The following is a 130675-nucleotide window of genomic DNA, read 5'->3' on the forward strand; positions in this document are numbered from 1 at the left end:
TAAGTGGACTAGATCCCACACGACAAATGTATTCAGATAAACCTCCAAGATAGCAGACCAGGCCTTGAAAGTAAAACCAATGTTGGATCTGTTACCATATAGGGCCAGGCCTACATCCCCATGTCACTATCTATCCCACAGCTCTTCCTAGTCATCAGCCCCTTGTGCTAATTCCCTCCCAAACACAGTGAGTCTCATTTAAGCTAAACCAAACCCCTAATCTAGACCCCATGTTTGGGCATGAGCACCTTGTAAGTAAGCATCAGAAGGATTAAACCATGGTGGTACTTTCTAAAGGCTACCAACTATACTCAAACACAAAAGTTGGACTTAAACTTGTATACTCACTGCCCCCTAATGGTAAATAGTGCCTCATTCAGATTCTATTGTGGACCTGACTCAAGGGGCCAGGAGCAAGTCCGCTTGACCCTGCTCCACCAACAAGCTATCCGTGGAGATGACCCCTATTATTGCAACATTGTTACTTTTAATATTCTAGCCACCGTTTACTCTCCCAGCACTTCTCCACTAGAGACACCCCACTCACGTACCAAAAGGACCATTTTTATCCCTGTCTTGTTGAGATTGGCCATCCCTAGTGCACTGGCAGGCTTAAGAATAAGTGCAACCACCCTAGCCCAACAAGATCAATTATTAAAAAGCCACTCAGCAATTATTAACCACCATCACCAACCACATGCAGACACTAGCTTGAGTTTGATGCAGGAACAGCATGACTCACTAGCACAAATGGTGATGGATAATCAACTGGCATTAGATTTCCTACTGACTGAATGGGGTGCATTCTGTTCTTTACAGGGCACCTCTTTCTGCATGTACATTAACAACTCAGGACCAGTACAGGCCAACCTCCAGAAGATATCTCAAAGTATGCAGATCATGCATAATATAAAATATTTCAACAAATTTCCATACTCCCTGAGGTCCCTGATTTGTTATCATGGCTCTTGTCATCCACGTGGGGGGCAATGGCTGAGAATGGGATTTCAAACAGTAGCATATTCATCATAGGCTTCATTGTTATTGTTTTGGATAAATGTGCTTTACAATAGCTTCAGAAAACAATACCTATGTCCTTTAACATATCTGCTACACAAGTGATTGCTATTCCTGATGCTGAAACATCACAGGATGGATTGTTGAAAGTTTAGCTAAACTACTCCATAATGTTGTTGCTTCAGTGTCCATTTCGTGTGGCGAAGTAGACTGCAGGGGCCTTCAACTGACAATAACCAACCCCCCCCCCAAGAATGCATGCTCTAGGTAACAACCCACAGAATCACAGGTAAATGTAAGTTCCTGACATGACTCCCCCAGCTACCCTTGTGATAAGCATTCTCCCTCCCCTCCCAGAGCCTTCCCCTTGTGCATCCCTTGTATAAGACCCCCAAGAAGCTTAACAAAACCTCACTCTTTGGTTTGAATTGACCAATGTGGCCTTAGCGTGGGAACCCAAAAGCACTCCACCCACAGACCCTAATAAAGGCATGTGTCCTAGGTCCTGCCCTCCTCTCTCTGCCTGCACCCTGCCTTGACCTCCCCATGTGGCTCCTCCAAGCATGCCATGTACTTCCTCCAGGATCTGTGAGTAATAAACTTTTCTATTTCACTTTCCCTTGCAGTCTTTTGTTGAACCGTGGCTCACCATCTGACATCATGAGGCTCTACTTAACAAATGTTAATCTAAAAAGTCACAACATGTGTCAACTTGGCTGCACTAAGTGATGACCAGATAACTGGTGAAACATCATTTCTGGATGTGTCTGTGAGTGTGTATCCAGAAGAGATTAGTATTTGAATCACTAGACTGAGTAAAGACTATCCACCTTCACCAATATGGATGGGCATCCTCCAATCCATTGAGTGCCTGAATAGAACAAAATGACAGAGGAAGGTTGAATTCTCTCTCCTGCCCTCAGACATCAGAGCTCCTGGTTCTGAAGGCCGTCAGACTCGAAGACTTGGACCAGCACCTCTCCCCTCCCCTAGGCTTTCTACCTGGGACCAGGAGATACACCACTGGCTCCCTGGTTCCCAGGACTTCATACTCGGACTGAGTTATACCACCAGCTTTCCTGGTTCTCCAGCTTGGAGACAGCAGATCATGGGACTTCTCAGCCTCCATTATGACATGAGCCAATTCCTATAATAAATCTCATATATTTGTAGATATATCCTATTGGTTCTGTTTCTCTGGAAAACCCTGACTAATACAACTACTTTATGTGAATGTGTAAAGTGAAGTAGTAAGAAACAGCACTCTCAAATTTAAATCTCAGAACTTAGAATGCTCAAGTTAATTTTGGAAGACTGACTTTCAAGCATTAGATTTAAAATTTTCATTTTTATTTCATAATATCTTCAAATGTTAACCTTAAAAGATTAGAGCAATTATAATGAGAAAAATCTACCAGTGGAGCAATTATACCTTGCTCTAGTAAATTTATTTGAGAATCATTATAACCATTTATCATTGGTTCCTAAATTGGGCTATATTCGTGATAATTTGTTCCAAAAATAAAATAATGTATTTTCCAATGTATTCACAAGTGTCTATCATCAAGATTTTTTGTAGACTAATAGAACTAAAGTTAATGTTTTGTAGTGTTTTTTACTGCAATAATATTAAATATGCTAATTATTGAAAAGTAAATTGCAGGCATTAATAAAAACATTGGAAAGCAAATAAAAATAAACTATTTTATATACATATAGAATTCATAGTAGTTGGGTATCTTCTTATTAAGTCTGGGAAACATCACTTCTAAGTAACAACACCTCTTTGGTCCTGTCATTTTTTAAAATAGGTTTGTAGCAGACAAACCATCAGTTAACCCATAATGATTTGTTATTTACCAGCAGTCACACCTTTGCTTATTCCTTTGCCCTTGTATGCACGCAATACCCGTGACTTCTAACCAAAAGCAAATTCTAAACAATGGCAAAAGTGATAGAATGTCACTCCCTTACTTAGGTTATGTTATATGGCAAAAATAGCTTCTATGATTACATAAGTAAGAATCTGTCTTATCAGACTGGAGGACTGTCATTGCTGGTTTGACAATGTAAGCAGTTATGTTGGAGAAGCACGTGGGAACAGGAACTATTCCTGAATCATTTAGGACCTGAGGACAGTCTCCTGCTGGCAGCCAGCAAAAAGCCTGGAACTTTGGTTATATAGCCACAAGAGCATGAATTCTGCCAACAACCTGAAAGAACTTGGAAGTATATTCTTCCTCAGTTATTCCTCCGACGAAAATGCAGCCCAGCCAACATTTCCATTACAGTCTCGTGAGACCCTAAGCAGAGCATGCAATTAAGCTGTCCCAGATCCTTGGCCTACGGAAAACATGATATAATAAATATGTGCTGTTTAAAACTAAGTTCATGGTAATTTTTAAGCAGGAATAAAAAACAAATACGAGGTTTAGTGTGAATCTTAGTTGGTTCTCTGCAAATAACCTATCTTTCAAAAACTTCTTTTTGCAAGGTAAGAATTTAATCCTGATTCACCCTATAGAGACCCCAGTGAAGAATTTCCATGACATAAAATGGGAAGAGGCTATTTTGTCTTGAATGATGTTTTCTGTATATTAAACACACCTGCAAAGACCCCTATATCATTGAAGATTGTCTTCATAATAAGTGGCACGGGAAGTTGTTATATGAATGAGCCAAAGATGGCCCCTGTATATTGGCCCTACATTCTTTTCCTTCTTTACAGCAGGCCATAACAATTAGCTTAAAAGCTCACCAGTGCCAAACTCAAATTTTTACACGTTTTGAAAATTTTTACAAATTTACACATTTTGCGCAATTGCTTTAAATGTAGCCTTTATAAAATATTTTTAGCTTTTTAGGGTTTGCCTGACTTTTATACTTGTAAACTGAACTTGTAAATCTGCTGGCCATAGATAAGGTAGACCCTGGTGCTATAAATGACCCCAAGCCTCTGCTGCCCTTTAGAGCTCTCTGACTCAGAGTCCCCATCTTGCTGCCAAGTGATATCACCTAGACATAAGGCCCCGCTTCTATTCCCTTCTTGCCTGGGAGTTTCCATGCGCTCCTCCCCTTCTGAGTGGTAGACCTCTGGAAGGTCTCTTGCTGTGAGAACTCCCCCATACCCCATCCTTTATACAAATCTATTCGAGTACCACCCAAATAACGTTTCTTGTGTGCTACTGCCACCTTGTGGTCACATTTTTTTCTAAATCAGCTCAGAAATCCCCAAACTCGCTACAGAAATTGACCCTCTGCTTATAAATGTTATCTCCTTTTCTATAGAAACCATTTCAGAGGTGTAACAGATAAGCTGTCAGGAACTATATCAGAAGCCGTTTGAATAGGCCTTGACCTGTTCTACTAATATCTTTTTTGATTAGCATTCAAAAAGATTAGTATATTCTTCAGGATTGCTCTTAACATCTTAATATTTTTGTTTTCTTTATAAGCAGGTTTATGAGCTACCTACTGTTATGTAACAAATTGCCCCAAAATAGAATGGTTTAAAACAACAAACATTAATTATCTGACAGTTGGTAGGGGTTAGGAATTTGGGTGGAGCTTAGCTAATAGTTCTGGCACAGCAGCTCTTAGGACATTGGAAGCATGGAGTCCGCTGGGACTGCAATCATCTGAAAGTTTGACTGGGTTATAGGATTCACTTATAAGATTACTCAATCATGTTGCTTTTGGTAGGAATATTCCATTCCTTTTATTGGGCCTCAGTGTGTAACACTTGGCTTTCCCCAGAGTGAATAATTCAAGAGAGAGAGCAAGGAAGAAGCACTCAATGATTTTTGTGACATAGTCCTTCTGAGTCATGTACCATCACTTCCACTTTCTTTTATTCATTACAATTGAGTCACTAAATACAACCCACATTCATGGGATGATAGTTTGACTCCACCACTTAAAGGATGGAATATTAGAGAATTTGTAGATGTATTTTTTAACCATTATAGGAGTGATATCAGCAATGACAAAGAAAAGGATTCAAAATCTTGCCCCTCCATAAAATCAATGAACAAATGGACAAAATTAACATTTTTTGGAACTCTGGAAATTGACCAAAGGCTTGAATCAACCTAGGCAATGCTTATTCTAGAAAGTATAGCTGATTCTTGATAAGAACAGCAACGTTTGTACCATTTAATTTACCTCAGTCCCATTCTCCAATCCTTGGCTAAACGTTAGCAGTGAAAACAAGAGCCCACATTCTTGGGACTGGAGGGGCAGAACAGACTTCATTTATAAGTAAATGTAATTAATTATTTGTTCTTACCTGTCTGGTGGCTACCTGGGAGACTAATTAAAGTTTTTATCTTTATTTCATCTAATTCAGAACTGAGCTAGTAATAAAGATGTTTCCCAGGAGGCATTTGTTGAAAACATGTATAAGATAATGTCTTAGGTTGCTGCTGCCTGAAGCAATAGGTAACAGTTGGGGCATATAATACACTAACAAAACAGCTTGAGAGGAAAGGCTGGGGAATGACATATCTAAAAAGGCTTTGAAAAGCTCTGTCAAATACTTGGTAATCTAAAAAGCCACATGCCTACTCAGGACTGTGTGCATACTCAGAAAAAAACCTGAGTAGACCCTAGGTCTCTCTCCTCTTGCTGACCTTGAGGCTCTATGGAGGTAGAAAATGAAGACAAAGGCAGAATTGTAAACTGCCTGGCTCAGTGTTGGAGATGTGCCCCAACACAGACAGAGCCCATTGTCAAAGATGAATATTTTTTGTCTTCAGATATTCAAGGAAATCTCTGCCCAGTTATTACCTGACAGAGACTTTAAAGGCCACAAGTAACAAGGAGCACAGAAGTAATTTCTGAAAGTCACTAAACAAGGGGTTTACAGAGAGAAATTGGATGAAGGTGGTCAAAAGGTACAAACCTCCAGTTATAAGATAAATAAGTACTGGGAATGTAATGTACAACATGATGACTATAGTTAACACTGCTATATGGTATATTTGAAAGTTGTTAAGAGACTAGATCCTAAGAGTTCTCATCACAAGAAAAAACTTTTGCTTCTTTTTTTAGTATCTGTATGAGATGATGGATGCTAACTAAACATTGTGGTAATTATTTCACAATATTTGTAAGTCAAAGAATTATGCTGTACACCTTAAACTTATACGGTACTGTATGTCAATTATATCTCAATAAAACTGGAAAAAAATTATCCCTTTGAGGATAAAATAGTCATTTGAAATATTTGTTTAATGAGAACTCTATGAAAAGAACTTTGTAAAATCAAAGCAATATTTAAATAATTATGAAATTATGCATATAACTACTCTCTGTCTCTTTCTCTCTCTCACACACACACACATTCATGCCCTTATAAAGATTTGCTAGTATATTGTTGGTAGTTCTTTATATTATTATTTAAAAGTCAACAAACTGTAGGCTAATAGACTTAATTTGTGTGAAAAAAGAACATGCTTGGTGTAAATTAAAAAGGCGTTTCAGAAAATTTCCATTTATTTAAATGTGGTATGCAGATTATAGCTTAGTTAGGTAATTGAGTAAGTTGGTAATTCTAATAGTTTTTCCATTCCAACTCCAAATTCTGGATATTAATAGCAGACTTGTTATAAGTAACAGCTTACCATATATATATGTACTGTGGTTTGTAAACTTACTGACAAGATTGTGGAAGCTGAAGTAACATACTCATGTTGCTATACAGAGTGTTGTTTATCTCTTTTTCTTTCTCTACGCATCTCAGCTTTGTGTTGTTCCCAAAGAAGAGTTTAACCACATTCCAGCAAGCTTCTTCATTTTGGACTGCCACCTGCACTGTTGAGCGCTGTGGACCTGATTTCATGCTTGGTTCAGTTTCTGTAGCATCTTTATTAATGCTATAAAAAGGAAATTGAATATTAACAAATTCATCCAAATGTCATAGAAGGTTGAAAAAAATACAAGTAGATTGAAATGCAAGTGCAGAATTCCACAGTAAAGAATAATGCAGGGGCTGGCCTCCTGACCTAGTCATTAAGTTTGGCATGCTCCACTTTGGCAACCTGGGTTTGGTTCCCAGGCGTGGACCTATGTCACTTGCCAGCAGCCATGCTGTGGCGGCAACCCACATACAAAATAGAGGAAGACTGGCACAGATGTTAGCTCAGGGTGAATCTTCCTCAGCAAAAAAAAAAAAAAAAAAGGAATATTAATATCTACAAAAGAAAACCACAAATAGATTCAAAATACTGTGGAGGGGAACTAGGGAAAACGCAATAATAAGGCCAAAAAAAATGCTTAAGGACCATGATCTAAAAAAATAAAAATTCACTTGCATGTGATTTGGTGAGAAAATAAAACCAACATTATTAAGAATGCTTATGTAAAAAGGCTACCATTAAAACTAAATTTGAGGATCTTTTTCTTATAGCAATAAAAAAGTCACTAAATGATCAACAACTACTACAATAAGCAGCAACAATAACAAATCCTGGGGACAGGAGAAAATCTGATTTCTATAGTTGCCATATTATAATATTCAAAATTGTCCAGTTTTCAAGAAAAATCTATAAGATATGCAAAAATATGGCCCATAAACAGGAAAAAAAATCAATACAATCCATGCTTGAGGAAGCACAAATGAAGTATTTCTAGACAGAGACTTTAAGTCAGATATTTTAAATGTGTTTAAAGAGCTAAAGGAAACTATTATCTAACAAACTAAAGAAAAGAATGAGAACAATGTCTCACCAAATTGAGCATATCAATAAAGAGATGGAAATTATAAAGAGTGAATAAATAGAAATTTTGGACTTGGAAGGTACAGTAACAAGTGAAATATTCACTACAGAGGCTCCATAGCAGATTTGAGTATGCAGAAGAAAGAATCAGCAAAGACAGGTACATTGAGATTATCTAGCCTAAGGAAAAGAAAGAAAAAAGAATGAAGAAAAGTAAGCAGCCCTGGAGACATGTGGCTCTAATGCTAATGTAAGACATTAAGCATACCAACACATGCCTAATTAAAGTCCCTGAAGGAGAGGACAGAAAGGGGCAGAAAGAATATTTACAGAAACAATGGCCAAAAACTTACCAAATTTGATGAAAGACACAAATCTATACATCCAAGAAGCTCAAAGAACTCCAGCTTGGATAAACTTAAAGAGATCCCCAACTAGACACACTATATTCAAAACATCGAAAGCAGCAAGGGAAAAATGATGCATCATTTACAAGGAAACCTCAACAAGATTAATAATTGATTTCTCATCAGAAACAATGGAGGATAGAAGGCAGTGGGATGACATATTGAAAGACCTGACAGAAAAAAACTATCAACCAAAAATTATGACAAGACTATCCTTCAAAAATGAAGGTGAGCTGGAGGAGTGAAGTCAGCATAATGGTGGAGTGAGCTTGCCTGAGACTCTCTTCCCTCCAACATACAACAAAAAGGAGCAACAATATTCCAACAAAAAATATCCTAATAGCACAGGAATCTACAGCAGCCAAATGACAGAGGGCAGAGAGGCTGGAGCCCCCCCTCAGAGGAGCTGGAACTGGGTAAGAGAGAACTTCGCTCCCTCTCCTAAAGACTGGGATCACTGCCACAGGAGGCTCCGTGAGGGAAGGACTGGGGGAGGGGCTGTGAGTCAGCAGAATCACCCAGGACTCCCTAGTGCCCTTGCAGCCCAGACGGAAGCCCTTTAACGGGGTGAAAGCTTTTGCATGGGGTGACGTCATCAAGCCAAGACCCCAGGAGACTAGATAGCGAGAGCTGATTGGAAACCGGGTCTGCCCGGAAGAGAAAGTGCCCCTCTTTTCCCAACCCACGCTGTGCTGGCCATCTTGGCTGAAGGTGCAGGGCTCAGAATATGTGGCTCTTGAACCCCATCTAGTGGTGACAGGCTGTAACTACAACCGAACAGTATTGCAATGGGCAAGACCTGTAGTTCCAGCATCAGGCAGTTCATAAAAGCTCCAGACCAGAGGGAAGACAAGCACCCAGAATTATGTCCTGAGGACTCGGAAATAAGTAAACTAAATGACAATGAGTTCAGAATAGCTATTGTCAAAAAACTCAATGAGGTAAAAATATAGAGAAACAAGTCAACAAGTTCTGGAGTTACTTCATAAAAGAGATTGAAACTGTAAAGAAGAATCAATCAGAAATACTAGAGCTGAAAAATACAATGGAAGAAATAAAACATTATACAGATTCCATGAATGCCCATGTAGAAGCCATAGAGGAGCAAATCAGCATAATCAAAGATAGACAGGTTGAATGGCTCCAGACAGAGGAAGAGAGAGAACTAAGACTAAAAAGGAATGAAGAAAATCCTTGAGAAATAGCCAACTCAATGAGGAAATGCAATATAAGAATTATTGGTATCCCCGAGAATGACGAAAAGGAGAATGGACCAGAAAGCATGCTCAAAGAAATAATAGCAGAGAACTGCCCAAATCTAGAGAAAGAGAGAAATGTGTGTGGAGGAAGCTTTCAGGTCTCCTAGATATGTCAATGTAAAAAGACCTACTGCAAGGCATATAGTAGTAAAACTGGTAAAAGCGAATGACAAAAAAAGAATACTCAGGGCAGCAAGACAGAAGAAAATAACCTACAAAGGAACCCCTATGAGACTTTCAGTGGATTTCTCTGCAGAAACCTAACAAGTTAGGAGAGATTGGAATGACATTCAAAACTTTAAAAGATAAAAATCTTCAGCCAAGAATACTCTATCCAGCAAAAATATCCTTCAGATATGAGGGAGAAATTAAATCTTTCCCAGACAAACAAAAGCTAAGGGACTTCGTAGCCAGGAGACCACCCCCCGCCCCCCACCCCAGACACACACAAGAAATCCTCAAGAAGGCCCTCATACCTGAAAAAAGAAGAAAGGGAGAAAGGGGTCACAAAACACAGAGTAAGGAGACAAATAGAATTAGAATAGGATAGCAAATATACAACTATAGCATTAGGATAAAGGGAAGGAAAACACCAAAAACAAAGACAATCTTATCACTTTAACCACAAACTCACAGCACAAGTTGGAATAAGAGATGACAATAATAACTTAGGAGGGAAGGAGGAAAGGGACTGAATTAGTTTAGGCTAAGGAAATAAGAGGCCACCAGAAAATGGACTATGTTATACACAAGATTCTAAATACAAATTTCAGGGTAGCCACTAAACTTAAAAACAGAACAGAGACACAAAAGATAAGTAAGGAAATAAGAAACTGCAGAAGTCAATGGGTAAGCCGAAACACACAGGATGAGAAACAAAGGAAATGTAGGAAAACCGGAAAACAAGTGACAGAATGACAGAATTAAGCCCTCATGCATCAATAATCACCCTCAATGCAAACGGATTGAACTCTCCAATAAAAAGACACAGAGTGGCAAGATGGATTAAAGAACGAGATCCAACAATCTGTTGTCTCCAGGAAACACACCTCAGCTCCAATGACAAATACAGGCTTAGAGTAAAGGGGTGGAAGACGATACTCCAAGCTAATGGCAAGCAAAAGACAGCAGGTGTCACAATACTTATATCAGACAAAGTAGATTTCAAGATAAGGCAGGTAAAGAGAGACATAGAGGGTCAGTATATAATGATCAAAGGGACACTACATCAAGAAGAAATAATGCTTATAAATATCTATGCACCCAACACAGGAGCACCAAAGTTCATAAAGAAACTATTAACAAACCTAAAAGAAGATATCAAAAATAACACAATAATGTAGGGGACCTCAACACCCCACTCACATCATTGGACAGATCATCCAGACAGAAAATCAACAAGGAAATGGTGGAATTAAATGAAAATCTAAAACAGTTGGACTTAATAGACATATATAGAACACCCCGTCCAAAAACAGCAGAATACACATTCTTCTCAAGTGCACACGGAACATTCTCAAGGATAGACCATATGTTGAGAAACAAGGCAAGCCTCTATAAATTTAAAAAAATTGAAATAATAAAAAGCATCTTCTCTGATCATAGTGTTATAAAGCTAGAAATTAACTACAAGAAAAAAGCTGAGAAAGGGACAAAGATGTGTAGACTAAACAATATGCTATTGAACAAGCAGTGTTCATGGAAGAAATTAAAGAAGAAATCAAAAAATATCTGGAGACAAATGAAAATGATAACATGCCATACCAACTCATATGGGATACAGCAAAAGCTGTATTAAGAGGGAAATTCATTGCAATACAAGCACACGTTAACAAATAAGAAAAATCCCAAACAAGAAACCTCAAATTACACCTAACTGAATTAGAGAAAGAAGAACGAAGCCCAAAGTCAGCAGAAGGAGAGAAATATTGAAAATCAGAGCAGAAATAAATGTCATTGAAACAAAAAAGGCAGTAGAAAGGATCAATGAAACAAAGAGCTGGTTCTTTGAGAAGATAAATAAAATTGACAGACCAGACTAGCCAGACTTACAAAGAAAAAAAGGGAGAAAGCTCAAATAAACAAAATCAGAAATGAAAGAGGAGAAATAACAACAGACTCCGCAGGCATACAACGGATTATAAGAGAATACTACGAAAAACTATATGCCAGCAAAATGCATATGCTAGAGGAAATGGATAAATTCTTGGACTCCTACAATCTCCCAAAGCTCACTCAAGAAGAAGCAGACAATTTGAACACACCAATCACAAGGAAAGAGATTGAAACAGCAATCAAAAACATCCCAAAGAATAAAACCCCAGGAGCAGATGGCTTTCCTGGGGAATTCCACCAAACATTCAGAGAGGATTTAATACCTATCCTTTTCAAGCTATTCCAAAAAATTAGGGAAGATGGAACACTTCCTAACACATTCTACGAGGCCAACATCACACTGATACCAAAGCCTGACAAAGACAGCACGAAAAAGGAGAACTACAGGCCAATATCGCTGAACAACATAGATGCAAAAATTCTCAACAAAATTTTGGCAACTCAAATTCGTCAATACATCAAAAGGATCATATATCATGATCAAGTGGGATTCATACCAGGGACACAGGGATGGTTCAACATCTGCAAATCAATCAACATGATACACCACATCAACAAACTGAGGAATAAAAACCACATGATCATCTCAATAGATGCAGAGAAAGCATTTGACAAGATCCAACAGCCATTTATGATAAAAACTCTGAACAAAATGGGCATAGAAGGGAACTACCTCAACATAATAAAGGCCTTATATGACAAGCCCACAGCCAACATCATACTCAATGGGCAAAAACCGAGTGCCACCCCCCTGAAAACAGGAACGAGACAAGGATGCCCTCTATCACCACTCTTATTTAACATAGTACTGGAGGTTTTTGCCAGAGCAATTAGGCAAGAAAAAGGAATAAAAGGAATCCAAATAGGGAGGGAAGAAGTGAAACTATCGCTGTTTGCAGATGATATGATCTTATATATAGAAAAACCCAAAGAATCCATTGGAAAACTTTTAGAAATAATCAACAACTACAGCAAAGTTGCAGGGTATAAAATCAATTTCCATAAATCAGTAGCATTTCTATACTCTAATAACAAACTAACAGACAAAGAACTCAAGAACACAATACCATTCACAATCGCAACAAAAAGAATAAAATACCTCGGGGTGAATTTAACTAAGGAAATGAAAGACCTATACAATGAAAATTACAAGGCTTTTCTGAAAGAAATGGATGACGACATAAAGAGATGGAAAGACATTCCATGCACATGGATTGGAAGAATTAACATAGTTAATATGTCCGTTCCACCTAAAGCAATCTACAGATTCAATGCCATCCCAATCAGAATCCCAATGACATTCTTTACAGAAATAGAACAAAGAATGCTAAAATTCATATGGGGTAACAAAAGACCCCGAATTGCTAAAGCAATCCTGAGAAAAAAAAAAAAACACAGCTGGAGGCATCACAATCCCTGACTCCAAAACATACTACAAAGCTATAGTAATCAAAACAGCATGGTACTGGTACAAAAACAGGTGCACAGATCAATGGAACAGAATGGAAATCCCAGAAATAAAACCACACATCTATGGACAGCTAATCTTCGACAAAGGAGCTGAAGGCATACAATGGAAAAAAGAAAGTCTTTTCAACAAATGGTGCTGGGAAAACTGGAAAGCCACATGTAAAAGAATGAAAATTGACCATTCTTTCTCACCGTTCACCAAAATAAACTCAAAATTGATCAAAGACCTAAAGCTGAGACCTGAAACCATAAGGCTTCTAGAAGAAAATGTAGGCAGTACACTCTTTGACATCGGTATTAAAAGGATCTTTTCAGACACCATGTCTTCTCAGACAAGGGAAACAATAGAAAGAATAAACAAATGGGACTTCATCAGACTAAAGAGCTTTTTCAAGGCAAGGGAAAACAGGATTGAAACGAAAAAACAACCCACTAACTGGGAAAAAATATTTTCAAGTCATACATCTGACAAAGGCTTAATATCCATAATATATAAAGAACTCACACAACTCAACAACAAAAAATTAAACACCTGATCAAAAAATGAGCAGGAGACATGAACAGACATTTCTCCAAAGAAGATATACGGATGGCCAATAGGCACATGAAAAGACGCTCATCATCACTAATCATCAGGGAAATGCAAATCAAAACTACACTAAGATATCACCTTACACCCATTAGAATGACAAAAATAACCAAAACAAATAGTAACAAATGTTGGAGAGGTTGTGGAGAAAAACAAACCCTCATACACTGCTCGTGGGAATGCAAACTGGTACAGCCACTATGGAAAACAGTATGGAGATTCCTCAAAAAGTTAAAAATAGAACTACCATACGATCCAGCTGTCCCACTACTGGGTATCTATCCAAAGAGCTTGAAGTCAGCAATTCCAAAAATCCCATGCACCCCAATGTTCATTGCAGCGTTATTTACAATAGCCAAGACGTGGAAGCAACCTAAGTGCCCATAAACAGATGATTGGATAAAGAAGATGTGGTATATATATACAATGGAATACCACTCAGCCATAAAAAAGAACAAAATCTTCCCATTTGCAACAACATGGATGGACCTTGAGGGAATTTTGTTAAGTGAAATAAGCCAGATAGAGAAGGACAATCTCTGTATGACTCCACTCATATGAGGAATTTAAACATGTCGACAAAGAGAACAGATTAGTGGCTACCAGGGGAAAGGCGGGGTGGGGGTGGGCACAAAGGGTGAAGGGTTGCACCTACAACACGACTGACAGACAATAATGTACAACTGAAATTTCACAAGATTGTAACCTATCATTAACTCAATAAAAAATCAATTAATGTAATCCATCATATTAACAGACTGCAGGAAAAAATTCACATTATCATATCTATTGATACAGAAATAGCCTTTGACAGAATTTACTATAAAATTACTCACCAAACTAAGAATAGAATGGAATTCTCCCAATATTATATAAAGCATCTGCACAAATCCTACAGTAAGCACGATATTTACAGGTGCAAGACTGAATCCTTTCCCTAGAAGATTAAGAACAAGGCAAGGATGTCCACTTTCCCAACACTATGGAAAAATAATCCAAAAATGGGAAAATTATTTAAAGAGCATGTACCTGACAACAAACTTATAAGCAGAATATATAAAGAAGTCTCAAAAATCAACAGTAAGAAAACAAGCAACCTCCAACAATTAGCAAAATATTTGAAAAGACACTTCGCCTAAGAACATACACAGATGACAAATAAACATATAAAGAGATGCTCAACATTATTAGCCTTTAGGGAAATGCTAATTGAGACCACAATGAGGTAATACTACACACCTATTACACTGACAAAAAAATTGACAATTGACAAGTAGATATTTTAAGTTTTGTTAAAAATTTGTAATGGACAGTTAAGGAGATTAACAGTAAGAGAAACCCAGATCACCCGACAAGAGTTTCACTGTATATTTTGTCTTTATTTAACAAATGTAAAGGAACAAGCTACAGTTAAATTTGAATGGAACAGCCTGCCATTGTTATTTCACATCCAGTTGTTACTATTTACTTTCTTTTATTGAGCCTACCTACATCTTAGGTCCAACAAAGGCCTAAGATACTGACAAATGATTCGTATACTTTCTTCTGGCTTTTTCAATGACTATGTCTATTCCCTTATTTTGATTTATAAGCAAAATCTAAAAAACTTGCAAAGATGAAATGTTTTGTGTTTTTTTATAGGCATAATACAGAAAATATTGGTGTTGATATTGATGAGGAAAACCAATTTTGTATAATTTATTTCAATCTAAGTGGACTGAAAATTTTTAAAGACTGACAATATCAACATTTCATGAGGATGTGGAGTGACTGGAACTCTCATACACAGCTGTTGGGAAAGCAACATGCTACAGTGACATGGGAAACTAGTAATTTATTTTATTTTATTAAAATTTTTTTATTGAGATAACATTGGTCTATAACATTATATAAATTTCAGGTGTACATCATTATATGTTTCAATTTCTGTGTAGATTACATCATGTTCACCACCCAAAGACTAATTACAATCCGTTGCCACACACATGTGCCTAAGCACCCCTTTTGCCCTCCTCCTTCCCCTCTTCCCCTCTGGTACCCACCAATCCAATCTTTGTTGCTATGTGTTTTTCGTTTTTGTCTTCTACTTATGAGTGAGATCATATGGTATTTGGCTTTCTCCCTCTGACTTATTTCACTTATAATACACTCAATGTCCATCCATGTTGTCACAAATGGCCAATTTCCTCATTTCCTATGGTTGAGTAGTATTCCATTGTGTATAAATACCACATCTTCTTTATCCATTCATCCCTTGATGGGCACTTAGGTTGCTTCCAAATCTTGGCTATTGTGAATAGTGCTGCAATGAACATAGGGGTGCATGTATCTTTATGCATTTGTGTTTTCATGTTCTTTGGATAAATACCCAGCAGTGGGATAGCTGGATCATATGGTAGATCTATTCTTAATTTTCTGAGGAAACTCCATAATGTTTTCCATAGTCGCTGCACCAGCTTGCACTCCCACCAGCAGTGTACGAGGGTTCCCGTCTCTCTGCATCCTCTCCAACACTTATTGTTTCCTGTCTTGTTAATTATAACCATTTTGATGGGAGTGAGGTGATACCTCATTGTAGTTTTGATTTGCATTTCACTGACAGCTAATGATGTTGAACATGTTTTCATGTGCCTGTTGGCCATCTGTATATCTTCTTTGCAGAAATCTCTGTTCAAATCTTTTCCCCGTTTTTTAAATGGGTTGTTAGTTTTCTTGTTGTTGAGATGTATGAGTACTTTGTATATTTTGGATATTAACCCGTTATCTGATATATGGTTTGCAAGTATCTTCTCCCAATTGTTAGGTTGTCTTTTCATCTTGTTGATGGTTTCCTTTGCTGTACAGAAGATTTTTGGTTTGATTTAGTCCCATTTATTTATTTTTTCTATTGTTTCCCTTGCCTGGTCGTACATGGTACTTGAAAATATGCTGCTAAAATCAATGTCGAAGACTGCACTGCCTGTCTTTTCTCCTAGAAGCTTAATGGTTTCAAGTCTTACATTCAAGTCTTTAATCCAATTTGAATTAATTTTTGTGTATGGTGTAAGATAGTGGTCTACTTTTATTCTTTTGCGTGTGGCTGTCCAGTTTTCCCAACACCATTTATTGAAGAAACTTTCCTTTCTCCATTGGATGTTCTTGGCTCTTGTCAAAAATTAGCTGTCCATAGATGTGTGGGTTTATTTCCGGGCTTTCGATTCTATTCCATTGATCTGTGTGTCTATTTTTGTGCCAGTAGCATGCCATTTTGGTTACTATAGTTTTGTAGTATATTTTGAAATCAGGGAGTGTGATACCTTCAGCTCTGTTCTCTTTTCTCAGGATTCCTTTGGCTATTCGGGGTCTTTGGTTGTCCCATATAATTTTAGAATTCTTTGTTCTACTTCTCTGAAAAATGTTATTGGAGCATTGATAGGGATTGCATTGAATCTGTAGATTGCTTTAGGAAGTATGGACATTTTAACTGTTAATTCTTCCCATCCAAGAGCATGGACTATCTTTCCATTTTTCTGTGTCTTCTTCAATTTCTTTCAACAATGTTTCACAGTTTTCAGTGTACAGATGTTTCACCTCTTTGGTTAAGTTTATTCCTAAGTATTTTATTCTTTTTGTGCAATTTTAAATGGGATTGTATTCTTAATTTCTCTTTCTGCTACTTTGTTGTTAGTGCATAAAATCAATTGATTCTTGTATGTTGATTTTGCATCCTGCAAATTGACTGTATTGATTTATCATTTCTAAAAGTTTTTTTACTGGACTCTTTAGGATTTTCTATATATAAAATCATGTCATCTGCAAATAGTGACAGTTTCAATTCTTCCTTTCCAATTTGGATTGTTTTTATTCCCTTTTCTTCCCTGACTGCCCTGGCTAAGATTTCCAATACTATGTTAAATAAGAGTGGTGTAGGAGGGCATCCTTGTCTGTTTCCTGTTCTTAGAGGGATAGCTTTCAGTTTTTCTCCGTTGAGAATGATATTGGCTGTAGGTTTGTCATATATGGCCTTCATTATGTTGTGGTACTTTCCATCTATACCCATTTTATTCAGAGTTTTTATCATAAATGGATGCCCAATGCTCTCTCTGCATCTATTGAGATGATCATGTGATTTTTATTCTTCATTTTGTTGATGTGGTGTATCACGTTGATTGATTTGCAGATGTTGAACCATTCCAGCATCCCTGGAACAAATCCCACTTGATCATGGTGTATGATCTTTTTAATGTATTGTTGTATTTGACTTGCTAGTATTTTGTTGAGGATTTTCGCATCGATGTTCCTTAGTGATATTGGCCTGAAATTTTCTTTTTTTATGATGTCCTTGTCTGGTTTTGGTATCAGGGTAATGTTGGCTTCATAGAATGAGTTAGGAGGCTTCGCTCCTCTTCAATTTTTGGAAGAGTTTGAGAAAGATAGGTATTAAGTCTTCTTTGAATATTTGGTAGAATTCACCAGGTAAGCAGTCTGGTCCTGGACTTTTATTTTTCGGAGGATTTGATTACTGTTTTTATCTCCTTACTAGTGATTGGCTTATTCAAATTCTCTATTCCTTCTTGATTCAATTTTCGAAGGTTCTATGTTTCTAAAAACTTATCCATTTCTTCTAAAGTATCCAATTTGTTGGCATATAGCTTTTCAGGTGTTTTCTTATAATCTTTCGTATTTCTGTGGGGTCTGTTGTAATTTCTTCTCTTTCATTTCTGATTTTATTTATTTGAGCCTTCTCTCTTTTTTCCTTTGAGTCTATCTAAAGGTTTGTCAATTTGGTTTATCTTTTCAAAGAACCAGCTCTTGGTTTCATCAATTTTTTCTATTGTTTTTTCAGTCTCCATTTCATTTACTTCTGGTCTAATTTTTATTATTTCATTCCTTCTGCTGATTTTGGCCTTTGTTTGTTCTTTGTCCATTTCCTTTAGGTGCACTGTTGGATTATTTTGGATTTTTCCTGTTTATTGAGGTAGGCTTGAATTGCTATAAACTTCCCTCTTAGAATGGCTTTTGCTGTATCCCATAGATTTTGGCATGTCATATTTTCATTTTCATTTGTCTCCAGGTAATTTTTGATTTCTCCTTTGATTTCCTCATTGACCCAATCAGTGTTCAGTAGCATTTTGTTTAATCTCCACTTATTTGTGGTTTTTCTGATTTTCTTCCTGTAGTTGATTTCTAGTTTCATACCTTTGTGGTCAGAAAAGATGCTCAATATCATTTTAATCTTCTTAAATTTATTCAGACTTGTTCTGTGACCTAATACATGATTAGTTCTGGAGAATGTTCCATGTGCATTTGAAAAGAATGTGTATTCTGTGGTTTTTGAATGGAATGTTCTCTATATATCTACTAAGTCCCTCTGGTCTAATGTGTCCTTTAAGGCCAACCTTTCTTTATTGACTTTCTGTTTGGATGATCTATCTATTGGTGTAAGTGGAGTGTTAAAGCCCCTACTATTATTGTGTTACTGTCTATTTCTCCTTTTATGTCTGTTAATAATTGCTTTATATATCTAGGTGCTCCTATGTTGGGTGCATAGATATTTACAAGTGTTATATCCTCTTGTTGTAGTGTTCCCTTTATCATTATGTAGTGCCCTTCTTTGTCTCTTCCTACAGTTTTTGTTTTAAAGTCTATTTTTTCTGACATAAGTATTGCTACCCAAGGTTTATTTTCTTTGCCATTTGTATGGAGTATCTTTTTCCATCCCTTCACTTTCAGTTTGTGAGCATCTTAAGGTCTGCTGTGTGTCTCTTGTATGCAGCATATATATGGGTCTTGTTTTTTTATCCAACCAGCCACCCTATGCTATATGATTGGAGCATTAAGTCCATTGAGATTTAATGTAGCTATTGATAAATATGTACTTTTTGCCATTTTGTTATTTTTTTTCTGTGTGTTTTAGTAGTTCTTCTCTGTTCCTTTGTTCTTCTCTTGCTATCTTCCCTTATAGTTTGATGGCTTTCTTAAGAATTGTGATTAAGTTCCTTTCTCTTAATTACTTCTGTATTTAGTATAGGTTTCTGCTTTGTGATTACCATGAGGTTCGTATATAATAATCTACATATATAGCAACCTATATTGAGGTCATGGTCTCTTTAGTTTGACCTCTTTCTAAAAGTCCTACTCTTGCTCCCCTCCTCCCACATTTTATGTTTTTAGTATCATATCTAACCTCTTATTTTGCATGTTTGTATCCATTACGTTCTTATCATTGAAATTGGTAGTTTTAATACTTTTGTCTTTTGACCTCCATATTATCTTCATAGGTGTTTGATCTGCTACATTTAATGTATTTTTGCCTTTACCAGTGATTTTATTGCCTTTTAAAAAAATACTTTTCTTATTCCTATTTGTGGCCTTCAATTTTCCACTTAAATAAGTCCCTTTAGCATTTCCTGTAAAACTGATTTCTTGATGATAAACTCCTTTAATATTTGCTTCTCTGGCAAACTCTTTATCTCCCCTTCCATTCTGAGTGACAACCTTGCCAGGTAGGGTATTCCTGGCTGTAGGTTTTTTCCTTTCAGCACTTTAAATATATCATGCCACTCCCTTCTAGCCTGCAATGTTTAAGCTGAGAAGTAAGCTGATAGACTTATGGGGCTTCCTTTGTATGCCACTTGTTGCCTTTCTCTTGAAGCTTTTAGAATTCTCTCTTTATCTTTAATTTTGGACATTTTAATTACAATGTGTCTTGGTGTGGGCTTCTTTGGGTTTGTCTTGTTTGGTGCTCTCTGTGCTTCCTGTACTTGGATGTCTGTTTCCTTCCTTAGGTTAGGAAAGTTTTCTGCTATTATTTCTTCAAATAGATTCTCTGCCCCTTTGTCTTTCTCTTCTCTTTCTGGAACACCTATAATATGAATGTTAGTGCACTAGTTGTTGTCCCAGAGTTCTCTTAGACTGTTCTCATTCTTTTTAGTTCTTTTTTCTTTTACCCGTTCAGCTTGGGTGATTTCCTCTAGTCTTTCATCCAGCTCACTGATCCATTCTTCTGTATCATCTACTCTGTTATTGACTCCCTCTACTGATTTTTTCATTTCCAGTATTGCATTCTTCATTTCTGATTGGTTCTTTTTTATATTTTCCAATTTTTTGTTGATGTTCTCACAGTGTTCATCCAATCTTCTCTCAAGATCAGTGAGCATTCTTATGACTCTTAATTTGTACTCTTTGTCAAGTAATTGTTTATCTCTGTTTCATTTAGTTATTTTTCTGGGTTTTTGTCCTGTTCCCTCACTTGAAATGTATTCCTCTCTCTCCTCATTTTGCCTCTTTCTCTGTGTTTATATCTATGTATTAGGTGGGTCAGCTATGCCTCCTGATCTTGGAAAAGTGGCCTTATGGAAGAGATGCCTTTTGAGGCCAAGCAGTGTGGTGCTTCCCTCTTGTCACCAGTTCCAAATATTCCAGGAGTGACCCCTGTGTGGGCTACATGTGTTTTTCTGCTGTGGCAGGGTTGCTCTTGCTGCAGGTGCCCAGGGAGTCTAGGCTGTCCCCCTGGCTGGCTGGTTGTAATTCTCAGCTACATGTGGCTGTTACAGACCCTTCTGTCACTTTGTCTGGTTTGGGGAGCCCCAGCACACTTGGCTGTAAGGTCTAATAGCACATTCCTATTGCAGCTTTTCTGTTAAGTGAGTAGGCCCCCAGTGTGACTGGTTGCTAGGCTCAGGGACTTACAATTGCTATAGGCCTCTGGCCTGCAAGGCTGTTGTCAGCTCTCTCAGGATTGCAGCTGAGTGGGGCCAGCTCCAGGCATGGGAGCACCGAATTGTTTCAGGCTTTTGAAGGCAGGGCCAATCCCCTATGTGGCTGTTTGTGAAGCACAAGTCTTCTCTTGCTGATAAGCCCCACAGCCCACAGGTCCACAGACACCATCAACACAGTCCTGGCCTGTGCTCACATCCCAGCCCCCTGGAGCATACATTGCCCCACTGCAGAGGCCCCCACACACTCCACCAATGCCCCACCCACTCCACCACTCCTCAGGCAAGCCCCACCCCCACAGAGGTGGAGCCACTTGCCTGCCTGCAGCAGATCCAGGAACCCAGTCTATGCAGTTCAAAAAGTTGCCCAAGTGCTTGCTGTTGGGTGGGGGTCAGTCCCCAGAGTGGGCTTCCTGCTCTGGCTAATCTCAATTAAATTGGAGCTCTAGTGGGTGGGGGAGACCTCTGTGCTAACAGGCCAGGGGAAGAACTCCAATGGTGTCTGCCATCGTCTATGTCCACATGCCTGTACTAGGTCACAATAATGGCTGCTGCCAATGTTTCAGTCCCTGGAGAGGTCTCACCTCTCCCTGAGATGCACCCAGAGCCTACCAAGTGAGTCTCTTTTCACCTTTCTTTCTGGTCATTTTAGGTTGCTTTCTGACATGGGTGAATTTCTGCATGGGCCCTTTAAGAGCTGGCTCTTTTAGGCACATGTCCAATAGCTTTTCTAGGAGAATTCCCCATTGTAGTTAATAGACAGCAAAGCCAGATATTATGAGACTCATCTCACTTGTGCTGAGTCTGAAGGATGCCTGTAGTGGTAACACTCCCTTGTACAGGTACCTCACTCCCCCAGGGAAGTCTGAGTACCTTCGGGTTGCTCCTGACTGGCTGTGGAGCACTGCACCTTTTGAAGGCAGCTTTTTTCTCTCCAGAAGGAACTTCTGCCTCAGTCAGGACTGTCCCTTGTTGTGGGGAATCTTTTTACCCAGTTTTCACATCTCTCTCAGGGGTAATTCTTCCAAAAATAGTTGTAGCTTAGTTGTGTTCATGGGAGGAGGTGAGTTCAGAGTCCACCTATGCTGCCATCTTGACACCAACCTCTGGTAATTTTTAAAATAAAGTTAAAATGCACCTATCATAAAACCCAGTCATTTCACTCCTTGATATTTACCCAAGAGAAATGGAAACATATGTCCACAAAAAGACTTGAATACAACATAGATTTATTCACAATAGTAAAATCCTGCAATCAACTCTAATGGTTATAAACATATGAATGTATAAATAATGTGTGTTATATCCATACAATGGAATACTACTCACCAATAAAAAAGAATGAACTATTGATAATGTAACAATATAGATGAATCTTAAATTATTATGCTGAGTGAAATAAGCCAGTAAAAAAAGACATACTGTATAATTCCACTCATATAAAATTCTAGAAAATGAAAACATGTCTAGTGATTTAAAGTAGATCAGCATTTATCTGAGGATGTGAATAGAATGTAAAGGAGCATAGGAATTTGGGGGGTAATAGAAATGTTATATATCTTGATTTTGTTGTGGTCTCACAGGTATATACATATGTCAAAAGCCATCAAATTGTACACTTTAAATTGTGTAATTTATTTTACCTAAATTATACCTTAATAAACTTGATAAATAAATGATGAAAAACGTAAAAAGTATTCAAAAGAAAGTGGGAAGTATTGATGATAAGCAAAGGTGATCCAACATAAATAATAGAAGTCCCTGAAAAACAAACCAAAGCAACAGAAAAGTGAATATACTAAAACTATAATTCGAAAAACCCTTAATATAAAGAAAATTTGAAATTAAATATTGCAAGAGTACACCAATGTATCTGAAAATATGAGTTAGACTGTCAAAAATCATTATATATTCAAATAAAACTATGGAACTTTAGAGAGAAAGAAAAAGTCCTTTAAGTATTTAGGCAAAATGAACAAGTGACATATAAGGAAGATAAGTTATTATCAGAAATTTTAGAATGATATGGATAAATCTCAGAATCATCATGCTGAGTGTAGGAATTCAGACAAGTCCAAGACCAAAATGGAATTATATATTTAAGATACACAAAGAAAGAAAATATGAGCCTAGCATTTGTTTTTATACTGATAGACTTTTTTTTTTTTTTTTGAGCAGTTTTAGGTTTACAGAAAAATTGAGAGGGAAGTACAGAGAGTTCTCATATATGCCTCACTCCCACCCCTGGTTTCCACTACTGTTAACATTTCTCATTAGTGTGAGCAATACATGATTATTAACTAAAATCCATAATTTACATTAAAGGTCATTCTATAGATTTTTGTTTTACATTCTATAGATTTTGGCAAATGTATAATGTTATATATCCATCATTTCATACAGAATAGTTTCACTGCCCTCAAAATCCCCTGTGCTCCACATTTTCATCCCTTCCTCCCTCCCCCATGAACTCCTGGGAACCACTCATATTTTTACCGTCGCCATAGTTTCACTTTTTCCAGAATGTCATATAGTTGGAACTATATAGTGTATAGCTTTTAAAATTAGCTTCTTTCACTTAGCAATATGCATTTAAGTTTCCTCCGTGTCTTTTTGAGGCTTGGCAGCTTATTTTTTTTAATTGCTGAATAATACTCTGTTGTATGGATGTACCACAATGTGTTTATCCATCCACCTACTGAAGGATATCTTGGTTGCTTCCACATTTTGGCAATTATTAGTAAATCTTCTATAAACTTTCATGTGCAGGTTTTTGTGTGAACATAAGGTTTCAACTCATTTGGGTAAATACCAAGGAGCAGGATTGCTGTATCATATCGGCATGAGTATGTTTAGTTTTGTAAGTTTCTGCCAAATTATCTTCCAAAATGCATGTAACATTTTGCATTCCTCCCAGCAATGAATAAGAGTTCCTCTTGCTTCATATCCTTGTCAGCATATGGTACTGTCAGTCTTTTGGATTTTAGCCATTCTAATAGGTATGTAGTGGTATCTCATTGTTGTTTTAATTTTCAATATCCTAATGCCACATGATGTTGAGCATCTTTTCATATGCTTATTTGCCATCTGTTTATCTTCTTTGGGTAAGGTGTGTGTTCAGATCTTTTGCCCTTTTTAAAATTGAGTTATTTGTTTTCTTATTGTTGAGTATCAAATATTCTTTCTGTATTTTGGATAGAAGCCCTTTATAAGATATGTGCTTTGAAAATAATTTCCTACAGTCTTTTAAATCTCTTAATAGTATTTTTTGCAAGAAGTTTTTAATTTTAATGAAGTTCAAATAATCAACTTTTTCTTTCACGCATCATACTTTTTGTATTGTATCTAAAAGGTCATCACAAACCCAAGGTAACTTAGATTTTATTTTATGTTATCTTCTGGGAGTTTTATTGCTTTGCATTGTTCATTTAGGTCTGTGATCTATTTTGAGTTAATTTTTGTGAAAAGTGTAAGATTTGTGTCTAGATTCATTTTTTTGCATGTAGATATCCCATTGTCCAACACCATTTGTTGAAAACACTAGCCTTTCTCTATTAAATTGACTTTGATCCTTTATCAAGATCAGTTGATTATATTTGTGTGGGCCTATTTCTGGGCTCTCTATTCTGTTTCATTGATCTGTTTGTCTATTCTGCCAATTCCATGCCGTCTTTATTGTAGCTTTATAGTAAGTCTTAAAGTTGGGTAAAGTTCTGCATCTATTGATTTGACCATATGAGTTTTCTTCTGTAGTCTGTTGATATGATGGATTACATTAATTTTTGAATGTTGAACCAACCTTGCATATTTGAAATACATTTCCTTTGGTGATGATGTATAATTTTTCATACATTGTCACATTCAATTTACTAATATTTTGTTGAGTATTTTTGCATGAATGCTCATGAGAGATATCTGTCTGTAGTTTCCTTCTCATAATGTCTATCTGGTTTTGGTATTAGAGTAATGCTGGCCACAGTAAATGAGTTAGGAAGTATTCTTTCTGCTTCTTTGTTTTGGAAAGTATCGTAAAGAATTGGTATCATTTCTTCCTTAAATGTTTGGTAGAATTCACCACTTAATCAATCTGGGCCTTGTGCTTTCTGTTTTGGAAGGTTATTAATTATAGATTCAATTTATTTAATATATAGATGCATATTCATGTTGCCTATTTCTCATTGTGTGAGTTTTGGTAGATTGTGTTCCTCAAGGACTTGGTCTATTTCATCTAGATCATCAAATTTGCGTGCAATAAGTTGTTCATAATACTCTTTTATTATCTTTTTAATGTGCATGGGATCAGTAGTGATGGCCCATATTTCCTTTCTGATATTAGTAATTTGAGTCTTTTCTCTCTTATTTTTTCTTGGTTAACCTTGATAGAGGTTTATCAATTGCATTGATCTTTTTCAAAGAACCAGTTTTTGGTTTCATTGATTTTCTCTATTGATTTCTTGTGTTCACTTACATTGATTTCTGTTCTAATTTTTATTATTTCTTTTCTTCTGCTTCCTTTGGGTTTAATTTGATTTTCTTTTTTTATTTTCCAAGATGGAAGCTTAGAATATTGATTTTAGATCTTTCTTCTTTTCTATTATATACATTCAATGCTATACATTACCCTCTGAGCACTGCTTTTACTGTATCTCACAAATTTTGATGTTGTATTTTCATTGTTTGAAATATTTTTACATTTCTCTTGAAACTTCTTTGACCAACATATGATTTAGAACTGTTTTGCTTAATCTCCAAGTATTTTAGGGGTTTCTAGCTATCTTTTTATTATTGATTTCTATCTTAATTCCATTGTAGTCTGAAGGCATACTTTGTATGATTTCTATTCTTTTAAAAATTTTTGGTGTCTTCTATGGACTAGAAAATGCTCTATCTTGGTGAATGCTCCATGTGAGCTTCAGAAGAATGTATATTCTGCTGTTGTTTGATAAAGTAGATATCTTTACAGAAGAATTAGGTCCAGATGATTGATGGTGCTCTTCAGTTCAACTATGTCCTTACTGATTTTCTACCTGCTGGACCTGCCAGTTACTGATAGTGGGGTGTTGAAATCTCCAACTATAATAGTGTGCTCAAGTTTTTCTCAATGCAATTCCATCAGCTTTTTACTTCACGTAGTTTGATGCTCTATTGTTAGGCACATACACCTTAAGGATTGTTATGTCTTCCTGGAGAATTGATCCATTTGTCTTTATGTAATGCTCTTCTTTATCCCTGATAATTTTTTTTGCTCTGAAATCTGCTTTGTCTGAAGTTATAGCTACCCTAATTTTCTTTTAATTACTCTTATCATGATATGTCTTTCTCCATCCCTTTACTTCTAATATATTTGTGTCTTTATAGTTAAATTGGGTTTCTTATAGACAGCATATTGTTGAGTCTCATTTTTTATTTACTCTGGCAGTTTCCATATTTTAATTTTTGCATTTAAACCATTGAAATTTAAAGTGATTATTGATATACAAGCATACCTTGGAGATATTGTGGGTTCAGTTCCAGACAACCACAATGAAGCAAATATTACAATAAAGTGAGTCACACAAATTTTTTGGCTTCGCAATGCATATAAAAGTTATGTTTACACTATGTCATAATCTATTAAGGGTGCATTGTGTCTAAAAAAACAATGTGTATACCTTAATTAAAAAATACTTTATGGATAAAAAACGATAACCATCTTCTGAGCCTTCAGTGAGTCATAATCTTTTTGCTGGTGGAGGGTCTTATAAAAAATGCATTATCTGTGAAGTGCAATAAAGCATAATAAACAAGGTATGCCTGTAGTTGGATTAATATCTACCATATTTTTTACTGTTTTATATTCATTGCCCTTGTTTTTTTTGGCTTCCACTCTCTTTCTGCCTTCTCCAGTTTTAACTGAGTATTTTATACGATGCTATTTTTTCTCCTTTTTCACTATATCAATTATACTTTTTTTACTTTTTTCAGTGATTGCCTTTGAGCTTTCAATATACATTTACAACTAGTTCTCTTTTAAATAACACTATACTACTTGTTGGGTAGTGTACCTTATAAAGGATTGTTACCAATTCTTCCCTCCTGTCCGTTACAATATTTCTGTCATTTCACTTATTCATGAGCTATAATCACCAAATACTTTGTTCTATTATAATTATTTTAAACGAACTGTTATCTGTTAGATTTGATTTATTAAGAATAAGAAAATTTAAAATTTTTATTTTGGCTTCTTTTATTCCTTTTGTAAAGCTCTTCCTTTCTTCATACAGACCTGAGTTTCTGACCTCTATCCTTTTTCTTCTATCTGAAGAACTTTCTTTTTATTGAGTTCATAATAGTTTACATCAATGTGAGATTTCAGTTGTACATTATTTCTTGATTGTCACCACATAAGTGCTCCCTTTCACCCCCGTGCCCACCCCTCACCCCCCTTCCCTGGTAACCACTGAATTGTTTTTTTTTTTTTTGGTCCGTGTATCTGTTTATAGTCCACATGTGAGTGAAATCATCTGGTGTCTGTCTTTCTTAGACTGGCTTATTTAGCTAAGCATAATTTCCTCCAGGTCCTTCCATATTATTGCAAATGGGGTGAATTTATCTTATTTTATGGCTGAGTAGTATTCCATTGTATATATATGCCACATCTTCTTTATCCAATCATCAGTCAATGGGCACTTGGATTGTCTCCATGAGAAGAACTTCCTTTAAAATTTCTTGCAAGGCTGGTCTACTAGTGACAAATTCCCTCAAATTTTTGCCTGTCTGTGGAATTATTTCTCCTGTACTTTGAAGCATAATTTCATTGGATTAAGAATTCTAAACTGATGGAGTTTTTTTCTTTCAATACTTTAAATATTTCGTCTCACTCTCTTCTTGCTTTTGTGGTTTCTGAAGAGAAGCCCAATATAATTCTTATCCTTGATCTTCTACAGGTAAGGTGGATTTTTCTCTCTGGGTTCTTTAAGATTTTCTTTTTGTCTTTGACTTTATGCAGTTTGAATATGATATGTTTAAGTGTAGTTTTTTTTGTTATTTATCCTGCTTAGTGTTCTCCGATGTTCCTGAATCTGTGGTTTTGTGTCTGTCACTAATTTGGGGACATTCTTAGTCATTATTGTTTCAAATATTTCTTCTGTTCTTTTTTCTCTTTCTTCTTCTGATATTTTGTAATTGTCCCACAGTTCTTGGATATTGTGTTTGTCTTTTTCTTTGCATTTATGTTTTGGGAGTTTCTGTTGACATTTCTTCAAGTTCACTGATTCTTTGGCCATGTACATTGTATTGATGAACCTGTCAAAGGCATTCTTCATTTCTGTCACAGTGTTTTTGTTTTTGTTTTTTTTTTATAATATTTTTTCTTTTTTTAAAGATTTTATTTTTTCCTTTTTCTCCCCAAAGCCCCCCGGTACATAGTTGTATATTCTTCGTTGTGGGTCCTTCTAGTTGTGGCATGTGGGACGCTGCCTCAGCGTGGTCTGATGAGCAGTGCCATGTCCGCACCCAGGATTCGAACCGACGAAACACTGGGCCGCCTGCAGCAGAGCGCGCGAACTTAACCACTCGGCCACGGGGCCAGCCCCTCTGTCACAGTGTTTTTGATTAGTATTTCCTTTTGATTCTGATTTATGGTTTTAATCTCTTTGCTTACATTATCCATCTGTTATTACATGTTGTCCACTTTTTCTATTAGAGCCCTTAGCATATTAATTCTGGTTGTTTTAAATTCCCTACCTGATAATTCCAACATTCCTGCCATATCTGTGTCTGGTTCTGATGCTTGCTCTGTTTCTTCAAATTATGTTGTCTTTTAATATACCACGTAATTTTTTGTCAAAAGCCAGAAATGATGTACTCTGTAAAAGTAACTGAAGTAACCAGGCCTTTAGTGTGAGCTTTTATGTTTATCTGGCTGGGGTTAGGCTGTGTACTGTTTGCTATAGCTGTAGCTGTCAGAGGCTAAAATTTCTTTAGTGTAGTTGGTTTTGCTCCCCCTGTTGTACAAGAGCATTTTGGTATGGTGGTAAGGTGTGTGGTGGAGGGTGGGGGTAATGAAATGTCCTATAATCCTGTGATTAATTCTCAGGCTTTTAGTGAGCCTCTGCCCCTGGTCTGTGACCTTCACAAGTGCCTGTCAGGTTTTCCCTCCTTTGGTGGGACAGAAATGCTATGGGGGTCTGGAGTTTGTTATTTCCCTTACACCACATGGAAGGCTAGAGCAGGCTGGAGTTGGGTATTTCTCTTCCCCTGGACCACTTAGGCTTTTGTAAAACCCTAGTCAGTTATGCTCTGGTAAAATTTTCTTTTGAAGATCAGCCTTGTTAAGAACAGAATGCCCCGGGATTATTTAAAAATAGCTACTGTCCCCCTCTACCGACTGGAAGCAGGAGGGGACTTTTCTCTGATCTTCACTGTAAGAATCCTGGAGGTAAACTCACAAAAGTGTGGGTGTTTCCCTAAGACTACATCCCCTAGTGATTTTCACTCTCAAGCTAGTCCACATTGAGCTTCAACCCTTCTCCAATTACAGTTTCTCTTTTTACCCCAACACTGATTCCTGTGGGTTTTGCTCTTGGTCTTCTAATCTGATAATTGTGGTTCTTTGTATCTGCCAGTCTTTCTCATTTCAGGGGCAGTGATTTACTCTGTGACCTCAGTTCTCTGCTGGATCTAAGAAGAATTGTTGATTTTTAATTCAGTTTTTTTGTTTTTGTTAGGATAAGAGTCATGACTTGCAAGCTCCTTACATACTATACTGAAAACCAGAAGTCAAGCTTAGGACTTTATATCAGGCAAAACTTAATTTCAAGCATAAAGGATACATGGAAACTGTTATGAACTTGCAAGAAATCAGGGAATGTTTTTGCCTTGAACCACTCCTGAGGAATTGACTAGAGAATGAACTTCAGAAAAATAAAATGACTAGAGAAACATTGACATAATGACTGTGGTGATCAACATACCTGTAGCACTATGACTAAAGGAGGCCAGAAAGGCAGAGAGAATTGTATGTAATGGATATATGCCACTATGTAGATAAAGTGTAATTGAAATATGGGGGTTGGTTCAAGTTGTGGGCAAAATGAAGTAAATATACTCCACAATGTCTATTCCAGTGAATGCAGTTATAAAACTTAGATAGAATGCATTGAAAAGCTTTTTGAGGCCTTAAAAAAGTAAATAGCAGTTGAATTTGGAAAGAAGAACAGAATTTGAAGTAGCATGGACCTAGTTATGAGTTTACCAGTTACCACTCAGGTATCTCCTGCCTGGATTCAGTGCTGCCTGAAACCCGGAAATGAGCAACAGAATAGATAGAGAGAACTCCAAGAGAAGCCCTCTAATTCTGGCATGTGAAGAAAAGGGAATCTTCTAATTCTTAGAGAGAGTGAGAGGAAATTCCGTTTATTTTTTTTCTCTGTCATGTCCCAGGACCCAAGCAATGCCCTGATGGCAGAGCAAGTGGCAGCAACAGCTGTGGCAATGGGGGCTCTATAGAAGCCTTAAACTCTGAGAGAGAGGCCAGCCCAGTGGCACAGCGCTTAAGTGCGCATGTTCTGCTTCGGCTGCCCAGGATTTGCTGGTTTGCATCCCGGGTGCAGACACGGCACCACTTGGCAAGCCATGCTGTGGCAGGCATCCCACATATAAAGTAGAGGAAGATAGGTATGGATGTTAGCTCAGGGCCAGTCTTCCTCAGCAAAAAAGAGGAGGATTTGCAGTAGATGTTAGCTCAGGGCTAATCTTCCTCAAAAAAAATAAAATAAAATAAATAAAAAAAACTCTGAGAGAGAGAAATCTGTGGAGCTGTGGTCCCAAGATGGTTGGTATATTAGATCTCTATTGCTATGTAACAAATTACTATAAACTTATCAGCTTAAAACAATACCCATTTATTATTTCATAGTTGGGTAGGTCAGAAGTCCAGGCAGACTAAATTTATTTCTCTGCTCAGGGTATCACAAGGTTGAAATTAAAATGTTGGCTGGGCTGGGCTCTTGTTTGGAAGTTCTGGGAAAGAATCTTCTTCTAGGGTCATACAGGCTGTTGGCAGAATTCAGTTCTTATAGCTGTAGGACTGAAGTCTCTGTTTCCTTGCTAGATGTTAGCTGGGGGTCACTCTCAGCTCCTTAGGGCCACTGGTATTCCTTTTCATGTAGACTTCTGAATCTTCAAAGCCAGCAATGGTGCATCAAGGTCTCATGCATAACATCTCTCTAATTTCCTATTCTGCTGCATTTCTCTGAATTCCTTTTCTGCCACCAATTGGAGAACAATCTATGCTTTTAAAGAATAATCTAATTACAATGGCCTCACCTGGATAACTCAGGATAATCTTACTATCTTAAGGTCAACTGTGCAATATAACAACATAATCATGAGGGTGATATCATATTTACAGACAAAGGAAATTAGGGTGAGACATGTTTGGGAGAACATGTTAGAAATTCTGCTTACCACAGTGAGGTAAGCACCCATTGTTTTTTCTCTCTGTCAACCTGTTGCTTGGTTCCATTCATGGGTACAGTCAAAGGATGTGTAGGACATGTTGGGGTAAATAAGGCCCCATTTTTTGACCATAGGACTGAAAAAAAAAAAAAGAGACACAAGAAACCAGAAAGTATTAGGAAGATTGCAAAGAGGAAGCAGGTCAGAAAAGTGATCCCCAAAAGTTCACCATGAATTCTTGGGTTCACCCCTGAGGTACCCATATGTGGATTTCACCTAAATACCATAGACTTTGATAGCCTATCTATGAAATAGAATAGTGTCCAGGTCCTAGACAAGCCACCATATAGCACACACGAATGACATATGTAAACAGCACAGCAAAGTCTCTGCTAACTGAACTGATATTGCCCAGAGAAGTTAGATTGTAACTTGAAGCCTGAATTTAACTATTTTGGACTATCTGCTTAAACAAAAGTGTATACATTTCACATGGAATTTTAAAAAAGAGCTAGTGTCCTATAAGTTACTATGTAAAATATCCATAATACACTACAAAATTACTCAGACTATGAAGAACTTGGAAGATCTCAACTTATATGGGAAAAGACAATCAAGTGATGCTAAAGCTGAGATTACATAGATGTTGGGATAATCTGAAAACTAATTCAAAGTAGCTATGTATACTTGAAATTTTCTAAGAGAATAGAACTTAAGTGTTGTCACCACACACACAAAAGAAAAAATGACATGATCTCAGCTAGAGAAGCTATCCCTAAGCTAGTGGGCTGGGAGGGATTCAGGTGGTTGGTGTCAGTGAATGCAAATACTTGTGGGTGAAAGCTGGTGAAATCTGCAGGGAGTCTGTGGTGGCTGTGCTTGTCATAGTTTCTTCAATGGCAAGAGCTGCTGGGTTTGTCTGCAGAGCAGGTCACTGGGAACCTCAATCACTCCCACTACACGGCTGCTATTGGTAGCCCCTACTTTTCTTCATGAATTCTAGCTATCTCTATACATCTCAGATTTGCTGGGTTCTGGGTGGGGTGAAACTGAAGCAGGCTTTTGTGTTTCCCCAAAAGGCTGGGAAAGGTGGTTGTTCACATCACTCTTCCTTTCCCTGTGAGAGGAACTCTTTCTAGCTGGGGAATTCCCTCTTGGCACTAAGCAATGCCAGCTTGGGGGATGATGCAGGCAAAATGAAGCTGACTTTTTTTTCCTTTTTTGGAGTTATTCTCTAGTTTTTTGTTCTGCTGTCTTGCTGGTTTCTTAAGTGGACTCCAGAACACTGCCAGGGCTGTTTGTTCATAGAGAGCTGTCTGTTGATCTTTGTGGGGAGAATGGAACCTACTCTGCCATCTTGATGATGTCACTCAAATTCTCTCAACATTTATTTATCTACAAAAGTCTTTATTTTGTCTTCATTTTTGAAAGACAATTTTGTTGGATACAAGAGTTTTGGTTGACAGTTTTATTCTTTCTGCACTTTGAATATGATGTCCCAGTGCCTTCTGGCCTTCATTGTTTCTGATGAGAAGTCAGTTGTTAATCTTATTTGAATTTCCTTGTAGGTGATGAGTCATTTGCTCTTGTTGCTTTCAATATTTTATCTTTGTCTTGGTTTTCAGCACATTTACTATGATGTATCTGTGTATAGATCCCTATCTTATTTGGAGTTTGTTGAGATTCTTGCATATGAACATTATTTTTTTCATCAAATTTGTGACATTTCATCTATGTCTTCAAATGTTTTTCTGCTCTTTTCTATTTTTTGTCTCCTTCTGGTATTTCTGTTAATGTGTGTTGATGTGATTAAAGTTTTGCCACATTTCTCTGAGGCTCTCTTGATTTTTTTAAATTCTATTTTCTCTTCGTCATTTAGATTGTATAAATTTTATTGATCTATCTTTGAGTTTGCTGACTCTTTGTTCTGCCACTTGAAATCTCTATTGATATTCTCTATTTGATGAGACATTGTCTTTATACCTTCCTTTATTTCTTTAAGCATAGTTTCCTGTAGTTTCTTAAATTTCTTTGAACTACTGGTTACTTTGAAGTCATTGTTAAATATGACATCTGGTCCCTCTCACAGGCAGTTTTGTTATGTACTTTGTTTCCTGTTTATGGGTCACATGTTCTTGTTTATTTGGATTTCTCAATTTTTTATTTCAGCAGATTTTATCAATGAATAAATCCAGAGGAACTGGGTGGCTACGAGAGGTGGGGTGGTTTATCACAGAGGCAATAAGTTCATCTTCTTAGAATGAAAATCAGAAGGACCATGGAACTTATTTCTTTTTATTTATTTATTTACTTATTTTTATTGTAGTAACATTGGTTTATATTATATAAATCTTAGGTGTACATCATTATATTTCAATTTCTGTGTAGATTACATCATGTTCACCATCCAAGGACTAATTACCATCATCACCACACACATGCTGTGTCACCCCTTTCACCCTTCTTCCTCGCACCTTCCCCTCTGGTAACCACCAGATTGGTAACCAATCTTGTCTCTATGTGTTTGTTTGTTGTCCTTATCTTCTACTTATGAGTGAGATCATACAGTATTTGACATTCTCCCTCTGACTTATTTTGCTAAGCATAATACACTCAAGGTCGATCCATGTTGTCACAAATGGCCAGATATCATCATTCCTTATGGCTGAGTAGTATTTCATTGTGTATATATACCACATCTTCTTTACCCATTCATCCCTTGATGGGCATCTAGGTTGCTTTCAAGTCTTGGCTATTGTGACTAATGCTGCAAGGAACATAGGGGTGCATAAGTCTCTTTGAATTGCTGATTTCAAGTTCTTTGGATAAATACCCAGTAGTAGGAAAGCTGAGTCATATCGTATTTCTATTTTATTTTGAGAAATCTCCATACTGTTTTCCATAGTGGCTGCACCAGTTTGTGCTCCCACCAGCAGTGTACGAGGGTTCCCTTTTTTCCACATCCTCTCCAACATTTGCTTCCTGTCTTGTTAATTATAGCCATTCTGATAGGAGTGAGGGGATACCTCATTGTAGTTTTTATTTGCATTTCCCTGATAGTTAATGATGTTGAACATCCTTTCATGTGCCTGTTGGCCATCTGCATGTCTTCCTTGGAGAAATGTCTGTTCAGATCTTTTGCCCATTTTTTAACTGGCTTGTTAAGTTTTTTGTTTTGAGATGTATGAGTTCTTTGCATATTTTGGATATTAACTCCTTATCAGACATATGGTTTGCAAATGTCTTCTCCCAATTGTTAGGTTGTCTTTCACTTTGTTGATAGTTTCCTTTGCTGTGCAGAAGCTTTTTAGTTTGATGTAGTCCCATTTGTTTATTTTTTCTATTGTTTCCCTTGCCTGGTCAGACATGATACTTGAAAATATGCTAAGACCAATGTTGAAGAGCATACTGCTTATGTTTTCTTCTGGAAGTTTCATGGTTTCAGGTCTTACATTCAAGTCTTTAATGCATTTTGAGTTAATTTTTGTGTATGGTGTAAGATAATGGTCTACTTTCCTTCTTTTACATGTGGCTGTCCAGTTTTCCCAACACCATTTATTGAAGAGACTTTCCTTTCTCCACTGTATGTTCTTGGCATCCTTGTCAAAAATTAGCTGTCCATTAATGTGTGGGTTTATCTCTGGGCTCTTGATTCTGTTCCAGTGATCTGTGTGTCTATTTTTATGCCAGTATCATGCTGTTTTGGTTACTATGGCTTTGTAGTATATTTTGAAATCAGTGAGTGTGATACCTCCAGCTTTGTTCTTTTTTCTCAGGATTCCTTTGGCTATTCAGGGGTCTTTTGTTGTTCCACATAAATTTTAGGATTCTTTGTTCTACTTCTTTGAAAAATGTTGTTGGAGCTTTGATAGGGATTCCACTGAATCTGTAGATAGCCTTAGGAAGTATGGACATTTTAACTGTTAATTTTTCCCGTCCAAGAGCATGAACTATCTTTCCATTTCTGTGTTTTATTCAATTTCTTTCAATGTCTTATAGGTTTCAGTGTACAGATCTTTCACCTCTTTGGTTAAGTTTATTCCTAGGTATTCTATTCTTTTTGTTGCAATTGTAAATGGGAGTGTATTCTTGATTTCTCTTTCTGCTACTTCATTGTTAGAGTATAGAAATGCAACTTATTTTTGTTTGTTGATTATTTATCAGAACAAACAGTAACAATAAACCAATATGGATATCTCATAATTTTTTGTTGAAAACTAGATATTTTAAGTAATATGTTGAACACTTGATTCTAACCCCAGTCCTCTCCAAGACTCGTTTTCATTGGTCTTTGCTGTTGTTATTGTTTGTTTTGTGGCTAGGCTGTTTTACTGAAGTCTGTTTCCTTATAACGGGAAGCTTTTGCTATTGTCCTTCAGAGGGCAAAGCCTTGAGCTTGTGCATAGTCACCTTGGGATCACAGAGGTTTTAGCAATGCTCTCTTTGACTATCTCTTTCTCTGACCACTCTTTTAAGCTGTCTGTTTCACATATTACTACATTTCACCTTTTAGGCTCCACTAATTACCAGCTGACTGCTATGTTTTCAACAATGCTCTGAGGCATAAATTGCTCAGCAGTCTGGTCCAATTAAATTCATGAAGGGATGGTTTTTGAAGCCAGTCTTTGTAGTTTGTTCGACCTCCAGGAGGGCTTTTTAGCCGTATCTTTCCCTGGTTCTCTCTGGTGAACTAGCTGGCCTATGGTATAGCCTCTTTCTCTTAACTGAGAGGAACTAATGGTTTCAAGAGTCCCCTTAGACTTGAACTTGCCACACTGTTTCAAATAGTCATTTGCTTTGGGTAGAGCTTTGGAGCTCACTTTTTTAATGAACGGCCTCTGTCTCTGGGAAAAACTCTCAGAAAACCTATGGATACTGGGTGGAGTGACAGTCTCTTGACTTGTAGGTTTTTTTCTCTCCATGTGTGGAACCTTTGTCCTATGAGAAAGCTGGGGCAAGGAGAAGTCAGGGTCCCAGTAGTCTAAGTCTGGCACATCTGGAGTAGAATCTCCATCCTATCAATAGGGACTGGGTGAAGGAAAGGAGCCCTTGGACTCTAGGCTGCACTAACCAGGAATTTAGTCTTTTCAACTTGAAATTGGCAAGGACAAGAAATACCAGCAGACTGCCATTCCAGGTGAGATGTGATAAGCCTTGATTGGAAACTATACACAGACCTTATATGCTTTAAAAAATTTATTTAAAATAGATCATACACCTAAATGTAAAGTGCAAAACTATAAAACTTCTTGAACATAACATACAAGAAAATCTAAAAGACCTTGGGTTTGACAATGGCTCTTTAGATACAACACCAAAAGCATGATCCATGAAAGAAAGAAGAGACAAATGGGACTTCATTAAAATTAAAAATTTCTGCTCTGCAAAAGATGCTGTCAAGAGAATGAGAAGAGCCACAGACTGGGAGAAAATATTTGCAAGAGATATACCAATAAAGAACTTTTATCCAAAATATACAAGAACTCTTAAAACTCAATAAAAAAATGAACAATCTGATTTTAAAATGGGCAAAAATCTGAATAGACATCTCACCATAGAAGATATACATATGGAAAATAAGCATATGAAAAGATGCTCAATATATGTCATTAGGGAATTGCAAGTTAAAACAACAACGAGGTACCACTGCACATCTGTTAGTGTGGCTAAAAATTTAAATACTGACAACATCAGATGCCATCAAGAAGATGGAGCAGGAGAAACTCTCATTCATTGCTGGTGTGAATGCACAATGGTACACTTTGGAAAACAGTTTGGCAGTTTCTTAGAAAACTAAACATATTTACAGTATCATTCAGCAATTTCATTTCTAGGTATTTATCCAAATGAGTGAAAGCTTATGATCACAGAAAAACCTACACGTGAATGTTTATAGCAGTTTTATTAATAATGGCCCATAATTGAAGGCAATAATTTTTTATTAGACACCCTTTATAAAGATGTCCTTTAATAGGTGAGTGGATAAATTGCGGTTCAACCATAAAATGGAACATTATTCCGGGATAAAAAGAAATGAGTTATCAAGCCATGAGAGACATGGATGAAATTTCACATTGCTAAGTGAGAGAAGCCAGTCTGTTTACTTTATGAATTAGGATACAGTTTATCTTGGCAAACATTCCATGTGCAATCACAAGGAGTATTAATTCTACTGCTGCTGTGTATAGTATTCTACAAATATGTTAACGACAAGTTGAATGTAGTGTTGTTTAGATTTATTATTAACGTTCTAGCTAATCATTCTATTAATTCTTAAAAGTATTGAAATCTCCAAATATAATACCGGACTTGTCTGTTTCTCCTTGTAGTTCTAGCTATTTTTGCTTCAAGTTTTGTTATATCTTCTTGGTAAATTGCCATCTTTAACCTGAGAATATTGCTTCTTCTGAAAGCTACTTTTTGATATTAATATAGCCATTCCACCTTTCTTTTGATTAGTGTTTGCATAATATAACATCTATGTATTTTTATTTAAAGTCAGTTTCTGGTAGAAAGCATATATAGTTGGGTCTTGAAGAAGATTTGAATGACTTAAATTAGCATAATATTTTATGTGACTATTCAAGCTTTCTATTTTTTTCTTGAGTTAGTTTTAAGTTACACTTTTCGAGGAATTTGTCTATTTCCTCTTAAATTTTCAATCCTTTTGGCATAAATTAATAATATTCCCTAATCTCTAGGGTTTTTGTTCCCTCCTTCTTTCATATTACTTCAATGTATCTTTTCTTTTTATCTTGAAGAAACTGTCAAATGTTTATTAGTTTTGTAAAAGAAACAAACATGGGATTTTATTGATCTTTCTTGTGTCTTTGTTTTCTATTTCATAAACTGATGCTTTTACCTTTAACACTTCCTTCCTTCTACTGTCTTTTGACTTTTCCTGTTGTTCCTACTATACTCTTAGCTTGGAGACTTAGCTCATTAATTTTCATCCCCTCTTCTTTTCTAAGATAACTATTTAAGGATATAAACTTTCCTCAAAGCATAATTTCACCATGTTTCACAGGTTTTTTATATGTAGTATTTTCATTATTATTAAATTTTAAGTATTTTAAGATGCCTCTCATTTCTTCTTTGATCCACAAGATATTTAGAAATGTGTTTTAAATTAGGAAATATATGTAGATGTTTTATTTACCTTCTTTATTAATATATAACTTAATTGCAGTGTGGTAAGACAACATGGATCCTATGATACCAATAATTTAAATTAGTAAATAATTTGTGATGGTCTAATGCAGAATCAATTCTCATAACTGTTCCAAGTGTGCTTTCAAATGAGTTATGCTTTTGGTAATTTTTTGAAGCAGAAGCATATATATTTCAATTTCTATTTGGTGAGGCTTATATGTTGTGTTGTTTAAATCTTCTGTATGCTGTTGACTTGTATATGTGATTTCTCAATAACTGAAAAGAACTGTTGAATTCTCTCACTCACTTGGTGGATTTTTCAACTTCTCCATAGACTTCTATCAATTAATGTTTTATCATCTTTGAGGCTATTTTTAAGTGTATATGTAATATTATGTACCATTTTCATGGAAATGATATCCCAACACCTTTGCCATTATCCTATTGGTTAGAAGCAAGACACAAATCCTGCCTACATTTAAGGGGAGAAGATTACACAGTATAAGGATCACAATGGATCTTTCTTTTAGATCTACCCCTAGAGTCATAATAAATATTTGTTATTATTAAATATCTCTGGGATAATATAAGTAGCTAAGAACATTTCAACTCCATTTATACCCATCCCAACTTATATTGTTATATATTTGAAAAAGCGGACTTCATCAAATTAAAAGACACTGTTAATAGAATGACAAGCCACAGACTGAGAGAACCCATTTCAAAAAAATCTGACAAAGGACTTGTATCAAGAATATGTAAGGAAATCTAAACACTCAACAATAAGAAAAGGAAGAACCCAATAAAAAAGAGGGCAAAAGATTTGAATAGATTACTCAACAAAGAAGATATTCAGATGGCAAATAAGCATAAGAAAAGATGCTCAAACTCATCTACCATTAGAGAATTGCAAACTAAAACCAGAATGAAATATCACTACACGCCTAGTTGAATGGCTAACATTTAAACAAAATTATGGTAACACCAAGTGCTGATGAAGATGTGGAGCAACTGGAACTCATTTATTTGTGGTGGGAATGCAAAGTGATAGAGAAACTTTGGAAAAGTTTGGCACTCATTCCCACTCCTAGGCATTGACCTTCTAGAAATGAACATTTAGGTTAACTCAAAACCAGTATCTGAAAGTTTATAGCAACTTTATTCATAATCACCAAAACTGGAAACATGTCACATGTTCATCAATTAGTGAATGGATAAAAAATTGTGCTACATCCATACAATGAAGTACAATAAAAAGGAATAAACTATTGACTGACATAACAAATGACATGGATGAATCTTAAATGCATATTACTAAGTGGAAGAAGCCAGACCAAAAGGTCTACATATTGCATGATTCCATTAATATGTTCCAGAAAAGGCAAAACCATAGGGATAAAGAACATATCAGTGGTTTCCAGGGGTTGGGAATGGGGAAAGGGGCTTACAACAAAAAGAGCAAACGAGAGGAATTATTAGTGATAAAACTGTTCTGTATGGTACTGGAGTGGCAGAATACATGACTCTATATTTGTCAAAACCCATAGAACTATACACCATAAGAGTGAATTTTACTGTATGTAAATTAGAAATAAAAATCTCTAAACCAACAAACGTATATTTCTCTCGAATGAGCAGATTTTTAAAAGGTCATGTTTTGATGAATGTGTGGAGAAATACGCACATGTATACACCACTGATGGGAATGTAATTTGTACAACTATATTGAAGACAATTCAACAACCTTCCAGGTACCCTAATAATGCTCTCATCATTCAAACTCAGTAATTCTAATTCTAGAAATTTACTCTAAAGAAATCATTAGAGATGCACATAAAGATTAACGTACATTGATGTTCATTACTTCAATTTTATAGGCAAAACTGGTAATATCCAAAATGTCCAGCAGCATGGGATCATCTAAATAAATTGTTAGATCCATATGAAATACTATGGGAGAGCTAATACTGTGTTTTCAAAGAATGCCAATGACATGGAAATATGCTTATTTATTTTCAAATGAACAAAGTTGAAGAACAACATGATATGATGCCAATTTTGTTTTTATATTGTGTTATATGCATTTTTTCTAAAAGTGAAAAAGGAAACACTCTAATTTTATGAGTTACTATTTCCTGGGTTATAAGATTATAGGTATTCTTTACTTTTTAATCTATACCTTTCACTATTTTTTTTTTTTTAACAATCAGCAATTACTTTTATCATCAAGGAAAAAAACCTGTTCTTTATTTTGAAAAAACAAACAAGCCCAGCCCAATCCAGCCAAGCCCATGATCTTTTCAGTTGCTATCTTCACTCAGAAGGCTACTGTTGTCCCCTGGATGCTTGTTGTCCTCTTGCTCCTTCAGGTACTGGACTCATTGCAGATGAACACCTGTCAAAGTGAGAGAGATTGGGAGCATCTCTCCAAGAGCACAAAACCTCTAAGTTAAACTGGCCTAGTCAGCCACAGGCTGATACTGGTACCAATCTCCATGACCCATGTAGAGAACAGATGTCTTTGAAAACTATAATACCCATGTTACAAAGTTGAACATTTCCCCTCTTCTAAATCTCTTCTATGAAAGAATCCTTTATTATCCTTCTCCAAAGCAGCTCTTCCTTTTCTTTTAGATATTCCATCATGCTCTGAGGAATGACAACAGCTAGAATCATTGACCTTTCATTGTACTGTTTCCTTACGCCATATCTGGTGTTTGGGGTTGCCTGTAGCCATTCTGCTTACTGCCTCTGGCCCAGCCAGCCTATTAAAAACAAAAAAACTGAGCTGTTTGATACTACTTGTCCTACCTCCTCTGTCCTCACCCCCTTTAACACCCTGTCACTGAACCAGAGTTGTTCTAAGTTGCAAACCTTGTACTGGGATGTTTTTCAAGGGTCAACAAAAATCTCCACAAATGCAGCCCTACCTGAGAAGAGTGGTTGGCAGTGACTCTTACAAGTAGCAACACAAGCAGTGCAGTGCAACAACTTATCTTCCATCCACCTTAAAAAATTATAGGTTTATGAAGCGAGTCTCACTGACTCCTCCACTGAAGTAAAGGATTTTATGACCCCCCCCCCTCACTTTTCTCCCTCGTCCATTCCTAAGGGCAGTAAGGAGTTCACTCCTATTTTCACTCACAAACACCAGGGATCTCAGGTTTGCTTCCTTCATTCAGGTAGGCTTCTAGGTCCAATATCCACTAAAATGTCAAGCATTTGTTATTCCATTATGAGATTTCATAGCCTTCCTCTCTTTCCTCTCTGCCCTCCACTCCTTCTCTCTCCTTATATGGAGAGAGAAAGATAGGTGTCACTTGCAACACTCACTGAGGCTTCATTCACTCATTCACAATAAGGTTCCTCCCAGATGTGGGCTGTCACAGACATGGCCTGGGGTAAGGAAAGGAAAAAACACCTGATGAAACCTATCAGGGTGGGGCAGGAAATGAAAACTGGTTAGTGAGAGCAAGGAGTGCACTAGAAGGACTCTGAAGAAAGGAGACAAAGCTCAGGATAAGGCACCAGAAGGTGTGACGAAGGGTGTCATGAGGAATCACCTTAGGAATGTATTTGAAAGGCACAAGACTTCCCACTTCCCCCATGCCCTATTCTGCCCATCCTCAAGAGAGACAAAAAGTAACCAAGACTCCTGATACTGTTACTATTAACCCATAAGATTTCTGTCCTTAAGACAAATGGATAAAGAAGATGTGGTATAGATATACAATGGACTACTACTCAGCTGCAAAACAGAACAAAATCATTCCATTTGCAATAACATGGATGGACCTTGAGGGAATTATGTTAAGTGAAATAAGCCAGATAGACCTTGACTCCACTCATATGAGGAATTTAAAATTATGGACTAAGAACAGTTTAGTGGATACCAGGGGAAAGGTGGGGTGGGGGGTGGGCACAGAGGGTGAAGTGGTGCACCTACAACACGAATGACAAACATTAATGTACAACTGAAATTTCACAAGATTGTAACCTATCATTAACTCAATAAAAAAAAAAAAAGATTTCTGTCCTTATATATCATAAATCCTAAGACAAGTCCTAACCTCTGATGACTAAGTCAGAAGGGGGGTTGGGTTGGGGCAGCACTCTTACTGGTTATTTCATAATCAGTTGAGACATCAGGGATAAATCCTGGGGCTAGAGTCCATAGGGTTGCTGGCCTTGGCTACAGCTTCTCCAGTGGCTGCCATTAGATCAGGTAAGAGTAGGTATCAGGCTAATTAACATGAGTATTGCCCAATTGCAGAGGTAACTACGACAAATTCAACCCCAACCTTAGCATTCATGGCTCTCTGGGTCTTAAGAGATGGGAAGAAGGAGGTTCTAATAAAAGAGAGTGACTTCCAATGACATATACATGGGCCAGAAAAGTACCAGTGGAAGGAGAAAGTCATGGCTTTTGCTTGCTTCCATCAGTGATATTCATGCGGCTGAAGGAAAAAGAAAGAATATGAGCACAGGGGGTTACTTTCAAGTCAATTCACTGCCTTCCTTCCATGAAGCTGGGTTCCTTTGTTGCTGAAACCTAAACTCATCTCTGGTAGCCTGTATTCCAGCATTGGAGACCCAGCAATTTTCGACTGTTGGACACCTAACAGGGCAAGAATTATGCCATATTTTAGGGATTTTTTTTTTTGCTGTGAACATGGAACACTTTATGGGAAGTAATAGTTCGTATACATACATACAGTACAACTTCTGAAAAAAGAAAGGAGCTGAGAGGGCTAAGCATGAGATTGAAAAGAGCAACCTGTGGTCTGGAGAGTCTCAAGAAAGTGATCCCTCTGTTGAGTCATGCTTTGTGATGCTGAGATGAAAAGAGGCTGCAGTCATCCTCTGCTTCTTTCCTTTTCTTCTCCCTCACATGAAGTCTTCTACCAGCTCCTCCTGAGGAATAAATATAAAGCAGCCCCCACAGGAGGGGTTGGGATGTCTGAGGGCCTGATCACTTAACACGGTGGCTCTAAACCTTTACTGGAATATTGACTCATTTGAAGACATAACAGAAGAAAAATGACTATATGCAATGTCAGAGGGCTCACAGAGACTCTCTTCTAAATTTTACCTTCCGAGTTCAAGGGCCATCTCTCCACATCAATTTCCAGCCCTCCTTCCCAACAGCACAGGAAGCATCTACAATATGGCCAGTAAATTGGATGTATCCTGACCCTAGAATGGCTGACCAGTCTGGTGCTCTTTCAAAGACTTGGAGATGGCCACAGGATTCCATCAGTGCTAAGGGCCAGCAGCTCCCCTAGCTGTCCTTGCCTGGCATTGCTGCTCATTCTCTCACACCTGAAATGTGACAGACCCAAAAGGGATAAATGGATAGCACATAGCAAGGTGCCAGGCTAGAGCAAACACTCAATAAAGGAGGGAATCATTTCAGCTGGGCTTTCTGCCAGCCAACACCTCAGTGCAATGTACAAACTATAGTTTTTGTATCTCCTAATAATCCCCACCACTACTCTGAGGCTCATACTATCCCACTACATCCTCTTCTCTTGCATCTGCACAGCTGCCATGACCAACCTCCAGATCATTCCTCACTGAAGCCTATCGTACCTGGCCCAGTGTTCATTACCAGCCCAGCATTTGCTGTAATCCTGGGTCACCTCAATATCCATGTAAATGACCATCTGACATCCCAGGTTCCCAGGCATCTTGACCATTCCAGTTTTGAAATCTTAACATTCCCAAATTCACTCTCTGATTACAGGTCTCATCCTGTTTTCCAACTACTCAACACCCATCTTGATCGCACTAAGGCCTCTTTTTATTCACAGACTCTGGGCTCACTTCCAACTTTCTTCCATATAATCTGGATTCTCAAATCCATTTCTGTGTAATTCCTCTCTTGTTAGCTGCCCACTCCTCAATCAAGCTAAGTTACAGGCGACCAAATGTTACTTGTGACAATGGCCCAAGATCACTTCATATTTTCCTGAGTTTCTAATCAAGTTTCAAACTAGATTCTCATGATAAGCTCTCCTGTTAATGGCCCCACTCCAGCCTTTTGGCCCGGATATTCCTGAGAGACTCTGGTTTGTCTTCATAATCCTGTCCCTGGTCAGCTTCCTCTCCATCATCTACCTCTACAATTACAAATCTTCAACACTCTTATCAAGTACTCTCTCTTAACTCCTATCCCTATCTCTATGCTCCAATGAAGAGGTAATTCCTTTCATCTAAGGCTAATCCTCCACTCACGTTCTAGAGCCACAGGTTTCACCTTCCCACCTCTACCTGCATCATCTTCCAGGATCTCATTTCATCTATCATCTCTCTCTCCCACATCTATAATGACTCCCTTCTCAGTTCTTCCTGCCCCACAGTCTGCAAGTATACTCAATTTTCTCTCATATTAAAAGGGAACTTATCTGATTCATTGTAGGGCCCTGATGGAATGGTTAACTTGTATTTTAGTTGTCACATCTTCTGATGGAAAGAAGCTTTCTCATGGAGCAATAATGATTAATCACACTAAATAAGAAAAAGGAAATATGAGCCTTTTGAGTGATAAACAGAAAGTGGAGGCCTACCTGTCAATGTAGTAAGGGAATATAGCTGAAGTAAAGTTGAAAGGGGAAAACTGTGAATACCAGCCACAGCAGCAAACCCGAGACAGTGAGGATGAAGTTTTGACCAATGATCACTCTGGTCCTACCCAAGGAGCAACTGGCAGCAATTGTAGCAGCAGCAGCAGCCATGCAACATCTACAAGTAGCCAAGACTAAACTGCAGGCGTAGAGACAGAGTATTTCATGGAAAACACAACATTAAATGACATATACGTAGCACTTGTGCTGCTACTCCCCCTTCTCCCACCCTCAGCAAACATCACTAATTAGTTATAACCCTCTTTCACACTGAGCTGAGACCTAGCTTCAGAATCCTTTTTATAAGACATAATCAAGGCAGGCACTATTAATCAATTGGAGATGGTGTTTGAGATGAAATATATTTGCTATCCTTGCACTACACAGAAAAGTCCTCAGCAAAAGAATTAGAAGATAGGAGTAAGCTTCAGGAGGGAGCATACTGAAGACAGCTTGTTCGTTGTAGGCAACTGGCGGGGACAAGCTGAGCTCATGGAGATCACAGAGCAGGCGCCCAATTAATGTCTGTTGATGATTCATTTTTTCATTCAACAAACATTTAATGAGGCCTACAATGTGCACTGGATTAGGTACTGTGAATACAAAGATGAATAAGGCACCATCCTTGCCCGTAAGGAATTTAGAGTCTGGTAGACGAGAGCCATAGACACGGACAATGATAATACAACCTGATAAGTGCTAGGACACTTAGCAGGTTGTATTATATCCATCCGAGTAGCATTTCTTCAGAAGAGCACAACTCCAGGTTGCTGTTGGATCCATGATGTCCTCCCAGCCACCAGGGCCTGCTGTTGTTTCTGTCATGCGGTGAGTGTCCCAAGAACTAACAATGATAGCTGTAATTTAGAGTGCTTCTAACATACACTTTACAAACATCCTCATGGAAACTCTGAAAATTAATTATCATATTAGATGAGGAAAGTGAGGGTCAATGAGGTTAAGTAACATGCCTTAGATCACACAGCTTAAGCAGTTGAGTCAGGTTTCAAATCCAGTTTTGACCAACTCAAAAGCATTTTTCTACGTTTTTAGGATAACCTTTATTCAGGTGTGACACAACTTTTCACAGCTTTCTATTTGGAAATAAGAGCAAAGGCAACAGATTAGTGACCAGGGCATGGACAAAATTCATCTGGTTTCCCAACCTATTTGGCAAAGAAAAAAAAGAAAGGCAGAGAAGTGAATTCACACTAGCATACCACTGAAAATCCTGAGATCAGTTAGTTTTTCTTTCTTTCTCAAGCTCCAACATCCTCATTGATGATGTAAAAGCACTTCTAGTTTACTATCTCCTTTTAATCCCTGTCATGGTCAATATCATTATCAGTAGCAACTATAGGTGATACAGCATTTAGCATAGTCCAGACCTGTTCTAAGCAATTTATGTAATCCCATTAAATCCTTACACGCCACGCCCCCCACTGCCCCTGCCAATCATTGCAAAAAGATACTATTCCTATTTTACATAAGAGGAAACAAAGTCCCAGAGAGGTGAAAAACCATGCTCAAGACCACACTGGCAAATGGGAGAGCAGATCTGAGCTCAGGGTATCTAGTCCCAAGGCCCAAACTCTCCCAATCTTTCTCCCTACTGCCCTCCAGGATGGCTAGTTACATAAGGTTCACAGAAAATACATAAGGTCAACTTAGAAATAATCTCCCATTAATCAGTCTAGTCAAAGAAAGCCATTTTCTGAATTCCCAGGGTCACTACTCTGAATCTTAAGTGAAGAATTTCCCAAAGAACATTGTGTTTATGTTGCTTTGAGAAAAGAGAAAATAAACAATGGATATGTTTAGATTTTTAATTACTGAATATATTTTTTACTTGGAGCCGTAACCATAGACATTTTTAAACCCCTAAGTAAAATAAAGCAGTTGAGACAATAACAACTAAGGCCATTTCTTCCCTGAGTGGGTTTCAGGTATAAAAGCCTCCACATTTGGAAAAAATACGTTGGGAGACATGACAGTGAGAGCAGGCCTGCTACTGAGGAAGACCAGGAATTTAGTAGTACTATAAGAGGTCTGCAGCTATTCAGACGTCTTCCTGAGAATCAACATTTCTTAAACAGCTGCCACCCAAAAATAAACTTGCAAAATCTGTGCAGCCAAGCCCTGGCCAAGAAGGAACCAACAGCAACACCCATTTAAAGAACAAAAGAGGATCTTTCATCAAGGCCAGGGTGGGGTACGGGGAGGCACATTTGCCGAAGTCTGAAAGCCTTGATTTTTCCCTCTCCACTACCTTAATTTTCACGTTCTATTATTTCTGTTTTTATAACCTCTTATTTAAGAGGTTATCTCCTCTTCTCTACTCCCACTCCTTCTGGCCTTTGATCATTGATCATCTTAACTACTACGGTATCCTTCTAACTGATCTCCCTGTCTAGATTTGAGAATCTTCCAGAACAGATTCCACACTACTGCGAGAGACCATCAAAAGCATCCCCTTCTTAAAACACTCAAAATGAGATCCAAACTTCACGGCATAGTATATAAGGATCTATTCCCAGTCTACATTTCCAAGCTAATTTCATGAACTACTTGTAGCTCCAATTCAACATTCTGTCTCCAATGTCCATGCTTTTGCTTAGAAAGTCTTTCCCTTTGTTTTCTGCCTAGTCAAACTTTAAGATCAACATAAGTAAGTTCCTCCAACCTCTGGCATCTCCAGACTCAATCAAATGATTTTACTTCTGAACCCCATAGTGCCTGGTACATACCTCCATTGTAGCGCATACCATACTGTTGTAATTATCTGTGTACATGTCGAACTCTCTCACTAGACTGAGAACTCCTTGAGGGCAGGAACTGTGTCTAATTCGTCTCCATATTCCCATCACCCAGCACAGTGCCTGGCAGCTCAAAAGGCAGCACAGAGAAGAAGCTGAAGGTGCAGGAGAGAGAACAATAAAGCAATATTTTTGAGTCGGGGCACAACAAAAATATGCTGAATGAGTTGAAGCTGTAGAAAAACATATTTCAGCTCAATATTGCAGAGGTCTTGAAAGAAGAAACAAGCTGACGCTGGAAGGAGTTTCCCATCACTAAATGCAGCTACTCAGAGGCTAAAAGACCATTTGTTGGATATATTATAAAAGGACTTGAATTAGGGTCAACTTAAAATAAGCTGTTTTGGATATGAGACTGTTTTTTACTTTTCTGGTGAGGAAGACTGTCGCTTAGCGAACATCTGTGCCAATCTTCCTCTATTTTGTATGTGGGAGGCCACCTCAGCATGGCTTGATAAGCAGTGATAGGTCCACCCTGGGATCTGAACCTGAGAACCCTGGGTCAAGGAAACAGAGCGTGAACTTAACCACTACACCACTGGGCCAGCCCCAATATGAGACTTTTAAGGTCTTTCCATCTTTGAGGTTCTAAATCTACAACCTATGCTATAATGTGCTAAAAAGATAGCCATCACTCTGAGCCTGTCACACTCATGAGCAAATGGTGGCTCCCAGAGTTGTGGGCAAGAGCTGAGGTCCCATTGCCATCCATACTAGACTGATAACAAACTTATAATATAACCCATTCTCCAGAGGCCTGCTTCCCAGGCCTGAGCCTGGAGCAGGAAATACTTTAAACGCTTTCAAAGACTCCAAGGACCTCATTACCCACTATCTTCCACAGCCTGCTACCTGAAGCCTTAAATTTTACCTATAAAATAGACACACAGAATCTGTTCTTTCAATTTCACCAGATTTTCATAAGGATAAGAAATAAAACCATGTTTCTGAAAGCCTTCTAAATGATAAAGTGCTACACAAATTTAAGGAATTACTATTGCAAATTAAAGTACATGGGAGGAGAGAGATAAACTAAGTATGCTCTGCCATTAATTAGATGAGTTACTCTAGCAAACTTATTCTACCTCTCTAGGATGTCTCAGAGGGTTGTGGTGACGATTAAATGGGAACATGTGAAATACGCACACAACAAAAAGCAGTTTTATTTGACCTGATTGAGACAGAATCTCAAGAATAAATGTGACCTTTAGGGGCCGGCTCCGTGGCCGGGTGGTTAAGTTCGTGCGCTCCTCTGCGGCAGCCCAGGGTTCGGATCCTGGGCGTGGACATGGCACCGCTCGTCAGGCCACGTTGAGGCGGCGTCCCCCATCCCACAACTAGAAGGACCTGCAACTAAGATATACAACTGTGTACAGGGGGGGTTGGGGAGATAAAGCAGAAAAAAAAAAAAAAAAGATTGGCAACAGTTGTTAGCCCAGGTGCCAATCTTTAAAAAAAAAAAAAGTGACCTTCAAGTACATGTAATCCAACCTCTCGTTCCATGCAGGGAGATCCTCAAATTCCATGCCAAAGTGGTCATACAAGCCACCAGGTATCACTTCTGAGTATTTTCATCTTCGGATAGTTCTTAAATCTGCTTCTTTATTAACTAGAACTGCCTTCAAAAGCAGCAAAAAACAACTATCTCCGACTTCATAAGAGATCTGAAAACAGAACATCAAACCTTCCATTTTGGAGGAGTTGTCTCCCACAATCTAAACAGCTCTAATTCCTATGATGCTTCTCATAGGATCTAAGTTCAAATCCCTCTCTGTATCCTGAACGTTCTCTTCTAGCTCTATCTCAGAGAGTTGCTCTTAAAATTGAAAAATCACCAAGTGGAACAGGATTCTTACCTCTCTGATTCTAAGCTTCTGTAGTAAGAACAAAAAGCTAGCTCTGTATTAGAGGGGTTGAAGGTCTTCAATGGGTACATATCCTGTGAACAATGAGCAATGAGTCCCCAGAAGCTTGCAGGATGGAGGAAGCACTTCTAAATGGGAAAGGGGAGGATCAAAGGGATGCTGACAGCACTAAAAATAAATGGCTTACTACGTAATTTCTCTAATATTAGCAATCACCTCTGTACTCACACTAAACAGGGATATGGAACATTATAAATAATGCAGGCTCCTAGGGCCATCTGGAAGAAATGGTAATATCATATCCAAAAACTGGATTTTATATAACCTTCTATACTGAAGTCTAGTCCATGCAGATGACATCTTCTGTACTTTCCCCACCAGAATCTCAGTTCCTAAAACATTTGCCTATTTCTTTCAGAAACTATGAAAAAAATATTGAAGAAAATAAGTAGGATACAAACACACACACACATACACAAATACTGAAGACCTGAATAAAAGGAGAAACATACCACATTCATATGTATGAGAAGATTATAAAGATGACAGCTCTCCAAAAATTAATCTATACATTCAATGCCATTCCAATTGCAATTCCAATGGTATTTGTGGTGAGAACTTGACAAGTAGTTTCTAAAGGTCTCCTGGAAGAATAAGTACATGAAAATAAAGAAGTTTAAAAGAAAAAAAAAAAGAATGACAGATTTATCTGACCAAAGTTGTTATTAAAAACTAGGCATGTAGGAAAGGACAGCACCCACATTGTCTAATTACAATGCAAAATCACATATATATATATATATATATATATATATGTAGTTCAAACCAAAAACCTCAATATGAAGCATCACAATAAATAACTACTGGGTCAAAAAAACAAATGTAAATTATAATCAACCATATTTAGCAAACAACAAGACAACAACACTACTTATGAGATTCAGCCAATACAATATATAGCCTTAAGTTCTCTTATAAGACAATGATAAAGAATAACTCTCAATAAACATAACAAACGTAATGAGTGTCAAACAGAGAAGAGAAGGAGACAGAAAGAATATGTGAATAAATAATGGCCCCAAACTTGCCAAATTCGATGAAAAAATATTAATTTATACATGCAAGAAGATCAATGTATGCCAAAAAGGATAAAATCAAAGACATTCAAATCTAGACTCATGATAATCAAACTGTCAAATTGACATCAGAATCTTGAATGCAGCAAGAGAAAAACAACTCATCATGTACAATGGATCATCAATAAGTCAAAGCTGACTTCTCATCATAAACCATAAAGACCAGAAAACAGTGAGATGGTATATTCAAACTACTAAAGGAAAAAGAACATCAACTGAGAATTCTGTATCCAGCAAAACTATCCTTGATAAATGGAGAAACGACATTCTCAGATAAACAAAAATTAAAAGAACTCAGTGCTAGCAGACACGCGCTACAAAAGATACAAAATGGAGCCCTTTAGGCAGAAATAAAAAGACACTAGACGATAACTTGTATACATGAAAAATAAAGAGCACCAGTAAAAGTAACTGCATAAATAAATATAAAGGACAGAAAAAATCTCTTTTTATTTGTAACACTTTTCTTCTCATTTCTTACTTTAAAACAGTAGCATAAAAGAATAACTAGAGAATTGTGTTGATGTGCTTACACTGTACACAGATGTAATTTATACAAGAAAAACAGTGGGAAGGAAACAAAGATATACTGGAGCAAATTTTGTACACAATTGATACTAAGTTCATATTAATTTGAAATCAATTATTTTAAGGTAAGGCGTTAATTGAAATACCAGAACCACCATGAAAAGAATAACTCAAAACAATATAGTAAAAGAAACAAGGAAATTAAAATGGTACTAGAAAATGTTTAACAAAAAAAAAGGTAGTAATAGAGGAAGAAAGGAATAAAAAGACATAAGACACATGGAAAACAAACGGCAAAACAACAGACATCAGTCCTACCTTACCAGTAATTACATTAAACATAAATAACAAATAATCCATCAAAAGGCAGAGTTTGGCAAAACAGATTTAAAAAATACAATCTACCTATATGCTATCTACAAGACATATATTCTAGATTCAAAGACACAAAAAGTTTGTAAGTAAAGGATGGAAAAAGACATACCAAGCAAACAGTAAACAAAAGGCAACTGGGGTAGCTATACAAATAAGAAATAGAATTAAGAAAAGATTGTTACTAGAGATAAATAAGGATATTTTATTATAATCAAAGGATCAATCCATCAAGAAAATATTAAGAGCTGTAAATATATATGCACCCAACAAGTCCACCAAAAATAAGAAAAAATGGCAGAAAGAGAAAAAAATAGATAATTCAGCAATAATACAGTGATGCACCACTTAGCGATGGGGCTATGTTCTGAGAAATGCGTTGTTAGGTGATTTCATCGATGTACAAACATCATAGAGTGTACTTACACAAAACCAGATGATATAGTCTCCTACAAACCTAAGCTATACAGAACTAATCTATTGGGACCACCATTGTATATGTGGTCCACCATAGACCAAAACCTCATTATGTGGTGCATGACTATAGTTGGAGACATTATGCTACACTTTCAATAACAGAACAACTAGGCACAAGATCAATAAGGAAATAGAAGATGAACAACTCTATAAAACCACTTGACCTATTAAACATCTATAGCAACTGCAGAAAAACAACTATAGAATACATATTCTCAAATGCACATGGAACATTTTCCAGGATAGATCATATGCTAAGACACAAAACAAGTTTCAATAAACATAAAGAATTGAAATCATAAAGTATGTTCTCCTATAATGAAATGAAATTAGAAATCAGTAATGATGAAATCTGGGAAATTCGCAAATATGTGGAAATTAAACAACAAACTCCTAAATAACCAACAGGTCAAAAAAGAAATCACAAAGAGAATTAGAAAATACTTTGAATGAAAATGTAAACAGAACATATAAAATTTAGGGGATGCAACAAAAATGGTGCTTAGAAGGAGAATTGTAGCTGCAACTGTCTACATTAAAAATGAAGATCTCAAATCAATAAGCAAAATATCTACCCTAAGAAATTTGAAAAAGAGCAAACTAAACCCAAATGAATCAGGAAGAAGGAAATAATACAAGCTAGGATGGAAATGAGTGAAAGAAAGAATAGAAAAAAATAGAGAAAATCAAGGAAACTAAACTAGTTGTTTTGAAACAATCAAAAAAGAATAGACAAACCTGTAGCTAGACTGACCCAAGAAAAAAAGAGAAAACTCAAAGAAATATGACCAGGAATAAGAGAGGGGACACTATTATTAACCCTACAGGAACAAAAGGAATTACAAGGGAATACTATCAAAAAATGTATGCCACTTAGATATCTTGGATGAAATGGATACTTTACTAGAAAGACACAAACAATCAAATCTGACTCAAGAAGAAAAATCTGAATAGACATATAAAAACAAATTTAATAATTAATCTACAAAATTCCCACCAAGAAAAAGCCCATGAACAGATGATTTCAATGGTGATTCTGTGAAATGTTTAAAGAAGAATTAACACCAATCCTTCACATAATGTTCCAAAAAATATTAGAGGAGGAAATGCTTTCCAACTCATTCTATGAGGACAGTATTAGCCTGATACCAAAACCAAAGATTGAAACAAGAAAACAACAGAGCAAGCTACATTATGAATATAGATGCAAAAATCTCCAATAAAACAATATAAACCAAATCCAGAAACAAATATAAAGAATTATACAACATAACCAAATGGGATTTATCTCAGCAAAGTTGGTTTAATATCTGAAAATCAATGAATTTAATACACCATATTTACAGAATAAAGATTAAACCTCATGATCATATCAACAAATGTAGAAAAATCATTTGACTAATTTCATGCCAACCATTCATGATAGAAAAACAAAAAGCCCTCAACAAATTAGGAACAGAGGGGAACTTTCCACACTTGAAATACAGCACCTATAAAAATTGTACAGCCAACATTGTAATTAATGGTCAAAAACTAAATGTATTTTCCTGAAGACCAGAAACAAGACAAAGAAAACTGCTCTTGCCAATACTGTAAAGGAGATTTTAGCCAGGCTACTTAGGCAGGAAAAAGAAATAAAAATCAATGAGTTTGGAAAGAAAGATGTACAATGATCTGTAATAATAGGGGATATAATCTTATACATAAAAATCCTAAGTAATCCACCAAAAAAACACCCAAATATTAAAACTACTGGAACAAAAAGAAGCAATCTAATGAGTTGTGAAAGGTTGGAAGATACAAGATCAACAGAAAAATAATTTTATTCCTATACACTAGCAATGAATCAAAAATGAAATTGAGAACAATTCTATTTTCAATATCATGAGAAACAGTAAAATACTTGAAATAAATTTTTTAGAAGAAGTACAAGACTTTTTACACTGAAAATTACAAAACAATGTTGAAGGAAATTAAAGAAGACTGAATGGGAAGACAGTCCATGTTAATGGACTGGGAAAATTAATAGTTAAGTGTCAATACTCCACAAAATGATCTACAGATTAAATGTGATCCCTACCAAAATTCCCGATCTTTTTCATGGCAATTAACAAAATGATCCTAAAATTCATATGGAAATTTAAGGGTCTCAGAATAGCCAAAACAATGATGAAAAATAACCAAGTTGGAGGATTCTAGATTTCAAAATTTACTACAATACACACACACTTATTACTACAAAACTTACACACAAAATTTACTACAATACTACCACACAGTCCAAACATAAGGTATAGAGATAAATGAAATAGAATTTAAAGTCTAAAAATAAAACTCCTGCATTTAGAATCAATGAATATTCAATACGAGTGTCAAGATAATTCAATAGGAAGTAATCTTTTCAACAAATGGTGTTGGGACAACTGAAAATCTACCTGAAAAGGATAAAGTTGATCCTTTTATCTCACACCACATACAAAAAGAAATGCCAAACGGATCAGACCTCAATGTAAAAGCAACAACTTAGGTTAGATAATGGTTTCTTTATTACACCAAAATCAAAAGTGACAAAAGGAAAAAAACAGATAAACTGGATTTCAGCAATATTAAAAATGTCTGTGCTGTAAACAATGCCATCAAAAAAGTGAAAAAGCACACAGAATGGAAGAAAGTATTTGCAAATCACATATCCAATAAAGGTCTATTATCCAGTTATATAAAAAACTCTCACAACAAAATGACAAAAAGACATATAAGCCCAATTCTAATGAACAAAGGATTTGAATAGATATTTCTCCAAAGAAATACAAATGGCCAGTAAGCATATGAAAAGTTGCTTGACAGAAATACTAGTCAAAACCACAATGAGATACTTCACATCTACTAAAATGGCTAATATAAAAGACAAAAAATAACAAGTGAGAATGGGGTTAAATTGAAATCTTCATACGTTGTTGGTGAGGACATAAAATGGTGCAGCCACTTTCGTAAAGTTTGTCAATTACTCAAAACATTAAAGAGTTGTCATATTACAAAGCATTTCCAATGAGAAGCGTACACCCAAGGAAATGAAAATATGTCCACATGAAAACTTGTACACGAATGTTTATAGCACCACTCTTCATAATGGACAAAAGGTGGAAACCTAAATATCCTTCAACTGATGAATGGATAAACAAAATGAGATTAATCCATAAAGTAGAATATTATTCAGCCATAAAAGGAATGAAGTACTATATATTATAGTATGGATATACCACCCAAACATGCTAAGGGAAAGAAGCCAGACACAAAGGTCACATATTGTACCATTCATAAGAATGTCCAGAATAGACAAATTCACACTGACTAGTGGTTTCCACGGTTGGCGTAAGGGGGAAATGAGGATTGATTGCTAGTGTGTGTGGGACTTCTTTCTGGGGTGATGAAAATGTTTTACAGTAAGACAGTAATTACAGTTGTACAACTCTGTGAATTATACTAAAAACCACTGAACTTTAAAAGTGAACTTGATAGTATATGAATTAAATCACAATTGTTAAATAACAGTTGTTATTTTTTAAAAGAGAACTAACTTACCTTATTTAGAGTCACACTGATTAGCAGGGTTGCTAAGATAGGTGTTCTTGCTATAAAGCATTTAATCTTATTATAGAATTGAGATAACACTTGTTAGCTATAAATCCATTGATAGGTTGCCCCCACATAATGGTTACCAGCATCTTGGCCATGAGTGAAGGTAAAATATTTGTACCAGCAAACTACCCATTATGTGTAGGTGTGACACATAAACATGTAAACAAAGGTAAGAGATAAAGGAATACCACAAGGAGATTAGCCCTACCACTGGCGTATGTTCATCTACTAGGAGATGGAAGTTTTCCAGTGACATCATTAAGTCCAAAGATGATCCTATAATACAGTTGGGCTAAATAAGGATCTAGCAGAGAAGCAGAAGAGGTAAGACTCTGCAATGAACAGCCATGAAAGAGCCTCAAAAACAGAAAGTAGGTACATTTGACCACAGGTAGTGAAAAATCTTAGAACCACATCTACACTACAGAGGGACTGCCTAGCCAACAACTAGACAAAATATAATTTTATTAACAGATAGGAAAATATGACAACTCATTACCAATACAAGGCAGTGAAAAGCCAAAATTTTCGTAATGGTAGAAAAAGTCTAAGATCTACAAAATACATTTGAATCACCTTGGTAACTATGGTGTAGACTAATACTATTCAACAACAGCAAGAGAGAAGCAATGACAACTCACCATGATAAAATTATGGGATACACTTTTTTTTGGTGAGGAAGATTGGCTCTGAGCTAACACCTGTGCCAATCTTCCTCTATTTTGCACGTGGGACACCACCAGAGCATCGCCTGATGAATGGTGTGTAGGTCTGTGCCCGGGATCAAAACCCACGAACCCCAGGCCACCAAAGTGGAGCACACAAACTCAACCACTACACCACTGGGCCGGCCAACCCCTGAGATACACTTTTTGATCAAGTGATTAAGTCAACATGGGCAGTATAACAAATCATGGACCTATGGTTTCATAATATGGCAAGCAACAGTACCTTCAGAACCACTCAACCCATGGTTGGCAGATCCTAATACCTAATGTTCTGCTAATAGATGAAATTCCACGGAGTCAACTAGAGGGGCGATAGAAGGTTTAAATGGTTAATACCATTAGAATATAATCAATCTAAACAGCAACACTGAACTAAAAGTAAACAACGAACAGTTACGCACGTAAAGCAATATAATGTGCTGAGCAACCCAGGTGACAACACTCAAGTGGACCACCTAAAAAAGTTTTGCCATGAAAAGAAAAAATTAAAACCAAAAGTGAGATGCAGCTCAAAGTACTGTTAAGCAAGCAATATGGTTGCTTGAGAATATCAGCAAAATTAAAACACCACTTGTCACCGCATCGTAAGTATGGACAGTAGATAATTTAAAAAAATTAGAAAATAGGGCACAACTATAGCAATAGTCTATTAACACATTCTACGCTTTTTAGTACCCAGGTCAGCTTATCTTAGGGCACGCGCTTACTGGAGCAATACTACATTTAACAAAAATCAGCTGAAGTTATTGCAACAAAAGTATATAAAATAACAATACTTAGAAATTTTGGAATAGTACGTTGAGCCTTTAACAATATACTCCCTCAGACATTTTTCATATATGAAGTAACACACTCCTGTGAGATTGACTGTTTTTAGGAGAAACACGATCTTTGGTACTTGATGTAAATAAGTCACCTGTACAGTTTTAATTTGGTAGTGAAATTTTTAAATTGCTAGTGATAAACCAGAATGATGAAGCTAATAGGCAGGGATATCAAATTGTACATCGGCACTACACTACACGCAAACATCAGTTTATGAGCCAGAACCCGTAACAGGACAATATCAAGACATTAAACAAGCACCCTTGAAATTTTTCAAATGTATTTTTTGGCTCACTAGCAGTCATCAGGTTACTGCAATAATATTCTATCAGAACCAAATTTGTGATGCAAGCAATGCAACATCATTCCAAAGGGGCAATGCGTTGTGGACTAATGCGGTACTACAGAATATCAGGAAGATTATTCTTTGTGTCCACAAGGCGGCAACAAACCTTAAAATACTTCCTCACAATGAAAGACAAAAAAAATCTCCAGAAATTTGGGGTCAGAAGCCTAAAATTACAGGACAGTAGCCACTATAATATACGTAATAACTAAACCGACCTCCTTTAAAAATGCCAGTCACCTCAGTGAATGTGGAGATAAAATTAACATTAGAAGCAAATAATCAGCTTTTATCAAAACAAACATTTTTGGTTCTTTAGTAAGATCAGATTGTAACCTTGCTGTTTCCTCTGACCAAATTTCTGGTAAGAGTGGTAACAGAGAGAAAAGGCATCATATTTAGAGTAAACTGAGTAATGCAAGGTGTCCACTGTTTGCTTTTTGTCCACTAAACTGCAATCTGGAGGAACTTTTCTTGGAGTTTTTAAGAGTGAAAACCCCACTCTTACGCTACTGAGGACCTACAGTAACTGGCAAGACTAGTTTACATATCACATAACCAAAGTGAGGTATAAACAAGGAAAGCATACTACCAACCACCTATACCTAAACCTACAACAGCTGAGAATCACAATGCCTTGAAGAACCTTATATTATTGTTGTCTTCCTACCACTGGAGCATCAAATTGGGAGTAATAATCCCTAAAGGGAAATATGCAACCCACACCACTAACCGAAAATTAAGTACTAGTGAATTTCCACAATCACTGCTTATTGTCCACAGGAATGCACAAAACTTAGAGGTACACTGTGAATGGATAAGACACTACACATACCAGTAAATAGCCTTATTAATACCTTTAACAACTGAAAAACACAAACTATTGGCCTTGAAAATCCTACCAGAGTACCATTAAAATTATTTAAATGTCTAGTAACAAAAGACGATCAAGAGTCCTACAATATATTAGTGACTCAGAATGGAGGGATCAGACGGTAATGCTACTGGAAAATTGGGGAGCAATTTCTATGTACTTATTTTGAAAGGGTGCTGCCATGTGGACAAATGAGGTACTACATAAAAGCTATTGTGATGGTTATCTTGTGTTCACAACTCAGTGTCAAATTCCTACCAATCTCAGTATTTCTGTTTATGTACCAGAAGAGTTAAAATGCACTGCAAGAGCCGGCCCAGTGGTGCAGTGGTTAAGTCCGTGCACTCTGCTTCAGGGGCCAGGGGTTCACAGGTTCAGATCCTGGGTGCGGACCTACACACTGCTCATCAAGCCATGCTGTGGCGGCATCCCACATACAAAATAGAGGAAGACTGGCACAGATGTTAGCTTAGGGACAATCTTCCTCAAGAAAAAAAATATAAATAAACAGGAAGATTGGCAACAGTTAGCTCAGAGCCAATCTTCCTCACCAAGAAAAAAGAAAATTGCACCACAGATGGCACTAATTTCCTAATTCATGTGAACTGCAAATCAATAAATTCCCAAAGGGCGATGATGCATGTACCGATTTGGTAACATACGATTTTGGATCAGCTCCAATTTGTCTGCAGTTCAGTAACAAATCTGAGAAGGCTCAATACATTCCAACCTATGAAAACTCCAGACTATTATACATAGAGCTAATAAGCAGTGGCACTAAAGATGAAACAATGGTCATAAGACAATATTGGAGCCAGGAGAATCAGGCATACATTTATGACTAAATTTACCTATATACTTTGACCCGTCAAAGGTCCTTCAAAACCAAACTTAGATTGCAAACTCTGCACTTGGTGAACAGCGACGCCATGTGGACAAACTTAGAACAAAATTACCAAATAATTACCTGAAACAGCGCCAAATCTAAAATTTAGAAATATGCCAGGATAAACACTACCAATACAGGGGAGGGAAGTGTTGTAAAACTACTTGCAAATGGCAGTGGTGATAAATACGTTCATGAAACATTCAGGATAAAAGCATATATATCCCTAAATTTAATGTAAAATTGTTACTCCATCAAATGCCTTTACTACTAAATTGCTGGTATCCAATGCTTCAAGTAGTGCATTATTAGGACTTTTCTACTAATTCATCTAATAAAGGATGACGCCATGGGAACAAATGAAATACTACACAAGATCCGTGGTAATGGATCTTTTTCTCCAACACAGCACCAAAGTTGGTTAAGACACGTGAAAGATATGATGGGCAGTGGGATCCTACTGAACGTTGCCAAAAGTGCACATGCAAATGACTCCCCCAAAATACTCCAGTCCCTAAGGATTTGCAAATAAATTACACCGAATTTTATTTTTAAAACCTTAAAAAAAGAATCAAGAATCAAGGGATCATAATGAAAATGCAATTGGAAAATATCAAGAAGTTGGCATGTAACGTCACCTCTAAAGGGGCAACGCAGAGTAGACAATTGGAAAATTCCATAAATCCGTAGTTATTTGTAAGCCACTAGGCAGCATCAATAAAAGGTAGGTGACCAAAATTCTAAGCATGACATTAGTAACAAGACAATGTGAAGACATAAATACGGACTAGTACAGCTATCGAGGTTTGCAGTATGTGTTCTATTGCCAGATCAAATTTCCCACAGAAAATTGGTATTTGATAGCAAATGGCTACTTTATCACACTACAGATTTGTCAGTGGCTCAGGATTTCAAAAATGGGTGCCAAATCTGTAATTTTATTGGGTAGCTGATTGTACTGCCTATTTGTACAGAATGGAAATAACTAGGAAATAGCTGGATTTCTACGTGAAATTAAACATTGCATCTAAAAACATAGTGCAACTAGTGTTATCACTGCGTATGTGTATATGTGAGCATGAATAGATAGTTCCTTCAAAGGCCCTTAAGATGTATTTTTTTTGTTGTTAGTAAAACTTTAATAGGTCCAAACTTTGGAACAGAGAGCTCTGCACCAGAGATTTCCAAAAGACAAAGCCATGCAATTACATACGAAAGATTTCCTTGCTTCTCATTTGTCCATAGAGAAACCAAAACTGGAAATTCATTACAACCATACGCATGGAAAAATCATCCATTTGCTGAGTTTAGCTGCCATTTGAGTGTCAAATCTTATCTGAAGAACGAACTAAGCTAGAAAAACAGAGTAGAGCCATGTCTAAGATGTTTATCCTCCCCATTTCAGGACAGCAGGTCTCCAGCAGTGCCTGTCAGCAACGCAACAACAAAGCAGTGTCTACAGGAGCGTACTTAAGAGGGGCAGATGGACAATCAGAAGGCATCAACACACTTTAAAGAAACCAAATACTCCAAAGGCATTTATTGAAAAACTGCTAAGAAGGCTTAGCTGCACTAATGTATGGTATTGTCTGTAACATTAACTCTATGAAAATTTAAGCAATATGTCCTAGGCAGCAGAATGCTTGAAAGGAATAGTAACAGCTACTAATAGTAATAGACATGAACCAGGAAAATACAACCCAGCCCATCAAGGGATAGTTGAGAACCACAGCATTTAGAAGAACCCGAGCTGGGTAAGACAAACAAGTGCTAGCGCTATACTAACACAGCTTCTTGTCCACTTGCAGGGAAACTATCCTTAAAACCAACGGGTGGAGATTATATTGTAAATATATGGTTCCCAAAGAGCAGGGGCACCACACGTGACAAAACTATATCAGAACATTTTCAAATAGCAAATACATTGACGACAGGCACTAATACTAATTAGGCATTAAAGAATTTCACTACCTAAAAGATTGTGGCGTATTTGTTGATAGTGATGGCAAGCTCCCATCTGAATTTTGCCTCCTAGTTCACTTTAGGGTACACTTTATCAATGTTGTCATTAGGCAATCGACTTCTTAGTATTGGGCTGCTTGATGGAAGGTACTCCACAATGTGCTGAGAGGTCCTCGAAAGGGCCTTTGTATGGATGGTGTCTAGGACAGACCACAGGGAGACATATGTGTCTCTAGTTCACGAGCTCTAGTGCAAGGTGGGGGGAGAGGGGGAGCAAGGAAAGTGAACTAACCTTAACTTCCAAGGATGAGAAATCTTCTGTGCCAAGAAATCTTCTGTACTGTAGCATGAGGCTCCTTCGAATCACTGTAACAGCCACGCAGGAAGTGTATTCATGAAATTCATGAATCCCACCCATACTCCAAGGACATGGTAAAAAGTATTTATTCCTCCCCTCTTGTGGAAAGTTTGCCAGTTTGTAGTTCCCCACATAAAACCAGATGCTTTTCACTTAAAAATGTCATTTTTTTGTGCTGGAGTCTGAAACTGACAATTCAGAAGATGGTTTTATTCCCACCTCTGCCAGTATGTCACTTTTACAGCTTAAAATAAACCAAATCTTTCCTTTCTTGGCCACTTTTAACATGTGATTGATGGTGAGATGTGAACCAGAAAGGGCAAAGGAAGTCTTCAGGGCCCTTTTAAAAACTAAGCACCTCATCCAAAGGACAGATAACTCAATATAGGGTACTGAATACAAGGTACAGTGGCCTTTCTGGCTGGCAGTGATCAAAGATTACCTTTATCAATGTTTGTGGGTATCACACAGCTCTTTGGGCTAAGTGTACCACAAACAAAAGGCATCAGGCTCATTCCTCCTCCCGATGAAAGCAAGGGGTAGTCTTTCTTTTCTTCATGGCAAACCTGTCCTGGGTTACCCTTGAGGTCAATGTCTACAATCATCCTTCTGGCTACAAACCATCTCACTACACCCTTTACCAGAAGCTCTAGTCCTAACATAAGGCATGGGATTTCTTCAGTCTTTTATTTTGGAGTCTCATCCAAGACCTCCTAACTCTAGAGCACATGCCGCACTGCTGCACTTAGTTAAAAGGCAACAGGGCAGTGAGTCCCCAAGATGAACACCAAGAGTTCAGCACAGCAGAATCTGTCTGGACAGCTTTCTGGTCCTGATAAGCAGAAGCCAGTGAAAAGTACAGCTAAGCCAGAGACATCCCATCCCAAAGGACAGCTGGTATTTCACCAACACATATGATAGGAGACCCTTCAGGGGACCCAGGATCTTGCCTATATGGCATACTATTCCGTGGGGAACAAATGTTCGGTGTTGGTTCCTATCGTCTTATAGAGGCATTCTCATCTTCAAAGAAATCTGGCTTCCTGTATTAGGTGAACATAGTTCCAATATTAACTAAAATTTCTCAAAAAATTAACTTCTCTTAACCTTATCCTCAAGTGTAAAACATGGAAACTAAGAAGCACTTAAAGTCAAGTTACTGAAACAGATGGACTACAATCTAATGTTTGTAGTTATATTTATTACTTAAATGTCCTGTACTTACCAGACAGTAAGATTCTTTGAGGCATGTGAAATCCACAAAAAATCTTTTAAGACCTTAACACACCCAAATCCCCACTGCAGTCCCTCCCCCGTCAACCCTCAAATTGAACACAGCGGTAGGTACTCAGGAAACACTGGTAAGACACAGGCTGGTCCATCAATCCCATAAGGTATGAGAAGCCAGGGAAAGGGTGGAGAGGTCACTTAGATATAATAATGGAGGCATCTCAAGTTAGGACTTCTATATAAATACGATGGTCCATGAACTCAATTTTCAACATACTGAGTAGTCTGGGAGTGAAACAGAGAAATGGCAAAGGACTATTTTTCAAAGTCATTGCTAATAACTACAGTGCCTGCTGACAGGGCTGGGTAATAGAGCTGCAGCCAGCCCCGAATTTGGGGGTACTTGTTAGATGACAAAAATCTGTGTCCCCTGATTCCTACAGGATAAGCACCCTTCCCTCCACGAGGTCCCAAACACCTTCTCTGTTGCTCTCCATCAGTCTGACACCACATCCCCATACCACAAGAAACCACCCTTCCCCACTGCTTTGGTGGCCTAAATGACAGCCAGGAGTGGTCCCTCTCCCAGTGCTTGAACTCATCCAGAGCACACACAATCGCCGACCCTCAAAATACACAGAATCAGAGGCAGCATTAAGGGGACACAGGTGGGGCTGCGCCTTGCCCAGGAGATGGGGTGATGTGAAGAAGGCTGCTGAGACGACATTTCTTCTTGGACTGAGGCTTGATTTCTTCGAAATACTATGCAGTCTTTTCTTCCTTGAAACAGATTCCAAATGGATCCTCCATCCCTTTCCCTCTTGTCCCAAGCCCTCAGGGCCCACATTCCCTACTCAGTAACTCTCAAACAGAATTCCTAATAGCATCAACCTGTATGACAGGAAATGTTGAGCAGCTATCCAAAATCCCACACCTACCCCCTATTTCCCTCTTGTTTTTTTAATACATGAGAAGCCAAGACTCTAAAACCCCTAAATTATCAAAAGCAAAAGTACTGGAAGGGCTCATGTGGTTTGCTTGGGATTTCAATCTAGCCCGAGGAAAGCTGGACAAGTTGCCCCACATCCAACTGCAGATCTCAGTGTTCACACGTAAAAACTGATGGGGCCTAAGGCAATTATCTATCCAATTCTAATACTCTATAGAATATGGACTTGTATTCCTTCTCTCAAACCACACACTCCTTACCTTCAGGCTAGGGAGGGGTACTGTCTAACCCAGAACAGCTCTGGTGGTAGCAGTGGCCTCAAAGGACTTGGATCAATTTCAACCATCTTCTGAGATGCACCAGTTCTTCTGAAGCTGCAGCAGGATATCGAATATGGGAAAGTCTAATTATGCCAAATGAGCCCTTGTCCTACCACCCTGCTCCTTGGAGCTGTAAGGCACCTCCCAGATTCCGCCAAAAGCTAACTTACAACCGGTTTGGTGTGAGGGGACATTGGGCATCCAGTGGCTGGGTAAATGTAAGTGATTATAGTTCCTGGTACTTGGCATTCCTCAGGGCCAGGGTGAGACAAGGTGACTTTCTGGACAGATTAACCTAATTCATAGGCACTGTGAAATGACAGATTACTGGAGATGTGGTGCGAGGCTAAAGACAAATGGAGGAAACCTACAAAGGGCTCCCTAAATCACTCTACTCACCTTCTCAGTAGGTCAGCTCAAAAATTCCTGCTGTTGTAAACAATTCACTTACTTAACAGCCAAGCTGCTATTAAACTACAGCTGAGTCACTTGGGGGTAAAGCCTCACAGGCAGAAGCAGGAAGGCAAGGCACAGAACACAAGCCAGCGTCTAAAAACAGAAGCCTTCAACAAGTAAGCCCACCACACTCAACCACCAGTTAAGAGATAAAAGAAGTCTTCAAATGAGACAGGTGAAAGGATGGACATAGACACCAAGGGACATATGTCATTCTTAAAAGACTCCATAAAACTCCTCAGTTGTCTAATTCCAGACATGGACCCCAAAAAGCCAGCACAAGAAGCACCTTGAGCCATCTACAAACTATAGCTCAGTCACTGACACTCCCAAGATCCCAGGAAACCATGGTCCCCACTCCCAACACACTTATATTCATTCCAAAGATAAATGACCCCACACACTCACTCCCATCAATTTGCTGAGAATTTTATGAGGATTTCTTTATTGTATAAGTCTACCAGCTTTTCTAGGCAGGTGGTTAAACTCTAAATATGAAGGATTTGAGAAGGAGGAGGTGAGAAGGAAGATTATTTAAAACAAATAAAAACAAAAAGAGTATTAGACTCAAAGTAGATAGATGAAAGGGGGCAAGATGGGATAATAACTGCATGTGTCAGGCAAAGGAGAATAAAACAGGAATATATAAGGGGCCTTACATGTAAGGAAGGGGCTAAGAGTGTGGACCCTGCAGTACGATCACCTGGGTACAAATCCCTGCTCTGCAAATGACTTGCTGTGTGACTTTTGACAAGTCACGTAGACTGTCTAAGCTGCTTCAATCTTCCCACCTGTAAAATGTGGACAATAATACTCACAGCACCTAAAGGAAAGGGTTACTGTCAGCACTAACTGCTTTAACATATGAACAGGGCGTGACACACAGTAACTCTCCAATAAATGTTAGCTGCTTCTGAATCTGAGGTCCAGCAATCTGGGCCTATTGGTCACTGTGCTTTGTTGTTTCAGCCCTGATAGAGGGATGCTATTCTCATAGGGCCACGTTGCCAGGTAAGAAACTGGATTCAGTATTGTGCCAGGTATAAGGACTTATGCACACTACAACTGAAGTGACTCGCGCATACATGAATTAAGTGCATTTAACTTAAACCTGAAAAAACTTAAGGAGCTAGAAATTCAGAAACTTCAAGACCAAGTCAAGGCGGAGAGCCAATAAACAGCAAAAAAATGCTTCCCAATTCCAAAGGAGTCCCTAGAAAAGGAGCAAAGCCTGATTTTCAAAAAGGTTGCAGTCAACACTGGAGATGCAGGTGGGACACCCAAAGCCCACTCCCTCCGACCCTGTCAAAGCAGGTCTCTGTCAGGGCAGCGAGCGCTAACAGCCCCAACCACTGCTGCAGGAGTAGCTCTGAAGAACAGATGCTGCTCAGTTCTCCCTCTGTGCACAGCCATTTTCTTTCCTATTAAAAAAATACATATATTTAGAAAAAAACTGTCCTGTTAGGGGAGGCTAACTGCACTTCAGTTGAATCGAATGCTTAACTGCTGAGGAACCACACATATGCCCCAGAGAAATATATAAGTGATTACGGGTCATCTGCTGCCAGGCAAGTATTGGAAAATTTTCGTATGTGTGAAGGTCAGCCATGCTTTTCTTCCTTTGACATGTATGAGTTAAATGAATCCTAAACAATGCAAAGCTTTCCTTGGAATGTAAAATGCCATGAATTGAGCCTTCAAATTTAAACTGCAACTTAAAAGCATTCTGATTTTGTTAAAATTATTTTCTTCCCAATTCACACTTTGATTATCTGCACAATGTAGATGACATTAACACCAATTATAATTAACTCATTAGAGGATGCAGGGAAGAGAATATCTGTAAGGCTCATGGTAGATAATAATTAATAGGAACACAGATATAAGACAGTCAGTCGTGGCACAGTAAAGCTATGTTATTAATGAGTTTTCTTTAAAATCAACCAATTGGACAATGCATTACAGTTTAGAACTTATTCTATAGTTTATATGAATACAATTTTTCCCCTCTTACAGAGACAGTCCTCTTCCCAGCAACATTACGGCCTATGTGATGGAATGATTCCCCACCTGACTTAACTCTACAATCATCAGTGGATGAGATTGGAAGTCAAACAGAGGCTGAAGACCTGAAGGCAGCAGGGCCTTAATTTCCAAAGCTGAACCTGGAAAGAAACATCTGTGGCAAGAGTTGACTTGGTGGCAGGTTGGCTCCCAGGAATCTCTCTGCCCCGGAAGCCAGAGAAAGGTACCAAAAGGCAGTTCTCTACTTGGGAAGCCAATGCAGTACTTTGGAACAAGTCTCATTCTAAAGGGCTTCTTCCACGGAGTGTGGTTAAGTTGCAAAAACATGTGTATAACAAGGTTGTTAGGATGGAGACATCACAAGAGGAAATACCAGTGAGGTGAAGGGTAATTAGGAAAGTCCAAAGATGACACTATAGTATCCTGAGGCAATTAAGAGCTTAGGCTCGTGCATCATAACAGATGGGTTCAATAAGGGAGTCTACAATTTATTGGCTGGCCGTTCTTGGGTGAGTTCTGAACTTCTATTGGTTTGATAACCTGTCTTTGAAACAAAATAAAAACAATACTAACATCAGAGTTGGTGAGATTATTATATCAAGTATAAGCGATTAAAACAATTCTACGTTTAGCGATCTCTAAAACGAAACAACCTTGGGAGGAAATGGCCTTTATTAAAAGTCATTTCTGTACAGCTCGTTGTGTCTGCCATGTTTGAAAACCATGAAGACGAGGGTCCCATCCAGGTGTTCTACTGGAAAGGCATCCCCATTCATCCTGACACACCTATCCTATAAAGTCTTCTGACTGTTTCTACTTTGCTGGTCCAGCATTCAAATTTTTTTTAAAAAAAGCAATTCTTAAAAAGTTCCTGATCTTCCTAGGAACACAGTCACCACTGGACATTGAAAAGGACCTCATTTATACCTCCAACTACAGCATCATTTATAAAGATAATTAGAGCCTACAGAGCAGAGACCCTGGGGCTGAATTGCTTGACTCACTCTGTGACATTTGGGGGCAATGGTACTGAGTGTAACTGACCTCAAATACCCCATCTAAAAAAAATAGGGGATAATATTAGAATTTACTTCCTGAGCACTAAAACTGAGTTAATGCTCACGCAGAACAGTGTGTAACACTTACTATATGCTCAGTTAATGTGAACTATTGTTATCAAAAGTTATAAAAAAAGGAATATTGTATAAAACAGACTGCTGTCTGCAATAGAACAAACAGGTAAGGGATGATTAAGAGGTATTTAAATGAGGAGGAATAGTTGTATTTGGTAGAAAAGTGCTGGGAAAACAGATTTAACGGGTAAAATAATCTTGCAACCGTTGAAAGTATATCATTTGGTGACAGAGAAAGTAACAGAGCCATTTCATAACATAGGGCTGAAAGAGGAAGGCTAAGAATGGTGAGTAACAGCTGGGCACAGGAAGATCATGTTTGTCAGACGTGAGAATGAACTAAGTGTGAAGAGGTATAGGGATATATAAACAATACCTGCATCTTAAATGTGGGTCTAATTACTTTACACTTGACTTTGATCATCAATTAATCAAGAGATGCAAAACAGACAAAAAACAATAATTGGGTCTCTAACAAGTTTATAATAAATCATCAGGGAGATATACCTACAAAGATATTTCCATAAGTATATCTAATTTTATGTTCTAATTTTATTTTTTAAAACTTAAAATAATCCTAATGTTTAAAAAAGAGGTAAATGTTATACAAAATAATCATGGTCCAAATGAGAGATTTGTATGCATTCATATTTAATGATAGGAAAATGTTCCTGTTAACTTAAGAGCCATCTAAAAATATTACCAATATACATACACATACTAGAAAGAAATGTACCCAAAATCTGAGTGGTTTGTTCTTTTTTTAACTGTGCTATACTTTATTTCAAATTTTTTACAATGAATACCTATGCCTTTTATAATGTTTTTATACATTGTATAATGGGGGAAGAAAACAATTCTTTGAGTGATAGGTATCAATTTGAACTTATTCCTCCCTAGAGAAACTGACTAAAGGCCCTCAGAAAATACGAAGGGAATAGGAAGGAAAAAATGAAAAAGAACAGATGTTCAGGAAGCGGATAATAATTCTACACAACATCCTATGACCTACATTAAAAACAATAGCTAAAAGAGTATTTTTTAAATCACAGAGAACTATATACCCAATTAGTGTTATTGTTTAATTTTAACCTAGGAGAATAGAGAGTGATGCCAAAGGTATTGCATCTAGAATAAGAAAACATTTTTGTTAATTTTTGGGTAGCTTTATGCTATTAATATGGATGCCTCATAATTCCAGTGACCAAAGTTTTATCTTAATACTCCAGAGCCAATTTAAAGATTTTTATTGCAAGAGGTAAATAATTCTCTATAGTACAGTTTACTCTGACCAACTCAATTAGCTTAATAAAAGAGGAAACAATTAACCAAAAACATTACATGCATGTTCTAGATCAGTGCTATCTATTAGATAGCGGATAAACAAAATGTGGTATATAAACAAATATATGTGGTATATAAACAAAATGTGGCATATACATACAATGGAACATCATTTGGTCACAAAAAAAAATAAAATGCAGTTCTGGCACATGCAACAACACTGATGAACCTTGAAGATAATGCTAAGCACAACAAGCCATACACAAAAGGACAAATAGTGTATTGCTCCAATTACATGAGGTACCTAGAATAGGCAAATTCACAGAGAAGAGACTGAAAGTAGATTAGACGTTACCAGGGCCTGGGGAGAGGGAGAATGTGACAAATGTACTAATCTAAGTACAATTATATTTTTATAATTATATAAGTACAATGTATTACTACAAATGTAGTAATATAAGATGTTAATAGGGGAACCTGAGTGTGGGGTATATGAGAACTCTGTAAATTTTATGTAAATCTAAAACTGTACTAAAAACAAAGTTTACTTAAAAAAATTAATGAACAGAATGGCATACACCCCCAAAAAACTTTACTCTAAAAATAGGTTACCACACATTTAGATGTTTCTATGTGCTGAAAATTAGATTTATTACAAATTCAATAAAGCAAATTGAATCAAGCTTATAATATCCTTGTGAAATGCCTGGTATGCAAGGAAAATTTTGGAAAACGTGTTTTGTGATATAGGGCTAAAATACAGGTTAAACAGTCCAGAATCTTGTATATTTCGAGGAAAAGTACTTAAGCAACCATAAAATGGTTAAATGATAACACTGTGGTATACATTAAAACATTTTTGGATGGGAAATTTGGGAAGAATGCTAATAAATAAAAACTTCATATTTTTTACCAACTTTGCAAGGATACCATATAGAAATACTCATACAACAACACATGGATCAAGTTTTCACTGCACCATTATTTTTGAAAGGGACAACCAAAAGCCTTATTAATAAGTAAACTGTGAAATAAATTATAGTATCCATGAATTTTTATTTCAAACTAAGTGCCAAGTATTCTGATGAATATAGTCCAGAGTCATGTGTTCAACGCTAAAACTGATGATTTTTAGAACATAAAATTGAATGACTTATATATGACAAAGGGCCCTACTATTTGAGCCATGCAAAGACATATGGCAAAGGCAGAGGATTCTCTATGAATATGACTGTCATGAAATATCCCATATAAGTTACTTATTGCTCAACCAAGAACACAGGTAATGTGCAGCAACAGGCATGCAAAAAAGCATAGATCATGAAACATTACCTAGTACTGTTCCTGATATAGCTCTTCTATGTTACATGCACTCTGTTTAAAATCACCCTGCATTATTAATTTTAAGATGTATATTTTTCTGTTATAAAGACCATATACGTATATATCATGTGACATCATTATGGGACACTTGGCAGAAAAAAATATAACAGCAGCTGGCAAAATCAAAACTATGGGTAAAATTGACATAAAATACAATAATGAAAAAATTCAATATGGAGACTACTCTAGTAAATTGTTAAAGCAGAGTAGTCAAGAGCCATAATGAATAGTCACTGATGCAAATATTATGCAGAACCAAGAAACGTAGAGTATACAAAATGGCATCACATAAATGAATCTAAATGTGGACAGGCAGCAAGTGGGCATAGCAAACAGTAACATTTATAATATTCACACAATCAAAATAATTCCATACTGTCACAGGAAAAGACAGTTAATGACACAAACCAGTGAGTCCAGAAGCAGACTCAAATAAATTATGAGAATTTAATATTTGACAGATGTAATTTTAAATGAGGGAGCAAAAGATGGATTTTCAAGAAATAGTACTAGACAACTGGCTAGCCCTTTAAAATCAAATGTGAGATCATTATATGACTATGACATCAAAATAAGATCCAAATGGATCAATGATTTTAATTGAATTATAAAAGTGCTATAAAGAAGTATGACTTGCAGAGTCGCTCATGAGGATGCGATGTGGTTTTTTTTTTGGGCCTAAAATGTGGTGAATTATATTCACAGATTCCCTAAAACTGAACCATCCTTGCAAGGTTGGCATGAACACCTCTTGCTTGTCTACTAATCATGAATTTGCTCCTAGATTCTTCTCACCAAGTTTATATTCAGGCTATTTGCTTATATATCACTATCAGAGATTGGTCTACAAATTTATTTTTCAGTTAGTCTATTGTTTCTACAATATGCTGACTTTATAACAAGACTATTGACTTATACATGCAGAGACTATCTCTGAAAGGTTACACATGAAATTAGTAATAGTACTTGTATCTGGGAAGAAGGAAGCCTGAGGACTAAGAAATTAGGGGTGGGAAGAAAACTTCACCTAGATCAACTTTAGTACAAATTGAATTTTGTACTATTTACCATTTGCATATATTATTGTTTTTGAGAAAACTATTATAATCTGTGAACGACAGTAGAACTGGAACATTTTCAAAGGGCAATCTAGCAACCTAATGAATCAAATTATTAAATGTACAAACTCTTTACTCATAAATCATAAAGAATTACTAGTGCAAGTACCCAAAAACAACTGTGCAAGATACATAAAAATATAAACGAATGTTGCTCAACATCACTGATCATCAGGGAAGTGCAAATCAAAACTACACTAAGATATCACCTTACACCCATTCGAATGGCTATAATCACCAAGACAAAAAATAACAAATGTTGGAGAGGTTGTGGAGAAAAGGGAACCCTCATACACTGCTGGTGGGAATCCAAACTGGTTCAGCCACTGTGGAAAACAGTATAGAGATTTCTCAAAAAACTAAAAATAGAAATACCATATGACCCAGCCATCCCACTACTGGCTATCTACCCAAAGAACTTGAAATCAGCAATTCAAAGAGACTTATGCATCCCTATGTTCAGTGCAGCATTATTCACAATAGTCAAGACACGGAAGCAACCTAAGTGCTCATCAACTGACTGGATAAAGAAGATACGGTGTGATACCATGGAATACTACTCAGCCATAAAAAATGACAAAACCGTCCCATTCACAACAACATGGATGGACCTTGAGGGTATGATGTTAACTGAAATAAGCCAGATAGAGAAAGCCAGATATGATTTCAGTCATATGTGGAATATAAACAAACACATGGACAAAGAGAACTATTTAGTGGTTACCAGGGGGAAGGGGAGTGGGGGGTGGGCACAAAGGGTGAAAGGGCACACCTATAAGGTGACTGGCAAATAATATGTACAACTGAAATTTCACAATGTTGTAAACTATCATAACCTCAATAAAAAAATATATAAATGAATGTGAAATACACTGTTTGCATTTAGGGGATGATACATATGTATCATATACATATTGGTATTACATTCATACCAATGTTTATTCAACGTTTAATGAGCATCTACTATGTGCCAGGCAGTTCTAAGATTTGGAAGCACAACATTCTAAAAGGACAAAAATCCTTTGTCTACAAAGACACAAATCCTTGTACATACCAGCAAGGAGCTTACATATCATCATCAGCAACCAAATTGCCACTAGGCTGCCAATCAATCAGGGTTATAGGAAAATATACTAACGCAAGACGGCAGGCCACTTTACATTATTCCAACATAAGCTGAGTCCCAAAAGTGTTAATGCTTAGTGGACTCCTACAAATTCTAAACCTCCACGAGTCTGGTAGAAATTCATTGGTTTTAAGAGGTACACATAATCTGTTCAAAGTGGCTATGTCTATATCCTACATTACATTACAGCAATGTAATTTCAGACCCAGGGTGCAATGCTTATATAATATGATACACTGATTGTATGATCCCAGGGACTAACAGACATATTGTGTAGTCTGAACTAGAAAATAATCGATCCAAAAGTATCAAATTACCAATTATAGATCAGTCACTAAAATTACTACAAGATATACTGACCCCTTGACTTCACTATATTTGGTTTAATGTCAGAGGGACCATTCTGAGAAAAACGAACCCCGAAGCAGAATTTAAGTCAGACACTTTATATTACTTCAACAGATTTTTAAGTTTCTACAAAATGAAAATAATCTGGAAATTACTCCAGGCTGCCTATCATGATTCCAAGAGAAAGGAATGGATGATGATCAACCTAAAATAAAAATGGACAAAATTTTATCTAGGGACATCATGAAAAAGGCTGCATTTATGACTGACATGATTAGCGACCTAAAAGTACAGTAATTTTAGCAGGAACACCTAATGGACAAAATTAGGTCCCTTGGAACCTCTAATAATTGGAATTTATATTATTTGGTGGTAATATATATATAGTGGTAAGTGCACTGTCACAATACCAACAGTCGTTCAGAAAACAAGATCTCCCAATGTAAGCCCAGGTACCTGGCCTCAAAGTGGGGTTCTGCCTTAGTGTACAACTCAGGTGATAAAATTCCCTTGAGGTCCAATGTTGCAAAGTCCTCTTCTCCCTTCCTATCTTGGCTTCATATCACCTATACTGTTAGGTAACCATCCTATGTACCCTGTACTTAACTCTATTGTACTTCTCCTAGCTTATTGATCTCCCTGAGAAAATCTAGAAACTACTGCATGCATAACTATATGTCCAGCGTCCATGGCACAGGAGGCATTTAAATTATATAAGTTGAATAAAAACCTAATCAAAAGGAATAAATGAGCGAGCATGGCTATGATTATTTAAAAAAAAAAACTTATATTACAACAGAGTTTAAAGACCAGTGTGTAAAAGAAATCAACAGATAAGTGAACACAATATACCTTAGAAATATACAAAACATTACAGTAAAAATGAGGGACCGGCCCCGTGGTTAAGTTCGCACGCTCTGCTTCGGTGGCCCAGGGTTTTGCTGGTTCAGATTCCAGGCACGGACACGGCACTGCTCATCAGGCCATGTTGAGGCAGCATCCCACATAGCACAACCAGAGGCACTCACAACTAGGAGATACAACTATGTACTGGGGGGATTTGGGGAGAAAAAGCGATGAAAAAAACAAAAAGATTGGCAACAGTTGTTAGCTCAGTTGCCAATCTTAAAAAAAAAAATTAAAGGTCTATCTTGTCACTGGAACCTTCCAAACATATCAATTCTGCTACCCCTCCAAAAGGAAATTATACATAGAAAATTCTTGCTCTCATCCCTGGATGCACCTGCCCCATTCCCCTAGCACCTACAGATAATCATTTTTATATAAATCTCAGTGTTACTTTTTTTACCATATGTGAACATGTATATTTCACTTTTTCACTTAACAATGTATCATCGCAGAGACTGCTTCCTCGTTCATTTTTACAGCAACCTAGTATCCCCTTATGTGAATGTACCAGTTTGTCCAGTCCCACACTAATGGGCTCCTGGATTGTTTCCAATCTTTTGCTATTATAAAACACTCTGCAACGTGACATATGCAATTTGTTTCACATATTTCTAGAAGAGGGATCACTAGATCAAAGAATAAAGGCAACTATAATTCTGATAAATATCTCCAAAGTGTCCTCCATAAGTATACTATTTTCCACTCTAACAAACATTCTGTAAATGCCAGTTTTTGCATAGTCTTTCCAACAAAGTTGCCAACTATTAACTTCCTATAGTTTTATTTTTCATTTCTCTTATAAATGAGCTTGAACTCATAAATTCTTTCATAGGTTTAAGTGTCATTTGTTTTTCTGTGAAGTGTCTGTTCATGCCCATTGCTCATTTTAAACTACAATCTTGATTTCATTTAGAAGCTTTTTATATATTAATGGAGATTAGCACTTACTAATATGTGTTGCAAATATTTTTTCCAAATTTCTCATTTTTGTTTTGACTTCTTTTTCTTTGGATTTACAGTGCTTTTTGACATGAAATATTTTATTTATGAAACTGCATTTATGAATCTTATTTTATGGCTTCTATATTTGAAGACACAGATAAAGGTGCATTTACAAATCAGTGGGCAAATGATTGATTAATTAAGAAATGGAATAATTAAACAATTGAGAGAAAAAAGTAAATCCTTTTCACTTAAAAAAACATTACGGATTAAAAGACTGGAAGAATAAGAAAAAATACATAAGCAAATATTTTGATTTGATCTCAGGATTTAGAATTTCTTTCTAAAAGTAAATCCAAAGTTAAACATTTATTTAAATACATTAAACTCAAATTTTATGTCATGACATTTATCAATCTTTTATATTAAGAATTTTGCTTTTGGTATTAGGAAAAGGACTGATATCCTTAACATTTTAAGCACTCAGAAATATTTTAATCTTGTTCTAGAAGCGCTTTCCATTGTAATAAGCCTGTCTTCCCTTTAGGCTTCTGAGCCTAAGACTACTACTCTCAATTTCCAACTGCCACCTGACTAGCCTGAGAAAGAGCCAGTAAGGATGACAGGCTGACACTTCATAAGCACTCAAGTTTTAAATATGCATAACCAAGTAAGAACTAGAACTGGATCTCTAAGAATTCATGAGGAAGCAGAAACTATGAGGAAGCAGAAGCTCTAGGGTAGAGAAGGACACAGAAAGTCAAAAGGAGGAAAGAGGAAAACAATCAGAGGCAAAGTGATGATAGAGCAGAAATGCAGAGCAAACAAGGCCAATAAAAGAAACAGTGTTTCTCCAGATGTCTCCAATTCCTGATGGCTTTCTAGTTTCCATCCCAGAGGCATAGTCACTCACCCACGTCCAGTATTTTCTCATTAAGCATCTTTGCTGCAGACATCTTTGCTGCAAACATTCTCACTGCATAACTAATTGGACGTAAGGCAATTTTGCCTTAAAAAGAAAAATAACAGAAAATAAAAGAAAGACATTAAAAAGGACACAATGAAGCATGTAGTACATATCTGGACTACATTTAAATGTTCCATCACATGCCCACTCCTTATATTTCACTAAATCATCTAAGCCAGATTTTGTGCCAAATACCAGAATTCTGTCCACATCATGTTTGATGAGGATTATTTTAGGCTGGTTAATTTTAAAAGTGCAGATGAGAAGCAGACTCCCAGGACTGGAATTTGCTTGCCCTTTGATGAGAGACATTTGCATTTGTAAAGGAAGGCAGGATGGCCTTATCTCTGGAAACTCTTAATGGAGAAGGCAAGAACTTAAGTTGGTTACTGTCTGGCAACCTCATGTAACTGATTTAGAGTGGTGGCTTCTGGCCTTTACTTAATCCGATTTGATTCTTATCTAAAAGTTATGGGATCACCCAATAGCCAGACCCCACCTGAACATTTTAACTTTTTTTTCATATTCTTTCCTTTGTCTTGTAAAGAGATAACTCACATACCTATGCCTTAAAATTAGCCCTACCCTCAGCTCATTTTTGCATCAGCAGCTCTGACTGCCCATGGGTCCTGCCCCCATGCTATTCCACACTATTCTCTAAATAAGAGCACTACCGCCAGATCTTGAGTCCAAGAAATCTTTCTTTTCACTCCTCGGCTCACTGACCCTGCATCAATGTTCTCCACTATCAAATAGCAAAAACTTTTTACCATTTTCAAGAAAAATACTCATCAAGAATCATGTAATCATTTTTGGCGGGAGGGGGATAGGAGGAGGAGCTTGATTCTTTTGCCTCCAACTTCTAATATTACGTGATCAATTTGGTAAAGACAGTATTAGAGAACAAGCCGTTGTATCTAAATTTTAAGCTAAAGAATTGATAATTAATGCTTTTGAAGACTGCTGTGAATGACAAGCCACCTCTTTCATATTTGCCTTTTGGTTTTGATAGGTGGGGATGACAGTGCCCACTGAAAGATCTGCAAACTGCTATGTTATCATTTTCCAGTACAATATGCAATCTGGCCTTACACTCTCTTATTTCACACCTCCAGTAAGTTTTATCACCATATTTTCTAGTTGAAACCAAACTGTCAACCAGTTATTTCATCTTCTACGGCAAAATTGCCTCACAGCCAATTAGTTATATGGTGAAAATGCTCGTGGCAAAGATGTCTGCAGCAAAGATGGTTACAGCAGAAGTACCTAGAACCCCACTCATCAGTTCCTTTGGTGGGTTTCCAATAAAATCCCTATGTCCCTTACTGCTCCTCATCTCTTGTAGCCTTGCAAATTACCACCTCCTCATTGGATCTATCATTTGCGCTCCTCATAACAAGAACCTTACAAAACCAGAGGCAAAATATTAAAATGTATAATATAATAAACCTGGTCTTTATCCCCTGTTGGAGCACAGAGCTCCAAAAAGCCTGAGTGAAGGGAGTGTTCTTTTGTTATTCATAAGAAGCCCCTTTTGACCACACCTGACTTTATGCTAACAAGATGACTCAAGGTGGGCTCTCAGGTACTTACCAGAAACAGGGGATGGCCATACCAGAAAGACCAAGCATATGATTAGAAGGTTGGAACTTTCATTCCCAGCCCCTAGACCTCCAGGGAGAGGAGAGGGGCTGTAGACTGAACTTAAACAAGTGGCCAGTGACATAATAAGACCCCAATAAAACTCTGGACACCCAGAGCCTGAGGAGCTTCCTGGGTGGTGAACACTTTGATGTGCCAGTAGAGTAATGTGTCCTGAGTCTAAGGGGAGACAGCATGGAAGCTCCTTTTTCAGGATCCTCCCAGAGCTTGTCCTATGCATCTCCTTCAGTTGGCTGTTCCTGAGTTGTACCCTTTACAATAAAACTGTAACTGTCAATACAGCGCTTTCGGGAAGTTCTGGAACTAGTTCTAGCAAATTAACAAACCTGAGATAGTCATGGGAATCCCTGAATTTAGCCAGTCAGTCAGAAGTATGGGTGGTCCTAAGACTTGCTGAAGGGAAGGCAGTCTTCAGGAAGACTTTGCCCGTAACTTGTGGGATCTAGCATTAACTCGAGGTGATCAGCATCAGAACTCAACAGAATTGCAGGACAGCCAGGTGACATCAGAGAACTGGTGTCAGAAAAGTATCAATCTCTCATTGTTAACCTACCAACTAACTAAATTATTAGCTTTTCTCCAACATAGTGTATTTTCATTATGAAAAAAAAATAATAAAAGAAACCAAAACATCCCAGAAGAAATAACAATTACTTATGCAAACCTTTCTCAAAAGATACTCAATGTGAACACTTTGGTGTACAGACTTTGATATTTTTAACTTTACCAGGCAAATGCATCAAAGAGGTACAGCAATTCCTTCAATTTCACATAAGGGGGGAAAAAAAAAGTATCACCTGAATCAAATTATGCCCAGATAGCACAATCAATCCGTTTTTAAATCTTGTCAAATGGAGGGGCCAGCACCGTGGCAGAGTGGTTAAGTTTGTGGGCTCCACTGCGGCGGGCCAGGGTTTCGCTGATTCAAATCCTGGGCGCCGACAGGGCACCGCTCATCTAGGCCATGCTGAGGCAGCATCCCACATGCCACAACTAGAAGGACCCACAACTAAGGATATACAACTATGTACCGGGGGGCTTTGGGGAGAAAAAGGAAAAAAAATAAAATCTTTAAATCTTATCAAATGGAGAGGTCTGTTATTTTAAACTAACTTTCAGTTTTCTAGTTAAATTCAAGCAAAACCATAGAACAAAAATTTAATATTCGGGGGCTGGCCCAGTGGCACAGCAGTTAAGTGTGCACGTCCCGCTTCGGCGGCCCGGGGTCCGCCAGTTCAGATCCCAGGTGCAGACATGGCACCGCTTGGCAAGCCATGCTGAGTTAGGTGTCCCATATATAAAGTAGAGAAAGACGGGCACGCATGTTAGCTCAGAGCCAGTCTTCCTCAAAAAAATAAAAATTTAACATTCGCTTGGACTTCTTTCTTAAAGAATGGTTTAATGTCAATTTCTAAGTTAATGTGTAGGGAAGGAATGCCACCCAAATTTTAATATTAACACACTTCTCTCAGTTAACTATTTGCAACACTATGAGGAGAGAAAAGGAAGCAAAAGAAAAAATTAGTTAATATATCCAAGATTTAAAAAAATACCTTAGAAATAAGCTGTCACTCTTTGACATAACCTAAAAGGCTCCCCAAAGTTTTTTACATGCCCCCAAAAGAAATCATACATTTAAGGTTACTCTTATCAAAGTAGCCCACTTCCTCCCTTAGGCAGAGTCTGAATGTGATCAATTATAGAATGCTCTAATTTTGATCTATTATTATACATTCAACCCACATGCACAGAAAAGAGTTAACATGGCAGGCCTGAGACTATCCTCACAAAGGTCTGCTTGCAAGGTTGGCCTATGGCTGGCATCTGGGAACTTTATTCATAAAGAGTTCCCTACACTGATAGAAAACTTTCCCTAAGTGATAAGAGTGGCTCACTGTGCCTGGCTTGGATGTACAAACAACGTGGACCATGCTGAACACCTACTTTCCTTCTGGAAGTCTGGAATTTTGGTACGTGCTAAGCAGAAGGTGCTTACGTGACCAGCCCACAATAAAAACCTTGGCTGTTGAGTCTCTAACAGGCTTCCCTGGCAGAAACATTGCACACATGTTGCGGCATTTTTATTGCTGGAGGATGCACTCAGTGTGACCGCTCATGGGAGGGAGAGAGCATAAGGAAGCCTGCAAAGGGATTTTTCCAGATTCCACCTGTATCTTTTCCCCTTATGCTAATTTTAGAAAGGCAGTGTACCTTTACTACATTGCTATGATAAATCTCAGCTGTGAGTCCAATTATACGCTGAGTCCTATATTCTAAGAACTCCCAACACATCATCTATTTTTTGATATTATGATGTCAGATCATATAGGCAACCTTTATTTTCCTCCAAGTTTCAAAATGCATTTCTACAACCACAATGAAATATAACACATATTGACATTATAACAATTAGATGATTTTGGTTCTAATTCTCCTCACCGTCACACTTTTTTTTTAATCACTGGATTAGAACTGTCAATAAATGAGGTTACATCTACAGAACATAAACTCACAGCTTAGTAACTACTTCCGACTTCAAACAAAATGTCAAGCTGGTTTCTAAGCAAAACAATGCATTTCCCTAGCTAGACAAGTCATTTTTTTTTCTGGAGAGGGTATCTTTCTCCAAAAAAAAAAAAAAAAAAAAGAGTATTTCTTTCCTAAACTTGTTCCTAGCAAGGTATTTTTCTTCTTTAGTGATACAGAAATTCTTTTTAGATATTAAGCTGTTTTGCTCAGTTAAAATATATCATATCCTTGCTTTCAGTTAATGACATTATTACCAAGTTCTGGGCTACTAAAAGCAGGTAGTCATACTTTTCAATTACAAATACTTCATGCAGTTCTCTCTACTTGAATGACTTCAAGGACTGTAAAAATCCTTTGGTGGCCCACTGTAGCTAATTTCCAGCAACCATGACTCGGGAGCAAGACAAAGCACATACACGCTGCTATCTCTAAACTGACTAAAGTAATTCTCTAGGTACAATTAGAAAATGAGGGCGTTTCTCCTAACAAGCTACAACTATTGATTTTATTATCTCTTTTATATTCTCTTCTCTAATACTTCCAAATGCATACTTAGGGCTCAAGCCTGCTGCCAGGAACATGTGGACATCAATCTTCAATAAGCTCTTTTTCATGGGAACAAACCATGCTTCAGGGCCCTGACAGAATTCACTGCAGCTTCTGTAACTAAAACATATGGTGGGTAAGGAAATGATGAGTCAACTGTGCAAAGATAAATTACAAGGGCATTCATCATACTGATACCGACCCTGATATCAGTTTCCCCACATTAAACACAGCATATATGGGGTTAAAACCAAAACACTCATTCCTTGCTTACTCTCTGGCTTCCTGGCTCCAGAATCTGCTATCCTCCATGGAGATAGACACCGTCAAGGACAAGCACCTGGACTACCTCCTCCCGCAAAGAGATACGGGCTGGTGGGAAAGCTGCTGACCAGCAAGGTCACAGGCTTCCTCCTCTCTGCAAGTAGTCTCAAGGCCGAAGACAGGCTGGTGGGAAAGCTCTGACCAGTAAGGCCATATGCTCCCCCTCCCCTACCTAAAACCCCAAATAAAAACCCTTCCTTTTAGCTTTTCGGGGAGTTTGGGATTTGAGCATTAGCTGCCCTCTCTCCTTGCTCAGCGCTGTGCAAAAATAAAATTCGTACTTTCTTCCACCACACCCATTGTCAGAGATTGGCTTGCTGCGCAACGGGTGAGCAAACTCTCTTCAGGTTTGGTAACAATACCTGACATATAATGAGAGATAAATAATCTATAACGTGCCAATTTCTTAATTTACTACAAGAAACATACCCATCAATGTAACCAGAATACTTGTTTCCACAGGAAGAGCATATTCTTTTCCTATTGCCAAATTATAATCATAAAATTGCTTAATCAGCACAGAATCTGAACAAGTGGTCTAATTAGATAAAATACTCAATAACAACAGACAAAGACAGCCCAACATTCAAGAAGTCTATACACCAAGTTTAACAGTGGTTTTAGTTGAATGATGGGATTACAGCTTATCTTGACTGTATTCTTGTGCTACCTGAATTATTCATAATGTAGGGGACCTGGAAATGGCCACCCCAAGATATGTCTCTTTGGCACCAGGATGATTTGAGGCTGATTGCTTTTGATAAACTGGGACAGGGAAGGAGGCTCTGAGGAATGGAACTTGCCCTTTGTTAGCACACATTTACAAAATATTTGTAAGGTAAATCTCTATCTGTAAAAGGTGCCTCCCTCTCTGTACCAGGAAGAAAGGAGATGACCTTCTCTCTAGAAACTCTTAATCAATACCAAAGGCAAGGACTTAAATCTGCATTTTATTGTGCTTGTCTGGTAACCTCCTGCAACTGACTTCCCTCCCCATCCCAATGTTGGCATTTCTTTAAGGATTAAGCATCTTTCCTTAAGCTGGGAACTGACTGCTGCGCTCACCTGTGACCACCCAGCTCAAGACAATAGACTTACCTCCTGCTACTCCCTCCGAGATAGCAGACCACTACCTGCTGTGTCCATCAAGCTCTGCAGAGAGGGCAATCTCGTGACTATTGTAAAAGGGACATTTCAATCACATGTGAAACACCCTGTTTGGGGGTATATAACCACTCTGTGCACCTCACTTCTTCGGTGCCCTTTCTTCCTTTGGGAAGAAAGGCCCTGGGCCATGGTTCCTCATAAAGCTTTGTTTAATTTTCTCTTGCTATTCTGTCTCATGTGAATTTAATTCGTTCTCCGGCCAGACGAACCCACATTTGGGAAGAGGAAATGTCTTCGTCCCCTACAGTTTGGTGCAGTCGGCAGGATAAAATTTCACTGGCTGGACACTGCTTGCTCCTGGACTGCTGCGGCCAAGAGATCCTGGACCCCTGATGAGAGCCGGCAAGAGGTGACAGTTCTTACCACATCAGTCTCCCAGATCTCTGCCAGCAGAGTCCAATGGAAGCAAGAGTGGTGAGTTCTTCTTGCTCTTTTAAATTTAGATTAGCAGGAGAAAATGTAGGTGAGGCTAGCTTTTTGTATTCAGAGACTCTAGGATTTGAGTACTCACTGGTTGTAGATCCTTTTCCTCCCAGAGATAGACTTTTCCTTGTCTCTGTCTTTCTGTTTGTCATAAGATACAGGCATCTCTAGAAGCCTGTTGTCTGGGCCTTTTGTCTTCTTCTATGTCTTGAGAGCTTAGTTTTGTGACCTTTCTGGTCTCCGCCATCGGAGGATGCATGTACTGGCATGCATCTTGGCAGCCAGTCGAGTGGACTGGGCTTCTGGGACACACTCTTTGTCTGGCTGTATAAGCTCTCAGGGAAGTTTGTCATAAGAGATCCCAACTGCTTTCATAAGGGGCCTTTGTCATCTCAACCTTTGTTGCTTGCTGTGCAATGAAGGCCTTTACTTTCTTGGGCTATTTTTGGGAGTGAATTTTCTGGATCTCTTTTGGGGACGCCTCTTTAAGTCCTTGGTTAAGCTTTGGTTGAGTCGCTGTTAAGGTCCTACTCGTTGGGGCTGGCCCCGTGGCCGAGTGGTTAAGTTTGCACACTCCGCTACAGGCGGCCCAGTGTTTCATTGGTTCGAATCCTGGGCACAGACATGGCACTGCTCATCAAATCACGCTGACGCAGTGTTCCACATGCCACAACCAGAAGGACCCACAATGAAGAATACACAACTATGTACTGGGGGGCTTTGGGGAGAAAAAGGAAAAAATAAAATCTTTAAAAAAAAAAAAAAAAAAGATCCTACTCGTCAATTCGGCCAGATGATGGATCATTTAAATTCAGAAAACTTCTAAATTGGGGAAAAAATTGTGAGAGCTCTCATAATTTTTATTGGTATTTATGAAAAAAAGCCAAATTAAAAAGGAAACACAGAAAATGATGACTAGGTTTAAACCCTGACTCAGGTTATAATTGAAGTGGTGAAATATAAAGGTCTAAGTGTAGATAAGATTATAAAGGTTGGAATGCTTGAGCTGATTTTCTTTATGAAGAGGTTACATCAACTTTGCCTGAGTATGTTTTAAAATGTCTGGCTGGGAATACTTCCCTATCCAATAATAGAAGACTAAGACCTGTTGGGTCCTGGCCATGGGTCCTGTCGCCATGCTGCAGCTCTTCACTGCCCATGGGCCCTGTCCCCACGCTATTTGAATAGAGCAGCGCTACTTCCAGGCCTTGAGTCCAGGAAGTCTTCCTTTTGACGCCTTGGCTTGCTGAGCCCGCTTGCTTCACCTTATGAGCTAAAGTTCTAGTCTTCCTTGTGCCTTTCTCTTTTTCAAGGATGGACCTAAATTCACTGCTCCATCGGGAACCTTCTCGGACAGCTGTATGAATCCATGTTTGCTGCCCATGGCTACTCTATGGGGCAAATCGTGACATTCAGCCTGAAGAGAATCAGTACCTTAAGCCTGACGGTGATGGAGAATGAATGAATCCATTCCTTCCTGACTCTATCTCTAATAGACAAATTTCACATGGGCGTGGGTCGACCACTTAAGTCATTAGGATGGTCACCAATCTCCAAGACTCCCGTGACAGGTTTCTTTTCCTAAGGCTGGATTGCTATCCCTCCCTCTGGCACCTGACCACTCTCCGAACTGCGGGAAAGTCTCAAACTCTAACCTTTGGTTGAGTATGGGAACCCCTTCTTGGGAGAATGGCTCCAGGATGCAATTGGGTAGAATGTCCCCCAGACCGGCAGAAAATTCTTCACTGTTTTTGTCTGCTCTTTTATCTTTGGGACAATTCACCTGGCACTTATGACTGCCAGGCATAATAGAGAAGGTGTACAAGGGATGCAATGCACAGGGACGGCCCCATCGCCCCTTGCTATAGGAACCCCACAGGCAGAACCTAGGTTCAGGGGAGATTTTCAAGGTAATGGACCCCTTTCTTTCCTCTCTCTTAAAGTTACAGTGACTATTTTGGGCTCCTTTTGAGCTTTGCAATAGAGAAACAAGGAAATCTTTAAAGCGTCAAAGGCTCCACCCCCAGGAGCCCTCACTCTGGTTTCCGGGCCTGATCACCCCGGAAACCACGTGGGGAGCCCTCTCTTGGCGATCAACTCGTTAAGCATTTTAGGTGGCCTACTGAATTGGTTATGAGGATGGGAGACCTGTGATTTATTCTGTGAACTGTCCTGATGGTGTTGTGTGCCCCGGCACGGGAACTGCTGTGTGACCTCTATCTCAATAACCCTTGGGGGAAAGGCCATGAGGGTGAGGCCTGATCTCTTTTCCTTTCTGTTTGTCACCTCCTCTCATCACCAAGTCAAGGTTAAGTTCAGGCTGGACCTGAGTAGAACCTGGACCTTCTGTACTTAACTCTCAGCCCCAGACACAGGGAGCCCCAGCCCCCAATCAGCTCCAGGCCTTTGCCTCCTGCCTCCCTGCCTCGCCTTGTGCTGGCTCAGGGACTAAGTGCCCAGGCTAAGTGGGATTTGACAAGATCTTATAACTATGTTGATGCCTGCACTCAGGCGCCTTTGCACCCTTTCTCTGGCTGCTGTCAGTCAGACACCAGCTTTACCGCCATGGGGAATGCCTCAACCATCCCCAGAGACTCACCCCTGGGTGCATTTTAACTAGTTGGAAACGCTTTCAGTTGGATAGGTTATGCCCCAGAAACTCCAGCTTGGAGAAAACTTGAGGGGTTTCTCTGTGCCCTTGTGATGTAGTTAGACAGGTAGGTCAATCTAGAATGTCATTTACAACCCAGTAACTTCCAACTGTCCTTGGAAAAACCTTGCAAGACTGGAAATACAGCTCTAGAGGCAGTTCAGATTCCACCCAGTTCCTTTATCTCAAAAAGGATTATCATCTCCCCTCTCCAGGAACTACTATCTAGCCCATCACTAATTCCTAAGACTGAAGAAAAAAAAAAAAGAGGGGAAAGGTCATAAGCATGCCCTTGCCGAGAAAAAAATCTAGCATCTCGAGTGTCTTCTCCACAAATATTAGTAAAAAGGCTCAGAACAAAATTTGGATTCATAACTAGGGAGCTTTGTATTATACCTGATTCATGGCAGTGACTTTTTAAACAATAGCTGTGGAAACTCTGTCTGTGTGTCTATATGTGTATAGTTATATATGTGTGACTTTACTTCCAGATGGTATGGCCAAAACTAAGAGCTCTGTTTAACTGGATTAAAGTAAGCACTTACATAAATTCTAAATGCAATAGAAATTAACCCAATGTCCTTTAAGTTAAGATGATATGGATTAATCTTTGGTTAATGAAAATTTAAGTTTGTTGGTTTGATTAAAATGTTTGGATATGTCCTCTAGAATTAGCAGTGGAGATGCAAACATGCAGCCTGGGTTTATCAGTCAAAGAAGTTCATGTTGTCTGTTAGAAATTTCTCAGCATAATAGCTTTAAATGCTAGCTGTTTGTCTAATGTCTCAAAGTTTTTGTGGGTAATCTAAACATCATTATTGGGAACAAATGATTTAGATAGAAATGAAATAAGAGTTTATAGGTAACATTTTTTAGCAATAATTATAGTTTATAGTATGTGTATTTAAAATAACTTCCAAAATCTTTTTGGTAACTTGAAATTTTGAAGTTTTGCTAGGTTAATTTAAATGATAAAATTCGTTGAGTAACTAGATCATTTCCAAATAAGATATTAGACATTAATTATTAAATGTAAGGTTATCTACTTTTGGCTTCTTATTGCAAAGAGGCTAAAAGCATTTGGGTCTATTAGAAAGTGTGCCTTGTTTTACTGTAAAGTGGCATGTTTCTAGAAATTAGGAAAAGTGTTTAGAATGTTCATATAAAAGTCAGTTCATAATTGCTTAGGTTTTAGTTTTTTACTAGGGTCTGTAAGGGTTAAAAGTTCTAGTTAACATGTAATTAAAGCCACTGGAAATTAATAAGGAAAACGGCTCTGTATTCAAGCAGAGTAAAATGTATGTTTTCAGTAAAGAGGGTATAAAGAATGGAAATATTTTGTTTGATTGGTTAAGAAAGATAAATTTGTCCTAATATACTAGAAAGTAAGAAAGCAAGCATGGGACAAATTCTGAATGTAACAAGAAAGTTGTAGAAGGTTTGTGTAAGAGAAATTTTGAAGAGTTTTGTACCTGGTCAAGTTGGTTAAGATTGAAATGAATCTAACTAATTAAGTAAATGGGTTTTAATATGAAAAAGTAAACTGGTACAAAAATTAGAATTTGGTTTTCTCTCAAAGGATGATTATCCTGAACTTTTTGGCTGGCTCTAAGTCTACCTAAAAGACAGAATCTGTTTTGTTAAAATAATTTATTTTCAGGAAAAAAAAAAAAGGCCTCTCTATTAAGGTTTTTTTTGCTGTTGTCACTTTGGTTAACTATTATGAAGCATTATTTCATTGACCCTTGTTTTACAATGACAAGATCAGCAATCTCTTGATCTTGTTTACTTTAAGTAAGTGTTTTAAAACCTTTTGATATTTTTGACAAGCTTCTCCCTAAAAAAAACAACATTCAAATCCTGAATAAAAGCTTTCTTTTGACCTGGATGAAGGAGGAGGATTTCTCTGGGGATTTTCAGAGGGCCCCTGGGACTTCATAGAGAAATTTGCGCTCTCTTCCAGGTGGAAGATTCTAAACTAATTAGGCTTATTTGGCCTGTTAAATTACATTGGAAGCATTGTCAGATAAAGTGATGATAATCTTTCTTAGTTGGTATTATGTGGATAAATGTTACTGACATAAATGTTCTGAAATTATATAACATTCCTAAAATTCTGATCTGTCCTGGCTATCAGCCATAATTCTAAATATTATTTTAAGGTGTTGTGTATCACAGAAATAGCCAAGTTTCTCTCAATTGTCATTTTTAAGACTTTTGTTATTTACAGTTAGTTGTTTTACTCTGATGCTTTTTGCTTTTGCAAATATGTCTCATCTTCAGAGGGATTCATGGAAAGGACTCTGACACTCTGCAATACAGGTTTCTGATAAACTTTCAGATCACAGAACTGAACTGGGTAAGAAATTACAGAAATCTAATGGAGAAACTGATGACCCCATAAAACTACTAACAGAAGATTAAGATCAAGAACCGGTTATACAGGACTGAATGAACTGAGGATGATTATAATTTTTGTGACTTTTATTGTTGATTTTTTGATGTTTTGTTTTGTTTTCTCAGATTCAAGAAAATCTTTTTCTCTTATGCTAACTATGACTTATAGCAATTTAGTGAAATTGAGTGAAATTATACCTTTGTGAGCAAAACTGAAACATTTATCTTTTTCTCCCTACCTGATCCCTCGAGAATTTGGAAACTCTTTGTGAGTATGGTTATTCTGTGGCAATATAGTTATTTGCATAAGTTCAGTAAGAATCTGTTCTCCTTATAACAGGATACAATTGGAAACATTGGTTATCTTGCCAAAGCTTTGACTGGAATGTCATATTTGAGAGAAACACACAGACTTGGATATGACAATACTGCCTCTGAGGAATAAGGTTGACTTTGTGTAAATAAGCCACTTGGAAATACAGGCCTGGTACCTTGTTTACAGAGATTCCAGCAATCTTACCTGGTAAGTAAGGAAGCTTGCTTATCTGGCAGGTGCAAGGAACCTCAAAATATTTTGGGGAATCTCAAGAAAGGAGAGAAATCCACCCAAACCTGTAGGTATTGCAGGCAAGGCCTGATGGCACAAATCCTTGGCGTGGCTTTCCTGGCCTTGAGAAGTCTTTAAGGTTCAATCTGAGATTCCTCATAAAAAATTCCAGCAAAGCAGATTTAAGAGCCTATATGATCAATTGCTATTCTTGCTGCACTTATGTAAATAATTGGGCCAAGTTTCTTGAAACTAAACTTATTTTGCAAACCAATTAGTCTTAATTTGGCTATCTTTGGCAAAAATGAGGGTGATTTTAGAGAGAAGAATTATGTTTCAGTGAAAAACTATTTGTGGATGTTGGATCCTAGTTCTGTTAATTGTCTTTGAGGTTTTTTTTTCTACCTGTGAACTGGACTGGATCCTGAATTCTTCTACTGAAATACCTGGTTACAAATCTCCAAACTAATGTTTTCAATTTTTTTTACCTCATTTTCATTTGGAATCATTGAGAATTGAACATGCTCTTTTTCCTGAAGCCTTGCTAACTAAAGCTGAACAACTTGATAGAAACTTGAGAGATTCCTGTCCGTTGCTGTGTAAGCTGTAAGCCACTCCGAAAGATACCTGAATGCCTGATAACATCATCAGAGATGTTTCAAGCTACAAAAGATGCTTTGACTCTAACATCTAGAAGTCTTCTTGACTGGCTGCCTCCTGGACTCAGGAACTAGTTTATAATTTGCTCCAACCATTAACCTTGTTTTTCTTTTTATTTCCATAGAAATACTTGTTAAATACCTGATTGCTTGTTTCCAAATTATAGGCCTAACTTTGGGAGCCCACCTGCATCATTGCCTTCTAAAATGACTTTAACTGGACTGACCTATTACCAGGACTAAGAAATGTGTTCAGTGAGATGAAACAATCTACCACTCAGCTTCTGGACTGTGAAACTTCTTAAAGTTTCAAAGGCGGGACTGTAGGGGACCTGGAAATGGCCACCCCCAGATATGTCTCTTTGGCACCAGGATGATTTGAGGCTGATTGCTTTTGATAAACTGGGACAGGGAAGGAGGCTCTGAGGAATGGAACTTGCCCTTTGTTAGCACACATTTACATTTGTAAGGTAAATCTCTATCTGCAAAAGGTGCCTCCCTCTCTGTACCAGGAAGAAGAAAGGAGATGACCTTCTCTCTAGAAACTCTTAATCAATACCAAAGGCAAGGACTTAAATCTGCATTTATTGTGCTTGTCTGGTAACCTCCTGTAACTGACTTCCCTCTTCCTCCCAATGTTGGCATTTCTTTAAGGATTAAGCATCTTTCCTTAGGCTAGGAACTGACTGCTGTGCTCACCTGTGACCACCCAGCTCAAGACAATAGACTTGCCTCCTGCTACTCCCTCCGAGATAGCAGACCACTACCTGCTGTGTCCATCAAGCTCTGTGCAGAGAGGGCAATCTCGTGACTATTGTAAAAGGGACATTTCAATCACATGTGAAACACCCTGTTTGGGGGTATATAACCACTCTGTGCACCTCACTTCTTCGGTGCCCTTTCTTCCTTTGGGAAGAAAGGCCCCGAGCCATGGTCCTCATAAAGCTTTGTTTAATTTTCTCTTGCTATTCTGTCTCATGTGAATTTAATTCGTTCTCCGGCCAGACGAACCCACATTTGGGAAGAGGAAATGTCTTCGTCCCCTACAATAACAAGCACCTTTTTACTTTATAACCAGGAAAAACAGCACTTCAATTTTGAAATAAGCTAGGAAAAATAACCAGTTACTAAAATTAACAGAAAAAAAATCTAATTAATTGTGGCTCCATATGGCATAAAACACCTAAGGAATAACATAAGAAATACTGGGGATCCACATGATGAAAATTATGATTAGGACATAAAAAGACTTGAATAAATGTCTCTAGAAGGGGAGAAGAAATGTTGCAAACATGTTAATTCTAGCCAAATTAATTTATAAATCAAATGCTATTACAACATCCCCACGTGAATTTTTTTAGATGAAGCAGAATTTTACAAAACAATTCTTAAATTGAAGTTAATGATGAATTGGAGAACAGTAGCTAAGAAAGTATTGAGAAAGAATTAACAAGAAGTTTTATTATTAACAAAGAGGGAATAGACCAGGGGTCAGCAAACTACAGTCAATGGGTCAAATCTGCCTGCAGACATTATGCATTCATTATCTATGGTTGATTCTCAGAGTGAATAGTTGCAACAGAGCTATGTGGCCCACAAGCCTAAAGTATTTACCATGCAGACTTTCACAGAAAATGTTTACCAACCTTTGCAATAGACACTTCAATTATGCTGTCATGCCCACAGTGTCTTCTCTAAGGGAATTCATGAAGGCCAAGAGAAGGCAAATTTACAAGGTACTATAATCCATGAGTACAAGTAAGCAGAAGCTAGAAGGTAGAGAAATAAAGGTCTGGCAAGCCAGTTAATAACAAAAGAAGCATGAATAGTGGTCAGGAGCTTTAAAAATACTGATGCCTGGGGCCACTCCAGACCAATTAAATCACAATATCCAGCTCTGGTTTATTTTTAAGGCTTCCCAGTTGATTCTAACGTACAGCTCTGGCAGAGAACCACTGAACTAGCAGGAACACAAATGCAGAGTGGCTGAGTGATGTCAATGATGTAGTACGAGTAATGATCCAAAAATACCTGCCATTAAGGTGCCCAGAGCTGCTGGAATCCAGTTCCCATACTCAATATTGTTCTTATATTTAGATTCCCATTAAATCCCCATCTGCCACATTGCTTCACGTTTACGTATAATGAAACCCTACTAACAAGGTAGGCTGAGTGATTCATTTCTTGAGACCAAAAGAGGCAAGTACAGAAATCTGTATCAGATATGTAATTGCATGAAACAGACCCTCAGCAGAAATAGAAAACATGTGGAATTGTTAGGGTGTGACTGTAGAGTGAAAATTACACACAATCCCCTCCACATGCCAGGATGAAACAGTTTTTAGAAGTTATGTTGTGGTGTAGTCACTAATTATACAATTGCCTTTGTGACTCATACATGCATCTATTTAGGGTGAAGCTTTGAAGCAACTGGTAGTAGTTACAGCAACTTCAAAGAAATAAGCAAAGCAGGGTTTGACGGTTGTTTCTCTTCTGACAATGATGTGGGAATTCTAATATAACTGTGAGGCGCTAGCCCTGGAAAACATGATTTTGTCTCTGCTATAACTAGACATGGTCCTCAGTTACCATTCCAACAGGCATGGAATAACATGGATAAGACCGTAGGTTCCAAAGTTTGAGAACCAGTGGACTAAACACATCAGTTCAGGCTCCTACCAAACATATACCCACTTCCTTCTTCTAAAGACCACTACCCTGTCTACTGTCACAACTGTGGCACAGCCTTTGATGACCAGGTTTTGTTTCACATTATCCAGTATTACATCCTCTCCAATGAGAACAATTAATGGGACCAATCCATACATTGTCAGCAACCTATGACATGTCTAAGCATGAAAAAGTGCTGTACTAACAAAGATAAACTAGGCCAATTAGATTCTGTTTGGCATCTGAGTAGAAACAATGAGAATTAGGTAATCAGCAGTGAAAGCTGAAGCTGAAAGCCTCACTAAAGACAGGGTAATGGCAAAGCCAGTCATGAGGAAGAAAAGCGAGAAAAAACACAGATGATAAGGCAGAATAAAGAGCTAAATCAAGTCAACAGCACAGTGGAAAAGGTCCACCAACTCCACGCACTTAAGTCCCTAGAGCCGCCACAGATGCAGTTCCACGCCACGGTTCTTCCGATTCTTATGAAATCCCTATCTTCCTTACTGTATTTCACTATGTGCATCTATATGATAAATATCAATTTCTTGAGCTAAGCCTCTGTCTTATCTCTTGAAACTAGACATCCTTTATAATTTAGAAAGTAGTATAAGGTTAGGCTACATGAACAGAACTTCAGCAGGAATGTGAAACCCAGACCTGGTTATTACTTGGTGGTGGAGTAGAGAGCAGATGCATCCTACCACAAGCCAGGCTGGAATGTTAAGAGCTTACAGGAATCGTGGCAAAGTTATTGTTGCAGGACCACCCATCCAACGAAGGTAAGTTTTGTTTGCTTTTTTTGTTTTCTTTTAAGATTTTGTTTTTCCTTTTTCTCCCAAAGCCCCCTGGTACATAGTTGTGTATTTTTAGTTGTGGGTCCTTCTAGTTGTGACATGTGGGATGCTGCCCCAGCATGGCTTGATGAGCAGTGCCATGTCCGCTCCCAGGATGCGAACTGGCAAAACCCTGGGTCTCTGAAACGGACTGTGCAAGCTTAACCACTTGGCCACAGGGCCAGCCCCTCAACGAAGGTATGTTTTGGCACAATCAACAACAACGGAAAAAATTCAAGTGGCCAAGGAAGACCAAAGATAGATGGGTGCTTCTGAAATTGGCAGATAAATTTCTAATGGCCCCATGGCATTACTTCAGACTATAGCATCTGGCTGTGACTTGGTTACTCTCCAACATTTCTGCTTAAGTAAGAACTGGAAACATGTAGACAAAAGCATCTTTAGAAATGAATATATGAGATGAGGGGCATATGTGCTTAGTGGTCAAGATGTAGAAATGCAATATGAACACAGCTGAATCAAGTGCTGGCCACAGTACCATCTAAGGTAAATTGTCTCACCCATAGTTCTGGAGAAGAGGCAGTTCTAGATAGCAATGAATTTTAGAATATGACCTGTCCCGTCATCCAAAGCAGAAGGTACCTGGTGTGGGACACACCACTGAAGTGCTGTGTCATTACATGACTCAGAAAGTCAACACCCAAGCAGAGGTGAGTTAAGCCACTGAAATTCTTGCACTGAGGAATAAAGTTTGTGAAATGCAAAAGGAATGAGGCCCACAGCAGAGGGAGTTGAACCTTCAAGGACAGAACTGGGAAACATGAGATACAGCCAAGAACATTGGAGCAATAAGCAAGGTTTAGTGATGAGTAATAAAAAATGTATGAGGAAACAATACATACAAAGCTAGGAGGTAAACTAAAGCTTGAGAAGACAATGAGGAAAGCAAAAAAGCAGAGACAAGGAGGAAAGAAAACACGTGATAGACTACGTGATGTCTATAAGTTAATAATACTGTATTGAATAATGAAAATTTGCTAAGAGAGTAGATTTCTGGTGCTCTCATCACATACAAAAGAAATAACTAGTAAAGAAGTTCATTAGTTTGACATCTGACTATAGTAATTACTCCACTATATATATCAAATCATGTTGTATACCTTAAATATATACAATTTTTATTTAAAAAAATGTTAAAGGTGGCATACCGGATGAATGATACAAACCCCTGTTGCCAACATTCCCAGATCAGTCTTGGAATCATTTCCAATCCTCAAACCATTTTCCTCAGAGAGGAAACAGAACTTTATTTTCTTTATTTTTTTTGTCATTATTCAAATATAGAATTTTCTTTATTTAGACCCTTCCAAGATCCTTACTTACCTTAGAGGCTGGCTATGCATAGCCGTGGGTGGTCCAAATTGCCTGGTTGGCCCAAGAGAAGTCTGTTTCTTGAAAATAAAAGCCTACAATACCAGAAATTGCTAACAGGATTTCATCCACAACTGAAGCTCACCAAGAATGTGAGTTTTCTGAAACTCGTTAGGGTGTCACAGTAGGGAATAAGGAAGTGAGGATCCTGCTGCATATTAGAATAGAATGACAATAACCACTAGTAGTACAGGACAAAGCTGCTAATTAGGCATTTAAAGCCATCAAAGATGATGCTGTGAAGGATCTGGCAACTGTTACAATAGAGCGACTTCGAAGTTTTTCTGTTAATGGCCAGGTAGTGAATATTTTAGACTTTGCAGGCCATATGGTCTCTGTCACAACTACTCTACTTTGCCACTGCAGCATAAAAGCAGCTACAGACAATACAGAAATGAACGTGTGGCTGTGTTCCAATAAAACTGAAACCTGAATTTTGTATAATCTTCACATCATGAAATATTATTTTCCCTTTGACTTTTTTAACCATTAAAAAATGTAAACACCATTCTTCACCCATAGGCTGTAAAAAAAATACAAGCGGTGAGCCACATTTGGCCCATGGGCCACAGTTTTTTGATTTTTGATATATGGAAATAGAAGGTTGCATCAAAGATGGTCATGCAACTGTTTTTTAATTTGAAGATGTTATATTTAATATAACCAGGGATATTCTGATAGCTGTGTTAACTTTTCTGTTTAACAGACTACTCTTGTTCTATTTTTTTTAACCATCTTAACCATTTTTAAGCACAGTTCAGTAGTGTTAAGTATATTCACATTGTTGAGCAACCAATCTCCAGAACTTTTTCATCTTGCAAAACCGAAACTCTATACCCATTAAACAACTCCCCATTTTCCCCCTCCTCCCAGCCCCTGGCAACCACCAGATTTTTAAGAAACACTGCGGGGGCCAAAGAAGACCTGTCTACAGAAGGGATCTAGTCCAAAGGATGCCAGTTTGCTCACAATATTTCATTCAGTGTCTTGGAAAGTTGTTTAACCCACAGTAAGAATTACAATTACCTTGGACCGAAGGCATACTTACAAATAGCTAGAACAAAACCTTCACAAAGTACTTACCCTTTGCCAGATGGAGGCTAGTATTTTTCAATTTTATTTATATCCTATCTTAATCTGTTCTTTCCTAATCTATTCTATTCTAATCTATACAATTCCATTCAAAACTGTGACCTAGTTTTAAACACTACCCAAGGGAAACTGCCAACCTCCGGGCTGAGCTGAATGGGTAGTGCTGTATACCTATGTTTCGTACCACATGGGAAAACGGTAACTACAAATAAGCAAAATTATGAAGAAGCAGAAGCTATGAGGTTATAAAAGCATGTATAAGCACACTGTGTTGGCCTGCGGCATTTAAAAAAAACATTTAAGCTAAGAGCTCAAAATCAGGCACCTTGTAGAGAGCTGGAAATCCTGTCGATATTGGGCCACATTTCCACTGGGCAACAATCAGCAAGAGCCAAGGGGTAACAGCCTTCTCTTTTGGATGAAAGATGCATGTTCCAGTAGACCAGAATCCCAAACACTCCCTATTATAGCCTCTTAGAAGCAGCAGCCGCTCTTTACCATCACGTTTGCATGCATTTTTATTTTTAGAGAAATCTCTTTTCCAATGACTGTATCCAAAGTAGATACACACACAAACCACCAAAGTAGTGTTTCAAGTAAAAGAAAGAAAAAATCAGAACCATCTGGACCCTGTAGACATTTGCAATTGCGATCCCTGAAATAAAGGATGGAGAAGCCACTTGTTAACAGATGCATTAGAAGCTAGAAGAGAGGAAGCAGAATAAAAGAAGTGTAATAATCATATTAATTGCAGAACATGATTGTGAAGACCCGCAAACTGCTGCTGTTGGTATATAAATACCTAATTAAACTGGGATAAGTCAGGCCTAGTAAATTTGTGTTCTTAGGAATTAGAATTGAACTATCAAAAGTAATCAGTTAGCAAAAGGACCTCACACTGGAAGAATACACAGCAAGCCAACACAATGAGAGGAGGCCATGAAGGCCACAAGCAAGCAAAACTTATGACAATGGTGAAGCCCTAAGTAAGCAGAACCTATGAATAAGCTAACAATATGAGGTGGAGAAGAAAAGATAAAGTGGATAGGTAAGCCAATAGATATTGGGAGAAATGAGACACAAAAGATCAGCAGAAAGACAGAGTAGTTCAGTTACATAAATGGCACAATCCGAACATGAAGATCCACAAACTCCTGCTGCTGAGTTTCCTGGACCTTCCTAGAACCAGGCCTCATCCCTAAGGGGCATACACCATATTAAGGTACCCCTCTATTTGGAATTTCATGTGATCCCGGTCACCATTATCTCCACACTAGCGGCCAGCCAATAATATGTCATCAGCTTACCAGAGAATTTGTTTCTAGCAATCAGAAGTGCCTAACCAATAGTAAGAAGCAGGACAGCCCCCCAGGAGGAATGCAATTCAGGGAATTGGCTACAATCTGTAGAGAATCCCCTTTGTTTTAAAGACGTTATGTGCAAACCAGCTTGCGATATCATGGAATTTAGATTTTATACTCACTAGAAGGTGAGACTTTGAGAGACTTGGTAGATGCTGCTTGATCGCAGCATTAGAGAGCTAAACCAGAGAGAATAAAGTAGACATGTCCTGGAGTTACCCATGCCCAGAATCTTTCTAAAGGGAACTATACTGCAAGCAAGCCTGGCTGAGAAAGCATTCTTGTGACCAACCATCCCTCCTCCGAATCCACGGCTGGTCAGATCAAGGGTAAGTAAGGATCAGACTCCGAGGATAGACAGACATCCACAAGCTGGTCAACAGCCTATGACTTATGGTAACATGAAAGCTGTCCCCAAACAAGGAGGAGGTGAGAAAACTAGATTCAATTTACAATTGGGGGAAACACGGAGGAACAGAAACTCAGCAGCTGAAATGAATAGATACACAATGAAAGAACATACCACAGCCTATGCAAGAATCATGAAGGATTTCAGTAAAATCAACGTAAGTAAAAGTAAGTAATCAAAGCAAGTAAAATCAATGAGTAAGCACAGGAATCAGAAGCTAAAAATAAGCAGAAACTATCCATCAGCAATAGGATAAAGAACAAAGGATGAAGAAGCCAGTTAGCAGCAGAAAGAGACTCAAAGATGTAAGGAAAGTAGGGATGTGTAGTTATTTGTGAGACTGTCACTTTCAATGATGGTCAGGTATATTTCTGGATGTCCCATGACTGGGTTGACTTCTAGTTTAGAGCAATTAAATGATTCTGGATATACTTGTGATAGCTGAGTTGTATTAGTCTAAAGCATTTTGGGATTATATAAAAAGAAAGGAAAACATTTGCACAGAGCAATCAATAGGAGAAAATGTCCTAGACCAGCCAAACAGCAAGTGCTAACCTCTACAGTCTCAGGAAACTTAACCCACAGGCAATCAGGTTCTCAAATGAATGACAACTGGGCAGCATGGAGGACAAGAGCTGAAGCAGACAGTCTGCAGAGAGAAAGATGAGATAGAATGAAGACCATGCCTATAGAGGTTACAAAGCTCAGTTATGAAAAAGAAAAATACATAAGTATTCACTAGCTAGGAGGCAGAGGAAGACAGAGTATGAAGAAACCAGTTGGTAGTAGAAGCAAGATGACATGCAGAAAACCAGAGAAATAAGCTGAATCTCATTAACAATAGTACAACAGAGCCGAGTTCCGCAAATTTCTTAAACTGATCCAAATGAGCCCACTTCTTACAATTAAATTTAGATTTCAAGGAACAGACTGTCAAAAGGAATGTAACTATTTGGGGGCTGGCCCCGGGGCCGAGTGGTTAAGTTCACGTGCTCCGCCGCAGGCGGCCCAGTGTTTCATTGGTTCGAATCCTGGACGCGGACATGACACTGCTCATCAAACCACGCTGGGGAGGCGTCCCACATGCCACAACTAGAAGGACCCACAACAAAGAATATACAACTATGTACCGGGGGGCTTTGGGGAGAAAAAGGAAAAAATAAAATCTTAAAAAAAAAAAAAAAGGAATGTAACTATTTGGAATTGGTTATATTGAAGCAACAAGGTAGACAGCCAGGCAAATCACTTTCGTGTCCCAGGACATACTAATGACATGTAAGGCATCCAGTCTGGGTACCACCTGTGCTCACGGAAACTTAAAATTGTGAAATATGAACAGAAACAGGTAATTAGTAGTAGAGACATGAAGTGAAAGAGTGCTCAAAGAGGTTATGAGGGGAGATGAGAGGCATTAACATGAGGAAGCTCACCATGACTAAGCAGAAACTATGAAAGCAGAAGTTGTAAGTGTTGATGAACTACAGTCTATGGGCCAAATCCAGCCACCATCTTTTTTTTTATAAATACAGTTTTGTTGGAAGACAGACATGCTCATTCATTTATGGATTGACTATGGCTGCCTTCATGCTACAATGGCAGAAACAATATATGGCCTACAAAGCATAAAATATTTATTATCAGGCCCTTTACAGAGAAGGCTTGCTAACCCCTGTTATAGAGGACAGCATAGGCCAGTGGTAGCAAAACTAAGACACACAGAGAAACAGAGGCAGAGAGAATATTTAGGTCTCATTAAAAACAGGGCACTGAAGGGGCCTGCCCCGTGGCGCAGCGGTTAAGGGTGCACATTCCACTTCGGCGGCCCGGGGTTCGCCGGTTCGGATCCCAGGTGCGGACATGGCACCACTTGGCAAGCCATGCTGTGGCAGGTGTCCTACATATAAAGCGGAGAAAGATGGGCACGGATGTTAGCTCAGGACTGGTCTTCCTCAGCAGAAAGAGGAGGATTGGCAGATGTTAGCTCAGGGCTAATCTTCCTCAAAAAAAAAAAAAATTAGGACACTGGAGAAAAGACTCTGAAACTCTGCTGAGATCCTCACGAGTACCCTTACTATAACCCCCTAAACCCTGAATGCACTGGACATTTAGAAAAATTAGTTACATATAACATTCTGAAGAGATCCCCGCTGGAAAAGATTTGTATTTAAAAGTAAATAAATAAATTATGAACTGTAAGAAAATATATTTATCTTCACTATGAAATGCAAGTGAAGAATAAACCAGAAAACAAAGATATCTGAACTACATAAAAATTAACAATTTCTATGCCAAATTGAGAAAAATATCTGCAACATATGGTAGATTAAAAATCAGTGTAAAAAAGAAACTCAAAACTAAGACCCAAGCAAGATTTTTAACTTTTTTTTTAAAGATTTTATTTTTTTCCTTTTCCTTCCCAAAGCCCCCCAGTACGTAGTTGTATATTCTTCGTTGTGGGTCCTTCCAGTTGTGGCATGCGGGATGCTGCCTCAGCATGGCTTGATGAGCAGTGCCATGTCCGCGCCCAGGATTCAAACCAACGAAACACTGGGCCGCCTGCAGCGGAGTACGCGAACTTAACCACTCGGCCACGGGGCCAGCCCCTTAACTGTCTTATCCCATTAGGAATCAAAGAAATAAAACTAAAACATCAAGGGAGACCATTTTTCACCCTTGCAATTGCCAGATTTTTTAAAAATCATAATATAGGGGCTGGCCCTGTGGCCAAGTGGTTAAGTTCGCGTGCTCTGCTGCAGGCGGCCCAGTGTTTCATTGGTTCGAATCCTGGGCACGGACACGGCACTGCTCATCAAGCCATGCTGAGGCAGCGTCCCACATGCCACAACTGGAAGGACCCACAATGAAGAATATACAACTATGTACTGGGGGGCTTTGGGGAGAAAAAGGAAAAACATAAAATCTTTAAAAAAAAAATCATAATATAGTGTACTGGTGAGGATATGAAAAAACGGGCATTCTCATACACTACTAAAGGGATTGTACATTTAATTCAACTTTAGGAAACAAACATGGAGACGTGCAAAGATTTATCTACAGGGATGTCCACGTTAGTATTATTTACACAAAATTAAAACGACAGTAATTGAACAAGGGCCTTGTGGGGACCTGGAATTGGCCACCCCAAGATATGTCTCTTTGGCATCAGGATTATTTGAGGCTGATGGCTTTTGATAAACTGGGACAGGGAAGGAGGCTCTGAGGAATGGAACTTGCCCTTTGTTAGCACACATTTACATTTGTAAGGTAAATCTCTATCTGTAAAAGGTGCCTCCCTCTCTGTACCAGGAAGAAGAAAGGAGATGACCTTCTCTCCAAAAACTCTTAATCAATACCAAAGGCAAGGACTTAAATCTGCATTTTATTGTGCTAGTCTGGTAACCTCCTGTAACTGACTTCCCTCTTCCTCCCAATGTTGGCATTCCTTAAGGATTAAGCATCTTTCCTTAGGCTAGGAACCTATTGCTGCTGTGCTCACCTGTGACCACCCAGCTCAAGACAATAGACTTGCCTCCTGCTACGCCCACTGAGATAGCAGACCATTACCTGCTGTGTCCATCAAGCGCTGTGCGGACAGGGCAATCTTGTGACTATTGTGGGAGGGACGTTTCAGTCACATGTGAAACACCCCGTTTAGGGGTATATAACCACTATGTGCACCCCACTTCTTCGGTGCCCTTTCTTCCTTTGGGAAGAAAGGCCCCGGGCCATGGTTCCTCATAAAGCTTTGTTTAATTTTCTCTTGCTATTCTGTCTCATGTGAATTTAATTCGTTCTCTGGCCAGACGAACCCACATTTGGGGAGAGGAAATGTCCTCCTCCCCTACAGCCTAAACATCAGATACAAATCAAATTTTTACATTCATGCAGTGGTATGTTATGTGCCAATTTAAAAGAGATGTTATTAAAGTATATTTAAGGGCATGGGACACACTTGAGATCTGCTTAATTTAAAAGAATCAGGCAAAAAGATTTCATTAATGACCCCAACGTCAACAACTGACAAAGACTGCTATCTCAACCAAAAACTCACTCTTGAACACAGAAACAAAACAGGAAAAAAAATCAAATAAAATAGAAAATAAAGTTTAAAATAGGAAATTTAGCAAACCTAATTCAAAATCATTGAAAAGTAAGAAATTTTCTTCTAGAAATGCAAGGTAGGTTCATTATAAGGGAAGCTATTAAATATAAACAAATACAACAAAAAGGCCAAAGAAAAATACTTCCATGTTCAACAATCACTCACTTGATGAGATACCTGTTCCTTTGTCCAGATCCCATTTTGAGGTATCAACGGAACAATTAATTCCTCCTAATCCTGAAAGCCAAATTTAAGATTTGACATAGCAAATTACCAAAACCAGCCCCCTACCTTGACTTAAGGTAGTGATTATATCCAAAGTAACTTCCGTATTAGATTCACTTATAGGCATGGGTGGTGTAGAAGACATATGCTGGTGTCGAAGGTAAACACTAGAACTGACAATGTAAGGATAAAAACAAATAACATAAATATAAAGACAAAGTCACTACTAAGTCATGCAAAGAAAGACCTATGGCAAAGAAGAGGATTCTTCTAAGGGATGGTAATAACATGGCCCATGAAGATTCTATCACTCTATCAAGCACCCAAGCCAACATCTAGATGACTATTAAGTCATGCACATGATGCACAGACCACAAGACACTTTCCGGTGCTGATTCAAGTATAGGTGTGTTATTGTATTACACACATTGTGAGTAAAAATCACCCTGAATGCTTGCTTTAAGTATCACCGCAAGTCTTTCTGTTCTAGTCTTCACGTATGTATACCGTAGAATGGGGATGGCATGCTACAGCCCATGGGCTGTACTGGGCTGCTATCTGTTTTTATAAATGAAGTTTTATTGGAAGACGGTCCTGCCCATTTGTTTCCATATTGTCTACGGCTGCTTTCATGCTACAGAGGGGGGAGATGTATTAAAATTAGGATAAAGTCATAATTAGGAAACATAAGTTGCAATTTTTTGGATACTTGAGAACGGCTACATTTAAAATACATTTTAAAATTTATCCCTGAAAAGGGAAGAAACTGAGGGAACCACATAGGATAAACGCAGAACTGCAACGAGGCACATAAAGCACAGTTCTTTCCGTATATATGACCCAATTTGTGAATGTGCTTTCTTTGCGAGCTTCATTTTACTGGGAAGAAATTCAGAGGCAAACTGACTACTCTGAGATTCCATACTTTCTAAGATCAGCTATAAATCCAAGTCCCACAGAAAACAAAATGGATTGGCGGGGGCGGGGGGGGGGGGCGCTGAGGATTTGTAGACATAATACATTTAATCTACGTCAGAAGTTGGCAAACTTTCTGCAAAGGGCCAGATGGTAATGCTTCAGGCTCTGTGGACCATATGGTCCCTGTCGCAACTACTCAACTCTATTATAGTGTCAAAGGCAGCCATGAACAATACTGAATGAGCAGGACTGTGTTCCAACAAAACTTTATTTACAACAACAGGCAGCTGGCACGTGGGCCATACTTTGCCAACCCCTAGTGTATGGTAACTGTCTGGACATTATTACATTACCAGCAACAAAATTTGTGAAAGTATTTATTGACAGGTATTCTTGTTGTTTTCCACTTGATACGAACAGAAAGTAACGTTATCAGTATTGTCTGCTAACGGAATTCCAGCGGGAGATGCTGATCTGTACAGCAGGCTGTTCCAGGCCCTGATGCACCTGGCACCTGAATTAACATCCTGCCAGTGATGGGATTTTCAATTGTGACTCTGACTCTTGCGATTCCTTTCAGTTTGGTGCAGAATAAAGGATAACCTCACAGAAATTGTCCAACATAGACATCATGCAGGTGGGTGGGCATAATAATAAAAGGCATGAAGAAAAAGATAAACAAATGGTAAGAGGCTGTGTGGGAGAGAAATAAATGCCAACCTATCCAGAGTAGTCATCTCTAAAAGTTAGAGGGACCTACACATCCTTCGCACCATCATTCTTGGGCATCTGAATCTTCCTTTGAGAATGAACCCCTCACATGTGCTCCTGTGTCTGGGCAGAAGACAGTAACGAGGACCCCACAAGGCAAGAAGTCCCAATGACTAAGAATGCGCTTGCCACATTCTAGTGCTTCAGGTATAGTGAGGTGGTTAAGATCTTTGGAGTGTGACACACACAGCTCCACTACTGGCTCCCTGTGTTACACTGGTGACATCACCTCTCTGATCCTCAGTTTTATTATCTGTAAAATAGGAACAAATCCTACTTCTCAGAGTTACTGTTAAGCTAAAATGAGATAATATGTGGAAAGCACTTGCCTAAAACATAAAAGGCAATTATAACTGATAAGTGCTACTATTAATATACATTACTTTAGAAAGGAAATTTTCAAAAGTTATGTGTGGGTGCTAGATGACTAGCCTAAAGAGAAAGAAAAAGAAAAAACAGCAGACCTACTGTCAAAAAAGGAAAAGAGGATGGATAATGGGGATAGGAAAGTCTTAGGGAAAGAACTGTGGTTCAGACAGCAAAAGCCGGATTTATACAACCTATTTTGGCCGATACAGAGAAAGAGATAGGAAGACTTTTTTTAACAGCATGTTAACATTCATATCCTTACATGTGAACAATATCATTTTGAAATAAGTTGTGGTGGCGAACACAGAATGCAGGAATTCCCTTTGTATCAGTGATTATTCCAGGCTTCTCCTCAGCGAAAAGCCAACTTTTCTATCACTCAGGTTCCCTGTGCAGGCTAATCTACCTAATTCTGCCAATAGAAACTACCCAAACACTCCAGAGCCTATACCAGGAACATTATGCTATGAAGACACCATCTCAAGACTATCCTCATGGGAAAAGGTGACCTTTATTACTTCCATGAAAAATGACGGATACCAAGGACTGATCTGGCCCTCAGGTATTAACTCTGGATGGAGGCACTATTAGCCTAAGATAGGGAAGGCCTCTGCAGAGATCTCCCAAGAAGAGCCATAGTATAGATGTTGCCTAGTTTAATATGAACCATTTCGTGGCTTCCTAAAGCCTATTAGGGGACTGACCCCTGAGGAGCCAAAAATGAATGCCAGTCCAATTGGTTTAAGAACAGTGCAATCTGGAAGACCATGCTGCCTCTGAAATTACTGATCCAAAATGCCATACACTTGGCTGCCACCGAAACAATGAGCCTCTGCTATTTGCTGGCTTTTGACAGGACGTATACAGCTCTACAGTCTGATTAAGAAAAAACTCTCAACAAGTCTTGTTTGAAGGAACAGACACTCCCGTTAAAAGGAGTGAATTATTGTCACATTGATGTTATTTGTGACACGCAGTTTACGCCACCTAGTTTACCTAGGAACCATTTCAGTTCTTCTGCAAGGGGTGATCATAGACTTGGTAAGCATATAATCCATCCCAACCGTTTTGAGAAAGATGTACTATAGAATAGACTGCAGGCTTTAAAAGTTTTGGCCCCTGGAAATGACATTTCTAAGAGCCTCCGTGACAGGAGTCAGGGCAGAGCCAGACTTTCCTACCCTACTTACCTTAATCACTGTGTTACCTTAATCGCTGAGAGGCACCCCTCTTCTGTTGCACATTCACTCACATGGCAGATCTGGTGGACTCTCTAAAATGCTTTTCAAACATATCTTTCATAATTCATCCTAGTGAGGGGTTACAAAAAGGAAAAAGATTGCTTTCATCATGTATGACCCTCCCATATTCAGCCTGGTCAGCCTCCACTGCACTGAGAGACAGTGGCAGGTATTAAAAGGGAGAATGGGAAGTGGGGGGAAAAACGGAAGGTGTTGCTTAGTCTAACCCAACCATTTTTAATGCGATTTTTCACACCATAATGGAAAAACTTTTGATGTAACATTTACGATACATTATGCATTTACTGGTAATTTATTCCTTTGTCTACTCTTACAAGAATGAAAGTTCCGTGATGGCAGAACTTTCTCAATATCTAAAATAGTCTCTGGCACTTAGCTATCTGTTGAAGGAAGGGGGAAAGTGCTGCATTCCGATCATCACTTCCATACCACCAACTGGGGACTCCCCTCCCCCAAACCACCACCAACTTACCAAGGCTTCCCGGCTGCCTCACAAGGATATCCATGGCAACAGTGATTCATTCTGGCTCACTGGTGAACCCACTGGGCAGGAAGCCTCAATATAAGTGACAGGTAGTCTTAGTGTTGCTCTTGACCAACGACAAGGTTTCTGGCTGCCCAAGAATCTGCATTTTTAACAAGCATCCCAGGTGATTTTATGCTTAATAAAATTTTACACCATGGAAATTTCCTTCCTCAGGGGAGCACAATCTCAGAGGCTATTATAAAAATCGTTCAGTATGGAATAAAAACATTTCTGTCTCATATGGCCTCCTTGGGCTTAGATGGAATCTAGAGGATGCAGTGGTAGAAGACACATTACTGGCTTGGATTCAAGTTCATTTTCTACACCAACTAGCTATAATCTTGGGCAAGAAATCCAATTCCCCCCACCTGCAAAAATGGGAGAATGGAGAAAGCAGAGGTTAGGCTCATTACTCTGTAGTGTAGTCTGAATATTTTAAGACCTTTTTCCATATAATGCAAAAATATCAATAATTGCCTAGTGCCTATTAAGACTATCTCCCCCGCTCCTTCCCACTAACTGGGCCACTGACCACCAAAGCCTCTGACCACTTACCGAGACTTCACAATGGTTTGATAACCATGTGTAGGATGCTGATTTGAGCCTCTCCCAATTCTCTAGTAGCCTCACTGGGCCAGGCAGCACTCAATATACCTCTTCACCACTGGCATGATTTCTGATCACATTTGGTGTCACCTGTAGGATAGAGAGAAGGAAGAAGAAACAAATTTAAGATAGAACTGTCAAGGTTTGAGATCTAGCTTTAATTTTACTTTTACCACCTTAGTCAAGTCATCCAGCCCACACCATGGACCTCAGATTTCATTCTTGCATCACAATTATGTTCTTTATCTGGTAAAGGCTGTTGCAATGCCTACAATTAAGGATTCTTGTCCCCATTTTAAATGAGATAACTTGGGTACAGACACCCTAAGCAATTATACCAAAATGTTACAACTCAGATATAAACTCTGATGCTGATCTCCCCAGCTGCCTGCAAGTCCTTCTTCCCCTCTTTAGATCTCAACATCCCTATCTTTGAATGGCGGTAAACCTGATCTCTCAGGGGCCCTTCTATGTCTGGCAGTTATGACCCTCCATTTCATACTCCTGACTAAAAGAGCCCCCTAAAAGTGAATGAAACCTCTATCTAGTCATCAGATGGCATTTGGTTCACACTGATGAGGAAAGGTAACAAAACCCTGGGCTCTGGACCAAGGTCTATCATTTACAATCTCAACTTCTACCAGGAATCACCTTACTCAAATGTGAAAAGGAAGTGAACATATCTCTTCCCTTACCAGCTGCCTGGGTTACCAAAAGGATCACAGGAGCTAGGCAGGCCCTTGGCTAGTCCCCTACCTCCAAGACTCAACCACTAGGAGAAATGGGGCTGAGACCTGAGACCCACGTAGGACAAGCCAAAGACCCCCAAAAGTCCTTTCTTTTTAAGGAAGCATCAGACTGCCTCTAAATTTCCCAATCCCTAGCTGCTTAGCATGAAAAGCAACCCAGAAATCTGGCAATTCAGAGATGGCACAAAGCCCGGGCTATTAATTATTATCATTAGATGCTGGCAGCACAAGCTAGTGTAACTAGGTTTCCTGTTATTCACTGAGATGCAGGCAATCTTCAAACCCTAGGAAGATCCAAGAAGCAGTTTCTCAGGGCTCATTTGTAACTGTTTCATCTACCACCAGCAAAAAAGTATGTCTTATAATCTACTAGTGATATGAGATCCAGGCAGAAAGCTCTCTCACCATATGTGGGCGATATTCATGCTGCCAAGTGTGTATGTGGGAGGAAGCAGGAGCCTTGATGGGTTTGGGCCATCTCTTTATTGGATAAAGTAAAGCAGCCATTATTAGAGCAAGATCTGCACATCCACAAGCAACTGCTGCCATTAGCAAGTATTTAGCTTATTAAAGCCTAGAGGGACAAGGGTGGGAAATGAATGTGTACAGGGCCTAACTGGGAAATGGTAATATAAACCCTAGTAAATAAATGGTATTTATAAACGGTAAAATAAATGGTAAGTATAAACCTTAATGTGTGAAATGTCTGCACTAAAGAGCCAAGAATAGAGTAGCTGGTAGTTAATGCCTTTCTCTGAAGACAGAGATCTATTTCTACCACTCCCTTCTTCCACCCCACTCAGCTCTTTTCCAAACTAAACTGCTCCAGGTTCCAGCCCCCTCACCACCCCACTAAAATTCCACTTCTGTTCAGGTCAACAAATTTCAAAATGGAAATAGTTTCAATGTTTGCCTAACTTTGAAAGTCACATGTACACTCTTGAAAAAAATTCCAGAAATACATTAAGGATAGAAAGTAAAAACCACAGAATCCCAGAAAGTTTAACATTCGGGGTATGTTCTTCCATCTACTTTCATGTATATTTAAGAACATGAATTTTTATTTTACAACAATTGGATGAAACTATACTACTCTTCTGTAGCCTTTTTTTCAACTAATATACTGGGTACATCTTTCCAAATCAAATATTCATCTACAAGACTATTTTTATTTTTAATGCCTATGTTGTACATGAATAGGCTAAAATTTATCCAAATTCCTATTTATGATAGGTAAGTTTTTCCATTTTTTACTGCTATGAACATTTTGATCCTTCCCATGCCTAAACCTTTTAGAAAATCCTTAAAATATTTTAGAATTTATTTAGAACATTTGGGGGTATATCCCTAGATATGAAATTGCTAGGTCAATGGACATGCAAGATTTATTCTGCCAACTAATATATTGCCACACTGTTGCTACAAAGGATCACACTCAAAGTGGACACATCCCACTAACACTAGTATGACATTTTTTAATCTTGGCCCATGTGATAGGTATTAAATGCAATAATGCATTTTTATAAATACAAGCATTTATTACTAAGAGAATTACAAAGATGAGTAACATACAGCCTCTGTCCTCAAGCTTGAATGAAGGGAGATAGATACAAAGAGGTAACATTTACCATGATCATATTCATGATAAAGATGAATTACATTTCAGTTGGTGGTGCTTCCTAATTGACTCTGTGGCTAGTGCTAACAGAAAAGATCCAATTGGGGCTGGCCCGGTGGTGCAGCGGTTAAGTTTGCACGTTCCGCTTTGGTGGCCCGGGGTTCGCCGGTTTGGATCCCAGGTGTGGACATGGCACTGCTTGACAAGCCATGCTATGGTAGGCATCCCACATATAAAGTAGAGGAAGATGGGCACGGATGTTAGCTCAGGGCCAGTATTCCTCAGCAAAAAGAGGAGGACTGGCAGCAGATGTTAGCTCAGGGCTAATCTTCCTCAAAAAAAAAAAAAAAAAAAAAGAAGAGATCTGAGAGAATATTATTAGACAGTAGTCCAAATTAAAAATCCGTTTGCTAAAATTCCAAGGAGTTGTGCTAATGCTGAATATCATCAGTGGCATTTCAATGTGACTTTACTATTTCTCCTTCAAGTCTTAAAGGAAAGAACCAAGTGGAAGCCACTCAGAAAATCACCTGCACCGCAAGCCGGTTAAGTGAATGAAGTGGAGGACAGTCTATTATTAGAAGGATTCACACTGGACTTGGTCTTCCTTCTTTCCTTCTCCTACTACTTCCAGTAAACAACAGTGAGCTAAAGCCATTTTCTCCCAGAAACAAAATGGCTTCTCTCCCTGGGACTCTCATTCCCAGGCAGATCTGCTTATACACAGCTAGGCTGCAGTGGCATCCATGCCAACTTGGAAAATACAGATAAGGATCAAAAGAAACTATTTTTTGGCACCATGATGGGTCAGATACAGATGAGATCCAAATGAATGACAACATGAATATTTTAAAAACCTATCCAACAAAGACATATGAATGTGCAGTAAAGCAAATATAGCAAAATGTTAATTGCACCATCTAGGTGGTGGGTATATGGGTTTTCACTGTACAATTCTTTCAACTTTTCTGCATGTATGTTTGAAAATTTTCATAATAAAATGCTGGGAAAAATCCACCAAGCAGCTTGAACAACAACGCTGTAAGGCCTTTCCCTTCATTTTACTCCTAGAATGAGAATATCCAATATTCTCTCCAGTTTGTTTTCTCAGATCTAGCTTTCTTGCATTGGACTTGGAGCTCTGCAACTTTTTAATGAAGTGAAATGAACCACAATATACTCACAGGCAGGTTACCAAGACAATGTGGTAGATTAGGGATGGTAGAGGGGAGGACCCTAAAATCTTGGAAGTCCATGCTTGCTACCTGTAGAAGTCTGAGTAAGTCAAGATTTCAGAAACACCACTTCTTCGGACCTTCTAAACATTTGCCTCAGCCTACCTTTCTGCCTTATCTCAGATTAATTCCTTATTTTCCATATTTTCACTGCAAAGAGCTGTGTAGGAAAGAGGGAGGCAAGTAAGTAATAAGGCACTAAGGCATGGTATGTCCACGTGCTTCAAGTTAGGATATAACAAAAGGAATTTCGAGAGTTGAAGCTTGAAACTTGATGTTGAAGGACACAGTGTAACTGACTGACTGCAGGACCCTGGGGGAGGCCTTATAATCAATCTCCTAGTTTGAAGTGTGTCCTAGCTTGCCCATCTGTAAAATAAGAAAAAGACTTGTCATAATCAATAAAGAATGAGGTAAATAAATGAGTTTCTGAGATACTACAAGTATCTCTGGTGAGTGGAGAGGGGAATAGAACCATCACCGTTGAGTGATGATCCAAAACAAGGTAGGCAATCTTTTTCTGTAAAGGGCCAGGCTTTGTGGGCCACCATGTCTCTGATGTAGCTATAGCTACTCAACTCTGCCATTGCAAAAAGGCCACAGACAAAACAACAACAAATGAGCATGGCCGTGTTCCAGAAGAACTTTAATTGCAAATCCAGGCGGTCCATGGGCTGTACTTGTGCACCCCTGATCTAGAACGTGAACCCTACCTAGGAATACCATTTGGAGGATGACCTGAGGAGGAGTGAAAAGGGGATGAGTCTACATGTAGGAACCATTTATCAAACACTGGGCAGTGAGGATGAGGCTCCCGATCTGGCAGCTATCACCCAGGTCCCACCAAGGAAGAGACTGTCAGCAGTAGCAACATCTGTAAACACCAAGGACTGAAATCCAAACACAAAAATAGCATTATCTCAGCAGAAACACTTAAGAAGGTATATACAAAACTAGAAACAAATACCAAGTTTCTGACCACGTGCATTTTGAAGAAATAGTTGACAGTCCAGAGCCTGTGGAGATCACGTTAGCAGGCACACAATAAATGTTTGTTGATGAGTCATTCATTTATTCATCCAATAAACATTTACTGAGGCCTACTAATGTGCCAGGCTGGGCTCTGGAGGTGAAGACACTGTCCCTGCCCTCAAGGAGCTCACAGTCTAACTGAATACATAGGAAGGGAGACACGCATATACACAGACAATTACAATACAACCTGATAAGTGCTGTAACACTTATCAGGTTGTATTATAATGGCCGATGTAAAATTTCTTTCCAGGGGGTGCTGCTCCAGGCTGCTGCCGGCTGTAACATCAAAAGAGGGGAGGAAGAAATTGTAGAAATCCAAGGTTAAATGCTTTTAGGCTACTTCAAATATCCAGGCTCTCCCTAACTCCTGATCATAGGCGGTTTGGGGATCTCGACATTGGCATTATGTAAAATGGGTCTGTCACACTTAAGATGTAAGCACAGGCCTCCAGTAAAGGGCCATCTCAACCACCTCCTCTACAACACAAGCTTTGCTGTTGTTTGGCTTCATTTTGTTTTGCTTATTATACATCTGTCAACTTCCCCACCACACACATAAGCCTAGTTGAACATCTGCGACTAACTAGCAAATGCTGAAAAATGGGAGCTTACAACTAACTGGATTAACCCAGTGTTACTGGATGGCAAAAAACAGTAAGTAACAGCTTGCTTGCTGCCTCTAAAGCCAATAATCCCCATCCTACACTGAAAAAATTAAAATTGGACTGTTGTTAAATATAAAAGAGATAGTATATAGCTCACGGAGTGGGAATAATAATTTAGAAAGGTTTACTTAATAAATATAATTAAACAGATTCTCTGAATCACAAATAACAGATCCAGTTTGAGGAAACCAGAATGAGATGGCCCATCCCTCCCAAGATCTTTGAGATCATCTACTCTAAATCACCCATATATTATAAGTAAGAAAAATGAAACAGAGAGGTAACACACTCTTCCCACCTCCTTTTCAAAATTCAGTGAGTGGTACAGTAAGAGATTCCTTGAGGAGATTACTAATGTCAACTAGACATTTGGTTCAAATGGTTTTGTACAAAGATAGCATGTCCCATACCCTTCTTAGTAAGGCCTAGGTTTTTAATGGCTCTTTTGTCCCTCCACCAGCAAATTGAGCTGATGACATCAATAAACTGTTGCCATTTACACCAGGATCTCTGTCTTAGGACCCAAAGTCTCTGAGGTCACTCTTTTATATGCTTAACATACTATTTTCCCCTAAAGTCATTTCAATGCTGTTACCTACACTGTTCTATTCCGCCAATTGTCAGCCCACACTCACAATGTCTTCTCAGTTATTACAGTTTGTTCCTGTTAGCATTTTACATCCCCAAAGAGCTTAGTGTTATCTATAAATGTGGACATTACACTTTGTCCACAGCGTCCCCCAGGTCACTCATATTCAAAATAAGATCAGCCCCTGAATGGATGAGGGAGAGGGGACTACTGTTTTGTGTTTTGCGAAGGTTGGTTTCTTATTAGGGACAAAACGTTGCCATGTCTTCTCCACACCCACAGCCAGGGAGCACCACTGCTGTGCAGCACTCAAGAGTGCTTTGCTTTTAAGATAAAAAGAAATGGCTATCTATTTAAAGGACAGACAACTGTTATCTCAAATAGGCTACCAAGAATCTGACATGTATTCTATGTAGCAGTTGTCTTTGGAATCACAAACATTTCTTCAGACTCAATGGCAACAAACATTAGCCAGGAGTGTATGTGCAACAAATGACATTTGTCATCTGCAACAAATAACAAGGGATAATAGATCCTTATACAGAACACAAAATACAGAGTTCTCACAGATTGATAACATTCAGACCCAAATTGAATAGTTCACAAAAGGAAATCAGAGCTAATAATTAACATCTGAGAGTCCAGTCTCACTAATAATCAGAGAAATGTCTCAGAAAGACGCCATTCTTTTACATATAAACTTAACAACAAGAAAAAAATTTAACTATTTAAATGACTGGGTACAAAAACTGACAATTTTTTAGAACTCTATGATGGCAAGTCTTTATAATGTTCAAACTTTCTGATGAATAATTCTAATTCTGGAACTCTATTCTATAAAGAAAGAACTCAAAATAGGTAAACAATAAAAACTAAATGAAAAGACATTCATTACATAATTTAAAATCATGAAAATTTTAAAATACTTTCCACAACAAAATATCATGAAACCATTAAATGACAATTACAAAGAATGTTTAACACGGAAAAAATGCATGTTATAACGTTAACCACAAAACACGATATAAAATGGTACAAATATATATGATCAACTGTACAGAAATGCAGAGAGAATGAATAGAAGTGACACATTTATTAACACTGGTTATCTCTGGGTGGTGAAATTATGGATCTTTTTTCCCATAGCCGATGGTTATCCTCAGACAAAGCAACAATGAATATCTGCAAAAATTCTAGATTGATGGAACTATTCAAACTTAAACAATGGAAGAAAAATCACAAAACACAAGACAGATTTGACCACAATTTCAAACTTCTATTAATCAAAAATTTAAAAACAAGAATTAAAAGGCAAACAATAACCTGGAGTATATAACAATACAGAAATCTGAATAATACCTTTCATTTACAGAACACATTCAAACAAATAATAAACGTTAAACTAAAATTCCAACAGATAAATCAGTATGACATGAACTAACATCACATGAAAGAAAATAAAACTGCTAAGAAACATATGGAGGAAAAAAGAATCCAAACTCATCAATAACCAAAGAAATGCAAAATTAAAATAATACTGGTTTTTATCCACAAAATAATTTTTTAAACAAACACTACTCAGTGTGTGAGTAAAAATGGGTACAACCTTTTGGGGAAGAAATTTGGCAAAATACATAGTGTTAAAAATGTTCATACCCTTTGACGTAGTAATTCCACTTCGACGAATCTATCCTAACCAAATAATTTTAAAAATCCATGCATTTTCAGTCTTTTATCATAAGAAAAAAAGAAATAACCTTTCCTTTACCATTGGACATCTGTATTATTAACACACCAAAATATTAATAATAGGTAAGAAAAAAATCTCTACTGCTGCAAATGACCGGTTGTCTCAAATCAGGCAAAACAAGAAGGGTGTGTCCAGCGTGCCGCAGTCGGCCATTTTAAACCCTCTGCAGAACAAAAAGCACAGAAGACAAGAGTAAGAGTAGATAAGGATGGCCACCCTACTAGGCTCCATATTAATTCTTGACTTTCTGTCTCCACATACATAACCCTGTACAATGCACTAAATAAGAAACAGCAAACAGGTCTTTCCTAAACAACACAGGTAAGTTATAAACAAAATTTGCAATCATAAACAAGGGTCCTTTAAATCTGCCCCCTCATTTTAGGGGATAAAGCCTAATGTTTAAGAGCACAGGATTCTGGAGCCATACCACTTGGATAAAAATCCAGTCTCAGCCATTCAACTGGATGTAAGGCCTTGGACAAATTACTTGATCTGTATCCCTCAAATTTCTCATTTGTAAAAAGGATGAACAACGGTACTGCTATAAGACTGTCGAGAGTACTAAATGAGTTAAGGCATGTGTAAAAGCACGTAGACCAGTATCTGGCAGGTAGTTTAAGCGCTATAGACCGCTTAAGTATAATTATTATTATAGATAGGTAAACAGGCCCAGAGAATGAAAAAGACCAGCACGAGATAACAGCTAAGATTATTGGAAAAGACCTGTCTCCCCAGTTTTGGGTCCAGTGCCTTTTCTACATATCTAAGTGCTAAATTATTAGTTTCAGCGACTAACAATAGCTCCTCACTGACAGCCATGACAGTACGGCTATCCAAAAAAAATCTTCCCCCTAGACGAAACCGTGCTCAAAGTTTTACAGAAAAAATAATTTAGAGGACAGGGTATGGGCCCAGGTCACCTTCATACCACCACTGCCATTTGCCCAAATCCAAGGTTTAAAGCCAAGTGTAACAAGCATGCAGAAACAGCCAAATCCTCACCCCTATATTCTCAAGGGGAGAAAATCAAGGGCTTCTGACCAACATAACAGCAGATTCTTACAATACACCAACCACTGTGTTGCTCCTCTGATGGGATGAAAGAATGTGTCCAGAGCCACGTAGAGCGGCCCAAGATCTGCAAGTCCGACAGAGAGCCCTCCAAATGTGTACTGTCCGAATATGGCCTATCTCCAAGTACTCTAGATTTACGCATTTCCTACACACAGCCAGCTGCCGCAACCTTTTATAGAGTCACCATCGCCTCCGCATTTTTAAGCCCACATTACCGACAGGCTAGTGAGAGACTAAGATTCTGGGTTAATTTTTGGAGAACTTGGCCACAGCCTAGGACAACTTCAACTCGAGCTGATCCCTTCACCCAGCGAGAAAGGTAGATCTGCTTCTCTGCAGGCCCTCCTAGCCCAAAATGGCCAAGCAAGGACAACTTACCTCCCCCCTCGCCATTTTGCAATCTTAATTACACGTACACTGCGCGCCTCCCCTCTCCGTCATTCCGTCTGAAATACGCATGCGCCCCTCTTCCCTCCTGCCGTTTAAAGCCAACCGTCACAATGTTGTCGCAAATACGCATGCGCACCTTCACGCTCCCTCCCAACCGCTGACGCCAACTACTTACTAGCAACTTTGCTTTCTTGAATGCGCATTCGACCCCCTCTCCTCCCCGAGCCTTGCGCGCGCGCGTCCCTCCCGCTCTCCCCCACTGGAGGCCCCTCCCCCTCACGTCAGGCCTCCTCAGATATACCTGCGCGCCGCCGCGCCGCGCCGCGCCTCCCCAGCCATTCAAATGCACATGCGCGCTGCGCCTGTCCTCCCCCCTCCGTTTTTTATATACACATGCCTGATGACATCGGGACGTGTTTCTCGCTACAGTTGTGCCCCCATGCTCAAGGAGAGCCATTACCAGCCTTCCCTAATGGGGGTAGGTTTGATAAACTAGGGAAGTGCAGTACGGGAAAGACGGCTTTGCAGGTGATCCGAGCCGCTGCCATGTCTAGATGGAATCCACCCCGAGTACCCTCGGACTCCGTAATAAGACCCTCCACCCTGAACAAAGGCAAAGAAAGTTCTCATAATCGGATGAGCCTGGTCCTATGGCCCCGCCCTTTACACCTTCTGCTACATACGAAGAACTCCAAAATTGTTAAAACAGGGAACGTTTGGAGAAAGACCGACGCTCAGGTGCCTCAACCTTGGTTAGAGGAAAAGAGTCTGTATTCATTCCTTTCACAATGAGAAGTAAATGCTCAACATCCTCTGGAAGGTCTGAGGCCCGTTCTGTCCCCCATTTTTTCCTCTCGTGAACCGGGAGAACACACAAATTAAGGATCTCCCTGGCACGAGTTCCCTCCGCCACCCTCTATGTTCTTCCCCTACGTCGTTCCTTTACCTCCTGGCTGAATCGACTGTCGTAGCGAGAATTCTTAGCGCCGGCCGTCCCAAGACAGGGTGGAGGCACAGCGGCACAGAGTTCGCGTCGCCAGGGTGGCAGCAGCAGGCCAAGGTGGCAACGGACAGACGACCAGCCGCGCTTGCAACTGCACCGCTGAAGCCAGTAAAGGACTGCCTCTCCAGGATCGCCGCAGTGTGCTTCCAGCGCATGCGCTGAGCACGCCCTCTTCTCTCCACCACCACCCACCACCACCTTTCCGAGGCTAGCCCTCCGGCCTTATTCGCCTCTTCCGCAGTGACCAGGTCCCTTGCCTGTCCTGCTTCTTCCTTCTTTCCTCCCCTTGGTTACACCGGCTTCCACCACCATCCCTCCCTCATCCCATCCTTCCTTCGTCAATCCCTCTCCCATTCATCTTAGCCCAACATTTCATTACCATCTTCCTGTTGTCTGCCTTTATTCGCTGTTATCCTAGTGGACTACCCTTCCATTCTTGGCCTTCCCTGCCAGTCTGCAGCCCTACTGGGCCTCTTACTCCTCTCCTTGTGTGCCTGATGTTGCAAATTGTAAAAAATACTGCAAAAAAATGTAAAAAAGGTATTACATCCACACAATCTTCTCCAAAGCAGTTCTCAAGCTGGGCTCAACCAGCTCGTGTTGGGCAAACAGAACACTTGATTGATGATGAACCCGCTGAGAAGAACCAGAGACAGGGAACCAAAAGACCCCTTGCACAGAGCAGAAAGGGCAGGAGTGTTCAATCAGTTTGGAGGCAAGAAGCAGGATGCAATGCCTTTTTCTTTCTCTTCACAACCCTGGTATTGCCCAGACATTAAAAATACTGTTCAGTGTCCTTCACTGCTAAATACAAGGCTTGTTCCTATCTTCTGAGAGAAATTCACATATTAATTTTAAGAGCGTGGCATCATTTATTCAATGGGCTCTGAAATAGATTCCTCTTTGGATGTGAGGAGGAGAGAATACAAAATAATATTTTGTTTCTCTTTATAATATTTTACTTTGGTGGCTGGTTCTTCTTGCTTTCTAAGAAAGCCAGTTTGGAAATATCAAAAACTGAGACCCACAAATCCATAAATCCTGAGACCCATAAAATGTGTACATCATCATCCTCTCTAATTAACTTAAGAATGTCATACATTATTCAGAGAAACAATGGAAGTTTGTGTTTTTTACATAATATGCACAAAAAGATTATGCAACAATGTGCAATATGCAGAAAGAAAAAAAGAAATAGGGATGACTAAAGTTATAGTAGTACAAAGAACCTCTCCCCTAGATTAAAAGAATCATTTGTTATTGCACAAAAGTTAAAAGAAAATTTTCCCCAGAATTTTACAACATTACTATAACAAACTTTTTTATTTCTTTGTGTTCTCTTTTTTGTTGTGTTTTATTGAGATATAATTCCCGTGTCTTACAATTTACCAACTTAAAGTGTACAATGCAATGGATTTTAGTATATTCACAGAGTTGCACAGCCATGACCACAATTTTAGAATTTTTCGTCACCCCAAAAAGAAATCGCATGCTCATTAGCATACCTTTGTGTTCTTTCAATTTTTCTTTAAATATGTAATGTTTTAACATCAGCATTTTTATAGATGTGATAATGTGTTGTTTTAACTATTTTTCCAAGTTCCTAATTATCATCTTTATTATTTTTAATAAAGAGACAGCATACCATTTTTTTAAAGTATTGTAAAATTGAGGTCAGCACAGAGTAATTCTTGCAGATGGAGTTACTTGCTCTTTCCACTTCTCTTCCTTTTGACAAAACTTGCCTAATCTACTATGGTCCCATCTGAAGAGGAATTCAAGAAGGAGGCACAGCTTGTAAATCTTGAGCCTTAGAAAATGCTTGGCGCCCTGCGCCTGCCTATTTGTCTGAACTTCCCTGTTCACGAGCAGTTCGTCAGGAGGGGTCAAAGAGAACTTTGAGGAAGTCTACTGTATCCACTCATCTTAAGCTAACATTCTGAGGCTCTATTTCTCTTTTCCCCACCCTATACATTTTGTAGGAGAATGACCCACTTTTAGAGGATGTGATAGTTAATTTTATATGCCAACTGGCTAGGCCATGGTGCCCAGATATATGGTCAAATACCATTCCGGATGTTTCTGTGAGAATGTTTTTGGATGAGATTAGCATTTAAATTGTTGGACTTTCAGTAAACCAGATAGCCCTCCATAGTGTGGGTAGGCTTCATCCATCAGTCGAAGGCCTGAAAAGGACAAAAGACTTACCTCCCTTGAGCAAGAGAGAATTCTGCCGGCAGTCAGTCTTTGGACTTGGAGTGCAACATGAGTTTTTCCTTGGGTCCTCAGCCTGACAGCCTTTGGACTTGAACTGGAACATTGGCTCTTCCTTGGATCTCCAGCCTTCTAGCCTACCCTGCAGATTTTTCACTTCCCAGCCTCCATAATCATGTGAACAAATTCCTTAAAATAAATCCAGAAATCCATATATATATGTGAAAAACCACTGCTGTAGCTGTCACCACCATAGCTGATTATTGGCATACAAAGCTGGTGAATGAACACCAAAATGTTATTTTATTTGTGTGGCAAGTCTGCACAACCCATTTTCCAACAAGAAGAGAAAAAATGTGGCTTGAAGATATCACATTTGCCTTCCAAATCTCGAGGAGTTGATCCTAATTGATGGACCTATTTTGCCTTCAGAACTATGGCTGCAAGGGAGTATAGAAAATGGACTTTTTGACTTTCCAACTTCTCAAACAAGAAGGAGAATTAAATGAAGATTGAATGGGCCAATCCAGAGTACCCAGCTCAGTGGTACCTACAGTAAAGGGAGTATTCAAACAGGAGTTGGCAAACCTGGGATGTGGTCCTAGCTCTGGTCACTGTCTTTATTTGATCTTGGTAAGATTACTTCTCTTGGGCCTAACAGAGTTTATCTAGTAGTTATTGGAGAGAAAGATTTCAAGCAAGGGAGTGATGTGGTTGACTTTGCATTTTAGAAAAATCACTTAGTCAAGAATTGATGTAGGCCTGCTTTAGAGTATTAGTGGAATGGAAAGAAATATGACACGTCTGAGAAATATTTAAAGGGTTGAAGCATTTTAGAATGATAAAAGGTTTGAGTCATTAAGACACCATAACAATTATAAACATATTATGCACCTAACAAAAGAGCCCAAAAATACATGGGAACAAACTGACAAAATTGAATGGATAAATGGATAATCTAACCATAATAGTTGGACACTTGAATACTCCACTCTCAATAATGGATACTACACATTGACAGAAAATCAGCAATGATATGGAAAACTGGAATAACACTATCAACCAATTGATCTAATTGATGTCTATAGAATGTTCGAACCAATAGCAACAGAATAAACATTCCTCTCAAGCACTCATGGAACATTCTCCAAGACAGACAATACGCTAGGCCATAAAATAAGTCTCAATAAATGTAAAATTATTGAAATTATATAAAGTATGTCCTCCAATCACAATGGAATGAAATTACAAATTAATAACAGAAGGAAATTTAGGAAATTCACACATATGTAGAAATTGAACATTACATTCCTGAATAACCAATACGTCAAAGAATTAATTACAAAGAAAATTAGGAAATACTTTGAGATAAATGAGAAAGAAAACACAGCATACCAAAATTTATAGGATGCAGCCTAAGGTGGTCCTCAGAGGTAAATTTATTGCTGTAAACACCTATATTATAAATAAAGATCTCAAATCAATAACCTAATCCACCACCTTAAGAAACTGAAAAAAGAAAAGCAAACTAGCTTAAAGCAAGTAGAAGGAAGTAATAAAGATTAGCATGAAAATAAATGAAATAGAGAATAGAAAAACAATAGAGAAAATCAACAAAACCAAAGCTTGGTTCCTTGAAAAGATCAGCAAAATTGAGAAAAATCTTTAGCTGGACTGACCAAGAAAAAGAGAAAAAAGACTCAAATTTCTAAAATTAGGAATGAAAGAGGGTGCATCACTACTGACTTTACAGAAATAAAAGGAATATAGGGAATACTATGAACAGCTGTATGCCAATAAACTAGATAACCTAGATGAAATTGACAAATTCTTAGAAAGACACAAACTACCAAAACTGCCTCAAGAAGAAATGGAAAATCTGAATAGACCTATAACAAGTAAAGAGACTAAATTAGTAATTTAAAAACTTCCCACAAGAAAAGCCCAGGCTGAGATGGCTTCACTACTGAAATCTTCCAAACATTTAAAGGAGAAATAGTATCAATTCTTTACAAACTATTCCAAACAAACAAAACAGAAAAGGTGGGAAGACCTCCAAAGTCATTCTTTGAGGTCAGTATTACCTTGAAATGACAACCAAACAGAGATATCGCAAGAATAAAAAAAACTACAGATTGATTGATATTCCTTATCAATATGGATGCAAAAATCCTCAATAAAATGGGGCTAGCCTGGTGGCATAGTGGTTAAATTTGCATGCTCTGCTTCAGCAGTAGGGGGTTCACAGGTTCAGATTCCGGGCACAGACCTAGCACCGCTCATCAAGCCACGCTGTGGGGGTGTCCCATATAAAATAGAGGAAGACTGGCACAGGTGTTAGCCACAATCTTCCTTAAACAAAAAGAGGAAGATTGGCAACAGATGTTAGCTCAGGGCCAATCTTCCTCTCTCACACACAAAAAATCCTCAACAAAATACTAGCAAACCAAGTCCAGCAGCATATAAACAGGATTATATCCCTTGAACACGTGGTTAGATGAACATGTAAAAATCCATGTTGTGCACCACATTAATAGAATAACGAAAAAGCCACATGGTCATCTCAATAGCCACAGAAGAATTTGACAAAATCCAATGCACTTTCATGATAAAAAATGCTTAATAAGCTAGGACTAGGAGGGAATTTCCTCAACCTGATACAGGGCATCTAACAAAAGCCCGAAGCTAACATAATACTTAATAGTGAGACTGAAAGCTTTCCCCTTAAGATCAGGAACAAAACAAGGATATCCACTCTCACAATTTCTGTTCAACAATATATTGGTGGTTCTAGCAAATGCAAAAAGTCAAGGCAAACACAAGAGAGGAAGAAAAATCGTTTGACAAAATCCAACACCCTTTCATGATAAGAACATTCAACAAACTAGGAATAGAAAAGAACCTCATCATCTGATACAGAGTATCTATAAAAAACCGTAGCTAACATCATAATTAATGGTCTTAAAGACTGAAATCTTTCCTCCTAAGATCAAGAACAAGACAAGGAAGTCCACTGTCACGACTTCTATTCAACATTGTACTGGAAGTTCTAGCCAGGGTAATTAAGCAAGAAAATGAAATAAAAGGCACCCAAATTGAAAAGGAAGAATTCAAACTATCCTCTACTTGCCAATGACGTAATCTCCATAATCTTATCTATAGAAAATCTTAAGAAAGCTATTAAAAAACTATTGGGACTATTAAGTCAATTCAGTTCAGCAAGGTTGCAGGGTAAAAGGTCAACATACAAAAATCACTGTATTTCTATACACCAGCAATGAACAACCCAAAAATGAAATTAGCAAAATATTTCAATTTACAATAGCATCAAAAATAATGAAATACTAAGAAAAAATTTAACAAAAGATGTGTGAGACTTATGCACTGAAAACTACAAAACATTGTTGAATGAAAATAAAAACCTAAATAAATGAGACAGTATTCTGTGCTCATGTGTTAGATGATTTAATATTGTTAAGATAATACTTCCCAAGTTAGTCTGCAGATTCTACAATCCATATCAAAATCCTGGTTGCCTTTTTTGCAGAAATTACCAAGCTGACACTAAAATTCATATGGAAATGCAAGGGACTCAGAATAGTCACAACAATCTTAGAAAAGAAGAACAAAGTTGAAGGCCTCACTCTTCCCAATTTCAAAACAAAATGCAAAGCTACAGTAATGAAGACTGTACGGCACTGGTATAGAGATAGCCATATAGATCTATGAAGTAGAATTGAGATAAGCATATGAGAAACTAAGGAAATGAAGAATGACAGTAATTAACTCCAGGAGTCAAAAGGCTGGGCATGTAATGAAAAGTGATCAGAGGATTTATGGCTCAGGCACAAGTAGTATTTACATAGTTACAATTGTGTAATCCCTGGATATTGATCGAACCATATTAGAGAAAGGTAAAGGAGGGCGTGGGTGGAGTGGAGAATTCAAAGTGTGCAAGTGCATGAGGTGGACCAAAAGATGGTGTAGGTAAAAGAGGGCTAAATGTTCATTCTCTGAAATGAAAAATCACAGATGTCTAAAGTTGAAATATCAGGAGATCATAATATAAGCATTATTCATAGTTATGGCTCTTTAACTCGGTGTGCTTCAAACTGTGAATTACAATCATTTAGTGAATTGAGATCTCAGTTTAATGGGTCACCACCAGCATTTTTTACAACATGAATAGAAAACATCAAAAGTACATCGCACACTTAAGGGTAAATTTTTCTTCTTAAACTTATTTGAGTTATAGGACACATATATGCATATGTATATCCTCTATTGTGATCTAATATGTATGTCTTCCTCATGTCTCAATGTTGTTTGAAAATCAATGCTTTAAACTATGGGCATGTATTACTTTAATAAAAACATAAACCTAAAGAGGGATTTAAACATGATAATTAATAAGGTTAATTTAATAAACGTACGTCAAATTTTGGACCACAGAGAGAATTTTGGCATTTTGAAACCATTTATGCAGCACCATTTAATTGTTTAGGAACAAAACTCATTTCATTACTCTATAGGTGGCAACTGCTCATGCTCTTTGGCTCTAAGCTTTTATTAGTTTTTGAAAACATTTTTCTTTGTGGTTGCATTTAAAGAAGCAGTTGCACATTCCAATCAAGTCATGTTAAAAATAAAGACCAAAAGGGGCCGGCCCGGTGGCGCAGCGGTCAAGTTCGCACGTTCCGCTTCTCGGCGGCCCGGGGTTCGCTGGTTCGGATCCCGGTGCCGACATGGCACTGCTTGGCAGCCATGCTGTGGTAGGCGTCCCACGTATAAACTAGAGGAAGATGGGCACGGATGTTAGCTCAGAGCCAGGCTTCCTCAGCAAAAAGAGGAGGACTGGCAGTAGTTAGCTGAGGGCTAATCTTCCTCCAAAAAAAAAAAACAAACAAAAAATAAAGACCAACTGCTACATTCACTGTTCTTATGTCTGTGTTTCACCAAATACTTTTGTACTGGCTGCCGAAAAAAAATTCACACACAAAACATACAGCTAACTAGTAACTTAAAGACAAGTTTTTATTGTGGATTTTTAAAATTACATAACCTAAAATCATTTCAAAAATTTTAAAGCACAGAGAAGGAAAATAAGGAGAAAAAAGTCATATTCAATCATATAACCCCAAAAAGGCTACTGTTGATATTTCAGTGTCTAGTTTTCCATACTTGTTTCTATATCTATATTAATGAACATGTCCATAAATCCTTATGAGGTTTATATAAGATATAAACAATCTGAAAAACAACAGAGAGGAAATCTGTCCAATATTTAAATTATGGCTTTGCAATTTATTTTCCAAATTATATCATCTTCTTCTTACTGAATGCTTCACTCGTGTTATGTTTTACAACTTAAATGGCAGTGATTATGCTGAAAACTCAGATTCCTACAATAAAATAGGCTAAATTGTAAGTAAATCTCACTGTGGCATTTCACAGACTTTTTTCCTGTCTTATGTATCTCATATCTTTACGGACATTTGTATTTTTTTAAACAAAAATAATGAATTATTTTAATTTGTTATAATTTGTTTCTTTCATTTACTGGATTAGATACATCTCACACATACTTTTCCTAAGTCCATAGCGGATATATAAGAACTGGTCATCTACTAGACTGCAAAGAAGGCCTAAGTCTTTATACGAAATCCTACGGGGCCCGTAATCTGAACAGGGAGGGATTCGAACTGGATTTAACGACCCAAGTGTTTATTTTTTAACAAATGGAAAACACCACCTCTCAGCCGTGCTTTCACCTTTAAGGATAAGAGGAAAACCAGGCGAGAGAGGCAGCTGGACCGCCTGTGACATGTGAATGAGGCCGTGTGCAAACCTGTGTGACGTCGCTGAGGCCCCTAGAGAAAAACGGCCACTTCTTTCTCAGCCACCTATGGGAGTAGCGCCGGGGCCTCCGGGCAGCGGTAGACCCGCACACCTGAAGATCTCACCGCAGCCATGAGCAGTAAGGACTGCTTCAGGGGTGGACGCTCTGGCCACTGGGCCCGGGGATGCCCTAGAGGAGGAGCTCGAGGGCGCGGAGCTAGAGGCCGTGGCAGAGGTTCTCAGGGCACTTCCACCACCCTACCTGACATCTGTTACCGCTGCGGTGAGTCTGGTCATCATGCTAGGGACTGTCACCTTCTCGAGAACATCTGCTACAACTGTGGGAGAAGTGGCCACATTGCCAAAGACTGTACGGAGCCTAAGCGAGAGAGGGAGCAGTGCTGTTACACTTGTGGCAGACGAGGCCATCTGGCTCGCGATTGTGACCGTCAGGAACAGCAAAAGTGTTACTCTTGCGGCGAATTAGGCCACTTTCAGAAAGACTGTACCCAAGTCAAGTGCTACCGGTGTGGCGAGACCGGCCACGTGGCCATCAACTGTAGCAAGAAGAACAAGGTCAATTGCTACCGCTGTGGCAAGCCCGGACATCTAGCCCGGGAATGCCCCACTGAGGCTACCGCTTAGTTTTTTTCCTTTGTCCTCCCCTCCTTTTGCTGATTGATAATTACATTATTTTCTCTGAAACCTCTTCACTGACCAGAGGTTCACAGACAGAGGCTACTCCCAGGCTAGTGAGCATTAATTACCGTGTTAAAGGAGAAAACAGCTGGAAAAAAATCTCAAAAAAAGTTATTCACTTTTAGATGTCTTATAATTAATGTGTTTCTGTGCCACTGGAGAATCTGGTTATTGAACAGTCATTCTGAACATTAGGCAGCTTCTAGGTCTTTGGACGTCTTTTGATTTAACATTTAACAGCTACTGTGTTCCAGCCACTATTGGAGGATTTGGGACTACGTCAGTGAGCAAATCAGACCAAGTTTGAGAACACAGGCCTAGAATCTATTAACAAGTAAAACAGCGTGTCAGATGAAGATAAATTGCTATGGAGAAAAAGGACACCAGGGAAAAGCATAGTGAGTGTGTACGGAGGGGACAAATGGTTCTGTCTTAGATACAAAAGGCACCCTGAGGAGGTGGCATTTCCTCAGAGACTCATCACCCAAATAAAGCTGATTCTAGAAATGTCTATGACCTTGCCAAAGTGACTTTAATTTTATTATATGTCGATTGCTTTGAATTATCTGACCACATCAGCTTTTAAATAACACTGAAAGACATCACTATCTGGCCCTACATAAAGTGTATAGTTTAATGAAAATAAACCAGAAAAATATGTATAATGTGTGTAAGTAGCTTTGAGAGAGAGAGCAATGAGGAAAAATTGACCAAACAAAAAACCTTAGGAGCAAACTGTGGACATAAAGATATCAGCGACAAAGTTTGGACTTACATATTTTTAACAATCTAAGAAAACAAGTATAACCACTAAGATTAAACATAGATTGGGGCTTTGGTAATTTCAATAATACACATTTTCACAGATACAAAAATCATATTTATATTTAGGAGTTTCTGAAAAATGTATTTTCACAGATATAAAAATGTTCAGTTTTATATGCTGGCATTTTAAAAAATCAGATCTGGAAAACAAGTGAAGTTCTATAAAATAGAAAAGGCACTTTTAAACTCTAAAACTTGGTATGGGGAGGTAGCTATTGTGGCAAGCAAAATTTGAAGTTGTAATGAAAAATGATTTAGAAAATGACAATACTACACATCAAACCTAGGATGTGATAGAATTTATAACAGAAAGGATAGTGTAGAGGGTACAATTTTTGGTCCATAAACTCAAATGGTCAAAGAAATGTAACTGATCTTATAACTGAAGCCACATTCTTTTATGAACCTCCATAAGAATTGATGTGTAATCCTTCATTCCCATCTGAACGATCCTTTCAATTTAGCTGAGTTTCAACTTCTGTGACCCTCTTGGGCTCCTAGAAATTGATTTGGTTACTTGCTGTGCTGTGTCAACAAGACACTCCCAGCCCCTAAACAAATTCTCGAGTCTTGTCAGAGTGCTGAACTCTATTTAGGAAAGGACAAACACAGGACTCTGCTTTTGAATCCTCCCAAACCATCTGGAGTTTCGTTTCCCATGCCCTCAAGAATTTGGCCCAGAATTGGAGGGGGAAATGAGGCTACATCTCTGTATTAAGGGTACACCTAGCATTTAAGTTCTCCTTACATTCCCTCTAGGCAACCTTTTCTAGTCTCAGACAAAGCGAAGTCTTATTTTGATTCATCAGTATTCCTGTGCCAGAAGTTACAAAATGGTGTTGCTGCCCAAGGTGGGAGTCGTCTGCTCATGGCAAGACATGCCAATAGTGGAGAGGCAAGTTGGTAGCAGAGAATTTTATTACAGCTTGCCAGCAAGGGGGAAGATGGCCGACTAATGTCCAAAAGAAACATCTTCCAGAACAAAGACTACAGGCCAGTTGTTTTTTTTTTTATTATTGCAGTAACATTGGTTTATAACATTATATAAATTTTGGGTGTACATCATTATATTTTGATTTCTGTGTAGATTACATCAAGTTCACCACCCAAAGACTAATTACGCTCCATCACCATACACATGTGGGTGATTACTCCTACAGGCCAGTTATATAGGGGGCTGGTCTTTGGGTGGGGGAGGTATCTGGTCTCCAAGTAGGGGCAGCCATCTGATCTCTGGGTGGGGCCAGACATCTGGTTTTAGTTCCTGATAGTCTTTTGTTTTACTGAATGTACATCAGAGACAAGAGCAACACCCTGTACCCAGATCTTTCAGTTGTCATTGATGATGGCTATCAGCATAGACTCTGCCTGGGGGTCATCACATTCCTATTGAACTCAAAAGAACAAAGTTATCAAAATTATCAACTTATTGCAGCTGGGAGAGGCCATAAAATCTACAGAGCATATATTTCTCCTGGAGGGTGCGTATCTAGCTGGGTTAGTTAATCAGAGGTCATTCAAAATTACAATATCAGTTTTTTTCTACAATATGGCTTCCATTATGTCAACCTTGTGTTGAGCCAGTATCAATGGTAGCCTTCTTACTGAATCAGGTCCACAATACATTTAGTTTGACCCACACATTGTTTAACAATATTCATCAATTAGATGCCATTGGAACATTTCCCATAGAAATTCTTATTTTCAGTCTCTCTGTAACAAAAACAAAGATAGGGAAGCACTAGGCACCCATTTCTATGTGGATACTTTCAGCTGGAGGTGAGTAGTACTTTCTCCCTACAGACAAGTCACAAGTCCCCGCTTTGACCCCAGCACCCACTATTCCTCATAGTCTTGCAAAAGTCCCAGCCAGAATTTCTCTTACTTTACCTACCAGGCCCCTCTAGCTACTTGAGTCTATAACCTCTGCTATATGCTTGGGGACAGGGGTACATAACTATATAACATTCACCACACAATTTTAGTTAAAATTGATTCTATAATCCTCATATTAATAGATACAAACAGGAAAGCACATTATATCAATAGAGGCTAGAAAGGCATTTTATAAAATTCAAGCTTCTTCCTGATTTAAAAACAAAATAACAAAACATCTCTTAGAAAATAACTGAAAATCCAGCTAATGGGGCTTCTCCTTCCAAGAAGATGGCATAGATATGCGTTTACCTATTCTTTCCATTCAGTGCAACTAAAAACCCTAAACATTATATATAAAACAAGCATATAAAGACTCCAAAAGGTGGACAGAAAAAGATAGATGGGCAAAGGGCTCCTGAATCAAAGGAACTACATGATAGTGAGTTCCTTGGGTTTTCTTTTTGCCTCATATATCTGTGGACTAAAAAATAACTGTTGCCAAACCAGGTTCATTTTGCCCACCACATGATTATGCCAATCACCAGGACAATGAGTTTTCAAAGAGAAAGGATTTAATCACAAGGCAGCCAAGCGAGGAGGCAGGAGAATCAATCTCAGATCTACCTCCCTGAAAATGCGGAGTCAGGGATATTTAAGGGGGAGGGGGCAGGGTGGTCTGAAGTGTGGGAATAGATGATTGGAGGTCAGGAGAAGTGAGATAATTGATAATCTGCACAAGCATAGTTAAGCTTCATACCTCTTCATAGGATACATGTTCATAAAATGGCAGCATTACCATTATCTGAGGGTGGAGTTTTTAGTTCCTTGACATCAAAAAAGTCTCTTGTCGAGCATTTGTGCAGGCCCAGTTGATGAGTTGGTGGTCTCAGCCGGCCTGAACTGGACAAGTGGTCTCAGTTCCTGGAAAAGCTACTCTTAATTACTCTGTTAATAAGATGAGGTCAGTTGAACTGGGTCAACTGGGTCAACCGTGGGTTCTGGAGGGCCCACAGTTACGTAACTAATAACTATTCTATAGATAAGAGAAGTAAGATGAGTTTTACTTGAGCCACAGTGAGGATCATAACCCAGGAAGGCCTTTTCCAGAAAGGAAGAAAGTGTTCTGGAGAAGCATGATTTTCAGTACAGTCTCATATCTTTTTATTACAAAGAACATACATTAAACATACCCAGGATATATTTTCATCAAAGTTTCAAAGAGATGTTTAGTTTCAAATTAGCAGGTCAACATGACCCTGATGTTGGGAAAGGGAACTTATTTTAGGAGTACTAATAGGGGCATTACCAGTAGGGTGTTACCAGTAGGGCATAAGAGGGGAAATATGCATTCTTATCTTAAGAAAGTGCATTCTTTATTTTAATAGTTAAAGCAGATGTACAATGTATGTTTGATAGGCTGTAAGTCAGACTTTTTATTTTAAGCCAAATCAGTTTTGCATGTGAACAGTTACCCCATATACCTCAGTGTGTAAAAATCCCTTGTCATATTGTCACTCACCAGTTGCCCCAAGAAACTCAAGGGTGGGTTTGGAAGCATTTAACTGTTGTTCCAAATTATTTTTTCTTTTGTTATGTTAAGGAGATGCAATTGCCAACCACCCTGAACCAGACCAAGCCTCACCACAAAAGCTACACCTATGACCTTTGCTTTATTTTGAATGCTAAGATCTCTCCAGGAGGCTCTTAGGCCTTATTACCATAACCTACAGTGTATGTGGAAGCATGTTTTCCAGCTGAGCCTGTGCAAGCAAATACCCATCTCTCCCTTTTGAATATTCATTCCCCATCCAAAATAAAAGGTTCTTGCTTCCCTTTGTTTGGGGATGCCATGACTTTGGAAGTGATTCCTCATGGTCTCCTATTTGCTGGAAATATACTTTGTGAGACAGCTACTTCTGGTGGAGAGTCCGATTTAACTCACCAGGAGGGAACCCACTTTGATTTTGGTAACAATATCCCAGACTTGAAGCTGAAGAAGCCAGCAACCCAGAAATTTCAATAGGCATAGACATAAAAAGCCCTAACAAAAGCCTGCTCTCACTAGCCAAAGGGCCAGGAGAGAGGCAGCCTAGAAACATAGAAAACTTTTAGACAGTAGCCACTCTACTTCAGCCAAACATCACAAGTAAAACTATAGCCCCATCCCCAGCAGCAAATGCTTAGTGAGGAAGCTGAACTTAAACTCTCATAAAGCTGCAACAAGGTGCTCCAGCAGCCCATTTGGAGTACTATCCAAAGAAGGCCCAGCAGTAACAAAGTGGCTTCCTGAAAAGATTTTAAAAATCGACAAATTTCCAGCAAGACTAACAAAGGGAAAAAAAGAGGAGGGGGGGGCCAGCCAGGTGGTGTAGCAGTTAAGTTCACACACTCCACTTCAGCCGCCCAGGGATTGCCGGTTCAGATCTTGGGCGCAGACCTGTGCACCACTTAGCAAGCCATGCTGTGGTGGGCATCCCACATATAAAATAGCGGAAGATGGGCACAGACGTTAGCTCAGGGCTAATCTTCCTCAAAAAAATAGAGGAGAGATAAATTACCAATATCAGGAATAAAATAAAGGATACCTCTACAGACCTTGCAGACATCAAAGGAATAATAAAGGATTACGATGAATAACTCTACACACATAAATTGGACAACTTAAATGAAATGGACCAATTCTTTGAAAAACGCAAACTACCATAACTTACCCAATATAAAATGAACAATGTGAATAGCTCTATATTAAGGAAATTGAATTAGTCATTAAATATTCCTCCTCAAAAAATCTCCAGGTTCATATGGTTTCCCTGGAAAATTCTACCAAACTTTTAAGGAAGAATTCATGCCAATTCTATGCAATCTCTTCCAAAAAATAGAAGAGAAGGACCATTTCTCAATACATTTTATGAAGCTAGAATTACCTCGATAGCAAAATTAGACAAAGACAGTACAAAAGAAAACTACAGACTAATATCCCTTATGAATATAGATGAAAAAATCCTTGGCAAACTATTAGCAAGGAAAATTCAGCAACATAAAAGAATTAAACATCATAACCAAATGAGATTTTTTTTCAAGGATGCAAAGATGGTTTGATATTCAAAAACCAGTAAGTGTAAGCTAATATATTAACATACTAAAAAAGAAAAATCATATGGTCATGTAAGTTGATGC

General features: G+C 38.4%; 1 protein-coding gene and 5 non-coding genes across 55 annotated transcripts; 1 reads left to right on the plus strand and 5 right to left on the minus strand.

Moving 5' to 3' along the window:
* Positions 1–31133: 31133 nt before the first annotated feature.
* Positions 31134–116227, minus strand: LOC138921867 (uncharacterized). 50 transcript variants are annotated; one of them, XR_011434772.1, is made up of 11 exons: positions 115988–116192; positions 105883–106023; positions 105274–105427; positions 104747–104849; positions 64740–64853; positions 62235–62308; positions 61952–62142; positions 50685–50816; positions 48239–48402; positions 43643–43779; positions 40006–41260 (listed from the first exon to the last, which is right to left on the minus strand). It is a non-coding gene; the product is annotated as an uncharacterized protein (transcript). The 50 variants fall into 50 exon arrangements; XR_011434802.1 differs by lacking the exon at positions 115988–116192 and adding an exon at positions 115030–115132 and having other exon boundaries at positions 105274–105695; XR_011434782.1 differs by lacking the exon at positions 48239–48402.
* Positions 45992–46070, minus strand: MIR421 (microRNA mir-421). The gene has a single exon (NR_033090.1). It is a non-coding gene; the product is annotated as a microRNA mir-421 (primary transcript).
* MIR374B (microRNA mir-374b) lies at positions 46157–46228 on the minus strand. The gene has a single exon (NR_033088.1). It is a non-coding gene; the product is annotated as a microRNA mir-374b (primary transcript).
* MIR545 (microRNA mir-545) lies at positions 110551–110656 on the minus strand. Its single transcript, NR_033109.1, has one exon. It is a non-coding gene; the product is annotated as a microRNA mir-545 (primary transcript).
* MIR374A (microRNA mir-374a) lies at positions 110735–110806 on the minus strand. The gene has a single exon (NR_033087.1). It is a non-coding gene; the product is annotated as a microRNA mir-374a (primary transcript).
* Positions 116228–124065: 7838 nt separating the features above from the next.
* Positions 124066–125306, plus strand: ZCCHC13 (zinc finger CCHC-type containing 13). The gene has a single exon (XM_001504974.7). It carries the CDS (start codon positions 124229–124231, stop codon positions 124739–124741), a length of 513 nt encoding a protein of 170 aa, XP_001505024.3. The 5' UTR covers positions 124066–124228; the 3' UTR covers positions 124742–125306.
* Positions 125307–130675: the final 5369 nt, after the last annotated feature.

This window comes from Equus caballus, chromosome X, assembly GCF_041296265.1.
Source record: "Equus caballus isolate H_3958 breed thoroughbred chromosome X, TB-T2T, whole genome shotgun sequence".
Taxonomy (NCBI): domain Eukaryota; kingdom Metazoa; phylum Chordata; class Mammalia; order Perissodactyla; family Equidae; genus Equus; species Equus caballus.

Bases quoted from the DNA above. Each gene is read 5' to 3' on its own strand.
- ZCCHC13 (XM_001504974.7), top strand. From the start codon at position 124,229: ATGAGCAGTAAGGACTGCTTCAGGGGTGGACGCTCTGGCCACTGGGCC.